Consider the following 144179-nt stretch of genomic DNA (forward strand, 5'->3'; position numbering starts at 1 on the left):
CCCTGTCTCTTAACCCTCCCTCCCTCCCTCCCTCCCTGTCTCTTAACCCTCCCTCCCTCCCTCCCTCCCTGTCTCTTAACCCTCCCTCCCTCCCTCCCTCCCTGTCTCTTAACCCTCCCTCCCTCCCTCCCTCCCTGTCTCTTAACCCTCCCTCCCTCCCTCCCTCCCTGTCTCTTAACCCTCCCTCCCTCCCTCCCTCCCTGTCTCTTAACCCTCCCTCCCTCCCTCCCTCCCTGTCTCTTAACCCTCCCTCCCTCCCTCCCTCCCTGTCTCTTAACCCTCCCTCCCTCCCTCCCTCCCTGTCTCTTAACCCTCCCTCCCTCCCTCCCTCCCTGTCTCTTAACCCTCCCTCCCTCCCTCCCTCCCTGTCTCTTAACCCTCCCTCCCTCCCTCCCTCCCTGTCTCTTAACCCTCCCTCCCTCCCTCCCTGTCTCTTAACCCTCCCTCCCTGTCTCTTAACCCTCCCTCCCTCCCTGTCTCTTAACCCTCCCTCCCTCCCTCCCTCCCTCCCTCCTTGTCTCTTAACCCTCCCTCCCTCCCTCCCTCCCTGTCTCTTAACCCTCCCTCCCTCCCTCCCTCCCTGTCTCTTAACCCTCCCTCCCTCCCTCCCTGTCTCTTAACCCTCCCTCCCTCCCTCCCTGTCTCTTAACCCTCCCTCCCTCCCTCCCTGTCTCTTAACCCTCCCTCCCTCCCTCCCTGTCTCTTAACCCTCCCTCCCTCCCTCCCTCCCTGTCTCTTAACCCTCCCTCCCTCCCTCCCTCCCTGTCTCTTAACCCTCCCTCCCTCCCTCCCTCCCTGTCTCTTAACCCTCCCTCCCTCCCTCCCTCCCTGTCTCTTAACCCTCCCTCCCTCCCTCCCTCCCTCCCTCCCTGTCTCTTAACCCTCCTTCCCTCCCTCCCTGTCTCTTAACCCTCCCTCCCTCCCTCCCTGTCTCTTAACCCTCCTTCCCTCCCTCCCTGTCTCTTAACCCTCCCTCCCTCCCTCCCTGTCTCTTAACCCTCCCTCCCTCCCCTCCCTCCCTGTCTCTTAACCCTCCCTCCCTCCCTCCCTGTCTCTTAACCCTCCTTCCCTCCCTCCCTGTCTCTTAACCCTCCCTCCCTCCCTCCCTGTCTCTTAACCCTCCCTCCCTCCCTCCCTCCCTGTCTCTTAACCCTCCCTCCCTCCCTCCCTGTCTCTTAACCCTCCCTCCCTCCCTCCCTCAGTCTCTTAACCCTCCCTCCCTCCCTGTCTCTTAACCCTCCCTCCCTCCCTGTCTCTTAACCCTCCCTCCCTCCCTCCCTCTCAGTCTCTTAACCCTCCCTCCCTCCCTCCCTCTCAGTCTCTTAACCCACCCTCCCTCCCTCCCTCCCTGTCTCTTAACCCTCCCTCCCTCCCTCCCTCCCTCCCTGTGGAGTAACCTGTAAAAATAATGGTTGGAGGAAACCGTCGGCAGATGTTTCTTTGTAAAATGTAATAAAACAGATTAACACAGAGGAACACTGAATCAAATAAATGGCCTTTACCCAGCAGTAGATACAGAATCATCAAAGTAAAAAAAAAAAACATCAATTTGTCATCATCTCAGAGGAGAACAGATGAATAGAGTAGATCAACTACATTTTCAAGGTGGAAAGGTCACAGGAAGCATTCATATAACATCCACTGGCTTGTATGTGTTATAGCTTAAACAGAAGCAGAGATAGACGTGTGTTACCAGCAGACAGACATCTCTGAGTAGAATGGCTTGGGTCATAACGCTCAGCATTCTACTGGCTGTTCAGATCAGAACCATCCATCCAGACCAGGATATCAGAACCATCCGTCCAGACCAGGATATCAGAACCATCCGTCCAGACCAGGATATCAGAACCATCCGTCCAGACCAGGATATCAGAACCATCTGTCCGGACCAGGATATCAGAACCATCCGTCCAGACAAGGATATACTCAGAGAACTACTCCCTGGTCATCCCATCTTCTGACACTCAACTACACAGAGAACTACTCCCTGGTCATCCCATCTTCTGACACTCAACTACATAGAGAACTACTCCCTGGTCCTCCCATCTTCTGACACCCAACTACACAGAGAACTACTCCCTGGTCCTCCCATCTTCTGACACTCAACGACACAGAGAACTACTCCCTGGTCATCCCATCTTCTGACACTCAACTACACAGAGAACTACTCCCTGGTCATCCCATCTTCTGACACTCAACGACACAGAGAACTACTCCCTGGTCCTCCCATCTTCTGACACTCAACAACACAGAGAACTACTCCCTGGTCATCCCATCTTCTGACACTCAACGACACAGAGAACTACTCCCTGGTCATCCCATCTTCTGACACTCAACTACACAGAGAACTACTCCCTGGTCATCCCATCTTCTGACACTCAACTACACAGAGAACTACTACTGTGCCGGTGGAAGTACAGTAAAATAATGGCACAGGACTTATAAGTATATCTTGTCAGCCTACAGCCTATGGCATGGAGTATAGCCAGGTAACATACAGAAGGCCAACTCATATTCTGTTCTTCTGAAATACATTCTCTTCATATCATAATGTTCCTTTAGACCTGACTAAAATAAATCATGGATTTATTGTGATGGTGTGTATTACATTGATTTATTATACTTTTTTAAATGTAGATGTTCCATAGGGGTGAATCAGTGGCTTGTATGCATGGAGGCCTGGAGATGCTAAACGTGTTTATTTTAATTAATGGTAAATGATTTACCGTGAGAGGGGCATGACAATAACCGGCTGACAAAATGTCATGACTACCCACAGCCACAACTCTACACTGCCATTTCCCAACCTGCCACAACTCTACACTGCCATTACCCAACCTGCCCCAACTCTACACTGCCATTTCCCAACCTGCCCCAACTCTACACTGCCATTTCCCAACCTGCCCCAACTCTACACTGCCATTTCCCAACCTGCCACAACTCTACACTGCCATTTCCCAACCTGCCACAACTCTACACTGCCATTTCCCAACCTGCCCCAACTCTACACTGCCATTTCCCAACCTGCCACAGCTCTACACTGCCATTTCCCAACCTGCCCCAACTCTACACTGCCATTTCCCAACCTGCCCCAACTCTACACTGCCATTTCCCAACCTGCCACAACTCTACACTGCCATTTCCCAACCTGCCACAACTCTACACTGCCATTTCCCAACCTGCCACAACTCTACACTGCCATTACCCAACCTGCCACAACTCTACACTGCCATTTCCCAACCTGCCACAACTCTACACTGCCATTTCCCAACCTGCCACAACTCTACACTGCCATTTCCCAACCTGCCACAACTCTACACTGCCATTTCCCAACCTGCCACAACTCTACACTGCCATTTCCCAACCTGCCACAACTCTACACTGCCATTTCCCAACCTGCCACAACTCTACACTGCCATTTCCCAACCTGCCACAACTCTACACTGCCATTTCCCAACCTGCCACAACTCTACACTGCCATTTCCCAACCTGCCACAACTCTACACTGCCATTTCCCAACCTGCCACAACTCTACACTGCCATTACCCAACCTGCCACAACTCTACACTGCCATTTCCCAACCTGCCACAACTCTACACTGCCATTTCCCAACCTGCCCCAACTCTACACTGCCATTTCCCAACCTGCCCCAACTCTACACTGCCATTTCCCAACCTGCCACAACTCTACACTGCCATTACCCAACCTGCCACAACTCTACACTGCCATTTCCCAACCTGCCACAACTCTACACTGCCATTTCCCACCTGGACAAAAGGAACACCTACGTGAGAATGCTGTTCATTGACTACAGTTCAGCTTTCAACACCTTAGTACCCTCCAAGCTCATCACTAAGCTAAGGACCCTGGGACTGAACACCTCCCTCTAAGGACCCTGGGGACTGAACACCTCCCTCTAAGGACCCTGGGGACTGAACACCTCCCTCTAAGGACCCTGGGACTGAACACCTCCCACCAAGGACCCTGAAGACTGAACACCTCCCTCTAAGGACCCTGGGGACTGCAACTGGATTCTGGACTTCCTGAGGGGCCGCCCCCCAGGCTGGTCTTCCACCGGCTCGATGCACACACTCACACATACTACACTGACACTCGCACATACTACACTGACACTCACACACACTACACTGACACTCACACACACTACACTGACACTCACACACACTACACTGACACTCACACACACTACACTGACACTCACACACACATCCACTACATACGCTCATTTACACAAAACACACACACGTATTTTGACGCCCCACACACACACACTCTTTCACACTCTTCACGCTGCAGCTACTCTGTTTATTATCTATCCTGATTGCCTAGTCCCTTTAACCCCTACCTACAGTACACTCACTGAGCAGTTTATTAGGTACACCCCCCCCCCCTTCAAGAAAACGGATCGCTCCTCCAGAGGGTGAGTCACGTTGACGTGGCTTGCTATATAAAGCAGGCAGACAGGCATTGAGGCATTCAGTTACAGTTTTGGACAAAAGGAGTGACCTAAGCGACTCTGAGTGTGGTACGATCGTCGGTGCCAGGCGTGACGGATCCAGTGTCTCAGAAACATCCGCCTTCCTGGGCTTTTCACGCACGACAGTTTCCAGGGTTTTACCCAGAATGGTGAGCAACAAACCAAAAGCATCCAGTCAGCAGCAGTCCTGTGGGTGAAAACAGCTCGTTGATGAGAGAGGTGGAAGGAGAATGGCAGGAATGGTGCAGGCTGACAGGCGAGCCACAAACAGACAAACAACGGCGTAGTACACAGAGTGATGTGTAGAATGACGTCTCGGAACGCACAACTCGTCGATCCTCGTCAGGGATTGGCTATTGCAGCAGACGACCACACCGGGTTCCTATCAGCTAAAAACAAGAAGAAGAAGAGGCTCCAGTGGGAATTCCATCACCAACGCTGGATAATTGAGAAGTGAAAAATCATTGCCTGGAACATGACAGCGATGAAGTCTACACCTGTTGTATTTGGCGCATGTGACAAATCACATTTTAACATCTATGGGTTTAAAACAGCAACTCATATTTCCCCTACAGATGACCCAGTGGGGGTGCTTCCCAAATGGCACCCTATTCCCTATGTAGTGCACTGCTTCTGGTCTAAAGTAGTGCACTATATAGGGAATAGGACTCTGGTCTATAGTAGTACCACTATATAGGGAATAGGGCTCTGGTCTATAGTAGTACCACTATATAGGGAATAGGACTCTGGTCTATAGTAGTACCACTATATAGGGAATAGGGCTCTGGTCTATAGTAGTACCACTATATAGGGAATAGGGCTCTGGTCTATAGTAGTACCACTATATAGGGAATAGGGCTCTGGTCTATAGTAGTACCACTATATAGGGAATAGGACTCTGGTCTATAGTAGTACCACTATATAGGGAATAGGGCTCTGGTCTATAGTAGTACCACTATATAGGGAATAGGGCTCTGGTCTATAGTAGTGCACTATATAGGGAATAGGGCTCTGGTCTATAGTAGTACCACTATATAGGGAATAGGGCTCTGGTCTATAGTAGTACCACTATATAGGGAATAGGGCTCTGGTCTATAGTAGTACCACTATATAGTGAATAGGGCTCTGGTCTATAGTAGTACCACTATATAGGGAATAGGGCTCTGGTCTATAGTAGTACCACTATATAGGGAATAGGGTGCCATTTGGGACACAGACGATCATTGAAATGCAATTAAGAGGGGCTACTCAAATCACAGTGCATCTCCTAGAGGATACACACACACACACACACACACACACACACACACACAATAAAAACAAACACAAGTCTCTGCTTGTCAGAACTCATCCATGGGGAGAGTGCTGGTAAATTACCTGTGTAGAATTATTGTGAAGTGTAAAGATGCAGCTGGGCAAATTAAGCAAATAGATTTACTTCACCCACTCTTGTATTCTGTCCAATATCCTCTTGCTGCCTGCCTGCCTGCCTGCCTGCCTGCCTGCCTGCCTGCCTGCCTGCCTGCCTGCCTGCCTGCCTGCCTGCCTGCCTGCCTAAGGCTAGAAACAAGCAGGAAACCATGCACCTGGAGGCTGTTTTCCTTGTTGCTGGTGATTTTAATTGCACGTCAGACATGTGATGCCCAACTTCCATGGACACGTCTCCAACGCCTCTAGGGGCAATAAATCGTAGACCACTGTTAGACCCTCCCTCGTCTGCAATGCCTCTAGGGACGATAAAGTCCTGTTAGACCCTCCCTCGTCTGCAACGCCTCTAGAGACGATAAAGTCCTGTTAGACCCTCCCTCGTCTCCAACGCCTCTAGGGACGATAAAGTCCTGTTAGACCCTCCCTCGTCTCCAACGCCTCTAGGGACGATAAAGTCCTGTTAGACCCTCCCCTCGTCTCCAACGCCTCTAGAGACGATAAAGTCCTGTTAGACCCTCCCTTCGTCTCCAACGCCTCTAGGGACGATAAAGTCCTGTTAGACCCTCCCTCGTCTCCAACGCCTCTAGGGACGATAAAGTCCTGTTAGACCCTCCCTCGTCTCCAACGCCTCTAGGGACGATAAAGTCCTGTTAGACCCTCCCCTCGTCTCCAACGCCTCTAGGGACGATAAAGTCCTGTTAGACCCTCCCTCGTCTCCAACGCCTCTAGGGACGATAAAGTCCTGTTAGACCCTCCCTCGTCTCCAACGCCTCTAGAGACGATAAAGTCCTGTTAGACCCTCCCTCGTCTCCAACGCCTCTAGAGACGATAAAGTCCTGTTAGACCCTCCCTCGTCTCCAACGCCTCTAGGGACGATAAAGTCCTGTTAGACCCTCCCTCGTCTCCAACGCCTCTAGGGACGATAAAGTCCTGTTAGACCCTCCCTCGTCTCCAACGCCTCTAGGGACGATAAAGTCCTGTTAGACCCTCCCTCGTCTCCAACGCCTCTAGGGACGATAAAGTCCTGTTAGACCCTCCCTCGTCTGCAACGCCTCTAGAGACGATAAAGTCCTGTTAGACCCTCCCTCGTCTCCAACGCCTCTAGGGACGATAAAGTCCTGTTAGACCCTCCCTCGTCTCCAACGCCTCTAGGGACGATAAAGTCCTGTTAGACCCTCCCTCGTCTCCAACGCCTCTAGGGACGATAAAGTCCTGTTAGACCCTCCCTCGTCTCCAACGCCTCTAGGGACGATAAAGTCCTGTTAGACCCTCCCTCGTCTCCAACGCCTCTAGAGACGATAAAGTCCTGTTAGACCCTCCCTCGTCTGCAACGCCTCTAGGGACGATAAAGTCCTGTTAGACCCTCCCTCGTCTCCAACGCCTCTAGAGACGATAAAGTCCTGTTAGACCCTCCCTCGTCTCCCCATGGGCAAATTAGATCATGACCATGTCTCCTGCTTCCTGTCTACAAGCAAAAGCTCAAACAGGAAGTACCCGTGACATGTTCCGTAGAGAAATGGTCCTCTGAATCGGAGGTTACGCTACAGGACTGCTTTGCTAGAGCTGACTGGAATATGGTCTGTGACTCTGCCGATAGAGAGCTTCATTAGGATATGCATCCCGACGTTGTCCCCAAAGTCAAGGTTTGCTGTTTCCCCAGTCAAAAGCTTTGCATTAACACAGAGGTTTGCGCTAAAAGCTAAAGGGACAAGGCTACTGCACACAGGGCTATCGCAGCCAACCCAGAGGCTACAGCTGAAGATACGAACAGGTACAAGAAGTCCCGCTACGTCCTCCGCAAAGCCATCAAACAAGCAAAAGGACAGTATAGGAACAAGGGTGGAATCCTATTATACAGGCTCTGATGCCCGACGCATGTGGCAGGGGCTACAGTCCATTACGGAATTCAAAGGAAGACCCAGCCGTAATCTACCAAAATGCTTCTCTACCAGACTAATTTTATGCACACTTTGACAAAAAAAAACACAGAACTGTGCATGAGGGCTTCCCCGGGGCCGACCCGGGGGACTGGGTGATCTCACTCTCAGAGGCCGACGTGTCCTAAGTCTTTAATCAGGTCAACACTCACGAGGCCGCGAGGCCGGACGGTATCCTAGGGCGCGTTTTCAGAGCATGAGAAGAAAACAGCTGGCAGGCATATTCATGTTCATTTTCAACCTGTCCTTGTCCCAGTCTGTAATCCCCACATCCTCAAGCTGACCACCCTCATTCCTGCCACAATGACTACAGCCCTGTAGCACTCACAATCTGTAATCAGGAAGTGCTTTGAAAGCCTGGTTATGGCACACATCAACTCCATCATCCCGGATACCCTAGACCCACTCCAATTTGCATACCGCCCCAACAGATTCATAGACAACACAATCTCAGTTGCAACTCCACACTGCCCTTCACCCACCTAGATAAGAGGAATACCTATGTGAGAATGTTGTTCATTGACTACAGCTCAGCGTTCAATACCATAGTCCCCTCCAAGCTCATCACCAAGCTTGGGACCCTGGGACCATGATTCCATATGTGTTATTTCATAGTTGTGATGTTTTCACTATTATTCTACAATGTAAAAATAAAGAAAAACCCTTGAGTAGGTGTTCTAAAACTTTTGACTGGTAGTGTAAATCGAATATTATATCTATATATCTATTGTATATATTGTCTATATCTATATCGTAAATTATATCTATTGTCTATATCTATTGTATATATTGTCTATATCTATATTGTAAATTATATCTATTGTCTATATCTATTGTCTATATCTATATCGTATATTATATCTATTGTCTATATTGTATATATTGTCTATATTGTCTATATCTATATCGTATATTATATCTATTGTCTATATTGTATATATTGTCTATATCTATATCGTATATTATATCTATTGTCTATATCGTATATTATCGCTATTGTCTATATTGTATCTATTATATATATTGTCTATATCTATATCGCATATTTTATCTATTGTCTATATTGTATATTATATCTATGGTATCTATTATATATATTTGTACCTTCCCTTTCTCACTCACACTCAACATCAATTTTCCCCCACGAGCTATTTTATTTATTTAACCTTTATTTAACTAGGCAAGTCAGTTAAGAACAAATTCTTATTTACAATGACGGCCTACCAAAAGGCAAAAGGCCTCCTGCGGGACCGGGGCTGGGATAAAATAAATAAATACAATTTAAAAAAAATTATTATATATATATATTGGACAAAACACACATCACAACAATAGAGACAACACTACTTAAAGAGAGACCTAAGACAACAACATAGCAAGGCAGCAACACATGACAACACAGCATGGTAGCAACACAAAACAGGGTACAAACATTGTTGGGCACAGACAACGGCACAAAGGGAAAGAAGGTAGAGACAACAATACATCACACAAAGCAGCCACAACTGTCATTATGAGTGTCCATGATTGGAGTCTTTGAATTGAAGAGATTGAGATAAAACTGTCCAGTTTGAGTGTTTGTTGCAGCTCTTTCCTGTTGCTAGCAGCAGCGAACTGAAAAAACGAGCTATAATATTGTATATGTTATTCATAGCAATGTTAAAAATATATTTTGTGTAAAATAAGCTCTATATATTGCATATACCTGTACTATTATTTCTGTATTATAACTGTAAATATTTAGATTAAAAACTAAAATGGACTACATGGATTCATGAAATATATGGCATTTATTCAACCTGTCAATCAATAATTATTTGAAGGCGTTGTGTAGTCCACGGATTACGGTACATCCGTTTGCGCGGGGAATCCTCTTGTCATACCTTTACGGTAAATGTGTTGGATTCTGTTGGGGACTGGAGTCAGCGTGATTAGTGAGAGACACACTGCCTTGGATTTTTAAACAATTCTAAGGAAAGTTCATTGTCAACAAGGTAAGGCGCTCGAAAAACAACTACGTTTACAACTTTTTTTTAAATAGAGTAGGTGTTCGTGGTGTTATTGTGGGTACGTTATTTTATGAAACGTTTCATTTATAGACACGAGTGCAGTGGACTGAAGATTTATGTAAACAATGTTGTATTATTGCACACATGACTTAACTTTCATACAGACTGGGCGACATGGGCTAAATGATTGCATTTACGCATTGAACAACTTGTAAATATATATCAAATCCTCCTAAATATGACAGAGAAAATATATTTGTTATGTTTTCATTGATTTCAACATGTTATTTAGCTTTTCATCCGCATTTGGCTGTTGTCCCCCATGTGTAGGATACAGTACACTTGTTTTCTGTTGCCCTGTAATTGTATGGCTAATTCTTACTATGGAGAAAGAAGCGTCTACTCTTTACTACACCAGACTACGCAGCCTGAATTGTTCTCTTTCCCACTTGTCTTAGAACATCCAGGAGGCAGATAGCTCCGGGTTAATGTGGTATGTCCTCCTTGTGATCCTCCTCCTCCTTGTCGTCCTCTGCCTCCTCCTTGTCGTCCTCCTCTCATCCACATCCAATGATGTTGGACAGCTGCCTATACATTAACACTATACAGTCATCACATAATATCATATACATTAACCCAGCATCCGCACCTTTCTTTCAATTTTCTTCTAAAATGACATAACCCAAATCTAACTACCTGTAGCTCAGGACCTGAAACAAGGATAGGCATATTCTTCATACCATTTGAAAGGAAACACTTTGAAGTTTGTGGAAATGTGAAATGAATATAGTAGAATATAACACATTAGATCTGGTAAAAGATAATACAAAGAAAAAAAACATAAGTTTTTTTTTTTTTTTGTACCATCTTTGAAATGCAAGAGAAAGGCCATAATGTATTGTTCCAGCCCAGGCGCAATTTAGACTTTGGCCACTAGATAGCAGCAGTGTATGTGCAACGTTTTAGACTGATCCAATGAACTATTGCATGTATGTTCAAAATGTCTGCTGTTCAGGTATGACGAGGATTTTGCGCGCAAAAGTATGTACCGTAATCCGTGGATTCCTTTTAGTCAGGTGGTGAGTTGTGCCTCTCCTTTTAGTCAGGTAGTGAGTTGTGCCTCTCCTTTTAGTCAGGTAGTGAGAGCTCTGGTCTATAGTAGTACCACTATATAGGGAATAGGGTTCTGGTCTATAGTAGTACCACTATATAGGGAATAGGGCTCTGGTCTATAGTAGTACCACTATATAGGGAATAGGGCTCTGGTCTATAGTAGTACCACTATATAGGGAATAGGGCTCTGGTCTATAGTAGTACCACTATATAGGGAATAGGGCTCTGGTCTATAGTAGTACCACTATATAGGGAATAGGGCTCTGGTCTATAGTAGTACCACTATATAGGGAATAGGGCTCTGGTCTATAGTAGTACCACTATATAGGGAATAGGGCTCTGGTCTAAAGTAGTGTCCTATATAGGGAATATTGTTCCATTTGGTACGCATAGAAACAGTTGCACCTTCTGAGATTGTCACAGTGTAGGCTACTGTTGGACCATGCTGAGCTGAGTCCTTTCATTGGGTACATCTCAAATCAATGTCCCTTTTGTGAGACTGGCTGTTACTGTGACTGGGAGTGAAGTCATACTACATTATCCCCCATTGTTCAGGGCTTTATCTCTCTCTATGCCTTTTACCCTCACTGTACAGGGCTTTATAGCTCTCTCTCTGCTGTTCACCCTCACTGTTCAGGGCTTTATAGCTCTCTCTCTGCTGTTCACCCTCACTGTTCAGGGCTTTATAGCTCTCTCTCTGCTGTTCACCCTCACTGTTCAGGGCTTTATAGCTCTCTCTGCTGTTCACCCTCACTGTTCAGGGCTTTATAGCTCTCTCTCTCTCTCTGCTGTTCACCCTCTCTGTTCAGGGCTTTATAGCTCTCTCTGCTGTTTACCCTCACTGTTCAGGGCTTTATAGCTCTCTCTGCTGTTCACCCTCACTGTTCAGGGCTTTATAGCTCTCTCTCTGCTGTTCACCCTCACTGTTCAGGGCTTTATAGCTCTCTCTGCTGTTCACCCTCACTGTTCAGGGCTTTATAGCTCTCTGTGCTGTTCACCCTCACTGTTCAGGGCTTTATAGCTCTCTCTCTCTCTGCTGTTTACTCTCACTGTTCAGGGCTTTATAGCTCTCTCTCTCTCTGCTGTTTACCCTCACTGTTCAGGGCTTTATAGCTCTCTCTCTGCTGTTCACCCTCACTGTTCAGGGCTTTATAGCTCTCTCTCTGCTGTTCACCCTCACTGTTCAGGGCTTTATAGCTCTCTCTCTGCTGTTCACCCTCACTGTTCAGGGCTTTATAGCTCTCTCTGCTGTTCACCCTCACTGTTCAGGGCTTTATAGCTCTCTCTCTCTCTGCTGTTCACCCTCTCTGTTCAGGGCTTTATAGCTCTCTCTGCTGTTTACCCTCACTGTTCAGGGCTTTATAGCTCTCTCTGCTGTTCACCCTCACTGTTCAGGGCTTTATAGCTCTCTCTCTGCTGTTCACCCTCACTGTTCAGGGCTTTATAGCTCTCTCTGCTGTTCACCCTCACTGTTCAGGGCTTTATAGCTCTCTGTGCTGTTCACCCTCACTGTTCAGGGCTTTATAGCTCTCTCTCTCTCTGCTGTTTACTCTCACTGTTCAGGGCTTTATAGCTCTCTCTCTCTCTGCTGTTTACCCTCACTGTTCAGGGCTTTATAGCTCTCTCTCTCTCTGCTGTTTACCCTCACTGTTCAGGGCTTTATAGCTCTCTCTGCTGTTCACCCTCACTGTTCAGGGCTTTATAGCTCTCTCTCTCTCTGCTGTTCACCCTCACTGTTCAGGGCTTTATAGCTCTCTCTGTTGTTTACCCTCACTGTTCAGGGCTTTATAGCTCTCTCTCTCTCTGCTGTTCACCCTCACTGTTCAGGGCTTTATAGCTCTCTCTGTTGTTTACCCTCTCTGTTCAGGGCTTTATAGCTCTCTCTGCTGTTCACCCTCACTGTTCAGGGCTTTATAGCTCTCTCTGCTGTTCACCCTCACTGTTCAGGGCTTTATAGCTCTCTGTGCTGTTCACCCTCACTGTTCAGGGCTTTATAGCTCTCTCTCTCTCTGCTGTTTACTCTCACTGTTCAGGGCTTTATAGCTCTCTCTCTCTCTGCTGTTTACCCTCACTGTTCAGGGCTTTATAGCTCTCTCTCTCTCTGCTGTTTACCCTCACTGTACAGGGCTTTATAGCTCTCTCTCTGCTGTTCACCCTCACTGTTCAGGGCTTTATAGCTCTCTCTGCTGTTCACCCTCACTGTTCAGGGCTTTATAGCTCTCTCTCTGCTGTTCACCCTCTCTGTTCAGGGCTTTATAGCTCTCTCTCTCTCTGCTGTTTACCCTCACTGTACAGGGCTTTATAGCTCTCTCTCTGCTGTTCACCCTCTCTGTTCAGGGCTTTATAGCTCTCTCTCTCTCTGCTGTTTACCCTCACTGTTCAGGGCTTTATAGCTCTCTCTCTCTCTGCTGTTCACCCTCACTGTTCAGGGCTTTATAGCTCTCTCTGCTGTTCACCCTCACTGTTCAGGGCTTTATAGCTCTCTCTCTCTCTGCTGTTTACCCTCTCTGTTCAGGGCTTTATAGCTCTCTCTCTGCTGTTTACCCTCACTGTTCAGGGCTTTATAGCTCTCTCTGCTGTTTACTCTCACTGTTCAGGGCTTTATAGCTCTCTCTCTCTGCTGTTCACCCTCACTGTTCAGGGCTTTATAGCTCTCTCTCTGCTGTTCACCCTCACTGTTCAGGGCTTTATAGCTCTCTCTCTCTGCTGTTCACCCTCACTGTTCAGGGCTTTATAGCTCTCTCTCTGCTGTTCACCCTCACTGTTCAGGGCTTTATAGCTCTCTCTCTCTCTGCTGTTCACCCTCTCTGTTCAGGGCTTTATAGCTCTCTCTCTCTCTGCTGTTTACCCTCACTGTACAGGGCTTTATAGCTCTCTCTCTGCTGTTTACCCTCTCTGTTCAGGGCTTTATAGCTCTCTCTCTCTGCTGTTCACCCTCACTGTTCAGGGCTTTATAGAGGGCTATATACAGAAAGTACCAGATCAACGTGGAGCTATATACAGGGAGTACCAGTACCAGATCACTGTGGCGCTATATACAGGGAGTACCAGTACCAGATCAATGTGGAGCTATATACAGGGAGTACCAGTACCTGATCAATGTGGAGCTATATACAGGAAGTACCAGGTCACTGTGGAGCTATATACAGGAAGTACCAGTACCAGATCACTGTGGCGCTATATACAGGGAGTACCAGCACCAGATCAATGTGGAGCTATATACAGGGAGTACCAGTACCAGATCAATGTGGAGCTATATACAGGGAGTACCAGTACCAGATCAATGTGGAGCTATATACAGGGAGTACCAGTACCAGATCAATGTGGATCTATATACAGGGAGTACCAGTACCAGATCAATGTGGAGCTATATACAGGGAGTACCAGTACCAGATCAATGTGGAGCTATATACAGGAAGTACCAGTACCAGATCAATGTGGAGCTATATACAGGGAGTACCAGTACCAGATCAATGTGGAGCTATATACAGGGAGTACCAGAACAGATCACTGTGGAGCTATATACAGGGAATACCAGTACCAGATCACTGTGGAGCTATATACAGGGAGTACCAGTACCAGATCAATGTGGATCTATATACAGGGAGTACCAGAACCAGATCAATGTGGAGCTATATACAGGGAGTACCAGAACCAGATCAATGTGGCGCTATATACAGGGAGTACCAGATCACTGTGGAGCTATATACAGGGAGTACCAGTACCAGATCAATGTGGAGCTATATACAGGGAGTACCAGAACCAGATCAATGTGGAGCTATATACAGGGAGTACCAGATCACTGTGGAGCTATATACAGGGAGTGCCAGTACCAGATCAATGTGGAGCTATATACAGGGAGTACCAGAACCAGATCACTGTGGAGCTATATACAGGGAGTACCTGATCAATGTGGAGCTATATACAGGGAGTGCCAGTACCAGATCAATGTGGAGCTAAGGTATTGAGGCAGGGAGTGACAGACCAGATCACTGTGGAGCTATATACAGGGAGTACCTGATCAATGTGGAGCTATATACAGGGAGTGCCAGTACCAGATCAATGTGCAGAGGTACGAGGTATTGAAGGCAGGGTAAAGTGACTAGACATCAGGATAGATAATAATAAGGTATTTGAGGTAGATATGTACATGAAGGCAGGGTAAAGTGACTAGGCATCAGGATAGATAATAACAGTAAAATAAAGAACGGAGTAGGAACAGCAAATGAAGTGTGTGTGTGTGTGTGTGTGTGTGTGTGTGTGTGTGTGTGTGTGTGTGTGTGTGTGTGTGTGTGTGTGTGTGTGTGTGTGTGTGTGTGTGTGTGTGTGTGTGTGTGTGTGTGTAGAGGTGGTTGGGCTGCTGGTGCAGGATACTAATATAACCAATATTAAAGGAGACATTTGAGCCTTGTAACTAGTAACTAGTGCACTATATAGGGAATAGGGATCTGGTCAAAACTAGTGCACTATATAGGGAATAGGGATCTGGTCAAAACTAGTGCACTATATAGGGAATAGGGATCTGGTCAAAACTAGTGCACTATATAGGGAATAGGGATCTGGTCAAAACTAGTGCACTATATAGGGAATAGGGATCTGGTCAAAGCTAGTGCACTATATAGGGAATAGGGATCTGGTCAAAGCTAGTGCACTATATAGGGAATAGGGATCTGGTCAAAACTAGTGCACTATATAGGGAATAGGGATCTGGTCAAAACTAGTGCACTATATAGGGAATAGGGATCTGGTCAAAACTAGTGCACTATATAGGGAATAGGGATCTGGTCAAAACTAGTGCACTATATAGGGAATAGGGATCTGGTCAAAACTAGTGCACTATATAGGTAATATGACTCTGGTCTATAGTAGTACCACTATATAGGGAATAGGGCTCTGGTCTATAGTAGTACCACTATATAGGGAATAGGGCTCTGGTCTATAGTAGTACCACTATATAGGGAATAGGACTCTGGTCTATAGTAGTACCACTATATAGGGAATAGGGCCCTGGTCTATAGTAGCAGCACTATATAGGGAATAGGGCTGTGGTCTATAGTAGCACCACTATATAGGGAATAGGGCTCTGGTCTAAAGTAGTACTACTATATAGGGAATAGGGCTCTGGTCTATAGTAGTACACTATATAGGGAATAGGGCTCTGGTCTATAGTAGTACCACTATATAGGGAATAGGGCTCTGGTCTATAGTAGTACCACTATATAGGGAATAGGGCTCTGGTCTATAGTAGTACACTATATAGGGAATAGGGCTCTGGTCTATAGTAGTACCACTATATAGGGAATAGGGCTCTGGTCTATAGTAGTACCACTATATAGGGAATAGGGCTCTGGTCTATAGTAGTACCACTATATAGGGAATAGGGCTCTGGTCTATAGTAGTACCACTATATAGGGAATAGGGCTCTGGTCTATAGTACTGCACTATATAGGGAATAGGGCTCTGGTCTATAGTAGTACACTATATAGGGAATAGGGCTCTGGTCTATAGTAGTACCACTATATAGGGAATAGGGTGTATTTTCGATGCAGACCTCTGCTCTGCTGATCTCTCCACCTCTCACAGATAAAGTGCTTTTTCATGGCTGCCAACGGCCCTGAAATAAGGCCGTAATTACGGTAGCGAGCTGCGCCGGGCTTGAAAGGGGCCCATCACGGATTCAAGCAACAGTAAAGTTGCCACCCGGACACTCTTTTTGGTAAACAGCTGGGGGGATGGTGCTGGAGAAAGGTCAGGACAGAACTATCGATGCAAGGACTGACCATCCATGATATCAAAATGCTACTTTTTAACCTTGTTTTGAGGCTGTACTGTGTTTGTTTAGTAAACTAAGCTTATAATGGGTTCTGGTGGAGAAATACAGTTGAACTAAGCTTATAATGGGTTCTGGTGGAGAAATACAGTTGAACTAAGCTTATAATGGGTTCTGGTGGAGAAATACAGTTGAACTAAGCTTATAATGGGTTCTGGTGGAGAAATACAGTTGAACTAAGCTTATAATGGGTTCTGGTGGAGAAATACAGTTGAACTAAGCTCATAATGGGTTCTGGTGGAGAAATACAGTTGAACTAAGCTTATAATGGTTTCTGGTGGAGAAATACAGTTGAACTAAGCTCATAATGGGTTCTGGTGGAGAAATACAGTTGAACTAAGCTCATAATGGGTTCTGGTGGAGAAATACAGTTGCACTAAGCTCATAATGGGTTCTGGTGGAGAAATACAGTTGAACTAAGCTTATAATGGGTTCTGGTGGAGAAATACACTTGAACTAAGCTTATAATGGGTTCTGGTGGAGAAATACAGTTGAACTAAGCTCATAATGGGTTCTGGTGGAGAAATACAGTTGAACTAAGCTTATAATGGGTTCTGGTGGAGAAATACAGTTGAGCTAAGCTCATAATGGGTTCTGGTGGAGAAATACAGTTGAACTAAGCTTATAATGGGTTCTGGTGGAGAAATACAGTTTAAGCTCGTGAAGAATTATGAAGTCATATTCTTTAAGAATCTGTTAGGCTAGACATCATTAATTTAAAGGTTTTTAAAAAATGGACCCGACTCAGACTCGGGTAGTATTTAATCTCAATAGCAGCAGTATTCTGGTGCCAACTGAGCCAGTTCTGTTCATCTCCCACTGGTTCTTACACAGCTAGTAATGTGTTTGGCTTTGTGTTTCTCACAATGGCACTCATTATGTCTCTGATAGAGCCAACTAGCCGGGTTTCTGGCGGGCTGAAGTTGCCACGTCATTCAGAGCAGGGAGAGGGGGAGAGGGAGAGAGGGAGAGGGAGAGGGAGAGGGGGAGAGGGAGGTAGAAGGACAGAGAGACAGGAGACGAGTAAAAGAGGGAGAAGGTAATAGAGAGATGAGAGAGCTTCTCACTGATTGACTCGCACGTCCTGTCTTCCTACTCATCTCGTCCTGAGTGCTTTTCTCTGAGCTCTCTGAGAACCATGTAGTCGAAGCTTGAATAGATTAATGTGTTAGAACTACAGTAACACTGTCAAAACATCAAAGAACTGGTAGTAAATACAACTGGCAGTACATATATAACCTGTTGTTGTTGATTAGCTTTGATCAGGAACAAAGTCTGTCTGTCTGTCTGTCTGTCTGTCTGTCTGTCTGTCTGTCTGTCTGTCTGTCTGTCTGTCTGTCTGTCTGTCTGTCTGTCTGTCTGTCTGTCTGTCTGTCTGTCTGTCTGTCTGTCTGTCTGTCTGTCTGTCTGTCTGTCTGTCTGTCTGTCTGTCTGTCTGTCTGTCTGTCTGTCTGTCTGTCTGTCTGTCTGTCTGTCTGTCTGTCTGTCTGTCTGTCTGTCTGTCTGTCTGTCTGTCTGTCTGTCTGTCTGTCTGTCTGTCTGTCTGTCTGTCTGTCTGTCTGTCTGTCTGTCTGTCTGTCTGTCTGTCTGTCTGTCTGTCTGTCTGTCTGTCTGTCTGTCTGTCTGTCTGTCTGTCTGTCTGTCTGTCTGTCTGTCTGTCTGTCTGTCTGTCTGTCTGTCTGTCTGTCTGTCTGTCTGTCTGTCTGTCTGTCTGTCTGTCTGTCTGTCTGTCTGTCTGTCTGTCTGTCTGTCTGTCTGTCTGTCTGTCTGTCTGTCTGTCTGTCTGTCTGTCTGTCTGTCTGTCTGTCTGTCTGTCTGTCTGTCTGTCTGTCTGTCTGTCTGTCTGTCTGTCTGTCTTCATTTTCAATTTAAGGGCTTTATTGGCATGGGAAACATATGTTCACATTGCCGAAGCAAGTGAAATAGATAATAAACAAAAGTGAAATAAGATATCCAATATTAACAGTAAACATTACACTCACAAATGTTCCAAAAGAATAAAGACATTCTAAATGTCATATTATATGTTTATATTCAGTGTTGTAATGATGTTCAAATAGTTAAAGTACAAAAGGGGAAATAAATAAGCATAAATATGGGTTGTATTTACAATGGTGTTTGTTCTTCACTGGTTGCCCTTTTCTTGTTGCAACAGGTCACAAATCTTGCTGCTGTGATGTCACACTGTGGTATTTCACCCAGCAGATATGGGAGATTATGAAAATTGGGTTTGTTTTTGAAATCTTTGTTGATCTGTGTAATCTGAGGGAAGTGTGTCTCTAATATGGTCATACATTTGGCAGGATGTTAGGAAGTGCAGCTCAGTTTCCACCTCATTTTGTGGGCAGTGGGCAGTGTGCACATAGCCTGTCTTCTCAAGGCTATGCTCACTGAGTCTGTACATAGTCCACCTCATCCACCTCTGGCCTGCTCGCCTCCCTACCTCTGAGGAAGCACAGTTCCCGCTCAGCCCAGTCAAAACTGTTCGCTGCTCTGGCACCCCAATGGTGGAACAAGCTCCCTCACGACGCCAGGACAGCGGAGTCAATCACCACCTTCCGGAGACACCTGAAACCCCACCTCTTTAAGGAATACCTGGGATAGGATAAAGTAATCCTTCTAAACCCCCCCCCCCCCCTTAAAAGATTTAGATGCACTATTGTAAAGTGGTTGTTCCACTGGATATTATAAGGTGAATGCACCAATTTGTGAGTCGCTCTGGATAAGAGCGTCTTCTAAATGACGTAAATGTAGTCAAAGCTTTCCTTCATTTTGGGTTAGTCAGTGGTCAGGTATTCTGCCACTGTGTACTCTCTGTTTAGGGCCAAATAGCATTCCAGTTTGCTCTGTTTTTTTGTTAATTCTTTCCAATGTGTCAAGTAATTATCTTTTTGTTTTCTCATGATTTGGTTGGGTGTAATTGTGTTGCTGTCCTGGGGGTCTGTTTGTGTTTGTGAACAGAGCCCCAGGACCAACTTGCTTAGGGGGCTCTTCTCCAGGTTCATTTCTCTGTAGGTGATGGCTTTGTTATGGAAGGTTTGGGAATCGCTTCCTTTTAGGTGGTTGTAGAATTTAACATCTCTTTTCTGGATTTTGATCATTCGCAGGTATCAGCCTAATTCTGCTCTGCATGCATTACTTGGTGTTTCACGTTGTACACAGAGGATGATTTTTACAGAATTCTGCAATGCAGAGTCTCAATTTGGTGTTTGTCCCATTACTCTCTGTGGTTTTCTCTCTTTTTCTGTCTGTCGGTCCTGCCCACCCTTCTCAGGTGAACTGTAGTATCCCTGGTCCGTAACCGATTCCCTCTGCAGCTTCTAGAACTGAAATATTACTGTGTTGAAGGAGCGGAGAACAAGAAGCATCAGCATGGTCTAATCATGGTTAAAGAGGATGTTACCGGGCCAGCCAGAACTCCATCCCAGGCTCAAACAGCATGGTCTCATCATGGTTAAAGAGGATCTTACCGGGCCAGCCAGAACTCCATCCCAGGCTCAAACAGCACTTAAACTAAAAGGGCATTATCATAATTTTTTACAATTCATAATATTATTCCAACCTCATAGTGTGGACATCTACACTGAGTGTACAAAACATTAGGAACACCTCCCTTTTGCCCTCAGAACAGCCTTCTTTGGGTCATGGACTCTACAAGGTGTTGAAAGCGTTCCACAGGGATTCTGGCCCATGTTGACTACAATGATTCCCACAGTTGTGTCAAGTTGGCGGGATGTCGTTTGGTTGGTGGACCATTCTTTTTTTATGTCTTTTTTTATTTAAAGTTTTCTTGTTTTTCAATCGATCAACAAAACACATTCCACATTCACAGATGTTTTTTTTTTTCATTTATTTTTTTATTTCACCTTTGTTTAACCAGGTAGACAAGTTGAGAACAAGTTCTCATTTGCAACTGCGACCTGGCCAAGATAAAGCAAAGCAGTTCGACAACATACAACAACACAGAGTTACACATGGAGTAAAAACAAACATACAGTCAATAATACAGTAGAAAAATAAGTCTATATACAATGTGAGCAAATGAGGTGAGATAATAAGGGAGGTAAAGGCAAAAATGCCATGGTGGCAAAGTAAATACTATATAGCAAGTAAAACACTGGAATGGTAGATTAGTAGTAGAAGAAAGTAGAAATAGAAATAATGGGGTGCAAAGGAGCTAAATAAATAAATACAGTAGGGGAAGAGGTAGTTGTTTGGGCTAAATTATAGATGGGCTATGTACAGGTGCAGTGAGCTGCTCTGACAGCTGGTGCTTAAAGCTAGTGAGGGAGATAAGTGTTTCCAGTTTCAGAGATTTTTGTAGTTCGTTCCAGTCATTGGCAGCAGAGAACTGGAAGGAGAGGCGGCCGAAGGAGGATCCAGATCCATGTGACAGACTTAAAAATAAAAATATTAAAATAAAAAAATATATACATACGCACAAATAATAATTATTAAAAAAAGAAATATATATATATATCTTGCAGCAGCACTATCAAGGTTCTTATTAGCTATTTCCAGCCTTAGCTGAGACGACGAGCAAATAATTAGTTGTTAGATTTTACAGCACCTTACACAACATGTATCTGCTCATTTCCCTAATCACCCCATTCACTCTGTCCAATATGAAATATAGTTGAGTAGTGGAGACCAGAGTCTATCAAACCTGGGCTGTCTCTTGCTGAGGTCATAAGTGAGCTTTTCAAGGGGGAGAAAGTCAACAATCTGGTCAATCCACATTTTAAATGTAGGAGAGGTATTAGAGTCCCACAATAGAAGAATACATTTCTTAGCAAAGTATGTAATAGTCATAAGCAAATTTTCTGTGTCAGGATCAAGAACAAAGTCCTGCTGGGCATTAAGAAGATTGATATGACCCCATGTATCTAACTGTACATCTAGTATTTTCTGTGCAGCAGTATGTATAGATCTCTCTACAGCTCCAAAATACATGCATATAGGTTCCACTTTCAGAGGTACATCTTTTACAGTCAGGAGAAATGTCTGTTTTCATTCTATGGCGTCTCAAAGGAGTGTAATAAAATTTGTACAAAAATGTGTAATTAGATTTTCATTTTTACATTAGTAGAGGAGCAGTATACCCTGTCGCAAACCTCCGCCCATAACTCATCACTGATAGTCAGACCAAGATCCTTTTCCCAGATTATTTTCAAAGGAGTAAAGCAGGAGCCTCCTTTCTCAGAAAGGAGTCTATAGATATAGGAGATTTTGCCTTTAATGCATTGTGCTGTGACAAGAAGGGCTTCAACTTCTTTCAGCTGAGCTCTAAACCTCCTCTTGGAAGTAAATGAGGAAATGACATGTCTAATTTGAAGATTTTTTATTTATTTTTTATTTCAAAAATGGGATCTTGGCACATTGAATTGACTGCAGAGCTCTTGAAAGGATTTCAGTGTAGTGGTTTTCTGATGAAATAGGTCTGAAAAAGTCCTGATTCCAAGAGTATGCCAAAGATTAAAGTTAGCATCCCTCAGGGCTTTTGGCAAGTCTGGGTTGCCTACTGTAGGCGAGTGAGAACATATTTGGGAGGAAATGCCCAGGTATTTCTTACAGTCCTTCCACGCTTGTAGGGTGCTGTAAATCACAAAGGTTTTGGCTATGTTGCCTACTTCACTAAAGTTATTAATGAATATAATTGAGCTTAGGGGCAATGAACCAAAGGATTGGGCTTCTATCTGAATCCACGTTGACTCTTGTCTGTTTGTGATCCATGTTAGCATGTTGCGATTTGGGCAGACCAGTAGTGCAATTGAAGGGAGGGAAGGGCAAGACCACCCTTAGATTCAGGTTTCGATAGAGTGGAGAACTTGATCCTAGGTTTTTTTTTGCCCCATAAAAATGTGGTGATGCTTTGGTTAGTTGTTTTGAAAAAGGAAACTGGGAGATAGCATAGGAGCATCTGAAATAAATAGTTCAGTCTTCCCTGTGGCTCAGTTGGTAGAGCATGGTGTTTGCAATGCCAGCATGGTGTGTGCAACGCCAGGGTTGTGGGTTCGATTCCCACGCGGGGCCAGTAGAATTTTTTTTTTTAAATGCATGAAATGAAATGTATGTATTCACTACTGTAAGTCGCTCTGGATAAGAGCGTCTGCTAAATGACTGTAATGTAGGGAAGATGTTCATACTGAAGCTAGCTGCTTCTTGGAGGCTTTTTCCGTCGCTAATGCTCGAGTCCAGGTAAAAATGTCACCTGTAATGTCGCCTTTTGTTGGCGCAATGACTTTTTGACTAAAGCTAAAGGAGTTTAAACTTGAAGTGGAAGTAAGATTAGGAATTGGAAACTACTTGTGCGGATCTCTTAGTTCATGCGGCCATCTCGTTCAAGGGTCACGTGATCCCCCGGTGGACCATTCGTGATACACTCGGAAAACTTGTTGAGCGTGAAAAACCCAGCTGCGTTGCAGTTCTTGACACAAACCAGGGCTCTTGACACCTACTACCATACACTGTTCAAAGGCACTTCAATATTTTGTTTTGCCCATTCACCCCACACTGATTGAAGTGGATTTAACAAGTGACATCAATAAGGGATCATAGCTTTCACCTGGTTAGTCTATGTCATGGAAAAATCAGGTGTTCCTAATGTTTTATCCACGCAGTATATATACATACCTACCTACCTACCTACCTACCAGTGTGAATGTGGGTTAGAATCGGACCAACTAAAATACTTCTGATCTCTTTTTAGGCTAGTAGTTGTGTAGTCACTGCCCTTTACAAAGGTCTTTATCATTCACAGACAGTAGGATGTATCAATTCAAGTGCTGCTAGTTCTGCCACTTGACAAACCTATTGAGAGTAATTTAGTGACTGTGTAGTGCTGTGTGGCATCTCTCTCTTTCACTTTCTGTCTCTCTCTCTCTGTCTCCCTGTCTCTCTCTCTGTCTCGCTCTCCCTGGCTCTCTTGCTCTCTTCTCTCGCTCTCTTTATCTCTCCATGTCTCTCTCTCTCTTTATTTCTCTTTTCATGTCTCTCTCTCTCTCTCTCTCCATATTGATCTCTCTCTTTCCATATTTATCTCTATCTCTCTCTCTCTGGTGAAGTCTCTCTTTGACACCCTCTCTCTCTGTCTCTCTATTTCTCTGAGGTGTTGGTAATGTTGTCAGGTGAATCACAAGGTGTCTGCCAGGATAGTGGTGCTTCGCAGACCTGTTATTCTGACCGGTTTTGAAGGCTCTCTGAGGAGAGTGAAGTGTGACAGTGTTAGTGAGAGAGAAAAGGTGCTGATACTGTGTGTGGATTAACCCTGTCCACTGGTGAGACAGAGAATAGGTGACTGAATGCCCAGCAGAGCAGACTAACTGAATGCCCAGCAGAGCGGACTAACTGAATGCCCAGCAGAGCGGACTAACTGAATGCCCAGCAGAGCGGACTAACTGAATGCCCAGCAGAGCGGACTAACTGAATGCCCAGCAGAGCGGACTAACCGAATGCCCAGCAGAGCGGACTAACCGAATGCCCAGCAGAGCGGACTAACCGAATGCCCAGCAGAGCGGACTAACCGAATGCCCAGCAGAGCGGACTAACCGAATGCCCAGCAGAGCGGACTAACCGAATGCCCAGCAGAGCGGACTAACGGAATGGCCAGCAGAGCGGACTAACGGAATGGCCAGCAGAGCGGACTAACGGAATGGCCAGCAGAGCGGACTAACGGAATGGCCAGCAGAGCGGACTAACGGAATGGCCAGCAGAGCGGACTAACGGAATGGCCAGCAGAGCGGACTAACGGAATGCCCAGCAGAGCGGACTAACCGAATGCCCAGCAGAGCGGACTAACCGAATGCCCAGCAGAGCGGACTAACCGAATGCCCAGCAGAGCGGACTAACCGAATGCCCAGCAGAGCGGACTAACGGAATGCCCAGCAGAGCGGACTAACGGAATGGCCAGCAGAGCGGACTAACCGGAATGGCCAGCAGAGCGGACTAACGGAATGCCCAGCAGAGCGGACTAACCGAATGGCCAGCAGAGCGGACTAACGGAATGGCCAGCAGAGCGGACTAACGGAATGGCCAGCAGAGCGGACTAACGGAATGGCCAGCAGAGCGGACTAACGGAATGGCCAGCAGAGCGGACTAACGGAATGGCCAGCAGAGCGGACTAACGGAATGGCCAGCAGAGCGGACTAACGGAATGGCCAGCAGAGCGGACTAACCGAATGCCATTTGTATTGATTTAAGGATCACCATTAGTTCCTGCCAAGGCAGCAGCTACTCTTCCTGGGGTCCAGCAACATTAAGGCAGTTCTGTGCAGTTCAAAAGAATACATGACATTACATTTCATAAGACTTTTCACAACATATTTAGTGTGTTCCCTCAGGCCACTACTCTACTATCACATATCTACAATACAAAATCCATGTGTATGTGTGTGTAGAGTGCGTGTCTTATCGTGTGTGTGTGTGTCTGTGTCTGTATGTGTGTCTGTGTCTCTTCACAGTCCCCGCTGTTCCATAAGTTGTATTTTTATCTGTTTTCTAAATGATTCTCCTGCTTGCATCAGTTACCTGATGTGGAATATAGTTCCATGTAGTCATGGATCTATGTAGTTCTGAGCCAATTGTCATTTTCAGAGGTCCCTCTTTGTAGCACCTGACCACACGACTGAACACTAGTCCAGGTGCGACAAAACTAGAGCCTGTAAGACCTGCCTTGTTGATAGTGTTGTTTAAAAAGGCAGAGCTGCGCTTTTATTATGGACAGACTTCTCCCCATCTTAGCTACTGTTGTATCAACATGTTTTGACCATGACAGTTTACTATCCAAGGTAACTCCAAGCAGTTTAGTCACCTCAACTTGCTCAATTTCCACATTATTTATTACAAGAGTTAGTTGAGGTTTAGGGTTTAGTGAATGATTTGTTCCCAAATACAATGCATTTAGTTTTAGAAATATTTAGGACTAACTTATTCCTTGCCATCCATTCTGAAACGAACTGCAGCTCGTTGTTAAGTGTTGCAGTCATTTCAGTCGCTGTAGTAGCTGACGTGTATAGTGTGGAGTCATCCGCATGCATAGACACACTGGCTTTACCTAAGGCCAGTGGCATGTCATTATTTTTTTTTACTAAGGGGCCTAGACAGCTGCCCTGGGGAATTCCTGATTCTAACTGGATTATGTTAAAGAGGCTTCCATTAAAGAACAACCTCTGTGTTCTGTTAGACAGGTAACTCTTTATCCACATTATAGCAGGGGGTGTAAAGCCATAACGCGTACGTTTTCCATCAGAAGACTATGATCGATAAGGTCAAAAGCCCCACTAAAATGTCTAACAAGACAGCCCCCACAATCTTTTTATCAGAGATTTCTCTCAGTTAATCAGTCATTTGTGTAAGTCCTGTGCTTGTTGAATGTCCTTCCCTTTAAGCGTGCTGAAAGTCTGTTGTCAATTTGTTTACAGTAAAATAGCATTGTATTTGGTCAAACACCATTTTTTCCTAAAGTTTACTAAGGCTTGGTAACTGGCTGATTGGTGGGCTATTTGAGCCAGTAAAAGGGCTTTACTATTCTTAGGTAGGGGAATAACTTTAGCTTCCCTCCAGGCCTGAGGGCACACACTTTCTAGTAGGCTTAGATTGACGAAGTTATGGCAAATAGGAGTGGCAATATCGTCATGCAGCATACAGAAGACCTACTGAGAAGAAAAATGACATACTGAGATGTATGCAAAGTGGTATATCTGGAGCCTTAGCCCTGGCTAGACTCTCCATCTGGAGCCTTAGCCCTGGCTAGACTCTCCATCTGGAGCCTTAGCCCTGGCTAGCCTCTCCATCTGGGGCCTTAGCCCTGGCTTGCCTCTCCATCTGGAGCCTTAGCCCTGGCTTGCCACTCCATCTGGAGCCTTAGCCCTGGCTAGACTCTCCATCTGGAGCCTTAGCCCTGGCTAGACTCTCCATCTGGAGCCTTAGCCCTGGCTAGACTCTCCATCTGGAGCCTTAGCCCTGGCTAGACTCTCCATCTGGAGCTTTAGCCCTGGCTAGACTCTCCATCTGGAGCCTTAGCCCTGGCTAGACTCTCCATCTGGGGCCTTAGCCCTGGCTTGCCTCTCCATCTGGGGCCTTAGCCCTGGCTTGCCTCTCCATCTGGGGCCTTAGCCCTGGCTTGCCTCTCCATCTGGGGCCTTAGCCCTGGCTAGCCTCTCCATCTGGGGCCTTAGCCCTGTCTTGCCTCTCCATCTGGGGCCTTAGCCCTGTCTTGCCTCTCCATCTGGGGCCTTAGCCCTGGCTAGCCTCTCCATCTGGAGCCTTAGCCCTGGCTAGCCTCTCCATCTGGGGCCTTAGCCTTGGCTAGCCTCTCCATCTGGAGCCTTAACCCTGGCTAGCCTCTCCATCTAAAAAACAATGGATTTAAGTTAGGTAGAGAGGGAGGGGCAGGAGACTTTTTAAGCAAGACATTCACAGTGAGAATGCATTAGTTTTGTTAAGAATAAATTCACAGTGAAAATGCATTGTTAATGGCCCATATTAATGGACCAAATATTCATATGCCAAACCCATTAGGCCGAAGTGTGGAACTGTGTGGCAACTCTTCAACAATTCTGTGCTTCCAACTTTGTGGAAACAAACAAGGAGAAGAACATTAATAGAAGCATCACTGTGATTCATCTCCAACCACATGCATTACCTTCCCTCTGAGCCCATTCACATCCCAGGTAGAGACAGACACACACACACACACACACACACACACACACACACACACACAATGTTCTAGTGGACTACATGTCTATAATTGTCATTCTGATTCTAGCTTTAGATACCTCCTTAATGAAATACATTTTGGTTCAACGATAATAATTACGACTTTCTCAATATTTGTTAATTTATTGAACCGTTTATTTAACTAGGCAAGTCAGTAAAGAACAAATTCTTATTTACAATGACGGCCTACCGGGCCAAACCCGGATGACACTAGGCCAATTGTGAGCCGCCTTATGGGACTCCCAATCATGGCCGGATGTGATACAGCCTGGAATCGAACCAGGGACTGTAGTGACGCCTCTTGCACTGAGATGCAGTGCCTTAGACCGCTGCGCCACCCGGGAGGCCAAGGTGCGATGGACGGCTCAACACTCTAACATGCGTTTAGATGGGCATTATTAATATGCATGTGTACTAAACCAGTGGTTGTGTTCCAAATAGCACCCTTTTCTCTTTATAGTGCACCACATTGGATCAAGGCAGTTTAGTTTTATAGGTAATATGGTGCTATTTGAGATACAAGCTATGGCAGCCTTCTATTCTCCATACAGTATGGCTGGGTGGTAGAGGCTATACGTCACGCTGCTGAACCAACTAATGGCAGTCTGTTTACAGTCTGTGTACATGGTACGTCCCAACTGGCCCCCTATCCCCTATATAGTGCACTACTTCTGACCTGGGTCATATTAGGCCCTGGTCAAAAGTAGTGCACTATATAGGGAATAGGGCGCCATATGGGACTCCCGCAGTCATTTGATCAATATATTGTTCCAATCTGAGAGTCTGCGTGGATCCTCTTTAGGTGTAATGATCCATGGACTAACAGCCATTTCCCTGATGGATCAATCCATTCACTAAAGACCGCAGTGTTAGTAGTTACTACAGCAAAGGGGGGGTCAGAGGGTACAAGAGGGTCATGGTGTACGGGGGGGGTCAGGGAGGAAAGAGGGATGCGGGGGACAGGGAGGAGGACAGGGAGGAAAGAGGGTACGGGGGACAGGGAGGAAAGAGTACGGGGGGTCAGGGAGGAAAGAGGGTACGGGGGACAGGGAGGAAAGAGGAGAAAGAGGGTACGGGGGACAGGGAGGAAAGAGGGTACGGGGGTCAGGGAGGAAAGAGGGCGGGGGACAGGGAGGAAAGAGGGTGCGGGGGACAGGGAGGAAAGAGGGTACGGGGGACAGGGAGGAAAGAGGGGTACGGGGACAGGAGAAGTGCGGGGGGACAGGGAGGAAAGAGGGTACGGGGGGACAGGGAGGAAAGAGGGTACGGGGGGACAGGGAGGAAAGAGGGTACGGGGGGACCGGGAGGACAGGAACGAGTGCTGCGTTCCCTTTTGTTTTTGGTTGTGGTTGCTTGGTAACTGGCCGTCCTAGTGCCATTGGCCCCTTACCCAGAGTAAACAGGTTGGCAGTAATCTGGTCGTTAACCTCTTGCTGCTGTTTTAATTAAACACGGCTGCCGACCTAGGAAGTCAGTCAGATTAACTTCTGGAAAACATCAGGACCATAACGATGTCTTCTTGTATGCTTTGAAAAACGAATACTAAAACAACGGCTATACTAAATTATACTAAGAAGAGAAAACATTGGGATTTTTAGGCCTAATCTTTTAATGTGACAAATTCTCTGTTCCCAAGCCACACACACATACCGCCCTCGACACCATGGCAACTACTGTTTCCGCTCAGCTGAAAGGTCAGCGTTGATCTGGGTGGATTCAGGGACATGCATATTGCATGGGCTCTTGCTCTCTGTGTGTGTGTGTGTGTGTGTGTGTGTGTGTGTGTGTGTGTGTGTGTGTGTGTGTGTGTGTGTGTGTGTGTGTGTGTGTGTGTGTGTGTGTGTGTGTGTTCTAAATGATACCAGGCAGGGGAACCAGTGTGTGTGAGTGTGTTCTAAATGATACCAGGCAGGGGAACCAGTGTGTGTGAGTGTGTTCTACATGATACCAGGCAGGGGAACCAGTCTGTGTGAGTGTGTTCTACATGATACCAGGCAGGGGAACCAGTCTGTGTGAGTGTGTTCTACATGATACCAGGCAGGGGAACCAGTGTGTGTGAGTGTGTTCTACATGATACCAGGCAGGGGAACCAGTCTGTGTGAGTGTGTTCTAAATGATACCAGGCAGGGGAACCAGTCTGTGTGAGTGTGTTCTACATGATACCAGGCAGGGGAACCAGTGTGTGTGAGTGTGTTCTACATGATACCAGGCAGGGGAACCAGTGTGTGTGAGTGTGTTCTAAATGATACCAGGCAGGGGAACCAGTCTGTGTGAGTGTGTTCTACATGATACCAGGCAGGGGAACCAGTCTGTGTGAGTGTGTTCTAAATGATACCAGGCAGGGGAACCAGTGTGTGTGAGTGTGTTCTAAATGATACCAGGCAGGGGAACCAGTGTGTGTGAGTGTGTTCTAAATGATACCAGGCAGGGGAACCAGTGTGTGTGAGTGTGTTCTACATGATACCAGGCAGGGGAACCAGTGTGTGGAGTGTGTTCTAAATGATACCAGGCAGGGGAACCAGTGTGTGTGAGTGTGTTCTACATGATACCAGGCAGGGGAACCAGTGTGTGTGAGTGTGTTCTAAATGATACCAGGCAGGGGAACCAGTGTGTGTGAGCGTGTTCTAAATGATACCAGGCAGGGGAACCAGTGTGTGTGTGTGTGTTCTAAATGATACCAGGCAGGGGAACCAGTGTGTGTGAGTGTGTTCTAAATGATACCAGGCAGGGGAACCAGTGTGTGTGAGCGTGTTCTAAATGATACCAGGCAGGGGAACCAGTGTGTGTGAGTGTGTTCTAAATGATACCAGGCAGGGGAACCAGTGTGTGTGAGCGTGTTCTAAATGATACCAGGCAGGGGAACCAGTGTGTGTGAGCGTGTTCTAAATGATACCAGGCAGGGGAACCAGTGTGTGTGAGTGTGTTCTAAATGATACCAGGCAGGGGAACCAGTGTGTGGAGCGTGTTCTAAATGATACCAGGCAGGGGAACCAGTGTGTGGAGCGTGTTCTACATGATACCAGGCAGGGGAACCAGTGAGTGGAGCGTGTTCTACATGATACCAGGCAGGGGAACCAGTGTGTGTGAGCGTGTTCTACATGATACCAGGCAGGGGAACCAGTGAGTGGAGCGTGTCCAGAGGCTTGTTCTCATACGTGTTGAGGGTTGAAAAGACAGAGCCTAAAGGGCAGGTTTACTCTGAGTAATCTAGAAACGTCTCCGACATTTCAACAACTAAGGCAGAAGAAACACTCCTTTCATCATTCACAGTACAATGTATTACATTTTGAATTACAATAGTTTCCATAACCATTCCAGCAACTCCATGCACTTGAAACCTTTTTTAAAAATCATAACACTGCTTTATGAAAAGGTGTAGATGGCTGAATGCGAGTAAAAGAAATGGTTTCTGAGAAAAAAAACTGTCTCTAGAAATGGAAATAGTTTCCTTCCTTCGTCTAGTTGAGAGCAGTTCAAGGTTGGTTACAATCCATTTACCTCAGAGCCACTCTCATAAACATCCACCAGTCTCCAAAAAGACTTTCCCCCGTCGGTAATGGTACTGAACATGAATTATTGAAATGAGAACTTTACTTAGTAAATGAGAGCTTTGCTTTCCCTAATAACTCCATGGTAGTTATGTCAGCTGCTACCTGTTGTCCTGCTGTAAACATGGTGTTACTGGCTTTCCAGAGGGAATCTGATGACAGATGAGTAATCTCCAACTATAGATATGTGTTGTAGTTCCTCTGTTATTCTAGTAGTGGAAACAGGCTGTTACTTGCTTTGTATAGAAACAGTTTGATGAGAGAGAGAGAGATCAGACTGAAGCGTGAAACAACTCGTCTCTCTGGCTGTTTTTACAGAAAGCACTGACACACACACACACACAGCCTTATCTGGAGTTGGGATGGGCTCTACTTAGGATTACACAAACCAACACTCCAGATTGATCCATTTCTCTCTGCACATAAATCCATGTTAGTACTGTACTACATTTCCCTCAAGAGATAATGCCTGGCCTATGCCTATACTGGGCCTGCTCTGCTCTACACCAGAGAGATAAAGAGCTCATGTCGGCCCTGTGTCCTTATCCTCCTCACCCCAGGCATTCTACTATCTGTACAGAAACATAACAGTAAATCTCAGAACTGTAACATTATACCTCAGGACCATGACACACCTCAGAACCGTAACGACATACCTCAGAACCGTAACGACATACCTCAGAACCGTAACGACATACCTCAGAACCGTAACGACATACCTTAGAACCGTAGTGTTACCCCCTCAGCACCGTAGTGTTACCCCTCAGAACCGTAGCGTTACCCCCTCAGAACCGTAGCGTTACCCCTCAGAACCGTAGCGTTACCCCCTCAGCACCGTAGCGTCATATTTCAGAACCGTAGCGTTACCCCCTCAGCACCGTAGCGTTACCCCTCAGAACCGTAGCGTTACCCCTCAGCACCGTAGCGTCATATTTCAGAACCGTGGCGTTACCCCTCAGAACCGTGGCGTTACCCCTCAGAACCGTAGCGTTACCCCTCAGAACCGTAGTGTTACCCCTCAGAACCGTAGCGTTACCCCTCAGAACCGTAGTGTTACCCCCTCAGAACCGTAGCGTTACCCCTCAGAACCGTAGCGTTACCCCTCAGAACCGTAGCGTTACCCCCTCAGAACCGTAGTGTTACCCCTCAGAACCGTAGTGTTACCCCTCAGCACCGTGGCGTTACCCCTCAGAACCGTAGCGTTACCCCCTCAGAACCGTAGCGTCACCCCCTCAGCACCGTGCGTTACCACCTCAGAACCGTAGCGTCACCCCTCAGAACCGTAGCGTTACCCCCTCAGCACCGTAGCGTCACCCCTCAGAACCGTAGCGTTACCCCCTCAGCACCGTAGCGTTACCCCCTCAGAACCGTAGCGTTACCCCCTCAGAACCGTGGCGTTACCCCTCAGAACCGTGGCGTCACCCCCTCAGAACCGTGGCGTCACCCCCTCAGAACCGTAGCGTCACCCCCTCAGCACCGTGGCGTCACCCCCTCAGAACCGTAGCGTCACCCCTCAGAACCGTAGCGTCACCCCTCAGCACCGTAGCGTCACCCCCTCAGAACCGTGGCGTTACCCCCTCAGCACCGTAGCGCATATTCCTCAGAACCGTAGCGTTACCCCCTCAGAACCGTGGCGTCACCCCTCAGCACCGTGGCGTTACCCCTCAGCACCGTGGCGTCATATTTCAGAACCGTGGCGTTACCCCTCAGAACCGTAGCGTTACCCCTCAGAACCGTAGCGTTACCCCTCAGAACCGTAGCGTTACCCCTCAGAACCGTAGCGTTACCCCTCAGAACCGTAGCGTCACCCCTCAGAACCGTAGCGTCACCCCCTCAGCACCGTAGCGTTACCCCCTCAGAACCGTAGCGTTACCCCCTCAGAACCGTAGCGTTACCCCCTCAGAACCGTGGCGTTACCCCCTCAGAACCGTGGCGTTACCCCCTCAGCACCGTAGCGTCACCCGTCAGAACCGTAGTGTCACCCCTCAGAACCGTAGCGTCACCCCTCAGAACCGTAGCGTTACCCCCTCAGAACCGTGGCGTTACCCCCTCAGCACCGTAGCGTTACCCCTCAGCACCGTAGTGTTACCCCTCAGCACCGTAGTGTTACCCCTCAGCACCGTAGCGTTACCCCTCAGCACCGTAGCGTTACCCCTCAGCACCGTGGCGTTACCCCTCAGCACCGTAGCGTTACCCCTCAGCACCGTGGCGTTACCCCTCAGCACCGTAGCGTTACCCCTCAGCACCGTAGCGTTACCCCTCAGCACCGTGGCGTTACCCCTCAGCACCGTGGCGTTACCCCTCAGAACCGTAGCGTTACCCCTCAGAACCGTAGCGTTACCCCTCAGAACCGTGGCGTTACCCCTCAGCACCGTAGCGTTACCCCCTCAGCACCGTGGCGTTACCCCCTCAGCACCGTGGCGTTACCCCTCAGCACCGTAGCGTTACCCCTCAGCACCGTAGCGTTACCCCTCAGCACCGTGGCGTTACCCCTCAGCACCGTAGCGTCATTTCAGCACCGTAGCGTTACCCCTCAGCACCGTAGCGTTACCCCTCAGCACCGTAGCGTTACCCCTCAGCACCGTAGCGTTACCCCTCAGCACCGTAGCGTCACCCCTCAGCACCGTAGCGTTACCCCTCAGCACCGTAGCGTTACCCCTCAGCACCGTAGCGTCACCCCTCAGCACCGTAGCGTCACCCCTCACCACCGTAGCGTTACCCCCTCAGCAACCGTAGCGTTACCCCTCACAACCGTGGCGTTACCCCTCAGCACCGTGGCGTTACCCCTCAGCACCGTAGCGTTACCCCTCAGCACCGTAGCGTTACCCCTCAGCACCGTGGCGTTACCCCTCAGCACCGTGGCGTTACCCCTCAGCACCGTGGCGTCACCCCTCAGCACCGTAGCGTCACCCCTCAGCACCGTAGCGTCACCCCTCAGCACCGTGGCGTCACCCCTCAGCACCGTAGCGTCACCCCTCAGAACCGTGGCGTCACCCCCTCACAACCGTAGCGTTACCCCCTCACAACCGTAGCGTTACCCCCTCACAACCGTAGCGTTACCCCCTCAGCACCGTAGCGTTACCCCCTCAGCACCGTAGCGTTACCCCCTCAGCACCGTAGCGTTACCCCCTCAGCACCGTAGCGTTTACATTTTACATTTAAGTCAGTTAGCAGACGCTCTTATCCAGAGCGACTTACAAATTGGTGCATTCACCTTATAATATCCAGTGGAACAACCACTTTACAATAGTGCATCTAAATCTTTTAAGGGGGGGTTAGAAGGATTACTTTATCCTATCCCAGGTATTCCTTAAAGAGGTGGGGTTTCAGGTGTCTCGGGAAGGTGGTGATTGACTCCGCTGTCCTGGTGTCGTGAGGGAGCTTGTTCCACCATTGGGGTGCCAGAGCAGCGAACAGTTTTGACTGGGCTGAGCGGGAACTGTGCTTCCTCAGAGGTAGGGAGGCGAGCAGGCCAGAGGTGGATGAACGCAGTGCCCTTGTTTGGGTGTAGGGGCTGATCAGAGCCTGAAGGTACGGAGGTGCCGTTCCCCTCACAGCTCCATAGGCAAGCACCATGGTCTTGTAGCGGATGCGAGCTTCGACTGGAAGCCAGTGGAGAGAGCGGAGGAGCGGGGTGACGTGAGAGAACTTGGGAAGGTTGAACACCAGACGGGCTGCGGCGTTCTGGATGAGTTGTCCTCCATTTCCGCTCGGCTGCCCGGAGCCCTGTTCTGTGAGCTCGCAATGAGTCGTCGAGCCACGGAGCAGGAGGGGAGGACCGAGCCGGCCTGGAGGATAGGGGACAGAGGAAATCAAAGGATGCAGAGAGGGAGGAGAGGAGGGTTGAGGAGGCAGGATCAGGAGATAGGTTGGAGAAGGTTTGAGCAGAGGGAAGAGATGATAGGATGGAAGAGGAGAGAGTAGCGGGAGAGAGAGAGCGAAGGTTGGGACGGCGCAATACCATCCGAGTAGGGGCAGAGTGAGAAGTGTTGGATGAGAGCGAGAGGGAAAAGGATACAAGGTAGTGGTCGGAGACTTGGAGGGGAGTTGCAATGAGATTAGTGGAAGAACAGCATCTAGTAAAGATGAGGTCAAGCGTATTGCCTGCCTTGTGAGTAGGGGGGAAGGTGAGAGGGTGAGGTCAAAAGAGGAGAGGAGTGGAAAGAAGGAGGCAGAGAGGAATGAGTCAAAGGTAGACGTGGGGAGGTTAAAGTCACCCAGAACTGTGAGAGGTGAGCCATCCTCAGGAAAGGAACTTATCAAGGCGTCAAGCTCATTGATGAACTCTCCAAGGGAACCTGGAGGGCGATAAATGATAAGGATGTTAAGCTTGAAAGGGTTGGTAACTGTGACAGCATGGAATTCAAATGAGGAGATAGACAGATGGGTCAGGGGAGAACGAGAGAATGTCCACTTGGGAGAGATGAGGATTCCAGTGCCACCACCCCGCTGGCTCGATGCTCTAGGGGTATGCGAGAACACGTAGGCAGACGAGGAGAGAGCAGTAGGAGTACTAGTGTTATCTGTGCTAATCCATGTTTCCGTCAGCGCCAGGAAGTCTAGGGACTGGAGGGTAGCATAGGCTGAGATGAACTCAGCCTTGTTGGCCGCAGACCGGCAGTTCCAGAGGCTGCCGGAGACCTGGAACTCCACATGGGTCGTGCGCGCTGGGACCACCAGGTTAGAGTGGCAGCGGCCACGCGGTGTGGAGCGTTTGTATGGCCTGTGCATAGGGGAGAGAACAGGGATAGACAGACACATAGTAGACAAGCTACAGAAGAGGCTACACTAATGCAAAGGAGATTGGAATGACAAGTGGACTACACGTCTCGAATGTTCAGAAAGTTAAGCTTACGTTGCAAAAATCTTATTGACTAAAATGACGAAAATGATACAGTACTGCTGGCTGGTGGAGTAGGCTAGCTAGCAGTGGCTGCGTTGTTGACTTTGAACGTGTAGCTGGCTAGGTAACCTCGATAGTTTCAGTACTACACCTTGTCATGATACAAAGCAACTTTGTAGCTAGCTAGCTAGCTAACATAACACTAATCAAGACGTTCCTTGTAATGTATTTCGTTTCTACAATGCTGCTCGTCGGTAATAGTTGGCTGGGTTAGGAAAAATGGCGTCGCGGGGGACGGAAATAGCTGGCTAGCTAACCTCGGTAATTACTAAACTACGCAATTATCAAGCTATGACAAAGACAACTAAGTAGCTAGCTAGCTAACACTGCACTAGTCAAATCGTTCCGTTGTAAAGTATTAGTATCTACAGCGCTGCTAGTCGGTAACGGTTGGCTAGCTAGCAGTGGGTTAATGATGACTAGGTGTGTTGACTAAGTCTGGCGCCGCGTCGCGGCTGGCTAGCTCAACTCGATAATTACTCAAACTACACAATTATCTTAGATACAGAGACAGCAAAGACAACTATGTAGCGTTACCCCCTCAGCACCGTAGCGTTACCCCTCAGAACCGTAGCGTTACCCCTCAGCACCGTAGCGTCACCCCTCAGCACCGTAGTGTTACCCCTCAGCACCGTGGCGTTACCCCTCAGAACCGTGGCGTTACCCCTCAGAACCGTGGCGTTACCCCCTCAGAACCGTAGCGTTACCCCTCAGAACCGTAGCGTTACCCCTCAGAACCGTAGCGTTACCCCTCAGAACCGTAGCGTTACCCCTCAGAACCGTAGCGTTACCCCCTCAGAACCGTAGCGTTACCCCTCAGAACCGTAGCGTTACCCCTCAGAACCGTAGCGTTACCCCTCAGAACCGTAGCGTTACCCCTCAGAACCGTAGCGTTACCCCTCAGAACCGTGGCGTTACCCCCTCAGCACCGTGGCGTCACCCCTCAGCACCGTGGCGTTACCCCTCAGAACCGTGGCGTTACCCCTCAGAACCGTGGCGTTACCCCTCAGAACCGTAGCGTTACCCCTCAGAACCGTGGCGTTACCCCTCAGAACCGTCCCAGAACCGTGGCGTTACCCCTCAGAACCGTAGCGTTACCCCTCAGAACCGTGTGTTACCCCTCAGCACCGTGCGTTACCCCTCAGCACCGTAGCGTTACCCCCTCAACACCGTGGCGTTACCCCTCAGAACTGTAGTGTTACCCCTCAGAACCGTAGCGTTACCCCTCTCAGCACCGTAGCGTCACCCCTCAGAACCGTGGCGTTACCCCTCAGAACCGTAGCGTTACCCCTCAGAACCGTAGCGTTACCCCTCAGCACCGTAGCGTTACTACCCCTCAGCACCGTAGCGTTACCCCCTCAGCACCGTAGTGTTACCCCCTCAGCACCGTAGTGTTACCCCCTCAGCACCGTAGTGTTACCCCTCAGAACCGTGGCGTTACCCCTCAGAACCGTGGCGTTACCCCCCTCAGCACCGTAGTGTTACCCCTCAGCACCGTAGCGTCACCCCTCAGCACCGTAGCGTCACCCCTCAGCACCGTAGGCGTCACCCCTCAGCACCGTAGCGTCACCCCTCAGCACCGTAGCGTCACCCCTCAGCACCGTAGCGTCACCCCTCAGCACCGTAGCGTCACCCCTCAGCACCGTAGCGTCACCCCTCAGAACCGTAGCGTCACCCCCTCAGAACTTTAGCGTCACCCCCTCAGCACCGTAGTGTTACCCCCTCAGCACCGTAGCGTTACCCCTCAGAACCGTAGCGTTACCCCCTCAGCACCGTAGTGTTACCCCTCAGCACCGTAGCGTCACCCCTCAGCACCGTAGCGTCACCCCTCAGCACCGTAGCGTCACCCCTCAGCACCGTAGCGTCACCCCTCAGCACCGTAGCGTCACCCCTCAGCACCGTAGCGTCACCCCTCAGCACCGTAGCGTCACCCCTCAGAACCGTGGCGTCACCCCTCAGAACTTTAGCGTCACCCCCTCAGAACCGTAGCGTCACCCCCTCAGAACCGTAGCGTTACCCCCTCAGCACCGTAGCGTTACCCCCTCAGCACCGTAGCGTTACCCCCTCAGCACCGTGGCGTTACCCCCTCAGCACCGTGGCGTTACCCCCTCAGCACCGTAGCGTTACCCCTCAGCACCGTAGCGTCACCCCTCAGCACCGTAGCGTCACCCCTCAGCACCGTGGCGTCACCCCTCAGCACCGTAGCGTCACCCCTCAGCACCGTAGCGTTACCCCTCAGAACCGTGGCGTTACCCCTCAGAACCGTGGCGTCACCCCTCAGAACCGTGGCGTCACCCCTCAGAACCGCGTGCACCCCTCAGCACCGTGCGTCCCCCCCTCAGAACCGTGGCGTTACCCCCCTCAGAACCGTAACGTTACCCCTCAGCACCGTAGCGTTACCCCCTCAGCACCGTGGCGTTACCCCCTCAGCACCGTGGCGTTACCCCCTCAGCACCGTGGCGTTACCCCCTCAGCACCGTGGCGTTACCCCCTCAGCACCGTAGCGTTACCCCCTCAGCACCGTAGCGTCACCCCTCAGCACCGTGGCGTCACCCCTCAGCACCGTGGCGTCACCCCTCAGCACCGTAGCGTCACCCCTCAGAACCGTAGCGTCACCCCTCAGAACCGTAGCGTCCCCCCTCAGAACTTTAGCGTTACCCCCTCACCTCGTCCCCTCAGCCGGTAGCGTCACCCCTCAGCACCGTGGCGTTACCCCCTCAGCACTCGTCGTTACCCCCCTCAGCACCGTGGCGTTACCCCTCAGCACCGTAGCGTTACCCCTCAGCACCGTGGCGTTACCCCTCAGCACCGTGGCGTCACCCCTCAGCACCGTAGGCGTCACCCCTCAGCACCGTGGCGTCACCCCTCAGCACCGTAGCGTCACCCCTCAGCACCGTGGCGTCACCCCTCAGCACCGTAGCGTCACCCCTCAGCACCGTGGCGTCACCCCTCAGCACCGTAGCGTCACCCCTCAGAACCGTGGCGTTACCCCTCAGAACCGTAGCGTCACCCCTCAGCACCGTAGCGTCACCCCTCAGCACCGTAGCGTCACCCCTCAGAACCGTAGCGTTACCCCCTCAGAACCGTAACGTTACCCCTCAGCACCGTAGCGTTACCCCCTCAGCACCGTGGCGTTACCCCCTCAGCACCGTAGCGTTACCCCCTCAGCACCGTAGCGTTACCCCCTCAGCACCGTAGCGTTACCCCCTCAGCACCGTAGCGTTACCCCCTCAGCACCGTAGCGTTACCCCCTCAGAACCGTAGCGTTACCCCTCAGCACCGTAGCGTTACCCCTCAGCACCGTAGCGTTACCCCTCAGCACCGTAGCGTTACCCCCTCAGCACCGTGGCGTTACCCCCTCAGCACCGTAGCGTCACCCCTCAGCACCGTAGCGTCACCCCTCAGCACCGTGCGTCACCCCTCAGCACCGTAGCGTCACCCCTCAGAACCGTGGCGTCACCCCCTCAGAACTTTAGCGTTACCCCCTCAGAACCGTGGCGTTACCCCCTCAGAACCGTAGGCGTTACCCCCTCAGCACCGTGGCGTTACCCCTCAGCACCGTGGCGTTACCCCCTCAGCACCGTGGCGTTACCCCCTCAGCACCGTGGCGTTACCCCCTCAGCACCGTAGCGTTACCCCTCAGCACCGTAGCGTTACCCCTCAGCACCGTAGCGTTACCCCTCAGCACCGTAGCGTCACCCCTCAGCACCGTAGCGTCACCCCTCAGCACCGTAGCGTCACCCCTCAGCACCGTGGCGTCACCCCTCAGCACCGTAGCGTCACCCCTCAGCACCGTAGGCGTCACCCCTCAGAACCGTAGCGTCACCCCTCAGAACCGTGGCGTCACCCCTCAGAACCGTAGCGTTACCCCTCAGCACCGTGGCGTTACCCCCTCAGCACCGTAGCGTTACCCCCTCAGCACCGTAGCGTTACCCCTCAGCACCGTGGCGTTACCCCCTCAGCACCGTGGCGTTACCCCCTCAGCACCGTAGCGTTACCCCCTCAGCACCGTAGCGTTACCCCCTCAGAACCGTGGCGTTACCCCTCAGCACCGTGGCGTCATATTTCAGAACCGTAGCGTTACCCCTCAGAACCGTGGCGTTACCCCCTCAGCACCGTAGCGTTACCCGCTCAGCACCGTGGCGTCACCCCTCAGAACCGTAGCGTCACCCCTCAGAACCGTAGCGTCACCCCTCAGAACCGTGGCGTCACCCCTCAGCACCGTGGCGTTACCCCCTCAGCACCGTAGCGTTACCCCCTCAGCACCGTAGCGTTACCCCTCAGCACCGTAGCGTTACCCCCTCAGCACCGTAGCGTTGCCCCTCAGCACCGTAGCGTTACCCCTCAGCACCGTAGCGTTACCCCTCAGCACCGTAGCGTTACCCCTCAGCACCGTAGCGTTACCCCCTCAGCACCGTAGCGTTACCCCCTCAGCACCGTAGCGTTACCCCCTCAGAACCGTAGCGTTACCCCCTCAGAACCGTAGCGTTACCCCTCAGAACCGTAGCGTTACCCCCTCAGAACCGTAGCGTTACCCCCTCAGAACCGTAGCGTTACCCCTCAGCACCGTAGCGTTACCCCTCAGAACCGTAGTGTTACATCTGAGAGGGACAGAATTCTGGCGGGGGGCAGTAGGGAAGAAAAAAATAATTCTGAAATGAAATGTATGCATTCACTATTGTAAGTCGCTCTGGATAAGAGCGTCTGCTAAATGACTAAAATGTAAATGTAAAATGTAAGTCTAATTCCCAAATGGTACCCTATTCCCTATATAGTGCACTACTTTGGATTGGATTGATTTTTGTATTCCATGTGTATGTTGTGGTTTTCAGGCGGGAACTATCTGAACTTTAACCTATAAGAAACGCTCGTTTTGCGTTTTATGATGCAAACTGTTTTGCTACGGCGTGCCCTAATGAACACGACCCATGTTCTCCATCTTTCTCTTGTTATGTTGTGGTTTTTAGGAGTCATAGGTCGTAACCGCCCCCCCTATCAGCCATGAGCAGCAAACCCCAACCCCCTCTGATGAAGAAGCACAGCCAGACAGATCTGGTGAGCCGGCTGAAGACCAGGAAGATACTGGGCGTCGGAGGAGAGGACGATGACGGTGAGATACACAGGTCAAAGGTCAGTAGTATGCAGGCACACACACAGATTCTACAGGGCATTCAGAAAGTATTCACACCCCCTTTTCTTTTCCCACATTTTGTTTTGTTACTGCCTGAATTTAAAGTGGATCAAATGTATATTTTTGGGGGTCACTGGCCTACACACACAATGAAAAGCTGAAATGCCTAAATAACTTCAGGAGTAAAAATATGCTTGACAAGTCACATAATAAGTTGCATGGACTAACACTATGCAATACTAGTGTTTTAACATGACTACCTTATCTCTGTACCCCACACATACAATTATCTGGTCCCTCAGTGAGCAGTGAATTTCCAACACAGTTTCAACCACAAAGACCAAGGAGGTTTTCCAATGCATCTTAAAGAATGGCACCTATTGGTAGATGGGTAAAAAAAGCAGACATTAAATATCCATTTGAGCATGGTGAAGTTATTAATTACACTTTTTAGATGGTGTATCAATATGCCCAGTCACTACAAATATACAGGCGTCCTTCTTAACTCAGTTGCTGGAGAGGAAGGAAACTGCTCAGGTATTTCAACATGAAGCCAATGGTGACTTTAAAACAGTTACAGAGTTTAATGGCTGTGATAGGAGAAAACTGAGGATGGATCAATAACATTGTAGTTACTCCACAATACTAACCTAAATGACAGAATGAAAAGAAGGAAGCCTGTACAGAATAAATATATTCCAAAACATACATCCTGTTGTTTTGGAACAAGGCACTAAAGTAATACTGCAAAAAAATGTGGCAAAGAAATTAACTTTTTGTTCTGAATAAAAAGTGTTATGTTTGTGGAAAATCCAATATAACACATTACTGAGTACCACTCTCCATATTTTCAAGCATAGTGGTGGCTGCATCTTGTTATGGGCATGCTTTTCGTTAAGGACTGGGGAGTTTTTCAGGATAAATAAGAAGACTATGAATGTTCCTGAGTGACCAAATTACAGTTTTCACCTAAATCTACTTGAAAATCTACAATAAGATCTGAAAATGGTTGTCTAGCAATGATCAACAACCAATTTGACAGAGCTTGAAGAATTTTTAAAAAGAATAATGGGCAAATGTTGCACAATCCACGAGACTTAGCCAAAAGGCTCACAGCTTTAATCGCTGCCAAAGGTGCTTCTAAAATAAATGTGCAAAAAAAATTTCAAAACGTGTTCACTTTGTCATTATGGGGTATTGTGTGTAGATGAGTAAAATTTTTTTTTAAAGTATTATATTTTAAATTCAGGCTGTAACACAACAACATGTGAAATAAGTCCAGTGGTGTGATTACTTTCTGAAGGCACAGCATACATTTTATTTTCTTTAAAAACCACTTACTACGATAAGAATGTGTCAATAGAAAAACTCAACGTGTTTTTGTTGTCTCATATACCCGATAGGTGCAGTGAAATGTTGTTTCACAGGGTCAGCCATAGTAGCACGGCACCCCTGGAGCAAATAAGGGTTAAGTGCCTTGCTCAAGGACACATCGAAAAAAAATCACTTTGTCGGCTCGGGTATTCAAACCAGCGACGTTTCAGTAACTGGCGCAACGTTCTAACCGCTAGGCTACCTGCCTACTTACATGCTGACCAAACCGCACGCGCCCGTGCGTCCAAGTTGATTTTGTTCACCCACACCAGAAGAGATCAGGACACGTAGGTTGAAATATCAAAACAAACTCTCAACCAATTATTAATTTGGGGACAGGTCAAAAAGCATTAAACATTTATGGCAATTTAGCTAGCTAGCTAGCTTGCTGTTGCCAGCTAATTTGTCCTGGGATATAAATGTTGGGTTGTTATTTTACCTGAAATCCACAAGGTCCTCTACTCCGACAATAAATTCACAGATAAAATGGTCAACCAAATGAGTTTCTCGTCATCTCTCCTCCTTCCTTCAGGCTTCTTCTTCTTTGGACTTTATATGGCGGTTGGCAACCAACTTTACAGCATTACTACAACCAACTTTACAGCATTACTACAACCAACTTTACAGCATTACTACAACCAACTTTACAGCATAACTACAACCAACTTTACAGCATTACTACAACCAACTTTACAGCATTACTACAACCAACTTTACAGCATTACTACAACCAACTTTACAGCATTACTACAACCAACTTTACAGCATTACTACAACCAACTTTACAGCATTACTACAACCAACCCAGAGTGAGGACCTCAGTTCATCTGTCAATCACCCACATGGGTATATGCTCCTAAAAACCAATGAGGAGATGGGAGAGGCCGGACTTGCAGCGCGTTGAGCGTCACAAATAGAACCAATTACTATTTTAGTGCCTGGCCACGCAGATGCTCGCGAGCAGTGTGGGTGCAATGATTTGAATAACATGGGTACATTTATTTTGCAACGCGAGCGGTGTGGTCAGCATGTTAGAGTCATAGCAGACATGGAGACTTGGTATAGAATTCAATCCAGGGGCCTTGTTTGTAGAGACAGCCTTTGAAAGTGAATTTGATACAGTGGACACAGCAGACACAGCAGATGGCAACCTGGTACAGAATTGAACTGGCTCTCTGTGTACAGAGATGGCCTTTGATCAGGCATCCAACACCTGACTCCATGTCACCTCACCTCTATTGCTGCACGTACATACACTCTCTCTCTGTGTTTTTCTACATCTGTCTCTCTCTCTGTCCTCTCTTTCTCTGTTTATCTCCATCTCTCTCTCTCTCTCTCTCTCTCTCTCTCTCTCTCTCTCTCTTCTCTCTCTCTCTCTCTCTCTCTCTCTCTCTCTCTCTCTCTCTCTCTCTCTCTCTCTCTCTCTCTCTACATAGGCGTACAGAGGCCCATTATCAGCAACCATCACTCCTGTGTTCCAATGGCACGTTGTTTTAGCTAATCCAAGTTTATAATTTTAAAAGGCTAATTGACCATTAGAAAACCCTTTTGCAAATATGTTAGCACAGCTGAAAACTGTTGTTCTGATTAAAGAAGCAATAAAACTGGCCTTCTTTAGGCTAGTTCAGTATCTGGAGCATCAGCATTTGTGGGTTCGATTACAGGCTCAAAATGGCCAGAAACAAAGACCTTTCTTCTGAAACTCGTCAGTCTATTCTTGTTCTGAGAAACTAAGGCAATTCCATGCGAGAAATTGCCAAAAAACTGAAGATCTCGTACAACGCTGTGTACTACTCCCTTCACAGAACAGCGCAAACTGCCTCTAGCCAGAATAGAAAGAGTGGGAGGCCCCGGTGCACAACTGAGCAAGAGGACAAGTACATTAGTGTCTAGTTTGAGAAACTGACGCATCACAAGTCCTCAACTGGCAGCTTCATTAAATAATACCCGCAAAACACCAGTCTCAACGTCAACAGTGAAAAGGCGACTCCGGGATGCTGGCCTTCTAGGCAGAGTTCCTCTGTCCAGTGTCTGTTTTCTTTTGCCCATCTTAATCTTTTCTTTTTATTGGCTAGTCTGAGATATGGCTTTTTCTTTGCAACTCTGCCGAGAAGGCCAGCTTCCCGGAGTCACCTCTTCACTGTTGACGTTGAGACTGGTGTTTTGCGGGTACTATTTAATGAAGCTGCCAGTTGAGGCCTTACAAGTGGATTCAGCACCACGGACAGAGATCAGAATTCCTGCGATTTGACAGAGGAAAAACTAAACGCAATAAGACGTCTTTTAAATAACTTGATGTTCGTGAACAGGCTTCCGACAGTCACTGACACACCTTTCATGCAATGGGTGTCGCACATAATGAGTCCGAAACTCTTCACAGATGCTGGACAAACAGAATGTACCATTTTATGAATGAAAAAGGGGAATGTCTGACTGTTTTGCTGCTAGTGATGTTTTAATAAAACATTTGTGATGAACATAAGGATACTGCGTGGGCCTGCGCTGGCTAAACCAATGACGTAACTAACCCGGTTACCGCTAAGACCAGCTGGGGTCGTTCTTAAATATCTCTAGTTGCTCTGACTGAAATACACTGCTCAAAAAAATAAAGGGAACACTTAAACAACACAATGTAACTCCAAGTCAATCAAACTTCTGTGAAATCAAACTGTCCACTTAGGAAGCAACACTGATTGACAATAAATTTCACATGCTGTTGTGCAAATGGAATAGACAACAGGTGGAAATTATAGGCAATTAGCAAGACACTCCCAATAAAGGAGTGGTTCGGCAGGTGGGGACCACAGACCACTTCTCAGTTCCTATGCTTCCTGGCTGATGTTTTGGTTACTTTTGAATGCTGGCGGTGCTTTCACACTAGTGGTAGCATGAGACGGAGTCTACAACCCACACAAGTGGCTCAGGTAGTGCAGTTCATCCAGGATGGCACATCAATGCGAGCTGTGGCAAGAAGGTTTGCTGTGTCTGTCAGCGTAGTGTCCAGAGCATGGAGGCGCTACCAGGAGACAGGCCAGTACATCAGGAGACGTGGAGGAGGCCGTAGGAGGGCAACAACCCAGCAGCAGGACCGCTACCTCCGCCTTTGTGCAAGGAGGAGCAGGAGAAGCACTGCCAGAGCCCTGCAAAATGACCTCCAGCAGGCCACAAATGTGCATGTGTCTGCTCAAACGGTCAGAAACACTCCATGAGGGTGGTATGAGGGCCCGACGTCCACAGGTGGGGGTTGTGCTTACAGCCCAACACCGTGCAGGACGTTTGGCATTTGCCAGAGAACACCAAGGTTGGCAAATTCACCACTGGCGCCCTGTGCTCTTCACAGATGAAAGCAGGTTCACACTGAGCACATGATAGACGTGACAGAGTCTGGAGACACCGTGGAGAATGTTCTGCTGCCTGCAACATCCTCCAGCATGACCGGTTTGGCGGTGGGTCAGTCATGGTGTGGGGTGGCATTTCTTTGGGGGGGCCGCACAGCCCTCCATGTGCTCGCCAGAGGTAGCCTGACTGCCATTAGGTGCCGAGATGAGATCCTCAGACCCCTTGTGAGACCATATGCTGGTGCGGTTGGCCCTGGGTTCCTCCTAATGCAAGACAATGCTAGACCTCATGTGGCTGGAGTGTGTCAGCAGTTCCTGCAAGAGGAAGGCATTGATGCTATGGACTGGCCCGCCCATTCCCCAGACCTGAATCCAATTGAGCACATCTGGGACATCATGTCTCGCTCCATCCACCAACGTCACGTTGCACCACAGACTTTCCAGGAGTTGGCGGATGCTTTAGTCCAGGTCTGGGAGGAGATCCCTCAGGAGACCATCCACCACCTCATCAGGAGCATGCCCAGGCGTTGTAGGGAGATCATACAGGCACGTGGAGGCCACACACACTACTGAGCCTCATTTTGACTTGTTTTAAGGACATTACATCAAAGTTGGATCAGCCTGTAGTGTGGTTTTCCACTTTAATTTTGAGTGTGACTCCAAATCCAGACCTCCATGGGTTGATAAATTGGATTTCCATTGATTATTTTTGTGTGATTTTCTTGTCAGCACATTCAACTATGTAAAGAAAAAAGTATTTAATAAGATTATTTCTTTCATTCAGATCTAGGATGTGTTGTTTAAGTGTTCCCTTTATTTTTTTGAGCAGTATATATAGATATTTTTAGGAGATATCTCACATATTTCTACCTGTCCCACCTCAGCGGAAGAAAGCTGATATTAGACAGATGAATTTCCGAACCTGGGGTAAAGGCTGGAAAATGCAACTGCGGCAGTTTTTTTTTACACGATGAAATTGCAAACTAACGTGCGCTTGACACTTGCGCCTCCTTCGCTCCAGAGGAAAATAGAACCCGGAGTGTTAAAGACCAGGTAGCCAAGGCAACCATGTTGCCTGTCACAGTCAACTCTCTACTCTCAATCATACGTGCTGAAAACGTGTGCTGATGACGTGACGTTGTTTTCCAGATAGTCTGTTTCACTTGTCAGAATCCATCAGTCACCCAGATAGGCCTACAATACATTCATTCACCCAGATAGGTCTACAATACATTCATTCACCCAGATAGGTCTACAATACATTTATTCACCCAGATAGGCCTACAATACATTTATTCACCCAGATAGGCCTACAATATATTTAGTCACCCAGATAGGTCTACAATATATTTAGTCACCCAGATAGGCCTACAATATATTTAGTCACCCAGATAGGCCTACAATATATTAAGTCACCCAGATAGGCCTACAATATATTTAGTCGCCCAGATAGGCCTACAATATATTTAGTCGCCCAGATAGGCCTACAATATATTTAGTCACCCAGATAGGCCTACAATACATTAAGTCGCCCAGATAGGCCTACAATATATTTAGTCAACCAGATAGGCCTACAATACATTCTTTCACCCAGATAGGCCTACAATATATTTAGTCGCCCAGATAGGCCTACAATATATTTAGTTGCCCAGATAGGCCTACAATATATTTAGTCACCCAGATAGGCCTACAATACATTAAGTCGCCCAGATAGTCCTACAATATATTTAGTCAACCAGATAGGCCTACAATACATTCTTTCACCCAGATAGGCCTACAATATATTAAGTCACCCAGATAGGCCTACAATATATTTAGTCACCCAGATAGGCCTACAATACATTAAGTCGCCCAGATAGGCCTACAATACATTCTTTCACCCAGATAGGCCTACAATATATTAAGTCACCCAGATAGGCCTACAATATATTAAGTCGCCCAGATAGGCCTACAATATATTAAGTCGCCCAGATAGGCCTACAATACATGCATTGACTTTGGGGACATGTTTACATTCACTTAAGGAATCACATGTGTTTTGACATGCTGTAGTTCTCTCTGTCTGAGAGCTGGAGATGTTCTTGGCTCTTATTTCAAGCCAAAACATCTGTTTCCTTCTATTTTGTGAGAGATGGGGCCCTTTTCAACACAAACTATTTCATTTTCTCACCCTTCCAAGTCACAAGGCTGTATCACAACCGGCTGTGATTGGGAGTCCCATGGGGCGGCACACAATTGGTCCAGCGTCGTCCTGGTTTGGCCGGTGTAGTCCGTCATTCTAAATAAGAATTTGTTCTTGACTGACTTGCCAAGTTAAATAAAGGTTAAATAAAACAAATGTGGTATTATACTTTGCTGCAAACCTCATTGTAAATAAATACATATCTAACGGGAGTGTGAACATGTCCGCAAAGCCAAACACCTCTTGAGTTTATAGTTTTTACTGTTTGTGTCACTTCCTGTTCACTATTTTCTCTCTCAGCCTCACAACCTATTGTGAGGATATCATGTCAATCCTGGTCCGTCCGACTACTGTGTCTGAATCTCTTCACGTGGCTCTTGAGAAAGACTCTGACCCTGATATCAGAGTTTTATATCAGGCACCAAATCTGGAAATAAACATTATGGAGGAAATGGGAGGAGAAGATTGACTAAAGAAGAGATTTAGCCCAGTCAGATAGAGATGCATGCTGGGGGTTTTGGACCTGGCCTTCAATAGTGTTGGTACATCCATTGTGAACTTATACATTAATGACATGTACCCATTGATTCTTAAAGAACATAACTTTTATAATTGCCTCATCAGCCTAGTTCAACCCAAAATACAAGCTTGTTTTACTCCAATGTTGGTAGACAAAGTTAATGTAAACAAACGCTGTATAGACTCAAAACATGGTTAAAACGATCAGGTTAGTCCCTGCATCCATAGCTCGGGTCTATGAATTTGAGAGTGGGTACATTTCTCCAGCCCCATCCCTCAGCTTCTTACCGAAACAGTACACTTTGTTATTGTTTCAACTGCAGATGGGCCCTTTTAAAGGGTAGAGCAGACCAGGGGACGAATAAAACAGGAACCATGCCATGGTCGGAGGGGACCTGTATCAGGTCTATTAGATTGTACCGTGGTCGGAGGGGACCTGTATCAGGTCTATTAGATTGTACCGTGGTCGGAGGGGACCTGTATCAGGTCTATTAGATTGTACCGTGGTCGGAGGGGACCTGTATCAGGTCTATTAGATTGTACCGTGTTCTGGAGGGGACCTGTATCAGGTCTATTAGATTGTCGGGTCGAGGGGACCTTTCAGGTATTAGATTGTACCGTGGTCGGAGGGGACCTGTATCAGGTCTATTAGATTGTACCGTGGTCGGAGGGGACCTGGTCATAGGCCCACCCACTGGGGAGCCAGGCCCAATCAATCAATCAAATGTATTTATAAAGCCCTTCTTATTTCAGCAGATGTCACAAAGCGCTATACAGAAACCCAGCCTAAAACCCCAAACATCAATTCAGATGTAGAAGCATGGTGGCTAGGATAAAATCTCTAGAAAGGCCAAAACCTAGGAAGAAACCTAGAGAGGAACCAGGCTCTATACATTCATGTACATACTACCTCCATTGGGCTGACCAACCAGTGTTCCCGCACATTGGCTAACCGGGCTATCTGCATTGTGTCCCACCCACCACCCGCCAACCCCTCTTTTTACGCTACTGCTACTCTCTGTTCATCATATATGCATAGTCACTTTAACCATATCTACATGTACATACTACCTCAATCAGCCCGACTAACCGGTGTCTGTATGTAGCCTCGCTACTTCTATAGCCTCGCTACTGTATATAGCCTGTCTTTTTACTGTTGTTTTATTTCTTTACCTACCTATTGTTCACCTAATACCTTTTTTGCACTATTGGTTAGAGCCTGTAAGTAAGCATTTCACTGTAAGGTCTACACTTGTTGTATTCAGTGCACGTGACAAATAAACTTTGATTTGATTTGAGGGGTGGCCAGTCCTCTTCTGACTGTGCCTGGTGGATATTATAACAGAACATGGCCAAGATGTTCAAACGTTCATAGCGGACCAGCAGGGTCAAATAATAATAATCACAGTGGTTGTCGAGGGTGCAACAGGTCAGCACCTCAGGAGTAAATGTCAGTTGGCTTTTCATAGCCGATCATTCAGAGTTAGAGACAGCAGGTGTGGTAGAGAGAGAGAGAGCGAGTAAAAATCATCAGGTCTGGGACAAGGTAGCACTTCCTGTGAACAGGTCAGGGATCCACAGCCGCAGGCAGAACAGTTGAAACTGGAGCAGCAGCACAACCAGGTGGACTGGGGACAGCAAGGAGTCATCATGTCAGGTAGTCCTGAGGCATGGTCCTAGGGCTCAGGTCCTCCGGGAGGGGAGGGAGAGAATCAGAATTAGCCCAGCCAATCAGAATTCGTTTTTCCCCACAAAAGGGTTTTATTACAGACAGTAATACTCCACAGTTTCATCAGCCGTCTGGGTGGCTGGTCTCAGACGATCCCACAGGTGAAGAAGCTGGATGTGGAGGTTCTGGGTTGGCGTGGTTACACGTGGTCTGAGGTTGTGAGGCCAGTTGAACATATTGTCAAATTCTCTAAAATGATGTTGGAGGCAGTTTATGGTAGAGAAATGAACATTAAATTCTCTGGCAACAGCTCTGATGGACATTCCTGCAGTCACCATGCCAGCTATCTAAACTTGTAGTAAACATTGTCTAACAGCTCTGGTGGACATACCTACAGTCACCATGCCAGCTATCTAAACTTGTAGTAAACATTGTCTAACAGCTCTGGTGGACATTCCTACAGTCAGCATGCCAGCTATCTAAACTTGTAGTAAACATTGTCTAACAGCTCTGGTGGACATTCCTGCAGTCAGCATGCCAATTGCACACTCCATCAAAACTTGAGACATCTGTGGCATTGTGTTGCGTCACAAAACTGCACATTTTAGAGGGTGGCCTTTTATTGTCCCCAGCACAAAGTGCACCTGTGTAATGATCATGCTGTTTAATCAGCTTCCTGATATGCCACACCTGTCAGGTGAGGGATTATTTTGGGAAAGGAGAAATGCTCACTAACAGGGATGTAGAGAATCTTTTTGTGCGTATGAAACATTTCTGGGATCTTTTTATTTCAGCTCATGACACCAACACTTTATGTTTAACTGTTGGAGGAGACCTGTACCAGGTGTATTAGATTGTACCACTGTTGGAGGAGACCTGTACCAGGTGTATTAGATTGTACCACTGTTGGGGGGGGACCTGTACCAGGTGTATTAGATTGTACCACTGTTGGGGGGGACCTGTACCAGGTGTATTAGATTGTACCACTGTTGGGGGGGACCTGTACCAGGTGTATTAGATTGTACCACTGTTGGGGGGGACCTGTACCAGGTGTATTAGATTGTACCACTGTTGGGGGGGACCTGTACCAGGTGTATTAGATTGTACCACTGTTGGGGGGGGACCTGTACCAGGTGTATTAGATTGTACCACTGTTGGGGGGGACCTGTACCAGGTGTATTAGATTGTACCACTGTTGGGGGGGGACCTGTACCAGGTGTATTAGATTGTACCACTGTTGGGGGGGGACCTGTACCAGGTGTATTAGATTGTACCACTGTTGGGGGGGACCTGTACCAGGTGTATTAGATTGTACCACTGTTGGGGGGGACCTGTACCAGGTGTATTAGATTGTACCACTGTTGGGGGGGGGGGGGACCTGTACCAGGTGTATTAGATTGTACCAGGGGTGGAGGGAACCCTGGGTTCCTGAGTGGCGCAGCTTTCTAAGGCACTGCACTGCATCTCAATGCAAGAGGCGTCACTACAGTCCCTGGTTCCAATACTCTGTTACTCTGTCTGTGTTACTCTGTTACTGTCTGTGTTACTCTATTACTCTGCCTGTGTTACTCTGTTACTCTGCCTGTGTTTCTGTGTTACCCTGTTACTCTGCCTGTGTTACCCTGTTACTCTGCCTGTGTTACCCTGTTACTCTGCCTGTGTTACCCTGTTACTCTGCCTGTGTTACCTTGTTACCCTGTTACTCTGCCTGTGTTACCCTGTTACTCTGCCTGTGTTTCCCTGTTACTCTGCCTGTGTTACCCTGTTACTCTGCCTGTGTTACCCTGTTACTCTGCCTGTGTTACCCTGTTACTCTGCCTGTGTTTCTCTGTTACTCTGCCTGTGTTACCCTGTTACTCTGCCTGTGTTACCCTGTTACTCTGCCTGTGTTACCCTGTTACTCTGCCTGTGTTACCCTGTTACTCTGCCTGTGTTACCCTGTTACTCTGCCTGTGTTACCCTGTTACTCTGCCTGTGTTACCTTGTTACTCTGCCTGTGTTACCCTGTTACTCTGCCTGTGTTACCCTGTTACTCTGCCTGTGTTACCCTGTTACTCTGCCTGTGTTACGTTACCCTGTTACTCTGCCTGTGTTACCCGTCCTGCCTGTGTTACCCTGTTACTCTGCCTGTGTTACCCTGTTACTCTGCCTGTGTTACCCTGTTACTCTGCCTGTGTTACCCTGTTACTCTGCCTGTGTTACCTGTGTTACCCTGTTACTCTGCCTGTGTTACCCTGTTACTCTGCCTGTGTTACCCTGTTACTCTGCCTGTGTTACCCTGTTACTCTGCCTGTGTTACCCTGTTACTCTGCCTGTGTTACTCTGCCTGTGTTACCCTGTTACTCTGCCTGTGTTACCCTGTTACTCTGCCTGTGTTACCCTGTTACTCTGCCTGTGTTACCCTGTTACTCTGCCTGTGTTACCCTGTTACTCTGCCTGTGTTACCCTGTTACTCTGCCTGTGTTACTGTCTCTGTTACTCTGCCTGTGTTACTGTCTCTGTTACTCTGCCTGTGTTACTGTCTCTGTTACTCTGCCTGTGTTACTCTGTCTCTGTTACTCTGTTATGCTGTTATTCTGCCTGTGTTACTCTGCCTGGGTTAGTCTGTTACTCTGCCTGTGTTACTTTGTCTGTGTTACTCTGTTACTTTGTCTGTGTTACTCTGTCTGTGTATGTGTTACTCTGTCTCTGTCTCTCCAGCTGAACCCTGACCCTTACTAGCTGGATTTTTAACCCTGTTGATGTGAGCTGAAAGGGATACTGAATAGTGAAGAGATGAATAACAATAATATTACTGTTTGCTGCAGTGTAAGGCAAATCCATCAATCAATGTATGTTTGTATAGCACTTTCAACTGATACAGTTGTCACTAAGTGCTTGACTTTGGGCTTATGAGTCCCTTTGCTTGTAGAATGGTTAAATGGTTTATTAAATCAAGATGTATTGAATTGAGATGTATTGTGTTTTCTATTTATCTTACAGATCAGTCAGATGCTGGGAAATCAGATGAGGTTTGGCGTACGAGAGCCAATAGGCCTCAGGTAAGACCAGAGATTGTATATAACAAACATCTTAGAGTAAGATTCCTGATCTACTGTAGTCAATAGGCCTGAGGTCAGATCAGAGACTGTATGTATCAAACATCTCTGAGTAAGAGTCCTGATCTACTGTAGTCAATAGGCCTGAGGTCAGATCAGAGACTACATTCTCTGACAATAGGCCTGAGGTAGACGACTGTATGTATCAAACATCTCTGAGTTAGAGTCCTGATATAGGACCCCCCCCCGCCTCTGAAGTGTATTGATCACAGTGTTATAGTCTAAGGTAATGAAGTGTATAGTGGTATAGTCTAAGGTAATGAAGTGTACAGTGGTATAGTCTAAGGTAATGAAGTGTACAGTGTTATAGTCTAAGGTAATGAAGTGTATAGTGTTATAGTCTAAGGTAATGAAGTGTATAGTGTTATAGTCTAAGGTAATGAAGTGTATAGTGGTATAGTCTAAGGTAATGAAGTGTATTGATCATAGTGGTATAGTCTAAGGCAGGGGTGGGCAAACCTTTTGGCTCAAGGGCCACATTGACTTTTTGAAACCAATTGAAAGGCCACATACTATATGTATATATGACAAAACATGTGAAGCCTTTATTCATTTTCACATGGACACGTAACTACTAGTGTACTGTAGGGGTACATACGCTTGCTGAACAATTCTACCCGTGTACCATCTCTACCTTTGTTTTTTGTGAACAAATTATTCACAAAATGGACATCATTTATAACATCACAGACAGTCAAACACAGATCCTGCATCTCTACCCTTGTAAAGTACAATCAAACTGACAGTCACAATATGCAAACTTAAAAATATATATATATATTATATGACTGGAGACATGACAAATGTAACAGCAGATGTGTTTTATATATAGTGAAACATGGTAAGAGCATCCGTTTAATTTGGAATGGTCTGTTTCTGAAAGCATATTAAGGAACAATTCTCATCTCCATCGTGAGCCATAGTTACAGTTATCCAATCACCTCAGCCCAAATCTGACTGATTTTAGTTATGACCTGTATCCAAGTGCATTGTTGGATAATTCTCACTGCATAACCATCACCATGAAAAAACATTAACATTACCCCAGTCACAGTTATTCAAGTCTTAGGTGACCAGACCCATTGTTCACATTATCTTGGCAAGGGCATCAAAGTCTGCTGTCATCTTTGATGTAGAGATTCTCAAAACAGCTGACAAGTGGTCATTTGTTCAATTTGACCTGTGACGGGATTTGTTGTAATTCATGACTGAAAACTTCTGTTGAAACACACAAATGTGGACCTGAATAAAACAAACATCCTTTGGGCTTTTTAATGTTTGGAAACATTGTTTAATTCAGTGAGCCATAGAACTGGTCTATTGCTGCTGTTTTGAACTTCTTCAAAGCACTGTCTCGTTGGGTGTCGATGAGCCTGTGTGTCAAGCAAAGCATCAAAACAGGACTAAGATTTAATCATACAACACCGTCTCCGACGCTCGGCGGATGTGGCAGGGCTATTTCAGACTACAAAGGGAAGCACAGCTGTGAGCTGCCCAGTGACACAAGCCTACCAGACAAGTGAAATTACTTCTGTGCCCGATTTGAGGAAAGTAACATTGAAGCATGCATGAGAGCATCAGCTGTTCCGGATGACTGTGTGATTATTCTCTCCGTAGCCGATGTAAGATCTTTAAACAGGTCAACATTCACAAGGCTGCGGGGCCAGACAGATTACCAGGACGTGAACTCCGAGCATGTGCTGACCAACTGGCAAGTGTCTTCATTGACATTTTCAACCTCTCCCTGTCTGAGTCTGTAATGCCAACATGTTTTAAGCAGACCACCATAGTCCCTGTGGCCAAAAACAGTAAGGTAACCTGCCTAAATGACTACCGACCCGTAGCACTCACGTCTGTAGCCACGAAGCGCTTTGAAAGGCTGGTCATGGCTCACATCAACACCATTATCCCAGAAACCCTAGACCCACTCCAATTTGCATACCGCCCCAACAGATCCACAGATGATGCAATCTCTATTGCGCTCCACACTGCCCTTTCCCACCTGGACAAAAGGAACACCTACGTGAGAATGCTATTCATTGACTACAGCTCAGCGTTCAACACCATAGTGCCCTCAAAGCTCATCACTAAGCTAAGGACCCTGGGACTAAACACCTCCCTCTGCAACTGGATCCTGGACTTCGCTGACGGGCCAACCCCAGGTGGCAAAGGTAGGTAACAACACATCTGCCACGCTGATCCTCAACACGGGGGCCCCTCAGGTGTGCGTGCTCAGTTCCCCTCCTGTACTCCCTGTTCACTCATGACTGCATGGCCAGGCACGACTCCAACACCATCATTAAGTTTGCCGATGGCACAACAGTGGTAGGCCTGATCACCGACAACGACGAGACAGCCTATAGGGAGGAGGTCAGAGACCTGGCCGTGTGGTGCCAGGACAACAACCTCTCTCTCAACGTGATCAAGACAAAGGAGATGATTGACGGGGCTGCAGTGGAGCAGGTTGAGAACTTCAAGTTCCATGTATCGTTGAGATTTGTCCAGATGGAATCGGTGTAGTGTGCATAGTGTTCACTGCTTACCGTACATCCTTCTACTCTTCAGTAGATTATAAACCTTGATGAGAAGCATGCAGTGTTAATGCTGCATTTTATGGGGAGCGATTTGTGTGTGTGTTGTAGTTTAGTTTAGTTTATTAATTCGACCATTTTAAAAAACATGCACACATAAAACTTAAAAGCCATACATGCACATTAATAAAATCATGGAGGATAACACAATAAAGTCTGGGACTTATTTCCATTGTGGTCCTCTCGAGACAAGATGGCTGGACAAGATGGAACACAGTATGGCAGTGAAATAATAAAACAAAAACAGATAAGAACATCTGTCTCATCATTCCAGTTACATCATAGGGGTTATTCAATGGGCACAGAGGACATCAAACATAGTTTTACTTTATTTTTAAAGCTGCCCAGAGAGGATGTTGTTTTTATAGGCAGAGGCAACTCATTCCATTCTGAGGCTCCAGTATACAAGAAAGTACCTTTCCCAGCATTACTCCTGAACCTGTATAAGCACACATCAGCAACACCTGATCTGGTGCTGTGATTGTGTGCATCCCTAACACGAGGAAAGTAATCACTTAGATATCTGGGCGCAGGACCATAAATACTCCTGTAAACCAAACCTAGTCTAATCTGGGACACCGTAGCTTCAACAGGCAGCCAGTTTAGTTCCTGAAAGCAGCTCCTGCCTATGTGAGTACGTGGACTCACCTTCAACACTACCCTGATCAGCTTATTCTGGCCTATCTGGAGCTTCATAAGTTTAGATAAGCCCCCAAACCAGGAAGTACTAGCATAGTCAAAATGACATTGAATGAGGGCAGTAGCTAGCACTTTCATGGAGTCCTTATCAAGCAGCTTGGACTTTCTAGCCAAAAACTTAGTCCTGGCATTAACCTTCCCTAGCACCTTATTGGCCATGCTCACACCTCCCAAGCTTCCATCAAGGATACATCCCAAGTAGCTAACAGAGGTTTTAGTAGTCAGCACCTCACCCCCTAACTCCACTCTGATTTCAGACGAACTACACAATTTAGGTCTGGATCCAAAAATAATTGCTTCAGTTTTCCCTAAGTGCAGAGATAGCTTATTATCTCCAAGCCATTTGCTAATGTTAGTAAGCTCTGTGCTAAATATGCTCTCCAACATAGTTTTACTTTTGTGAGACACCAGATGTGTAGAGTAGAGTCATCCGCATAAAGAAAAAGACGGCAAGAACAAGCATCTTTCATATCGTTAATATACAATAAAAACAGCAGAGGCCCAAGCACGCTGCCCTGCGGAACGCCACAACTCATTGGTTTTGCCTGAGACAGTGAACCATTAACCTCTACTACTTTCTCCCTCCCTGATAAATAGGACTTTACCCAGCCTAGAGGGATACTGCTCAACCCCAGTGCCTCCAGTTTGGAGATTAGGAGACAGTGGTTAACTGTATCAAAGGCCTTCTGTAGGTCAAGCAGGACCACTCCACACAGATTTCCCTCATCAATCTCTTTCCTGATGAAGTCAGTCAAGTAAAGTAGACATGAATCAGTGGAGTATGTTTTTCTAAAACCCGACTGAAAATCAGACATTAGACCCTGTTTGTTAACATATTCATACATTTGCTCATGTACAATTCTCTCCAGGATCTTTGATGTTACACAGAGGATAGATACAGGCCTATAATTCCCAGGGTCAGACTTTATCCCCTTCTTATACAGAGGAATAACTTTAGCTTGTTTCATGTCCCTGGGAAAGGTGTGGTAATGAAGGTAATGAAGTGTGTTGATCACGGTGGTATAGTCTAACAGGCTGACTACACCGCTCGCGTCGCAAAATAAATGTAGAAATCTATATTGTTCAATTATTGCACCCACACTGCTCGCGCGAGCCAATGAGTCTGCGTTGCCACGGGCTAAAATAGAAGTTAGTTCTATTTGTGACGCAGATCACGCTATAAGTCCTGCCTCTTCCATCTCCTCATTGGTTTATAGAAGCAGGTACCCACGTGCCATCTCCTCATTGGTTATACCCACGTGGGTGACTGAAAGACGAACGAGGTTGGTGGCGGTAATGCACCTAATTTATGAAAGTTGCCAATCTCAATATAAAGTCAAGAGAAGAAAAAGCCTAGAAAGAGGAGCGATGACTAGAAACGATTCGGTTGACCGTTTTATGTGTGGATTAATTGTCAGAGTGAAGGACCAGCCACCCTAGTCATGGACTGTTCTCTCTGCTACTACAGGGCAAGTGGTACCGGAGCACCAAGTCTAGGTCCAAAAGGCTTAACAGCTTCTACCCCCAAGCCATAAGACTCCTGAACATCTAATCAAATGGCTACCCAGACCCCTTTTTTACTCTGCTGCTGTTCTCTGTTTATTATCTATGTATAGTCACTTTAATAACTCTACCTACATGTACATATTACCTCAAATACCTCCACTAACCGGTGCCCCCACACATTGACTCTGTACCGGTACCCCCTGTATATAGCCTCCACATTGACTCTGTTCCGGTACCCCCTGTATATAGCCTCCACATTGACTCTGTACCGGTACCCCCTGTATATAGCCTCCACATTGACTCTGTTCCGGTACCCCCTGTATATAGCCTCCACATTGACTCTGTACCGGTACCCCCTGTATATAGCCTCCACATTGACTCTGTACCGGTACCCCCTGTATATAGCCTCCACATTGACTCTGTACCGGTACCCCCCTGTATATAGCCTCCACATTGACTCTGTACCGGTACCCCCTGTATATAGCCTCCACATTGACTCTGTACCGGTACCCCCTGTATATAGCCTCCACATTGACTCTGTACCGTAACACCCTGTATATAGCCTCCACATTGACTCTGTACCGGTACCCCCTGTATATAGCCTCCACATTGACTCTGTACCGGTACCCCCTGTATATAGCCTCCACATTGACTCTGTACCGGTACCCCCTGTATATAGCCTCCACATTGTTATTTTACTGCTGCTGTTGAATTATTTGTAACTTTTATTTTCAATTTTTTTTGTACCTGTCTATATATTTTTTTCTTAACACTTTCTTAAAGCTTCTTAAAGCATTGTTGGTTAAGGGCTTATAAGTAAGCATTTCACTGTTTCACTGTTGTATTAGGCGCATGTGACAAATAATATTTGATTTGATTTGGTGGTGCTTTCTCACTGTGGAAAGATACAAGCTCCAGCTCAGTCTCATTCTTGGTGAAGTCTGAGAAGCGGCGGGAAAACTCATGCAGGTCGATCAAAGTGCTGCTGTATGTCTCAGTGCAGAACTGCGATGTGGGCGCGTTCATTGCGCGGCCAGTGTCGGAAAATGAGCGAGAGACCGGCTTCTCATTTGTCTGGAGAACAACATAAGTTTGGTCTTGAATGCTTTCACGTTGGAATACAGTTGAAGCACAAAAACACAATTTTTCCCTGCAGTTTCACATTCAGATCTTTCACATGCCCCAGTATGTCCACACCGAACGCCCAGCCTGTCGGTGTCTTTCAACTCGGAGAAGTCGTCAGCTTTATCAACCATATCAAGGAACATACTGATCTCAGTTCCCACACATGGCAAAATACTTTTCCCAGGCTTAGCCAGAGAACATGGTACAACAAGTCTTGGTGCTCTGCCTCGCAGTCATTGAGCAGCTGAATGAACTGATGATGGTTAAGCCTCCTTGCCTGTATAAAGTTGAACTGATGATGGTTAAGCCTCCTTGCCTGTATAAAGTTGAACTGACGATGGTTAAGCCTCCTTGCCTGTATAAAGTTGAACTGACGATGGTTAAGCCTCCTTGCCCGTATAAAGTTGAACTGATGATGGTTAAGACTTCTTGCCTGTATAAAGTTGAACTGATGATGGTTAAGCCTCCTTGCCTGTATAAAGTTGAACTGACGATGGTTAAGCCTCCTTGCCTGTATAAAGTTGAACTGATGATGGTTAAGCCTCCTTGCCCGTATAAAGTTGAACTGATGATGGTTAAGCCTCCTTGCCTGTATAAAGTTGAACTGATGATGGTTAAGCCTCCTTGCCTGTATAAAGTTGAACTGATGATGGTTAAGACTCCTTGCCCGTATAAAGTTGAACTGATGATGGTTAAGCCTCCTTGCCTGTATAAAGTTGAACTGATGATGGTTAAGCCTCCTTGCCTGTATAAAGTTGAACTGACGATGGTTAAGCCTCCTTGCCTGTATAAAGTTGAACTGACGATGGTTAAGCCTCCTTGCCTGTATAAAGTTGAACTGATGATGGTTAAGCCTCCTTGCCCGTATAAAGTTGAACTGACGATGGTTAAGCCTCCTTGCCCGTATAAAGTTGAACTGACGATGGTTAAGCCTCCTTGCCCGTATAAAGTTGAACTGACGATGGTTAAGCCTCCTTGCCCGTATAAAGTTGAACTGATGATGGTTAAGCCTCCTTGCCTGTATAAAGTTGAACTGATGATGGTTAAGCCTCCTTGCCTGTATAAAGTTCAACTGATGACGGTTAAGCCTCCTTGCCCGTATAAAGTTGAACTGACGATGGTTAAGCCTCCTTGCCTGTATAAAGTTGAACTGATGATGGTTAAGCCTCCTTGCCTGTATAAAGTTGAACTGACGATGGTTAAGCCTCCTTGCCTGTATAAAGTTGAACTGATGATGGTTAAGCCTCCTTGCCTGTATAAAGTTGAACTGACGATGGTTAAGCCTCCTTGCCTGTATAAAGTTGAACTGATGATGGTTAAGCCTCCTTGCCCGTATAAAGTTGAACTGACGATGGTTAAGCCTCCTTGCCCGTATAAAGTTGAACTGACGATGGTTAAGACTTCTTGCCTGTATAAAGTTGAACTGATGATGGTTAAGCCTCCTTGCCTGTATAAAGTTGAACTGATGATGGTTAAGCCTCCTTGCCTGTATAAAGTTGAACTGATGATGGTTAAGCCTCCTTGCCTGTATAAAGTTGAACTGATGATGGTTAAGACTCCTTGCCCGTATAAAGTTGAACTGATGATGGTTAAGACTTCTTGCCTGTATAAAGTTGAACTGATGATGGTTAAGCCTCCTTGCCTGTATAAAGTTGAACTGATGATGGTTAAGACTTCTTGCCTGTATAAAGTTGAACTGATGATGGTTAAGCCTCCTTGCCTGTATAAAGTTGAACTGATGATGGTTAAGCCTCCTTGCCCGTGTAAAGTTGAACTGATGATGGTTAAGCCTCCTTGCCCGTATAAAGTTGAACTGACGATGGTTAAGCCTCCTTGCCCGTGTAAAGTTGAACTGACGATGGTTAAGCCTCCTTGCCCGTATAAAGTTGAACTGACGATGGTTAAGCCTCCTTGCCCGTATAAAGTTGAACTGACGATGGTTAAGCCTCCTTGCCCGTATAAAGTTGACAAGTTTTACAACCACTTTGACAACATTTTCCAGCGTTAACACACTTTTACACAGGGCTTCCTGACGAATAATACAGTGAAGAAATATCAATATTTCTTCTTTTACTTTTGTCTTTATAATCTTTTTAGTAGCCCAATGTTTTTACCGGTTAGATTTGGTGATCCATCTGTTGTGACATTTGTCAGTTTGCTCCATGGTAGATACATTTTTTTCCCATGCAGGCAGACACCCTGTCAGATAAATCAGCCCCTGGTTGTTCACATCATTGATTCCATCGGAAGAATGGAGAGTTGTCATTTATTCTTCTGAGAAACATGTTAAGTGGAGCGGTGTCTCTGATGTCACTGCTCTCATCCAGTGCTATAGAAAAAAACAGATCAAAGCCATCTGCTTTTTTTTTTTCTTCAACTGGGAGATTAGCTCCTCACCTATCACTTCCACGCGCCTGGTGATGGTTCTGCGTGATAAACTAATTTTCTCAAATTGGCTTTTTCTCTCAGGACAAAATATACCAGCAGTCTCCACCACAAAGTCCCCTTCAGTAAAATGTTTGCTATACTTAGATTTTTATGTGCCGCTATGTAGCTTGCCTTAGTTACGGAGTCTGGAGTAGAGCACCGTTTAGTAAGCGTATTTTGTTGGGCTTTTAAGTTTGTGGCAAGTTTTGAAGCCTTCCTTGCCTTTTCCTGAGAGGACATATAGCTAGCGTAGTTAGCATGCTTGCTTGAAAAATGACGATTTGAAATTATATTCCTTAAAAACAGCAACACTTTCTTGGCATATCAGACAGTACCGCCTTATGTCCAATATTAGTATAAAAAAAAAAAGTATTTTGCTGTCCATTCTTCTTTAAAAACACAACATTCAGAGTCCACTTTTCTAATTTTCGCAGCACTTATTTTTCACGTCAAAAGTCGTCAAGCAATGAAGTGGCTATGATGACTGAGCGCATTCTGAATCAGACTGTAGGCCGAAATACAGTGCGCGCTTGCCAGGCTACAGCGCCATCTATTGGAGGTTGTTTGTGTATCATGGAATGAGTCATTTTAGGCCAAAAATCTTAACTCAAATATAATAATATTTATTACATTTAAATAATGTCTCGCGGGCAGTACTTTGCCCCCCCCCCCGGACTAAGGTCATGGAAAGTGTACACATCAAAGCTTGAGTGATGGAGAAGCAGGACATGAAAAGAAAATGAATGTCCACTGACTCCAGGCCAAATGCCACACTATTCCATATATAGTGCACTACTTTAGACCAGGACCCAAAGGGACTATGTAGGGTATAGGATTCCATTTGGGATGCAGCCAGTGTTTACTGCTCCCAGCAGCCAGACATAAAAGGTGTTGTGATCTTAACAGAAGCTTCATTATACAGACAGGGAGCAGACATTAGATTTCCTCTCTCATTTAGTTCCTTCTCACTTTCTGTGTCCCAAATGGCACCCTATTCCCTATATAGTGCACTACTTTTGACAAGAACCCTGTTCAAAAGTAGTGTACTTAATAAGGGAATAGGAGTGCCAATTGGTACGCTTACATTCTCTAATACCAGTAGGCCTTTCATATGGTTGTTGTAGTGTGAAGAGAATAGGATCCTTATAGAACCATCAACAGAATATAGGATCCGTATAGAACCATCAGCAGACAGAATATAGGATCCGTATAGAACCATCATCAGAATATAGGATCCTTATAGAACCATCAACAGAATATAGGAGCGTTATAGAACCATCATCAGAATATAGGATCCTTATAGAACCATCATCAGAATATAGGATCCTTATAGAACCATCATCAGAATATAGGATCCTTATAGAACCATCATCAGAATATAGGATCCTTATAGAACCATCATCAGAATATAGGATCCTTATAGAACCATCAACAGAATATAGGATCCTTATAGAACCATCATCAGAATATAGGATCCTTATAGAACCATCATCAGAATATAGGATCCTTATAGAACCATCAACAGAATATAGGATCCTTATAGAACCATCATCAGAATATAGGATCCTTATAGAACCATCATCAGAATATAGGATCCTTATAGAACCATCATCAGAATATAGGATCCTTATAGAACCATAATCAGACAGAATATAGGATCTTTATAGAACCATCATCAGACAGAATATAGGATCTTTATAGAACCATCAGCAGACAGAATATAGGATCTTTATAGAACCATCAGCAGACAGAATATAGGATCTTTATAGAACCATCATCAGACAGAATATAGGATCTTTATTAGAACCATCATCAGACAGAATATAGGATCTTTATAGAACCATCAGCAGACAGAATATAGGATCTTTATAGAACCATCATCAGACAGAATATAGGATCTTTATTAGAACCATCATCAGAATGTAGGATCTTTATAGAACCATCAGACAGAATATAGGATCTTTATTAGAACCATCATCAGACAGAATATAGGATCTTTATTAGAACCATCATCAGACAGAATATAGGATCTTTATAGAACCATCAGCAGAATATAGGATCTTTATTAGAACCATCATCAGAATATAGGATCTTTATTAGAACCATCATCAGACAGAATATTGGATCTTTATAGAACCATCATCAGACAGAATATAGGATCCTTATAGAACCATCATCAGACACAATATTGGATCTTTATAGAACCATCAACAGACAGAATATAGGATCTTTATAGAACCATCATCAGACAAAATATAGGATCTTTATAGAACCATCAGCAGACAGAATATAGGATCTTTATTAGAACCATCAGCAGACAGAATATAGGATCTTTATAGAACCATCATCAGAATATAGGGTCTTTATTAGAACCATCATCAGACAGAATATAGGGTCTTTATTAGAACCATCAGCAGACAGAATATAGGATCTTTATAGAACCATCATCAGACAGAATATAGGATCTTTGTTAGAACCATCATCAGACAGAATATAGGATCTTTATAGAACCATCATCAGACAGAATATAGGGTCTTTATTAGAACCATCAGACAGAATATAGGATCTTTATTAGAACCATCATCAGACAGAATATTGGATCTTTATAGAACCATCAACAGACAGAATATAGGATCTTTATTAGAACCATCAGCAGACAGAATATAGGATCTTTATTAGAACCATCATCAGACAGAATATAGGATCTTTATTAGAACCATCAGCAGACAGAATATAGGATCTTTATTAGAACCATCATCAGACAGAATATAGGATCTTTATTAGAACCATCAGCAGACACAATATAGGATATTTATAGAACCATCAGCAGACAGAATATAGGATCTTTATAGAACCATCAGACAGAATATAGGATCTTTATAGAACCATCATCAGAATATAGGGTCTTTATTAGAACCATCAGCAGACAGAATATAGGATCTTTATTAGAACCATCATCAGACAGAATATAGGATCTTTATAGAACCATCAGCAGACAGAATATAGGATCTTTATAGAACCATCAGACAGAATATAGGATCTTTATAGAACCATCATCAGAATATAGGATCTTTATTAGAACCATCAGCAGACAGAATATAGGATCTTTATTAGAACCATCATCAGACAGAATATAGGATCTTTATAGAACCATCATCAGAATATAGGGTCTTTATTAGAACCATCATCACACAGAATATAGGATCTTTATTAGAACCATCATCAGACAGAATATAGGATCTTTATTAGAACCATCAGCAGACAGAATATAGGATCTTTATAGAACCATCATCAGACAGAATATAGGATCTTTATTAGAACCATCAGCAGACAGAATATAGGATCTTTATTAGAACCATCATCAGACAGAATATAGGATCTTTATTAGAACCATCATCAGACAGAATATAGGATCTTTATTAGAACCATCATCAGACAGAATATTGGATCTTTATAGAACCATCAACAGAATATAGGATCTTTATAGAACCATCATCACACAGAATATTGGATCTTTATAGAACCATCATCAGACAGAATATAGGATCTTTATTAGAACCATCAGACAGAATATAGGATCTTTATTAGAACCATCAGCAGACAGAATATAGGATCTTTATTAGAACCATCAACAGAATATAGGATCTTTATTAGAACCATCAACAGAATATAGGATCCTTATAGAACCATCAACAGAATATAGGATCTTTATTAGAACCATCAACAGAATATAGGATCTTTATTAGAACCATCAGACAGAATATAGGATCTTTATTAGAACCATCAGACAGAATATAGGATCTTTATTAGAACCATCAGCAGACAGAATATAGGATCCTTATAGAACCATCAACAGAATATAGGATCTTTATTAGAACCATCAACAGAATATAGGATCCTTATAGAACCATCAACAGAATATAGGATCCTTATAGAACCATCAACAGACAGAATATAGGATCCTTATAGAACCATCAACAGAATATAGGATCTTTATTAGAACCATCAACAGAATATAGGATCCTTATAGAACCATCAACAGACAGAATATACAGTAGTTACTGCCTGTAACCTATTTGATATGATAGTTGTACTGTGGGAGAATACAGGAGTACATGAGTTACTTCCTGTAGCCTATTTGATATGATAGTTGCACTGTGGGAGAATACAGGAGAAGTACAGGACTCATACTGACAGCTGGATCAGTCACTCTGTTCGCATCCTGAATGGCCCAATGGATCCCATTGTTCTCTGATCTCTGTCTAGGGTGTTTCTGATTATCAATAACTGTGTTTATTCCTCTCCTGTGTTTCTGATCAATACATGCATTTATGTCTGTCTTCTGTGTTTTCTTTCTAGGATATGGATTCTCATGTCTGCTGTTCTGTTCACAACCATAGCCTTAATAGTAAGTACTGTACATTAGTCAACTGGACTTCTACCATAGCCTTAATAGTAAGTACTGTTCATTAGTCAACTGGACTTCTACCATAGCCTTAATAGTAAGTACTGTTCATTAGTCAACTGGACTTCTACCATAGCCTTAATAGTAAGTACTGTACATTAGTCAACTGGACTTCTACCATAGCCTTAATAGTAAGTACTGTTCATTAGTCAACTGGACTTCTACCATAGCATACCATTCTACCAGACCTATATCCATCCTACCCTGCCTTTCTAAGGTCTTCGAAAGCCAAGTCAACAAACAGATTACCGACCATTTCGAATCCCACCGCACCCTCTCCGCTATGCAATCTGGTTTCAGAGCTGGTCATGGGTGCACCTCAGCCACGCTCAAGGTCCTAAACGACATCGTAACCGCCATCGATAAGAAACAATACTGTGCTGCCGTATTCATTGACCTGGCCAAAGCTTTTGACTCTGTTAATCACCACATCCTCATCGGCAGACTCAGTAGCCTTGGTTTCTCAAACGATTGCGTCGCCTGGTTCACCAACTACTTCTCTGACAGAGTTCAGTGTGTCAAATCGGAGGGCCTACTGTCTGGACCTCTGGCAGTCTCTATGGGGGTACCACAGGGTTCAATTCTTGGGCCAACTCTTTTCTCTATATACATAAATGATGTCGCTCTTGCTGCTGGTGAATCTCTGATCCACCTCTACGCAGACGACACCATTCTGTACACTTCTGGCCCTTCTTTGGACACTGTGTTAACAACCCTCCAGACGAGCTTCAATGCCATTCAACTCTCCTTCCGTGGTCTCCAACTGCTCCTAAACACAAGTAAAACTAAATGCATGCTCTTCAACCGATCGCTGCCTGCACCTGCCCGCCTGTCCAGCATCACTTCTCTGGACGGTTCTAACTTAGAATTTGTGGACAACTACAAATACCTAGGTGTCTGGTTAGACTGTAAACTCTCCTTCCAGACTCACATCAATCATCTCCAATCCAAAGTGAAATCTCGAATTGGCTTCCTATTTCGCAACAAAGCATCCTTCACTCATGCTGCCAAACATACCCTCGTAAAACTGACCATCCTACCAATCCTCGACTTCGGCGATGTCATTTACAAAATAGCTTCCAATACCCTACTCAACAAACTGGATGCAGTCTATCACAGTGCCATCCGTTTTGTCACCAAAGCCCCATATACTACCCACCACTGCGACCTGTACGCTCTCGTTGGCTGGCCTTCGCTTCATAATCGTCGCCAAACACATTGGCTCCAGGTCATCTACAAGACCCTGCTAGGTAAAGTCCCCCCTTATCTCCGCTCACTGGTCACCATAGCAGCACCCACCTGTAGCACGCGCTCCAGCAGGTATATCTCTCTGGTCACCCCTAAAGCCAACTCCTCCTTTGGTCGTCTCTCCTTCCAGTTCTCTGCTGCCAATGACTGTAACGAACTACAAAAATCACTGAAGCTGGAAACACTTATCTCCCTCACTAGCTTTAAGCACCAGCTATCAGAGCAGCTCACAGATCACTGCACCTGTACATAGCCCATCTATAATTTATCCCAAACTACTACCTCTTCCCCTACTGTATTTATTTATTTTGCTCCTTTGCACCATATTATTTATATTTTATCTCTGAACTTTCTTCAAACTACAAATCTACCATTCCAGTGTTTTTCTTGCTATACTTTATTTACTTTGCCACCATGGCATTTTTTTGCCTTTACCTCCCTTATCTCACATCATTTGCTCACATTGTATATAGTGTTATTTTTTTTTATTTTTATTATTATTTTTTTTTTCTTCTACTGCATCATTGATTGTATGTTGTTTTACTCCATGTGTAACTCTGTGTTGTTGTATGTGTCGAACTGCTTTGCTTTATCTTGGCCAGGTCGCAATTGTAAATGAGAACTTGTTCTCAACTTGCCTACTTGGTTAAATAAAGGTGAAATAAAATAAAATAAATAAAATAGCCTTAATAGTAAGTACTGTACATTAGTCAACTGGACTTCTACCATAGCGTTAATAGTAAGTACTGTACATTAGTCAACTGGACTTCTACCATAGCCTTAATAGTAAGTACTGTACATTAGTCAACTGGACTTCTACCATAGCCTTAATAGTAAGTACTGTACATTAGTCAACTGGACTTAGCTTGACCTCTCCTGTACTGTATAGATATCTCCCAGTCCAATTGCTTTGACAGCATGGTTCAACCTGGGGATGGACAGGGGGTGCAGGCTTGTTCTCCAGCCCCACACTAACAACAACACATCTGATTTGACTTATCAAGGGCTTGTTGATTAGTTGAATCAGGAGTGTTATTACCTGGTTGGGGGGAAAGCCTGTAACCCCGGTGTGTGTATATACCCAGAACCAGGACAGAAGACACTACTGCTGTATGGGTTGTCAACTGTCTCTGGGGCTATCAAAATCCTTATTATACTATGTTGTTATTATTATTTCACAACATATGTAACACTGAGCACTTCTTCCCTCTCTCTCTCTCGCTCTCTCTCTCCCGCTCTCCTACGCTCTCTCTCTCCCCCTCTCTCTCCTCTCTCTCCTCTCCCTCTCTCTCGCTCTCTCTCGCTCTCTCTCGCCTCTCTCGCGCACTCTCTCGCTCTCTCTCGCTCTCTCTCTCCCGCTCTCCTGCGCACTCTCTCCCACCTCTCTCTCTCCTCTTCCTCTCTCTCCTCTCCCTCTCTCTCCCGCTCTCTTGCGCTCTCTCTCTCTCCCACCTCTCTTTCCCCTCTCTCTCTTCTCTCTCTCTCCCTGTCTCTCTCTACAGGCTCTAGTGTTCCCCAGTCAGCTCTATGAGTTTGTGTTTGAGCTCAGGACCACCAGGATCTCCATCAGACTCTATGGAGGAGCACTACTCAGTAAGGGCTGTCTACTGTGACAGTATCAGACTCTATGGAGGAGCAGTACTCAGTAAGGGCTGTCTACTGTGACAGTATCAGACTCTATGGAGGAGGAGCACTACTCAGTAAGGGCTGTCTACTGTGACAGTATCAGACTCTATGGAGGAGCAGTACTCAGTAAGGGCTGTCTACTGTGACAGTATCAGACTCTATGGAGGAGCAGTACTACTCAGTAAGGGCTGTCTACTGTGACAGTATCAGACTCTATGGAGGAGGAGCACTACTCAGTAAGGGCTGTCTACTGTGACAGTATCAGACTCTATGGAGGAGCACTACTCAGTAAGGGCTGTCTACTGTGACAGTATCAGACTCTATGGAGGAGGAGCACTACTCAGTAAGGGCTGTCTACTGTGACAGTATCAGACTCTATGGAGGAGCACTACTCAGTAAGGGCTGTCTACTGTGACAGTATCAGACTCTATGGAGGAGCAGTACTCAGTAAGGGCTGTCTACTGTGACAGTATCAGACTCTATGGAGGAGCAGTACTCAGTAAGGGCTGTCTACTGTGACAGTATCACACTCTATGGAGGAGCAGTACTCAGTAAGGGCTGTCTACTGTGACAGTATCAGACTCTATGGAGGAGGAGCACTACTCAGTAAGGGCTGTCTACTGTGACAGTATCAGACTCTATGGAGGAGCACTACTCAGTAAGGGCTGTCTACTGTGACAGTATCAGACTCTATGGAGGAGCAGTACTCAGTAAGGGCTGTCTACTGTGACAGTATCAGACTCTATGGAGGAGGAGCACTACTCAGTAAGGGCTGTCTACTGTGACAGTATCAGACTCTATGGAGGAGCACTACTCAGTAAGGGCTGTCTACTGTGACAGTATCAGACTCTATGGAGGAGCAGTACTCAGTAAGGGCTGTCTACTGTGACAGTATCAGACTCTATGGAGGAGCACTACTCAGTAAGGGCTGTCTACTGTGACAGTATCACACTCTATGGAGGAGCAGCATACTCAGTAAGGGCTGTCTACTGTGACAGTATCAGACTCTATGGAGGAGGAGCACTACTCAGTAAGGGCTGTCTACTGTGACAGTATCAGACTCTATGGAGGAGCAGTACTCAGTAAGGGCTGTCTACTGTGACAGTATCAGACTCTATGGAGGAGCAGTACTCAGTAAGGGCTGTCTACTGTGACAGTATCAGACTCTATGGAGGAGGAGCACTACTCAGTAAGGGCTGTCTACTGTGACAGTATCAGACTCTATGGAGGAGGACACTACTCAGTAAGGGCTGTCTACTGTGACAGTATCAGACTCTATGGAGGAGCAGTACTCAGTAAGGGCTGTCTACTGTGACAGTATCACACTCTATGGAGGAGGAGCAGTACTCAGTAAGGGCTGTCTACTGTGACAGTATCACACTCTATGGAGGAGCAGTACTCAGTAAGGGCTGTCTACTGTGACAGTATCAGACTCTATGGAGGAGCACTACTCAGTAAGGGCTGTCTACTGTGACAGTATCAGACTCTATGGAGGAGGAGCACTACTCAGTAAGGGCTGTCTACTGTGACAGTATCACACTCTATGGAGGAGAGCACTACTCAGTAAGGGCTGTCTACTGTGACAGTATCAGACTCTATGGAGGAGCAGTACTCAGTAAGGGCTGTCTACTGTGACAGTATCACACTCTATGGAGGAGGAGCAGTACTCAGTAAGGGCTGTCTACTGTGACAGTATCACACTCTATGGAGGAGCAGTACTCAGTAAGGGCTGTCTACTGTGACAGTATCAGACTCTATGGAGGAGCACTACTCAGTAAGGGCTGTCTACTGTGACAGTATCAGACTCTATGGAGGAGGAGCACTACTCAGTAAGGGCTGTCTACTGTGACAGTATCAGACTCTATGGAGGAGCAGTACTCAGTAAGGGCTGTCTACTGTGACAGTATCAGACTCTATGGAGGAGCAGCACTCAGTAAGGGCTGTCTACTGCCACTTCTCTGCCAGGGAAACCGCTCAGTCTCACCAGCTATAAATGATTTAAAAACTGTACTTCTTAATATTTAATGGTCCTGTCTCGTTCCTGACTAACTCCTCTAGGGTAGAGTACACTTGTTGTTGATGAACAGTGTTAAAGTGAGGACATGAAGCAGTGCATTCTGGATCCTGTAGTTTGTGTTGAGTGATTAGTTGGCCCAGGAAGAGGCACCAGGTATGACAAGAGGATAACATTCAGATGTCTGGAGGGTTTTTCTGCCAGTAAAGAAACGAATATATTTAACTGGATTGTAAAGACCACCTGCTATAACCTTATTCAATTATACATTAAACATTTCCATCTCTAAATCACAATGAGAATACATTATGTAATACAATGCAATCTCACTTTGTATCTCCTTTTAGATGGGACAGGTAAGACCAGAACAAGCTTAGGGCTTACCTAGCTAAATAACAGGTAGGACCAGAACCAGCTTAGGGCTTACCTAGCTAAATAACAGGTAAGACTGGAACCAGCTTAGGGCTTACCTAGCTAAATAACAGGTAGGACCAGAACCAGCTTAGGGCTTACCTAGCTAAATAACAGGTAGGACCAGAACCAGCTTAGGGCTTACCTAGCTAAATAACAGGTAGGACCAGAACCAGCTTAGGGCTTACCTAGCTAAATAACAGGTAAGACTGGAACCAGCTTAGGGCTTACCTAGCTAAATAACAGGTAGGACCAGAACCAGCTTAGGGCTTACCTTGCTAAATAACAGGTAGGACCAGAACCAGCTTAGGGCTTACCTAGCTAAATAACAGGTAAGACTGGAACCAGCTTAGGGCTTACCTAGCTAAATAACAGGTAGGACCAGAACCAGCTTAGGGCTTACCTAGCTAAATAACAGGTAAGACTGGAACCAGCTTAGGGCTTACCTAGCTAAATAACAGGTAGGACCAGAACCAGCTTAGGGCTTACCTAGCTAAATAACAGGTAGGACCAGAACCAGCTTAGGGCTTACCTAGCTAAATAACAGGTAGGACCAGAACCAGCTTAGGGCTTACCTAGCTAAATAACAGGTAAGACTGGAACCAGCTTAGGGCTTACCTAGCTAAATAACAGGTAGGACCAGAACCAGCTTAGGGCTTACCTAGCTAAATAACAGGTAAGACTGGAACCAGCTTAGGGCTTACCTAGCTAAATAACAGGTAGGACCAGAACCAGCTTAGGGCTTACCTAGCTAAATAACAGGTAAGACCAGAACCAGCTTAGGGCTTACCTAGCTAAATAACAGGTAGGACCAGAACCAGCTTAGGGCTTACCTAGCTAAATAACAGGTAGGACCAGAACCAGCTTAGGGCTTACCTAGCTAAATAACAGGTAGGACCAGAACCAGCTTAGGGCTTACCTAGCTAAATAACAGGTAGGACCAGAACCAGCTTAGGGCTTACCTAGCTAAATAACAGGAAAGACCAGAACCAGCTTAGGGCTTACCTAGCTAAATAACAGGTAGGACCAGAACCAGCTTAGGGCTTACCTAGCTAAATAACAGGTAGGACCAGAACCAGCTTAGGGCTTACCTAGCTAAATAACAGGTAGGACCAGAACCAGTTTAGGGCTTACCTAGCTAAATAACAGGTAGGACCAGAACCAGCTTAGGGCTTACCTAGCTAAATAACAGGTAAGACCAGAACCAGTTTAGGGCTTACCTAGCTAAATAACAGGTAGGACCAGAACCAGCTTAGGGCTTACCTAGCTAAATAACAGGTAGGACCAGAACCAGCTTAGGGCTTTCCTAGCTAAATAACAGGTAGGACCAGAACCAGCTTAGGGCTTACCTAGCTAAATAACAGGTAGGACCAGAACCAGCTTAGGGCTTACCTAGCTAAATAAGATAGTAGTAATAATCATGAATGCTTCAATAGTTTTTTGTCACAGGGTATTAAGAGGTCTGTATTCAGTCTGCCATGTTTTACAGTATTACATGATGAGTGCATTTGAGTACAGCAAGGCGTGACTGTACAGTCCCCCTCGGATGGAGGGAGAGATGGATGGAAGGAGGAACCCTACTGAGAAAGGCAGGAAGGAAGAGAGGATAATCCCTTAACAGCGGAAGGCTGTAGGCAACAGGGGTGAAGATACGGCGTCCATCCCAAATGGCACCCTATTCCCTTTTTTTATAGTGCACTACTTTTGTCCAGGGTCCATTGAGCTCTGGTTAAAAGTAGTGCGCACTAATAGGGAATAGGGTGCCATTTGCAACACAGACACAGTTCCTCTACTGTCTGTTCAGTAACAGCCTGGGGTTGGAACAGAGCCATAGATGTACTATATAGTTCTAAATATAGTATTATACTGCATCTACCCTCTCTGTGTGTGCTGGGGTCATCAGAAGGGCTCACTACTTCCTGATGGAGAGGATGTACGTTCTACTCTAGTACAGTGTTAAAATCAGCCACTTCCAACATACTGCTCTGATACCACATCTGTAAGGAAGGAATTGTAGCTGAGAGATTTGGTTGTCTGGTTCAGTTCTGATGTGAACCAATGTAGACCTGACCTCGGAAACCCAGGCTTTTCACAGTACTTCCAATAGTGGAGTGATGGAGAAAACAGGGTTTTAGAAGGCTGGCTACACTAGACTACTGTAGGCCTCACCCTAATGCTAAACATCTCTCTCTCTCGCTCGCTCGCTCTCTCTCGCTCTCTCGCTCTCTCTCTCTCTCGCTCTTCTCGCTCTCTCTCGCTCTCTCTCTCTCTCTCGCTCTTCTCTCTTCTCGCTCTCTCTCTCTCTCTCCAGGTGTCTCATTGATCATGTGGAAAGGTCTGTACACGGCAGAGAAAGCCATTATCCAGTGGACCCTGCTCTCCGAGGCCTGCCTCCTGTCTGTCCAGTTCCTGGGTGAGGGATCCGTTGTTCTGTCTTTATATCCATTTACTAACGACACAAACTAACAACTATGCAGTAAGGATGCACCGGGCTTCACCTATTGGTTTATGATTGGAACATGTCATCAGAGTTGTTCTTTAAAGACTATCTGTAGGTTACAGGACTGTCTATGATCAGTAACAGTAGTGTCTATGATCAGTAACAGTAGTGTCTATGATCAGTAACAGTAGTGTCTATGATCAGTAACGTGTCTATGATCAGTAACAGTAGTGTCTATGATCAGTAGTGTCTATGATCAGTAACAGTAGTGTCTATGATCAGTAACAGTAGTGTCTATGATCAGTAACAGTAGTGTCTATGGTCAGTAACAGTAGTGTCTATGATCAGTAACAGTAGTGTCTATGATCAGTAGTGTCTATGATCAGTAACAGTAGTGTCTATGGTCAGTAACAGTAGTGTCTATGATCAGTAACAGTAGTGTCTATGATCAGTAGTGTCTATGGTCAGTAACAGTAGTGTCTATGGTCAGTAACAGTAGTGTCTATGATCAGTAACAGTAGTGTCTATGATCAGTAACAGTAGTGTCTATGGTCAGTAGTGTCTATGATCAGTAACAGTAGTGTCTATGATCAGTAACAGTAGTGTCTATGATCAGTAACAGTAGTGTCTATGATCAGTAACAGTAGTGTCTATGGTCAGTAACAGTAGTGTCTATGATCAGTAACAGTAGTGTCTATGATCAGTAGTGTCTATGGTCAGTAACAGTAGTGTCTATGGTCAGTAACAGTAGTGTCTATGGTCAGTAACAGTAGTGTCTATGATCAGTAACAGTAGTGTCTATGATCAGTAACAGTAGTGTCTATGATCAGTAGTGTCTATGATCAGTAACAGTAGTGTCTATGATCAGTAACAGTAGTGTCTATGATCAGTAACAGTAGTGTCTATGGTCAGTAACAGTAGTGTCTATGATCAGTAACAGTAGTGTCTATGACCAGTAGTGTCTATGATCAGTAACAGTAGTGTCTATGACCAGTAGTGTCTATGATCAGTAACAGTAGTGTCTATGGTCAGTAGTGTCTATGATCAGTAACAGTAGTGTCTATGGTCAGTAGTGTCTATGATCAGTAACAGTAGTGTCTATGGTCAGTAGTGTCTATGATCAGTAACAGTATTGTCTATGGTCAGTAACAGTAGTGTCTATGATCAGTAGTGTCTATGATCAGTAACAGTAGTGTCTATGATCAGTAGTGTCTATGGTCAGTAACAGTAGTGTCTATGGTCAGTAACAGTAGTGTCTATGGTCAGTAACAGTAGTGTCTATGATCAGTAACAGTAGTGTCTATGACCAGTAGTGTCTATGATCAGTAACAGTAGTGTCTATGATCAGTAGTGTCTATGGTCAGTAACAGTAGTGTCTATGATCAGTAACAGTAGTGTCTATGGTCAGTAGTGTCTATGGTCAGTAACAGTAGTGTCTATGGTCAGTAACAGTAGTGTCTATGGTCAGTAGTGTCTATGGTCAGTAACAGTAGTGTCTATGATCAGTAGTGTCTATGGTCAGTAACAGTAGTGTCTATGGTCAGTAACAGTAGTGTCTATGGTCAGTAACAGTAGTGTCTATGATCAGTAGTGTCTATGATCAGTAACAGTAGTGTCTATGGTCAGTAGTGTCTATGATCAGTAACAGTGGTGTCTATGACCAGTAACAGTAGTGTCTATGATCAGTAACAATAGTGTCTATGGTCAGTAACAGTAGTGTCTATGATCAGTAACAGTAGTGTCTATGATCAGTAACAGTAGTGTCTATGATCAGTAACAGTAGTGTCTATGATCAGTAACAGTAGTGTCTATGATCAGTAACAGTAGTGTCTATGACCAGTAACAGTAGTGTCTATGATCAGTAACAGTAGTGTCTATGATCAGTTGGTTACAGTAACAGTAGTGTCTATGATCAGTAACAGTAGTGTCTATGATCAGTAGTGTCTACGGTCAGTAACAGTAGTGTCTACGATCAGTAACAGTAGTGTCTACGATCAGTAACAGTAGTGTCTACGATCAGTAACAGTAGTGTCTACGATCAGTAACAGTAGTGTCTACGGTCAGTAACAGTAGTGTCTATGGTCAGTAACAGTAGTGTCTATGGTCAGTAACAGTAGTGTCTATGACCAGTAACAATAGTGTCTATGACCAGTAACAGTAGTAGTGTCTATGATCAGTAACAGTAGTGTCTATGATCAGTAACAGTAGTGTCTATGATCAGTAACAGTAGTGTCTATGATCAGTAACAGTAGTGTCTATGGTCAGTAACAGTAGTGTCTATGGTCAGTAACAGTAGTGTCTATGGTCAGTAACAGTAGTGTCTATGATCAGTAACAGTAGTGTCTATGATCAGTAACAGTAGTGTCTATGGTCAGTAGTGTCTATGGTCAGTAACAGTAGTGTCTATGATCAGTAGTGTCTATGATCAGTAGTGTCTATGGTCAGTAACAGTAGTGTCTATGATCAGTAACAGTAGTGTCTATGATCAGTAACAGTAGTGTCTACGATCAGTAACAGTAGTGTCTACGATCAGTAACAGTAGTGTCTATGGTCAGTAACAGTAGTGTCTATGGTCAGTAACAGTAGTGTCTATGGTCAGTAACAGTAGTGTCTATGATCAGTAACAGTAGTGTCTATGGTCAGTAACAGTAGTGTCTATGGTCAGTAACAGTAGTGTCTATGATCAGTAACAGTAGTGTCTATGGTCAGTAGTGTCTATGGTCAGTAGTGTCTATGGTCAGTAACAGTAGTGTCTATGATCAGTAACAGTAGTGTCTATGGTCAGTAGTGTCTATGATCAGTAACAGTAGTGTCTATGATCAGTAACAGTAGTGTCTATGATCAGTTGGTTACAGTAACAGTAGTGTCTGATCAGTTGGTTACAGTAACAGTAGTAGTGTCTATGATCAGTAACAGTAGTAGTGTCTATGATCAGTAACAGTAGTGTCTATGATCAGTAACAGTACTGTCTATGATCAGTAACAGTAGTGTCTATGATCAGTAACAGTAGTGTCTATGATCAGTAACAGTAGTGTCTATGATCAGTAGTGTCTATGATCAGTAACAGTAGTGTCTATGATCAGTAACAGTAGTGTCTATGATCAGTAACAGTAGTGTCTATGGTCAGTAACAGTAGTGTCTATGATCAGTAACAGTAGTGTCTATGATCAGTACGTGTCTATGATCAGTAACAGTAGTGGTCTATGATCAGTAACAGTAGTGTCTATGGTCAGTAACAGTAGTGTCTATGATCAGTAACAGTAGTGTCTATGATCAGTAACAGTAGTGTCTATGATCAGTTGGTTACAGTAACAGTAGTGTCTGTGCTTCTACACCTGTATTGCTTGTTGTTTGGGGTTTTAAGCTGGGTTTCTCTACAGCACTTTGTGATATCAGCTGATGTAAGAAGGGCTTTATAAATACATTTGATTTGATCAGTTGGTTCCAGTAACAGTAGTGTCTATGATCAGAGAGTGTATTTAGAGAGGGACTGAGAGTCCAGGCGAGTCCATGTTATCTCCACCAGTCTCCTCTGGTACCTCAATAAGAGACATTCACACATCAGTGGGAAATCAAGCTCTGTTCAGTCCTGCAGTGTCGACTGAAGTGAAGTCTTGGGCCGTTATGTACTGTATCAGAGTAGGACTACTGATCTAGGATCAGATTAACCTTTTAGATTGTAATGAATAACATTACATGGACAGGGGGGGACCAGGAGCCGTATGTACTGTATCAGAGTAGGACTACTGATCTAGGATCAGATTAACCTTTTAGATTGTAATGAATAACATTACATGGACAGGGGGGGACCAGGAGCCGTATGTACTGTATCAGAGTAGGACTACTGATCTAGGATCAGATTAACCTTTTAGATTGTAATGAATAACATTACATGGACAGGGGGGGACCAGGAGCCGTATGTACTGTATCAGAGTAGGACTACTGATCTAGGATCAGATTAACCTTTTAGATTGTAATGAATAACATTACATGGACGGGGGGGACCAGGAGCCGTATGTACTGTATCAGAGTATGACTACTGATCTAGGATCAGTTTAATGTTATGAGTGTAATGAGTAAGATCACACATACAACGAGGGATCTGATCCTAGATCAGCACTCCTGCTCTGAGGTGGTTGATATATATGAGCCCTGAAGTGAACTACAGGATAAGGGTGTTGCCACGAGAAAAGGTCAACCAGTGAAGAACAAACACCATTGTAAATACAACCCATATTCATGTTTATTTATGTTCCCTTTTGTACTTTAACTATTTGCACATTGTTACAACACTGTATATAGACATAATATGACATTTTGAAAATCTTTTGGAACTTTTGTGAGTGTAATGTTTATTGTTCATTTTTGATTGTTTTGTTTATCTATTTCACTTGCTTTGGCAATGTAAACATATGTTTCCCCTGCCAGTAAAGCCAATTGAATTGAATTGAATTGAATTGAATTGAATTGAATTGAATTGAATTGAATTGAATTGAATTGAATTGAATTGAATTGAATTGAGAGTGAAGTTCCATCTATGGTCAAGATGATCACATATACAGTGCCTTCAGAAAGTATTCAGACCCCTTCACTTTTTCTACATTTTGCTACGTTAAAGCCTTATTCTAAAATGGATTAATAAAAAAATTCCTTACCAATCTAAACACAATACCCCAATAATAACAAAGTGTAAACAGGTTTTTAAAAATCTTTTGCAAATTTATAACAAATAAAACTGAAATACCTTCTTTACATAAGTATTCAGACCCTTTGCTATGAGACTCAAAATTCATCTCAGGTGCATCCTGTTTCCATTGATCATCCTTGAGATGTTTCTACAACTTGATTGGAGTCCACCTGTAGTAAATTCAGTTGATTGGACATGATTTGGAAAGCCACACACCTGTCTATGTTAGGTCCCACAGTTGACAGTGCATGTCAGAGCAAAAACCAAGCCATGGAATTGTCCGTAGAGCTCAGAGATAAGAATTGTGTTGCGGCACAGATCTGGGGAAGGGTACCAAAACAATTCTGTGGCATTTAAGGTCCCCAAGAACACAGTGGCCTCCATCATTCTTAAATGGAAGAAGTTTGGAACCACCAAGATTAGAGCAATCGGGGGAGAAGGGCCTTGGTCAGGGAGGTGACCAAGAACCTGATGGTCACTCTGACAGAGCTCTAGAGTTCATCTGTGCAAATGGGAGAACCTTCCAGAAGGACAACTATTTCTGCAGCACTCCACCAATCAGGCCTTTATAGAGAGTGGACAGACGGAAGCCACTCCTCAGTAAAAGGCACATGACAGCCCGCTTGGAGTTTGCCAAAAGGCACCTAAAGACTCTCAGACCATGAGAAACAAGATTCTCTGGTCTGATGAAACCAAGATTGAACTCTTTGGCCTGAATGCCAAGCCTCACGTCTGGAGGAAACCTGGCACCATCCCTACGGTGAAGCATGGTGGTGGCAGCATCATGCTCTGGGGATGTTTTTCAGTGGCAGGGACTGGGAGACTAGTCTGGATTGAGGCAAGGATGAATGGAGCAAAGTACAGAGAGATCCTTGATGAAAACCTGCTCCAGAGTGCTCTGGACCTCAGACTGGGGCGAAGGTTCACCTTCCAACAGGACAACGACCCTAAGCACACAGCGAAGACAACGCAGGAGTGGCTTCGGGACAAGTCTCTGAATGTCCTTGAGTGGCACAGCCAGAGCCCGGACTTGAACCCGATCTAACATCTCTGACCTGAAAATAGCTGTGCAGCGATGCTCCCCATCCAACCTGACAGAGCTTGACAGGATCTGCAGAGATGAATGGGAGAAACTCCCTAAATACAGGTGTGCTAAGCTTGTAGCGTCATACCCCAGACTCAAGGCTGTAATTGCTGCCTAAGGTGCTTCAACAAAGTACTGAGTAAAAGGTCTGAATACTTATCTAAATGTGATATGTCAGCTTCTTTTAAAATGATTAATTAGCAACAATTTCTAAAAACCTGTGTTTGCTTTTTCATTATGGGGTATTGTGATGTCATTATGGGGTATTGTGATGTCATTATGGGGTATTGTGATGTCATTATGGGGTATTGTGATGTCATTATGGGGTATTGTGTGTAGATTGATGAGGGGGAAAAAACCCAGATTTAATCAATTTTAGAATAAGACTTTAACCTACCAAAATGTGGAAAAAGTCAAGCAGTCTGAATACTTTCCGATTGCTCTGTATGAGTACACATATTACATTTGTATAGGTTGCATCCCAGATGTCACCGTGTCCCCTATATCAGTGTTGGGAAACACGCCTAGCGCTTAAAAGCATTGGGCCAGTAACTGAAAGGCCGCTGGTTATGAATCCCTTAGCCGACTAGGTGTAAATTCTGTCCATGTGCCGTAGACCAAGGTACTTAACTCTAGTTGTAAAACGTGTGTCCTCTCTCTCGTTGCAGTGACCATCATCACACTGGTGGAGCTGGGTCTGATGTCAAACTCTGCCATCCTCCTCCTCCTCAGTGAAGTCCTCTTCCTCATCATCACACTCCTCTACTACTACCACCTGGGTCGCAGGACCAAGAAGACCCAGAACCATACACACAGCTCTGATTAGACCCAGAACCATACACACAGCTCTGATTAGACCCTGAACCATACACACAGCTCTGATTAGACCCAGAACCATACACACAGCTCTGATTAGACCCAGAACCATACACACAGCTCTGATTAGACCCAGAACCATACACATAGCTCTGATTAGACCCAGAACCATACACATAGTTCTGATTAGACCCAGAACCATACACACAGCTCTGATTAGACCCAGAACCATACACACAGCTCTGATTAGACCCAGAACCATACACATAGTTCTGATTAGACCCAGAACCATACACACAGCTCTGATTAGACCCAGAACCATACACACAGCTCTGATTAGACCCAGAACCATACACACAGCTCTGATTAGACCCAGAAGACCCAGAACCATAGATCTAGCAGCTCTGATTAGACCCAGAACCATAGATCTAGTTCTGATTAGACCCAGAACCATAGATCTAGTTCTGATTAGACCCAGAACCATAGATCTAGTTCTGATTAGACCCAGAACCATAGATATAGCTGCTCTGATTAGACCCAGAACCATATATATAGTTCTGATTAGACCCAGAACCATAGATATAGTTCTGATTAGACCCAGAACCATACACACAGCTCTGATTAGACCCAGAACCATAGATCTAGTTCTGATTAGACCCAGAACCATAGATCTAGTTCTGATTAGACCCAGAACCATAGATCTAGTTCTGATTAGACCCAGAACCATACACACAGCTCTGATTAGACCCAGAAGACCCAGAACCATAGATCTAGTTCTGATTAGACCCAGAAGACCCAGAACCATAGATCTAGTTCTGATTAGACCCAGAAGACCCAGAACCATAGATATAGTTCTGATTAGACCCAGAACCATAGATCTAGTTCTGATTAGACCCCCTCTCCCAAAACAGTGTTATAACTATTAATTTGATATCATGGCTGGTCAGTCCTTGCATCCATAGCTCTGTCTATGAATTTGAGTGTTTACAAATCTCCAACCCCATCCCTCAGCTTTTGACCAAAACAGTGGTGGGGTGGACACTTTGTTATTGTTTGAACTGCAGATTGCCCCTTTACGGTCAGTTAAGATAAAAAGCTTGACGGGTTTAGATTGTGGCTCCAAAGCAACACTCCAGTCAACGTGACTGCTTAGCGCTTACCCTGCCCAAATGGCACCCTAGTCTATACTTACCCCACATAGGACTCTGTTCAGAAGTAGTGCACTATATAGGGAATAGGGCTCTGGTCTATAGTAGTACCACTATATAGGGAATAGGGCTCTGGTCTATAGTAGTACCACTATATAGGGAATAGGGCTCTGGTCTATAGTAGTACCACTATATAGGGAATAGGGCTCTGGTCTATAGTAGTGCACTATATAGGGAATAGGGCTCTGGTCTATAGTAGTACCACTATATAGGGAATAGGGCTCTGGTCTATAGTAGTGCACTATATAGGGAATAGGGCTCTGGTCTATAGTAGTGCACTATATAGGGCATAATAGGGTGCCATTTTTCATGGACACTTCGATCACAGTTTCATTGAGACTGCCCCAACCACTTAAATCCATTGTGTTAATAGGTAAAGCTCTGGTTGAATATTTTTTTTAGGAAAGGAGCTTTTAAATGTGATTGCCAAAGAAGGTGATTGTATTTTGCAGTATACCACGTGTTATAAGACATGTCAATACATATTTGCTAGTTACTGAACATGTACCTGCAGAAAGAGAACAGTGTTGTTTTCAGACTGTGGGTTTTTTCTGTAGATATCTAGTCTCGTGAGTCATGTAGAACTTGTGTAAGCCTGTTTGGGAAACACTGGGTTAGGAGGTAGAACCTGTGTGTTGGTTTGGGTCAGAGAACGACTACTGTCTAATGTTCTGTTTTATGTTGGTTTGGGTCAGAGAACGACTACTGTCTAATGTTCTGTTTTATGTTGGTTTGGGTCAGAGAACGACTACTGTCTAATGTTCTGTTTTATGTTGGTTTGGGTCAGAGAACGACTACTGTCTAATGTTCTGTTTTATGTTGGTTTGGGTCAGAGAAACGACTACTGTCTAATGTTCTGTTTTATGTTGGTTTGGGTCAGAGAAACGACTACTGTCTAATGTTCTGTTTTATGTTGGTTTGGGTCAGAGAAACACTACTGTCTAATGTTCTGTTTTATGTTGGTTTGGGTCAGAGAACGACTACTGTCTAATGTTCTGTTTTATGTTGGTTTGGGTCAGAGAACGACTACTGTCTAATGTTCTGTTTTATGTTGGTTTGGGTCAGAGAACGACTACTGTCTAATGTTCTGTTTTATGTCGGTTTGGGTCAGAGAACGACTACTGTCTAATGTTCTGTTTTATGTTGGTTTGGGTCAGAGAAACGACTACTGTCTAATGTTCTGTTTTATGTTGGTTTGGGTCAGAGAACGACTACTGTCTAATGTTCTGTTTTATGTCGGTTTGGGTCAGAGAAACGACTACTGTCTAATGTTCTGTTTTATGTTGGTTTGGGTCAGAGAACGACTACTGTCTAATGTTCTGTTTTATGTCGGTTTGGGTCAGAGAACGACTACTGTCTAATGTTCTGTTTTATGTCGGTTTGGGTCAGAGAACGACTACTGTCTAATGTTCTGTTTTATGTTGGTTTGGGTCAGAGAACGACTACTGTCTAATGTTCTGTTTTATGTCGGTTTGGGTCAGAGAACGACTACTGTCTAATGTTCTGTTTTATGTTGGTTTGGGTCATGTTCATATCGGTGAAAACAGAAGAAAAAAACCCTGAGTGAAACAGTGAGGTACTTACCTGTCCAATAAGAAACGCTCATGTCAGGTTTTTCCCGTTGCGTTCGCTGATGGACACAACACTGGTTTTGTTCTGTACTAATATATGTTGTATTAAAGAAACAACACTGGTTTTGTTCTGTACTAATATATGTTGTATTAAAGAAACAACACTGGTTTTGTTCTGTACTAATATATGTTGTATTAAAGAAACAACACTGGTTTTGTTCTGTACTAATATATGTTGTATTAAAGAAACAACACTGGTTTTGTTCTGTACTAATATATGTTGTATTAAAGAAACAACACTGGTTTTGTTCTGTACTAATATATGTTGTGTTAAAGAAACAACACTGGTTTTGTTCTGTACTAATATATGTTGTATTAAAGAAACACTCCACCTCCTTTTGTTTTGTGGGACTCAAGCATTCTTCCATGTGTTTAGGTTTTTTGCTGGACTGACTGAAGGATAATCCTTCAGTCTGGGGAAATGTGACAGAAGGAAAAAGAATCAATCAGGCCGATGTATCATTTTAATACTCCCACTAAACAGTTATTTTATGTTCAGCAGTGCATCAAAGGGTCATTTTTAATCATCGTTATGTACTGAAGCTTGGATCGTGGAAACTGGGCCGTTTGCTTTTGCATTGAGGTAGAGAGAACATACTAGAAGCATTCTTCAGATACAATAGAAGGTTTAGGACACTTTGTGTAACACGTTTGATCTGACGTGTTTAAAAAAAAAATGGTGTTTTGACACTTCTACAGATGTACTTTTTTGGGGGTACAGTATCACGTCTGATTTAACTTTCTCTGAACACCAAGCAATTTGAATATCTCTTATTAGAATAGAGGAAGTTTACTATCTCTTCATCCAGGCACATCTTTATCTTTCAGTGCATTTGGGACCACGGTGGATTTGTCATCATGAACGGCATCAATGCTTTAGGAAATGTGATAGATGTTATTATTGTGTCTATTTTAAATGTACATTGTGCATAAAGGTATCGACATGCTGTATTTGATTTGTATATGTATAGACAGACAACAATAAATGGACTCTTTTTTTCCCCTTCTGTTTTTCTTTGATTGGTCTCGTTATGCCCAGGAGATGCTCTAACGTCTCATCACTAACAGTTCTTATCTCCAAGCTATTCCTATTGTCTGTTATTCCTATTGTCTGTTATTCCTGTTTTGTTTAACGGAATCTATTTCTTTCTGAACACGCCACGTCGTTGTGCCCTGCTGTAAGCAGCCCTGTTGTGCAGTAGTTCGCCTCCAGGGGGTGATGTTGATATGTTTAGAAAGAGTTACTGTCTGGATGGGTCTCTCTCTCTCTCATCTCTCCTTCTCTGTGTAATGGTCAACACGCTGTCTCTCTCTCTCATCTCTCCTTCTCTGTATAATGGTCAACACGCTGTCTCTCTCTCATCTCTCCTTCTCTGTGTAATGGTCAACACGCTGTCTCTCTCACCTCTCCTTCTCTGTATAATGGTCAACACACTGTCTCACCTCTCCTTCTCTGTGTAATGGTCAACACACTGTCTCGCCTCTCCTTCTCTGTGTAATGGTCAACGCACTGTCTCGCCTCTCCTTCTCTGTGTAATGGTCAACACACTGTCTCGCCTCTCCTTCTCTGTGTAATGGTCAACACACTGTCTCGCCTCTCCTTCTCTGTATAATGGTCAACACACTGTCTCACCTCTCCTTCTCTGTATAATGGTCAACACACTGTCTCACCTCTCCTTCTCTGTACAATGGTCAACACACTGTCTCGGTCCAGGGGTAATAAAGCAATGACTCCCTACAGCAGTAGTCCAGGGGTAATAAAGCAATGACTCCCTACAGTAGTAGTCCAGGGGTAATAAAGCAATGACTCCCTACAGTAGTAGTCCAGGGGTAATAAAGCAATGACTCCCTACAGCAGTAGTCCAGGGGTAATAAAGCAATGATCCCTACAGCAGCAGTCCAGGGGTAATAAAGCAATGATCTCTACAGCAGTAGTCCAGGGGTAATAAAGCAATGATCCCTACAGCAGCAGTCCAGGGGTAATAAAGCAATGATCTCTACAGCAGTAGTCCAGGGGTAATACAGCAATGATCTCTACAGCAGTAGTCCAGGGGTAATAAAGCAATGACTCCCTACAGCAGTAGTCCAGGGGTAATAAAGCAATGATCCCTACAGTAGTAGTCCAGGGGTAATAAAGCAATGACTCCCTACAGCAGTAGTCCAGGGGTAATAAAGCAATGACTTCTTACAGCAGCAGTCCAGGGGTAATAAAGCAATGACTTCTTACAGCAGCAGTCCAGGGGTAATAAAGCAATGACTTCTTACAGCAGCAGTCCAGGGGTAATAAAGCAATGACTCCCTACAGTAGTAGTCCAGGGGTAATAAAGCAATGATCCCTACAGTAGTAGTCCAGGGGTAATAAAGCAATGACTCCCTACAGTAGTAGTCCAGGGGTAATAAAGCAATGATCTCTACAGCAGTAGTCCAGGGGTAATAAAGCAATGATCTCTACAGCAGTAGTCCAGTGGTAATAAAGCAATGACTTCTTACAGCAGCAGTCCAGGGGTAATAAAGCAATGACTCCCTACAGTAGTAGTCCAGGGGTAATAAAGCAATGATCCCTACAGTAGTAGTCCAGGGGTAATAAAGCAATGACTCCCTACAGTAGTAGTCCAGGGGTAATAAAGCAATGATCTCTACAGCAGTAGTCCAGGGGTAATAAAGCAATGATCTCTACAGCAGTAGTCCAGGGGTAATAAAGCAATGACTCCCTACAGCAGTAGTCCAGGGGTAATAAAGCAATGACTCCCTACAGTAGTAGTCCAGGGGTAATAAAGCAATGACTCCCTACAGCAGTAGTCCAGGGGTAATAAAGCAATGACTCCCTACAGCAGTAGTCCAGGGGTAATAAAGCAATGACTCCCTACAGCAGTAGTCCAGGGGTAATAAAGCAATGACTTCTTACAGCAGCAGTCCAGGGGTAATAAAGCAATGATCTCTACAGCAGTAGTCCAGGGGTAATAAAGCAATGATCTCTACAGCAGTAGTCCAGGGGTAATAAAGCAATGACTCCCTACAGCAGTAGTCCAGGGGTAATAAAGCAATGATCCCTACAGTAGTAGTCCAGGGGTAATAAAGCAATGACTCCCTACAGCAGTAGTCCAGGGGTAATAAAGCAATGACTTCTTACAGCAGCAGTCCAGGGGTAATAAAGCAATGACTTCTTACAGCAGCAGTCCAGGGGTAATAAAGCAATGACTTCTTACAGCAGCAGTCCAGGGGTAATAAAGCAATGACTCCCTACAGTAGTAGTCCAGGGGTAATAAAGCAATGATCCCTACAGTAGTAGTCCAGGGGTAATAAAGCAATGACTCCCTACAGTAGTAGTCCAGGGGTAATAAAGCAATGATCTCTACAGCAGTAGTCCAGGGGTAATAAAGCAATGATCTCTACAGCAGTAGTCCAGGGGTAATAAAGCAATGACTCCCTACAGCAGTAGTCCAGGGGTAATAAAGCAATGATCTCTACAGCAGTAGTCCAGGGGTAATAAAGCAATGATCTCTACAGCAGTAGTCCAGGGGTAATAAAGCAATGACTCCCTACAGTAGTAGTCCAGGGGTAATAAAGCAATGACTCCCTACAGCAGTAGTCCAGGGGTAATAAAGCAATGACTTCTTACAGCAGCAGTCCAGGGGTAATAAAGCAATGACTCCCTACAGCAGCAGTCCAGGGGTAATAAAGCAATGATCTCTACAGCAGTAGTCCAGGGGTAATAAAGCAATGACTCCCTACAGTAGTAGTCCAGGGGTAATAAAGCAATGACTCCCTACAGCAGTAGTCCAGGGGTAATAAAGCAATGACTCCCTACAGCAGTAGTCCAGGGGTAATAAAGCAATGACTCCCTACAGCAGTAGTCCAGGGGTAATAAAGCAATGACTCCCTACAGCAGTAGTCCAGGGGTAATAAAGCAATGACTTCTTACAGCAGCAGTCCAGGGGTAATAAAGCAATGACTTCTTACAGCAGCAGTCCAGGGGTAATAAAGCAATGACTTCTTACAGCAGCAGTCCAGGGGTAATAAAGCAATGATCACTACAGCAGTAGTCCAGGGGTAATAAAGCAATGATCCCTACAGCAGCAGTCCAGGGGTAATAAAGCAATGACTCCCTACAGCAGTAGTCCAGGGGTAATAAAGCAATGACTTCTTACAGCAGTAGTCCAGGGGTAATAAAGCAATGATCTCTACAGCAGTAGTCCAGGGGTAATAAAGCAATGACTCCCTACAGCAGTAGTCCAGGGGTAATAAAGCAATGATCTCTACAGCAGTAGTCCAGGGGTAATAAAGCAATGACTCCCTACAGCAGTAGTCCAGGGGTAATAAAGCAATGACTCCCTACAGCAGTAGTCCAGGGGTAATAAAGCAATGACTCCCTACAGTAGTAGTCCAGGGGTAATAAAGCAATGACTCCCTACAGTAGTAGTCCATATGGGAGGCATCTAGACTCAATAACAACCACAGGCCTCAAGGGTGTGTGTGTGTGTGTGTGTGTGTGTGTGTGTGTGTGTGTGTGTGTGTGTGTGTGTGTGTGTGTGTGTGTGTGTGTGTGTGTGTGTGTGTGCGTGCGTTCATCTGTATGTTTTATTATCTGTGTTTCCAGTACAGGAAAGGCCTCTTTCCTCACAAAGTAAAGTGTCCTGATGGAACTAAATGCACGTGTGTGTGTGTGTGTGTGTGTGTGTGTGTGTGTGTGTGTGTGTGTGTGTGTGTGTGTGTGTGTGTGTGTGTGTGTGTGTGTGCGCGCTGTTGGGACTATAGTCACTAATGGAAATGGGATCATGGGAGGTCAGAGGAAAAGGTTTATCTTGTCTCCATCAAGGTTCTTCAAATGACATCACACACATTCTGCCCCAGTTCAGAGGTCATTGATTCACACATTCTGCCCCAGTTCAGAGGTCATTGATTCAGACATTCTGCCCCAGTTCAGAGGTCATTGATTCACACATTCTGCCCCAGTTCAGAGGTCATTGATTCACACATCCTGCCCCAGTTCAGAGGTCATTGTTTCACACATTCTGCTCCAGTTCAGAGGTCATTGTTTCACACATTCTGCCCCAGTTCAGAGGTCATTGATTCACACATTCTGCCCCAGTTCAGAGGTCATTGATTCACACATTCTGCCCCAGTTCAGAGGTCAGAATGTGTGACACCCGATCACGGTTGGTTGTGATACAGCCCGGGATCAAACTTGGGTCTGTAGTGACGCCTCTAGCGCAGTGCCTTAGACCGATGCGCCACTCGGGAGGCCCCGGAACGATGTTTTTTTTATTTCCGGCATCACAACACTAGACTGTGTGTTAGTATGCTAGTGTTTCTGTTCATTAAGTCTCAACAGAAGTTCCCTAGTGGGAGAGCAGGGAGAGAAAGGCTGCGTCCTGATTCTCTACCCTTCACCCAAAGTATTCACTTGCACATTTTCTCGCATGGACTTAACAATGGCGGAAACTCCCTCCAGCCAATTCTTCCACCAATGCAATACTTTTAAATCAATGGCAGGAAGTGTGCAAGTGGTGAATCCGGAGTAGTGAGATTGAATATACCATCGATGACATCGATGACCTTCGATGTCATCGAAGGTCACTGTCACTAGGAGGAGTAAGACATGGAATTCTAGAATGTTAGTAGAATTCTGTTTCTATGAGTAAGACATGGAATTCTAGAATGTTAGTAGAATTCTGTTTCTATGAGTAAGACATGGAATTCTAGAATGTTAGTAGAACTCTGTTTCTATGAGTAAGACATGGAATTCTAGAACGTTAGCAGAACTCTGTTTCTATGAGTAAGACATGGAATTCTAGAATGTTAGCAGAACTCTGTTTCTATGAGTAAGACAGAGAGGGCATAGAAGTCATTATGGGGGAAGAATGACTAAGTGTGTGTCCCAAATGGCAACCTATTCCCTATTTAGTGCACGAGTGTTGACCAGGGCCCTGGTCAAAAGTAGTGAACTATACACTATAGGGAATAGGGTGCAATTTGGGACACTACCTAGAAGTAGTCTCTCATACCAGGCTTCTAAGTTCTCCTATCCTAGAAGTAGTCTCTCATACCAGGCTTCTAAGTTCTCCTCTCCTCTCCTCTCCTCTCCTAGAAGTAGTCTCTCATACCAGGCTTCTAAGTTCTCCTCTCCTCTCCTCTCCTAGAAGTAGTCTCTCATACCAGGCTTCTAAGCTCTCCTCTCCTCTCCTATCCTAGAAGTAGTCTCTCATACCAGGCTTCTAAGCTCTCCTCTCCTCTCCTATCCTAGAAGTAGTCTCTCATACCAGGCTCCTAAGATGTCCTCTCCCTCCTCCACTCCTCTCCAAGTGTTGTCTTCAGACACGCGGCTCACGGGTAAACAAGACTACTTTAGAAGTACAGGAATTTACAGAAACCTGGGGACACCAGGGCTCGTATCCACAAAGCGTCTCTGAGTAAAGAGTGCTGATCTAAGATCAGTTTTGCCTTTTAGATTATAATGAATACCATGTATATGAACAGATCCTGGATCAACACTCCTACTCTGAGATTCTTTGTGGATACGGAGCCCTGAGCTCTGGTCTGACGTTGTCTTAGGTCAGTGGCACTAGGAGAAGAGGAGCGAGAAGAGGGAGAGGAGCGAGAGGAGGGAGAGGAGCGAGAGGAGGGAGAGGAGCGAGAGGAGGGAGAGGAGCGAGAGGAGCGAGAAGAGGGAGAGGAGCGAGAGGAGGGAGAGGAGCGAGAGGAGGGAGAGGAGCGAGAGGAGGGAGAGGAGCGAGAAGAGGGAGAGGAGCGAGAGGAGGGAGAGGAGCGAGAGGAGGGAGAGGAGCGAGAAGAGGGAGAGGAGCGAGAAGAGAAGAGGAGCGAGAGGAGGGAGAGGAGCGAGAAGAGGGAGAAGAGGTCACTGAAGATGAGGGACTCCTTACAAATACCCTCGTGGCTCCTAGGGTCTCTGACAGGGTGGTGAGACACACAGCTGATGAACAACTCTAAACAACTTTAGAAGAACCTGAGGCCTGTTCAGTAGTGTGTATTGACTGACTGACAGAGAGACAGACAGACAGACAGACAGACAGACAGACAGACAGACAGACAGACAGACAGACAGACAGACAGACAGACAGACAGACAGACAGACAGACAGACAGACAGACAGACAGACAGACAGACAGACAGACAGACAGACAGGGGCCTATGTGACAGACACAGTTCTCCATTGTAGGGACCAGAGAGCCCTGTCCTGGACCATTTCATACAATCCTACATTACCGCGTTAGAACACCGCATCCCATTGAATCACAAGTATAGCGCCATACTGTATGTACCATCTGTGTACGTTGGAGGTGAATGGACGATTGTATTGTATTGTGTTATTTAATGCCCTGCCTGATCTTGGTCTGAGCCTGACATCACTACTCTGCTGCCGCCCCCCCTCTTTGGCAGATCAATCAATAGTGGAGGGTGTTGGCTAGCCGCCTGGCCTGGCCCTGGTCTGAGCCTGACCTCACTACTCTACCCAGGCAGGTCAATCAATAGTGGATGGTGTTAGCTAGCCGCCTGGCCTGGTGCATGGTAGCATGCAAGGCTGAGTACAGTGGCCTCTCCTGTGTAGCTTCTCTCTGTTGTTACTAAGTGCTCACTATGTGTCACTGCCTAACGCACGGTGCAGGGCCGGCCAGCCCATACAATTACAATGATCATGATGGTGATCAATAGAATCATTATATTTCTATGGGGAAGCCCTCCTCCTGGCTTCCAACATAATACCTCTCTGACCAACATAATGATATCTTTTAATAGGATGTCTGTGTCTGCGTTCATAACCAAGTGGGAAAGTGGTAATTACCAGTTGTGAAGTTATAAATATCAGTTAGATTGGATGCATCCACGTGCTTTGAACTCGTTGAGAAATGCTGATTGGCTAATGGCTAACAAACTGCGTCAACCATAAACTAACAGTACAGCTGTCATGCTTGTAAACCAATTATAATGTTCAAAAACCATATGAATAGACTGCTTTTTATAAATAACGTTGTGTTGTTACATTTAACTGCCAAAAATGCTGTTATCCAGGTCATTTCCTTAGTATGTGACATCAGAGGTCAGTAGGTGGGAGAAGTCAGAGATGATAGGTGAGTTTCCCCACTAGTAATCACCAGTTGGAGGGGCGTTCATGTGGGTTTCTCCCAGTGGGATGTGGTAAATACCACCTTCCCGCTTGGTTATGGAAGCACCTATCAGACCAAGTCCTTTGTGTTATTGTGTGAGAGGAACACATGAAGCTAAACCTTCAGTAGTACATGTGACATTGGGGAAGGTAAAACACCAGGCTCTGAGAGAAGGTCTGCTACATCTCTTCACTGTATATGTTTACTTCGTTAGCACATTAACCCTAGCCTGGGTACCCGTCTGTTTAACGTTCATTACACTCCTTAGAGAACCGTTAGCACATTAACCCTAGCCTGGGTACCCGTCTGTTTAACGTTCATTACACTCCTTAGAGAACCGTTAGCACATTAACCCTAGCCTGGGTACCCGTCTGTTTAACGTTCATTACACTCCTTAGAGAACCATTAGCACATTAACCCTAGCCTGGGTACCCGTCTGTTTAACGTTCATTACACTCCTTAGAGAACCGTTAGCACATTAACCCTAGCCTGGGTACCCGTCTGTTTAACGTTCATTACACTCCTTAGAGAACCGTTAGCACATTAACCCTAGCCTGGGTACCCGTCTGTTTAACGTTCATTACACTCCTTAGAGAACCGTTAGCACATTAACCCTAGCCTGGGTACCCGTCTGTTTAACGTTCATTACACTCCTTAGAGAACCGTTAGCACATTAACCCTAGCCTGGGTACCCGTCTGTTTAACGTTCATTACACTCCTTAGAGAACCGTTAGCACATTAACCCTAGCCTGGGTACCCGTCTGTTTAACGTTCATTACACTCCTTAGAGAACCGTTAGCACATTAACCCTAGCCTGGGTACCCGTCTGTTTAACGTTCATTACACTCCTTAGAGAACCGTTAGCACATTAACCCTAGCCTGGGTACCCGTCTGTTTAACGTTCATTACACTCCTTAGAGAACCGTTAGCACATTAACCCTAGCCTGGGTACCCGTCTGTTTAACGTTCATTACACTCCTTAGAGAACCGTTAGCACATTAACCCTAGCCTGGGTACCCGTCTGTTTAACGTTCATTACACTCCTTAGAGAACCGTTAGCACATTAACCCTAGCCTGGGTACCCGTCTGTTTAACGTTCATTACACTCCTTAGAGAACCATTAGCACATTAACCCTAGCCTGGGTACCCGTCTGTTTAACGTTCATTACACTCCTTAGAGAACCGTTAGCACATTAACCCTAGCCTGGGTACCCGTCTGTTTAACGTTCATTACACTCCTTAGAGAACCGTTAGCACATTAACCCTAGCCTGGGTACCCGTCTGTTTAACGTTCATTACACTCCTTAGAGAACCGTTAGCACATTAACCCTAGCCTGGGTACCCGTCTGTTTAACGTTCATTACACTCCTTAGAGAACCGTTAGCACATTAACCCTAGCCTGGGTACCCGTCTGTTTAACGTTCATTACACTCCTTAGAGAACCGTTAGCACATTAACCCTAGCCTGGGTACCCGTCTGTTTAACGTTCATTACACTCCTTAGAGAACCGTTAGCACATTAACCCTAGCCTGGGTACCCGTCTGTTTAACGTTCATTACACTCCTTAGAGAACCGTTAGCACATTAACCCTAGCCTGGGTACCCGTCTGTTTAACGTTCATTACACTCCTTAGAGAACCGTTAGCACATTAACCCTAGCCTGGGTACCCGTCTGTTTAACGTTCATTACACTCCTTAGAGAACCGTTAGCACATTAACCCTAGCCTGGGTACCCGTCTGTTTAACGTTCATTACACTCCTTAGAGAACCATTAGCAAATCAAATGTTATTTGTCACCTGTGCCCAATACAACAGACCTTACAGTGAAATGCTGAATACAACAGGTGTATACCTTACAGTGAAATGCTGAATACAACAGGTGTAGACCTTACAGTGAAATGCTTACTTACAAGCCCTTAACCAACAATGCAGTTTTAAGAAAAATAAGTGTTAGGTAAAACATTTAAAGTAAAATAACTAATAATTAAAGAGCAGCAGTGAAGTAACAATAGTGAGACTATATACAGGGGGGTACCGGTTAGTTGAGTTATTAAGATGCATGGATGATAAACAGAGAGTAGCAGCAGGCTAGGTAGCACATTAACCCGTCTGTTTTGCTGTCAATACCCTCCTTGTCATGCAATGTTACCACAAACAGACTGGGTATTGGAAAGAGTCAGAAGGCCATGCTTTCTGAGATGATACCATATGTGTGGATCATCATGGGAGTTCTGCCTTTATCTGGCCAATGAGATGATACCATATGTGTGGATCATCATGGGAGTTCTGCCTTTATCTGGCCAATGAGATGATACCATATGTGTGGATCATCATGGGGGTTCTGCCTTTATCTGGCCAATGAGATGATACCATATGTGTGGATCATCATGGGGGTTCTGCCTTTATCTGGCCAATGAGATGATACCATATGTGTGGATCATCATGGGGGTTCTGCCTTTATCTGGCCAATGAGATGATACCATATGTGTGGATTTTTTATTTAACTAGGCAAGTCAGTTAAGAACAAGTTGTTATTTTCAATGATGGCCTACCGGGGAACAGTGGGTTAACTGCCTTGTTCAGGGGCAGGATGATAGATTTTTACCTTGTCAGCTCAGGGATTCGATCTTGCAACCTTTCGGTTACTAGTCCAATGCTCTAACCACTAGTCTACCTGCTGATCATGGGGGTACTGCCTTTATCTGTCCAATGAGATTATCTGAATAGACTCTGCGCCACAGGGTATCGTTGCTATTAGTAGCTGCAGCTTTGGGACCACAGCTTAATGGTTTCATGACAGAATAGCCCCAACCGACAGCATCAACCTACTTAAACCTGCAATAAAACCCATCTATAAAGTCAAACGTCTCTTCACTACAATATCCGCGTTGACTTATGCCTCAATGTAAGTCAACGTGCAATGTTATACGAAAGAAATACAATTTCAGTTTGTAGGCCTACCAAATCAATGCATTTGGTGTTTGTTCTATACAGACATGATAATTACACTCGAGCGTCACGGGGATTTAGGGGTTGAAGAAGGGCATTGCGCGCAAGCTCGCTAAAATGGTGGGAGACTGCAGAGGATTCCCTAGCTCTGTTCCTAGCTCTGTTCCGAGCCGTCACGCTACATGCTTGTTGCTGACGCGGAGCCTTTCTAAAAGTTAACAGCTGGTTACGTAACGCCCGGGACTAGAGCTGGGATCTCCACGCTTCTCCGTCCCGTCCGTACTCCGCACCGCGTCGTGCTGTTCACTCTTGGTTTGGCTTTGTTATTACCAGTCCAAAGTCCAACAGACAGACAGCTCACACACAACAGGACAAGGAGACAGACCGCTCCGTTGCACCAACTTTTTCTCCCCCCCTACAAACTTTACGCCAAACCGTAAGTAATTATACCAGGCAAACTTTGCGCATTGGTATTGCACAATATGAATTGTTGTTCTTTGCAAATGGTTAACCTACGTTTTTCCTTGGATAGAAGTGCAATTGTTTTTGGGGGTGACACGCTTGACATTTTGATGAGCCAATTGGAAGAGAAAAAAAGTGGAAATGGAGGTGAATGTAGAATTATGAATTTAAACAGAATTCTGGGGATATAAACTTTGGAATGGTAAAAGCAATGGTCCTGTGTTTTCATCAGTTACTGGTGATGTGGTGTGTGCGTGTGGAGCTGTTGGTTTAACACCAGGGCTCAAGCATTAACGTCTGTAATTGAGACCAGTCGTATCTCAGGCATTGAAACGTTCTAACCATAACGTTACCATCGTCTGTTCTGATGATGATGTGGATACATTTTGTAGCGAAGTTATATGTTGAATCATCATTGCTGATGTGTCATGATATACATATACACACTTTGTTGTTCAACATTGCAACGTTTGTTGTAGTGTTATTTATATATATATATATATATAACATGCCTTTTCAGTCTCTGACAGACTAAGGGTTTATCCTATTGTTATGAAAAAACAAAGCATTTGTTCTTGGGTTTTTTTCTTCCATTAGCTGGTCTGGAATGGTCTACCACGTTGGTATAAGTTACCTTGTTTCCTGTTGTATTTGATATTGTGTGTGTGTGTGAACGTTGAAAGTAAAACGGAAGGTTGAACAGTGTGATATCGTTGCATCCACTGACCTCCACACATTCTGTTGTGTAGATTATACTCCCAACACATGGGACATACAGCCAGTACATTACAAGCAGCATTCACCAGCCATTATATATTATCTCAAGGCTGATCTCGCATCTGTTTTGTCTTCTAGTTGTAATGGATAATATTACATGGACAGAGGGGGACCTGATCCTAGATCAGAACTCCTGTTTTGAACACGGGCCCAGAAGAGAGGTTGTTTAGTAACTTGTTCTACCAGACCAGTGATGGCTAAAGCAGAGGCTGTGTGTTCAAAACCGTCTCCCTGCTGGAGAGAGTTTCACTGTGTCCCAAATGGCACCTTATTCCCTCCATACTACACTACTGTTGACCAGACCCCGTAGGGTGCTATATACAGGATAGTCTGCCATTTGGGACGTAACTTAGTAGCAGGCCAGGGGAAGCAGGGGAGACCTTCAGGGCAGCATCAGACTAGTGTGTGTGTTTACAGTACAGTAACTGTTCTAACACACACCGATACAGACCCACTGCAAACTCAACCTACATACTGGTAGCACTGTATGTAACTACCAACATAACAGACTATCATCCTTGTTTCTTATCTCCTCCTCTCTGTAACATCAGCCTTGTTTCATATCTCCTCCTCTCTGTAACATCAGCCTTGTTTCATATCTCCTCCTCTCTGTAACATCAGCCTTGTTTCATATCTCCTCCTCTCTGTAACATCAGCCTTGTTTCATATCTCCTCCTCTCTGTAACATCAGCCTTGTTTCATATCTCCTCCTCTCTGTAACATCAGCCTTGTTTCATATCTCCTCCTCTCTGTAACATCAGCCTTGTTTCATATCTCCTCCTCTCTGTAACATCAGCCTTGTTTCATATCTCCTCCTCTCTGTAACATCAGCCTTGTTTCATATCTCCTCCTCTCTGTAACATCAGCCTTGTTTCATATCTCCTCCTCTCTGTAACATCAGCCTTGTTTCCTATCTCCTCCTCTCTGTAACATCAGCCTTGTTTCCTATCTCCTCCTCTCTGTAACATCAGCCTTGTTTCATATCTCCTCCTCTCTCTAACATCAGCCTTGTTTCATATCTCCTCCTCTCTGTAACATCAGCCTTGTTTCATATCTCCTCCTCTCTGTAACATCAGACTATCAGTCTTGTTTCATATCTCCTCCTCTCTTTGTATTTAAATGCAGTTATACAGGACAATGTCGACATGGGTCATTTTAAATGCGATGTTGTTTAAACTCAATAGTGTATGTTTGTTTTATTACAGTTGATGTATGTAGCTCTGTGGCAGAGCTAGCTGTATGTGACTGGTGGGCAGGGCTAGCTGTATGTGACTGGCGGGCAGGGCTAGCTGTATGTGACTGGCGGGCAGGGCTAGCTGTATGTGACTGGCGGGCAGGGCTGGCTAGCTGTATGTGACTGGCGGGCAGGGCTGGCTAGCTGTATGTGACTGGCGGGCAGGGCTGGCTAGCTGTATGTGACTGGCGTGCAGGGCTGGCTAGCTGTATGTGACTGGCGGGCAGGGCTGGCTAGCTGTATGTGACTGGCGGGCAGGGCTGGCTAGCTGTATGTGACTGGCGGGCAGGGCTGGCTAGCTGTATGTGACTGGCGGGCAGGGCTGGCTAGCTGTATGTGACTGGCGGGCAGGGCTGGCTAGCTGTATGTGACTGGCGGGCAGGGCTGACTAGCTGTATGTGACTGGCGGGCAGGGCTGGCTAGCTGTATGTGACTGGCGGGCAGGGCTGACTAGCTGTATGTGACTGGCGGGCAGGGCTGACTAGCTGTATGTGACTGGCGGGCAGGGCTGGCTAGCTGTATGTGACTGGCGGGCAGGGCTAGTGCACCGATGACATCAGTTGGCCAGTCTCTCATTGTGGGTGTGCCTTGCCCCCCCCCCTCATCCTCTTGCCCCCCCCCCCTCCCCCCAGCCTCCCAGTGTGGACGTGCCTCTCCCATCGATGCCAGAGATGACTGGCTGAGAGACTTTTACTTTAGAGTTGTTGATCTGATCACATCACTGGACTTTGTTGGTTTTTCCCCCTGTGTTTTAGAGCTAGAAGGAAAGATGTGGCCAACAGTTGTTACTGGCCCAAACCTTAAGATCTGCTCGCATACCCAGAATAAATATAAATTAATGTTTTTTTTTTTTAGTTACTTATCAAGTTTAGTTATCAAGTTTAGTTGATTGTGAATTGTGTGTTGAATGGGATCATTGTACTACGAGTGGGCAATTCCACAGTAACAAAATTACAGTTTGACTCAGTAAAAAAAAATGTTCACTTTAAAATATATGCCAAACACAAACTTTATTTGAAAGTTTAACAAACCATACAAGTCTATGCACTAGGACTACGTTGAAGAAGTTCTACTGGTAAATGTAGCAACACTAACTTAGTGGAAGAACTGTGCAGATGTAGACTTTAGTAACATAATTTTAAAATCTCCCTCTGGGTTTTATGGCCACGTTATCCCAAACACCCTGTTAAATATCTGCTCTGAATTAAGATTCAAACGTTATCCCAAACACCCTGTTAAATATCTGCTCTGAATTAAGATTCAAACGTTATCCCAAACACCCTGTTTAAATATCTGCTCTGAATTAAGATTCAAACGTTATCCCAAACACCCTGTTTAAATATCTGCTCTGAATTAAGATTCAAAGATGTCTGCAGATAGAACTGGCTGTCAGCTATGACATGGCACCTTGAGTTTGAAAATCTCTCTTTTTTTTTGTTTTGTTATTGAACTACAATATGTGAAGTGGATTTACACCCATTAACGGGAATTACGGTAACAAAATTACATAATTACTCCCTTATCTGTTATAAACAGAAATGCATAATTATGGATTTGAATGTCTATTTTTCTGCATATCTAAGCATACCTCTTGATCTGTCTGTATCCTCCTGACGGTTGATTATTTTATATTAAAGAAGATAAATATGCTTCTGTGCACCTCTGCTCAAATCTGGGTAAAAGACTGAAAGGAATGTGAGTTATTCACTACATTGTAGTTATTGCTTGCTTTTTTTCTAAACTCTACCAAGCTTGCCAGCAGGCATGCCAGCTAAGATAGTTAGACAAGATAGCTACTCTAACTTGATTGATAGCAATTTTATGAAGTTGGCTCCAGCTGAATCAAGGACAAATCTCCGGGGGGACGAGCCCTCTGTTCACGAGGCTTCTGGGTGCTCATGGGTCCTTTCTGATGGAAAGTTTTTAATTCTTGTTTTTGAATTTTTTTTAATGTTTTGCGTAGACTCACACAGTCAATCATTTCAAACAGTTTCTTATGAACATGATTGCAGTTTACCTGCATTCCATGTGTGTGTGTCACACAGACGCTGTAGGTGGTGTGTCCGACTGGGACATTGTTCATAGAAACTGTAGTATCTGCTGAGGGAGATGTTGTTCATGTAGCCTTGGTGCCCGTCTGGGACCCAGGTTACTGGTTTTCTAGGCTTGTTAGTGGTAGACTACATGAACTGTTGATAAATCAAGCCCACCAATCACCGGCTGCTCTACCGGTGGAGACGGCCCACCAGCCACCGGCTGCTCTACCGGTGGGGACGGCCCACCAGCCACCGGCTGCTCTACCGGTGGGGACGGCCCACCAGCCACCGGCTGCTCTACCGGTGGGGACGGCCCACCAGCCACCGGCTGCTCTACCGGTGGGGACGGCCCACCAGCCACCGGCTGCTCTACCGTGGGGGACGGCCCACCAGCCACCGGCTGCTCTACCGGTGGGGACGGCCCACCAGCCACCGGCTGCTCTACCGTGGGGGACGGCCCACCAGCCACCGGCTGCTCTACCGGTGGGGACGGCCCACCAGCCACCGGGCTGCTCTACCGGTGGGGACGGCCCACCAGCCACCGGCTGCTCTACCGGTGGGGACGGCCCACCAGTCACCGGCTGCTCTACCGGTGGGGACGGCCCACCGGCTGCTCTACCGGTGGGGACGGCCCACCAGCCACCGGCTGCTCTACCGGTGGGGACGGCCCACCAGCCACCGGCTGCTCTACCGGTGGGGACGGCCCACCAGCCACCGGCTGCTCTACCGGTGGGGACGGCCCACCAGCCACCGGCTGCTCTACCGGTGGGGACGGCCCACCAGTCACCGGCTGCTCTACCGGTGGGGACGGCCCACCAGCCACCGGCTGCTCTACCGGTGGGGACGGCCCACCAGCCACCGGCTGCTCTACCGGTGGGGACGGCCCACCAGCCACCGGCTGCTCTACCGGTGGGGACGGCCCACCAGTCACCGGCTGCTCTACCGGTGGGGACGGCCCACCAGCCACCGGCTGCTCTACCGGTGGGGACGGCCCACCAGCCACCGGCTGCTCTACCGTGGGGACGGCCCACCAGCCACCGGCTGCTCTACCGGTGGGGACGGCCCACCAGTCACCGGCTGCTCTACCGGTGGGGACGGCCCACCAGCCACCGGCTGCTCTACCGGTGGGGACGGCCCACCAGCCACCGGCTGCTCTACCGTGGGGGACGGCCCACCAGCCACCGGCTGCTCTACCGGTGGGGACGGCCCACCAGTCACCGGCTGCTCTACCGGTGGGGACGGCCCACCAGCCACCGGCTGCTCTACCGTGGGGACGGCCCACCAGTCACCGGCTGCTCTACCGGTGGGGACGGCCCACCAGTCACCGGCTGCTCTACCGGTGGGGACGGCCCACCAGTCACCGGCTGCTCTACCGGTGGGGACGGCCCACCAGTCACCGGCTGCTCTACCGGTGGGGACGGCCCACCAGCCACCGGCTGCTCTACCGGTGGGGACGGCCCACCAGTCACCGGCTGCTCTACCGGTGGGGACGGCCCACCAGCCACCGGCTGCTCTACCGGTGGGGACGGCCCACCAGCCACCGGCTGCTCTACCGGTGGGGACGGCCCACCAGCCACCGGCTGCTCTACCGGTGGGAGGATGTCTGTAGTGGTTTGACCCAACAGGTTGTTTCTTCAAAAGGACATCATTGAATCAGATTAACGTTTCAAATTCAACCGATGAGCCCTCAACTCAAACGTTGAACCGAAAACTCTAAATAGTCCCTGATCGTTGCAGCCACAGTAGAGAACATTGCACCCCTGTAACTACTAGACTCTACAGTCTGAACCATGTGTTCCTCCTCTGTTTACATGTTCCTGGTAGTTGGGGAGTGACTATGTGAGAAAGGGGGGGGGGTTGGGGGTTTAGAGGGGGCCAAGCGTGAGACTTCTTTCTCAGCAGGAGCTTCCCTCATTCAGACAAACACCCTTCCCCATCTTCCTACCCCCCCCCTTTTTCCCCCCGGTCGGTTGTCATGGGAACGTCACAGAAGGAGTCTTAATGAAGTTGTCTGGGAGGTTCAAACTGGTTCTGTTACCATCAGTGGAACCGTCTTTGGTTGAACAGATTACTGAGTTCAGGGGTACAACCTAAACGGCACAGTATTCCCTTTATAGTACAATACTTTTAACCAGAGCCCTATGGCCAGGGTGCCATTATATATTACACTACTTTTAACCAGAGCCCTATGGCCAGGGTGCCATTATATATTAAACTACTTTTAACCAGAGCCCTATGGCCAGGGTGCCATTATATATTACACTACTTTTAACCAGAGCCCTATGGCCAGGGTGCCATTATATATTACACTACTTTTAACCAGAGCCCTATGGCCAGGGTGCCATTATATATTACACTACTTTTAACCAGAGCCCTATGGCCAGGGTGCCATTATATATTACACTACTTTTAACTAGAGCCCTATGGCCAGGGTGCCATTATATATTACACTACTTTTGACCAGAGCCCTATGGCCAGGGTGCCATTATATATTACACTACTTTTAACCAGAGCCCTATGGCCAGGGTGCCATTATATATTACACTACTTTTAACCAGAGCCCTATGGCCAGGGTGCCATTATATATTACACTACTTTTGACCAGAGCCCTATGGCCAGGGTGCCATTATATATTACACTACTTTTAACCAGAGCCCTATGGCCAGGGTGCCATTATATATTACACTACTTTTAACCAGAGCCCTATGGCCAGGGTGCCATTATATATTACACTACTTTTGACCAGAGCCCTATGGCCAGGGTGCCATTTGGGACTTAACCCATGACTGTTGGGGCTCACGCTGCTGACAAGTCCAGGCAGCACCCCTCACTGTTGACACCTCTCACCCCCTCTCTCACCTCCTTTCTGATCCTCACCCTACACTCCCTTGTTTCTCTAGTCCTCCCAGCTCAGTTACCTCAACCCCCTTGTTTCTGGTCCTCCCAGCTCAGTTACCTCAACCCCCTTGTTTCTGGTCCTCCCAGCTCAGTTACCTCAACCCCCTTGTTTCTCTGGCCCTCCCAGCTCAGTTACCTCAACCCCCTTGTTTCTGGTCCTCCCAGCTCAGTTACCTCAACCCCCTTGTTTCTGGTCCTCCCAGCTCAGTTACCTCAACCCCCTTGTTTCTCTGGCCCTCCCAGCTCAGTTACCTCAACCCCCTTGTTTCTCTGGCCCTCCCAGCTCAGTTACCTCAACCCCCTTGTTTCTCTGGCCCTCCCAGCTCAGTTACCTCAACCCCCTTGTTTCTCTGGCCCTCCCAGCTCAGTTACCTCAACCCCCTTGTTTCTCTGGCCCTCCCAGCTCAGTTACCTCAACCCCCTTGTTTCTCTGGCCCTCCCAGCTCAGTTACCTCAACCCCCTTGTTTCTCTGGCCCTCCCAGCTCAGTTACCTCAACCCCCTTGTTTCTGGTCCTCCCAGCTCAGTTACCTCAACCCCCTTGTTTCTCTGGCCCTCCCAGCTCAGTTACCTCAACCCCCTTGTTTCTGGCCCTCCCAGCTCAGTTACCTCAACCCCCCTTGTTTCTGGTCCTCCCAGCTCAGTTACCTCAACCCCCTTGTTTCTCTGGCCCTCCCAGCTCAGTTACCTCAACCCCCTTGTTTCTCTGGCCCTCCCAGCTCAGTTACCTCAACCCCCTTGTTTCTCTGGCCCTCCCAGCTCAGTTACCTCAACCCCCTTGTTTCTCTGGCCCTCCCAGCTCAGTTACCTCAACCCCCTTGTTTCTCTGGCCCTCCCAGCTCAGTTACCTCAACCCCCTTGTTTCTGGTCCTCCCAGCTCAGTTACCTCAACCCCCTTGTTTCTGGTCCTCCCAGCTCAGTTACCTCAACCCCCTTGTTTCTCTGGCCCTCCCAGCTCAGTTACCTCAACCCCCTTGTTTCTCTGGCCCTCCCAGCTCAGTTACCTCAACCCCCTTGTTTCTCTGGTCCTCCCAGCTCAGTTACCTCAACCCCCTTGTTTCTGGTCCTCCCAGCTCAGTTACCTCAACCCCCTTGTTTCTCTGGCCCTCCCAGCTCAGTTACCTCAACCCCCTTGTTTCTCTGGCTCTCCCAGCTCAGTTACCTCAACCCCCTTGTTTCTCTGGCTCTCCCAGCTCAGTTACCTCAACCCCCTTGTTTCTCTGGCTCTCCCAGCTCAGTTACCTCAACCCCCTTGTTTCTCTGGCTCTCCCAGCTCAGTTACCTCAACCCCCTTGTTTCTCTGGCCCTCCCAGCTCAGTTACCTCAACCCCCTTGTTTCTGGTCCTCCCAGCTCAGTTACCTCAACCCCCTTGTTTCTGGTCCTCCCAGCTCAGTTACCTCAACCCCCTTGTTCCCCTGGCCCCTTCAGCCCAGGCAGGGATAGTTTTACACCTGTTAAACCCCTTTAAAAACATCCTCAGGTCACTTGGTCATAACTAATCATTGTTCTGGTGAGAAAGGGACATCTTTCATATCTATCTGTTGTTGTAGTGAAGAGGTCTGTGTCCCAACTGATGCCATATTCCCTATATAGTGCAGTACTTTTGAACAGAGTCCTATGCACCCTGGTCCAAAGTAGTGAGCTACATAGGGAATCATCTGGGACGCTGTTTGAATGTACGGCTGGAGTGGAGTGGTCCTCTCTCCTCCTCTCCGGGTTGAGTTTCTCCTTTTGTTCAGGGATCAGAGTGGCTGAAAGCTGCCTTTGTTTTGGTGGCCAACTCAAAGCGGGGCTCTGTCTGTCCCATCTGTCTGCCTGTCTTGTCCTGTCTGTCTGTGAGGCTAGAGGATGGTTGCTGGAGGATGTTGGCTCTGGTGTGTGAGAGAGATGTAGAAGGTGGGGGCCGGTGGGTGTAAGGGTTTTGTTAAGGAGGGCAGGTGTTAAGGGACGTGTTGTGTGGGTTTGGAGAAAAGTTTGTGTGTGTTTTGCGTATGTGTGTAGTGTTAACCAGAGAATGGCTAGACCAGCTGAACGCTGATGAAACTTAACCTTGCCTTGCTTGGGGAACAGGCTTGTTCAAGTGGACGACGGCTCCATTAAAACGGGGTGTGTGTGTGTGTGTGTGTGATTTGTCCTGTAACAGGGGAAGCCTGTATTCTAGCTTCATTGTTAAACCATTAGGATGATGTGTGATGACAGCCCAGTGCCTGTAGGATGGGAGTGACTAATACGACTGGTGTTAACACGTCCACACTCAGCCTCTTTGACTGTACACATGAGAACACTTGTAGGGTGGTCACAATCCCAGTATGACCGTACTACCAGACCAGACTTTCTTTGGCAACAAAATAAAACGTAAAGCAGATGAAACACTTTGGTCCTTTTTAAAAACCTACTTTATGTCAAATATTGTGACTCTGGATGACAACATTAGGAGTGTTTTTCCTGAAATGAAGTCCCTGCATGTTTTGTTTCCTTTGCTTTCTTACTTCCTGGTATCAAGACACTGGAAGAGTGACACAGCACTGATTTGTCAAATTTAAACATATTTGTTTTGCCTACTTATTTGCTACTAATGAACACATGTTATATACATTAGGCTTTCTTATTGGCTGCTAATAAACACAACATTATGTACAGTTGAAGTCGGAAGTTTACATACACTTAGGTTGGAGTCATTAACTCGCTTTTCAACCACTCCACACATTTCTTGTTAACAAACTATAGTTTGGTCAAGTCGGTTAGGACATCTACTTTGTGCACGACACGTAATTTTTCCAACAATTGTTTACAGACCGATTATTTCACTTATAATTCACTGTATCACAATTCCAGTGGGTCAGAAGTTTGCACACACTAAGTTGACTGTGCCTTTAAACAGCTTGGAAAATTCCAGAAAATGTTGTCATGGCTTTAGAAGCTTCTGATAGGCTAATTGACATAATTTGAGCCGATTGGAGGTGTACCTGTGGATGTATTTCAAGGCCTACCTTCAAACTCAGTGACTCTTTGCTTGACGTCATGGGAAAATCAAAAGAAATCAGCCAAGACCTCAGGAAGAGGTCATACTGCTCAGGAAGGAGACGCGTTCTGTCTCCTAGAGATGAATGTACTTTGGTGCGAAAAGTGCAAATCAATCCCAGAACAACAGCGAAGGACCTTGTGAAGATGCTGGAGGAAACAGGTACAAAAGGGACAGGGAATTTCTACTAGGATTAAATGTCAGGAATTGTGAAAAACTGAGTTTAAATGTATTTGGCTAAGGTGTATGTAAACTTCTGACTTCAAGTGTGTGTGTGTGTGTGTGTATCTATCTATCTATCTATCCATCCATCCATTCCAGAGAGGGTAAGTATTTCCCAAAGAAACCATAGAGTAAATTGTCTCGTCCTTCTCGCCTCCTGCACGGCTCTAACCAGCTCAGGAGTGTGAGAGGAGTCTATGTCTAAGTTGAATGAACGCTGATACTCCTGTTTTAGTAGTGTCTGTTCTGGGTGCAATTTGAGTAGTTGAGACATAAATAATAAGGGTGTTTTTAGGAAGGATCACTTCTCCTCCAATACAGTAAAATAAATTCTCAATGTGTTGTTGTGTCAATATGACTGATTCTGTTGGACCAAACCTCAAATGCAAATAGAGTTGAAACTGCTTGTCAGAGAGGAGGATGAGATCTCTCAACTCTATTGGTGTGAGAGGAGGGGGAGGGGCTTGGTGTGAGAGGAGGGGAGGGGCTTGGTGTGAGAGGAGGGGGAGGGGCTTGGTGTGAGAGGAGGGGGAGGGGCTTGGTGTGAGAGGAGGGGGAGGGGCTTGGTGTGAGTGGCGAGGGGGAGGGGCTTGGGGTGTGTGTGTAAACCATAGAGGAAGGATCGAAGCAAGAGGTTTTACTCCAAAATCTGTCCACAGTCAGCCCAATGCGTTTCTATGGGCTTGTTTTGGACCTAAGTTTGTCGCCTGCCTTTCCACCTTTTGGACAATGATTCCCATTGTTAGGGCTGAGACGTGAGCATCTCGTCATTTATATCCAGATCTCTGGTGTAAATGGGAACATGCACAGAGGAGCCAAGGAGACGAGACCAAAAAGACAACATGAGAACAAGCGGACCTAAACGCTCAGAAACATGAAAAACACTAAACTAGATTCTTGCGATACAGGTATTTGGAATATCATGCAAAAAAAAATTAAAAATGGATGTGGGTATGCAGACCCACGAGCCACTGCAGTCTCTCATGAGTTTTAGTTTTTCTTGTGGCCCCCATCCACATCAATGTTGCCCATCCCCATCATTTTAGGTTTACATTTTAGTCATTTAGCAGACGCTCTTATCCAGAGCGACTTACAGTAGTGAATTCATACATTTCATAATTTTTTTTTCTTTTTTCTCCGTACTGGTCCCCCGTGGGAATCGAACCCACAACCCTGGCGTTGCAAACACCATGCTCTACCAACTGAGCCACAGGGGGGCGGGCGGGCGGGCGGGCGGGCGGGCAGGCAGGCGGGCAGGCAGGCCATTTTACCCCATTTAGTCAGCTGGTCGATTCGTTGGGATCGATAGGCTGTTGGTCGAGCAGTGGCAAATATATAATAAATGAGTAAGGACGTGCACCTGATTATACATACTAGGTCTAGGCTACCTGGCCTGCACACAAATGTAGGTCTATAAATGTGGGCTTATAAATGGTGGGTCTATAAATGGTAGGTCTATAAAAGTGTCCATTTGTGGATCTGATAGTATGTCTGATTGTCTTAACTCACCACCACTGTGGAACGTCTCAAAGTAAAAAAGAATTCACCACAGACAGCAAGTAAACAAACAGCACTACCCTACAGCACTCTGTAGAGTAGCACCATGGTGTAGCTGGAGGACAGCTAGCTTCCATCCTCCTCTGGCTACGTTGACTTCAATACAAAACCTAGGAGGCTCATGGTTCTCACCCCCTTCCATAGACTTACACAGTAATTATGACAACTTCCGGAGGACGTCCTCCAATCTACAGTATCAGAGCTCTTGCAGCATGAACTGACATGTTGTCCACCCAGTCAAGGGATCAGAGAATGGATCTTGTACCGAAAGCATAAGCTACAGCTAGTTAGCAGTGCAGTACATACAATGTGGTGAGTCGTTGAGAGAGATTTTGTAGTATATTATTATTCTTCACTTAATTAGCTATCATTGAATGCAGCAAGCTAGTTTAGCCGTTCGCTAACTGGCTATGGCTGGAACTCTTCCAAGTCAAGGTAAGCTTTTGGTTTAATTAATTATAAATGTTTTGCCATGGATGGGGGGCGGCCCGCGGTGTAACTGCTAAACCCGCTTGCTGCTGACTGTGCACTTTACTACATGATTGTAGCAGGTTTACTAACGCGTTAGTTCTAGTAACTGTATTGACTATGACGTTACTATGGTGACAACGATGTAGGCTGTGTGTAGCGGTTGGCTTGGTTACAGACTGCTGATGTGTTGTGAACTCAAGTCGATAAATGAAGGGAAAAGGTGAGAGGAGGAGAGCGCGTAGATGCCAGAAGGAATTATACATACATACATACATACATACATACATACATACATACAACAGGCTGTTTGTATGTATGTATGTATCTGGCTGCTATGAAAGTGAACAAGTATTTGCGTGTGATCAGGGGGTGTATTCATTGCATCGATTCTGTTTTAAGTGTTTTACTTCAACGGAAGCAAACATAACAAAACCGGGATAAACATACCTGAATTAGTCCAATAGAAACTCTCGTTTTGCAGCTGTTGGACTACTGGTTACACCCTAGATCAGCTAGATGCAGGCAAGAGTCTGCAAAGCGCTATTGAATGTGTCACTGTCTGTCACCTTGATTACTCAAAATTCTCTTGACCTGTGCGTACCTACATTGTAAACCTTCATTCATAGGCTAGGTTGTAGCAACCTCATGATGGGTACAGGGAAAATTTGAGAATCATGTGGGAGCCTAAACCTATCAATGTTACATTGAACTGGGTGACTGGAGTACGAGATGACAGTCATCCAATATGCTGTCATAGAAATACGGCCATGTTCATAAAAAATATAAATATCCTCCCTCATCTTAAACGGCACCAACCGCCTCTGATGCAAACAAACTAGACAGAAAGTGGAAGCAAAGTGACCTGCAAGTTCTCACTCTGACTTCAAACTCTGATCTCTCTTTCTCTCTCTCCCCTCCTCTCTCCCCTTCTCACGGTCTCTCTTTCTCTCTCTCTCCCTCCTCTCTCTCTTTCTCTCTCTCTCTCTCCCTCCTCTCTCTCTTTCTCTCTCTCTCCCTCCTCTCTCTCTTTCTCTCTCTCTCCCTCCCTCCCCTTCTTGCTCTTTCTCTCTCTGTCTCCCTCTCATACACTCTTATCTCACTTTACTGAGTGTTGTATCAGCTGACCCCAATGTCTTCTCTCAGTAGTGCCTGGTACAGATAGAAACGGGAGGAGGAGAGGAAAAGCAGAACAACTAGTGAGTGAGTGAGAGTGAGAGAACTGACTTGTTTGACACCCTGAAGTGAAAGCAGAAGAAAAGGTCTGCGTCCCAAATGGCACCCTATTCCATATATATACTGTAGTGCCTGCCCTATGGGCTCTGGTCAAAAGTAGTGCACTACATAGGAAATAGGGTGCCACTTGGAAAGGCTGTCATATGATCCTAAAGCCCTCTGCTCTGGAGGCTCCTGGGATATTTTAGGATTTGGAGAAAAAAACCATGAGGTGGAAGAAAGTACATGAAGAGGGGTTGGTGTAGGTTAGGAGAGAGGAGGAGGAGGGGTTGGTGTAGGTTAGGAGAGAGGAGGAGGAGGGGTTGGTGTAGGTTAGGAGAGAGGAGGAGGAGGGGTTGGTGTAGGTTAGGAGAGAGGAGGAGGAGGGGTTGGTGTAGGTTAGGAGAGAGGAGGAGGAGGGGTTGGTGTAGGTTAGGAGAGAGGAGGAGGAGGGGTTGGTGTAGGTTAGGAGAGAGGAGGAGGAGGGGTTGGTGTAGGTTAGGAGAGAGGAGGAGGAGGGGTTGGTGTAGGTTAGGAGAGAGGAGGAGGAGGGGTTGGTGTAGGTTAGGAGAGAGGAGGAGGAGGGGTTGGTGTAGGTTAGGGAGAGGAGGAGGAGGGGTTGGTGTAGGTTAGGAGAGAGGAGGAGGAGGGGTTGGTGTAGGTTAGGAGAGAGGAGGAGGAGGGGTTGGTGTAGGTTAGGAGAGAGGAGGAGGAGGGGTTGGTGTAGGTTAGGAGAGAGGAGGAGGAGGGGTTGGTGTAGGTTAGGAGAGAGGAGGAGGAGGGGTTGGTGTAGGTTAGGAGAGAGGAGGAGGAGGGGTTGGTGTAGGTTAGGAGAGAGGAGGAGGAGGGGTTGGTGTAGGTTAGGAGAGAGGAGGAGGAGGGGTTGGTGTAGGTTAGGAGAGAGGAGGAGGAGGGGTTGGTGTAGGTTAGGAGAGAGGAGGAGGAGGGGTTGGTGTAGGTTAGGAGAGAGGAGGAGGAGGGGTTGGTGTAGGTTAGGAGAGAGGAGGAGGAGGGGTTGGTGTAGGTTAGGAGAGAGGAGGAGGAGGGGTTGGTGTAGGTTAGGAGAGAGGAGGAGGAGGGGTTGGTGTAGGTTAGGAGAGAGGAGGAGGAGGGGTTGGTGTAGGTTAGAAGAGGAGGAGGAGGGGTTGGTGTAGGTGAGAGAGGAGGAGGAGGGGTTGGTGTAGGTGAGGAGGAGGAGGGGTTGGTGTAGGTGAGGAGGAGGAGGGGTTGGTGTAGGTGAGGAGGAGGAGGGGTTGGTGTAGGTGAGGAGGAGGAGGGGTTGGTGTAGGTGAGGAGGAGGAGGGGTTGGTGTAGGTGAGGAGGAGGAGGGGTTGGTGTAGGTGAGGAGGAGGAGGGGTTGGTGTAGGTGAGGAGGAGGAGGGGTTGGTGTAGGTGAGGAGGGGGTTGGTGTAGGTGAGGAGGAGGAGGGGTTGGTGTAGGTGAGGAGGAGGAGGGGTTGGTGTAGGTGAGGAGGAGGAGGGGTTGGTGTAGGTGAGGAGGAGGAGGGGTTGGTGTAGGTGAGGAGGAGGAGGGGTTGGTGTAGGTGAGGAGGAGGAGGGGTTGGTGTAGGTGAGGAGGAGGAGGGGTTGGTGTAGGTTAGGAGGAGGAGGGGTTGGTGTAGGTTAGGAGAGAGGAGGAAGGGGTTGGTGTAGGTTAGGAGAGAGGAGGAGGAGGAGGAGGGGTTGGTGTAGGTTAGGAGAGAGGAGGAGGAGGAGGGGTTGGTGTAGGTTAGGAGAGAGGAGGAGGAGGAGGGGTTGGTGTAGGTTAGGAGAGAGGAGGAGGAGGAGGGGTTGGTGTAGGTTAGGAGAGAGGAGGAGGAGGAGGGGTTGGTGTAGGTTAGGAGAGAGGAGGAGGAGGAGGGGTTGGTGTAGGTTAGGAGAGAGGAGGAGGAGGAGGGGTTGGTGTAGGTTAGGAGAGGAGGAGGAGGAGGGGTTGGTGTAGGTTAGGAGGGAGGAGGAGGAGGGGTTGGTGTAGGTTAGGAGGGAGGAGGAGGAGGGGTTGGTGTAGGTTAGGAGGGAGGAGGAGGAGGGGTTGGTGTAGGTTAGGAGGGAGGAGGAGGAGGGGTTGGTGTAGGTTAGGAGGGAGGAGGAGGAGGGGTTGGTGTAGGTTAGGAGGGAGGAGGAGGAGGGGGTTGGTGTAGGTTAGGAGAGAGGAGGAGGAGGGGTTGGTGTAGGTTAGGAGAGAGGAGGAGGAGGGGTTGGTGTAGGTTAGGAGGGAGGAGGAGGAGGGGTTGGTGTAGGTTAGGAGAGAGGAGGAGGAGGGGTTGGTGTAGGTTAGGAGAGAGGAGGAGGAGGGGTTGGTGTAGGTTAGGAGAGAGGAGGAGGAGGGGTTGGTGTAGGTTAGGAGAGAGGAGGAGGAGGGGTTGGTGTAGGTTAGGAGAGAGGAGGAGGAGGGGTTGGTGTAGGTTAGGAGAGAGGAGGAGGAGGGGTTGGTGTAGGTTAGGAGAGAGGAGGAGGAGGGGTTGGTTAGGAGAGAGGAGGAGGAGGGGTTGGTGTAGGTTAGGAGAGAGGAGGAGGGGTTGGTGTAGGTTAGGAGAGAGGAGGAGGGGTTGGTGTAGGTTAGGAGAGAGGAGGGGTTGGTGTAGGTTAGGAGAGAGGAGGAGGAGGGGTTGGTTAGGAGAGAGGAGGAGGGGTTGGTGTAGGTTAGGAGAGAGGAGGGGTTGGTGTAGGTTAGGAGAGAGGAGGAGGAGGGGTTGGTTAGGAGAGAGGAGGAGGGGTTGGTGTAGGTTAGGAGAGAGGAGGAGGGGTTGGTTAGGAGAGAGGAGGAGGGGTTGGTTAGGAGAGAGGAGGAGGGGTTGGTGTAGGTTAGGAGAGGGGAGGAGGAGGGGTTGGTGTAGGTTAGGAGAGAGGAGGACTAGGTTTCCCTGTCCATATTGTTGTATTCATTCTGATGTAAAAGACAGAAACTGATCCTAGATCAGCACTCCTAACTCTGAGAACCTTTGTGAATGCGGGCCCTGGTCTGTGATTGGTCGGCTACGGTAGTGTGTTAACTACTGATGGGTCTTCTGTAAGATGTGTGTAGCAATGTGTTTACGGCCTCTTTGAATGGCGACAGATGTCTGTCTCTCACACACACACACACACACACACACACACACACACACACACACACACACACACACACACACCAAGGCCGTGCCTGAGCGGAGGGTCAGTAGACAGGACTTTGTATTTGGATAGAAACATCCATTTGACTGTGTAAAGTCATTATGCTACTGAACTCTCTGAAAGTGTCTAGTGTGTTTTTATTAACCAATGAGGTTGGAGACTAAATATTTTGAAAGAGGGGACCTTTATTCTCTGCTTTCACTTTGTCTTGGAGATGGAGGCCTCAACTCAACAGAATATAATGCTCTGAATCACTCACTTGTTGTATTAGATAGTAGTTGTCCCAGATAATGTTACAGCACTTACCAGTTCATAAACTAAAGGAGAGTTACACTCTAGGAGCTCAGATGTGAAAACACATTTCCAACGTTTCGACAGACAAGCTGTCGTCGTCGGGCTATAACCGGCAAGATGTCGTCGTCGGGGTACGACAGACAAGCTGTCTTTGTCGGGGTACGACAGACAGGCTGTCGTCGTCGGGGTATGACAGACAGGCTGTCGTCGTCGGGGTATGACAGACAAGCTGTCTTCGTCGGGGTATGACAGGCAAGCTGTCGTCGTCAGGGTATGACAGGCAAGCTGTCGTCGTCGGGGTATGACAGGCAAGCTGTCGTCGTCGGGGTATGACAGACAGGCTGTCGTCGTCGGGGTATGACAGACAGGCTGTCTTCGTCGGGGTATGACAGACAGGCTGTCGTCGTCGGGGTATGACAGGCAAGCTGTCGTCGTCGGGGTATGACAGGCAAGCTGTCGTCGTCGGGGTATGACAGGCAAGCTGTCTTCGTCGGGGTATGACAGGCAAGCTGTCGTCGTCGGGGTATGACAGACAGGCTGTCGTCGTCGGGGTATGACAGGCAAGCTGTCGTCGTCGGGGTATGACAGGCAGGCTGTCGTCGTCGGGGTATGACAGACAGGCTGTCGTCGTCGGGGTATGACAGACAGGCTGTCTTCGTCGGGGTATGACAGACAGGCTGTCGTCGTCGGGTATGACAGACAGGCTGTCGTCGTCGGGGTATGACAGACAGGCTGTCGTCGTCGGGGTATGACAGACAGGCTGTCGTCGTCGGGGTATGACAGACAGGCTGTCGTCGTCGGGGTATGACAGACAGGCTGTCGTCGTCGGGGTATGACAGACAGGCTGTCGTCGTCGGTATGACAGACAGGCTGTCGTCGTCGGGGTATGACAGACAGGCTGTCGTCGTCGGGGTATGACAGACAGGCTGTCGTCGTCGGGGTATGACAGACAGGCTGTCGTCGTCGGGGTATGACAGACAGGCTGTCGTCGTCGGGGTATGACAGACAGGCTGTCGTCGTCGGGGTATGACAGACAGGCTGTCGTCGTCGGGCTATGACAGGCAGGCTGTCGTCGTCGGGCTATGACAGGCAGGCTGTCGTCGTCGGGGTATAACAGACCGGCTTGTCTGTCGAAACGTTGGACATGCACGTTTTTTTTGTTGCATCTGAGCTCCTAGAGTGTGCTGCTCTCCACTCCGCTAGCCAGCACCTCTCCTAAATAGGTGTGTGTTTGTTGGGCCTCTAGACAACACTTATCAGTAACTCTGGTTGATAAAATAAATCGCGGCAGTAACGTCATCAACAGAGCAGCTTTGAGGTTAGAGGCTAGGAGACTTAATTTGACCTTTGTCACTGTGCCTCTCTGGATATGAGAGATGCCCGCTAAGAGAAGAGACGCACCGCGAAGGCAAATGGCCACACGCAGCGGAGGCCACGGTGAGTTCACGCTCACCTGCTGGGTGGCGGTGAACGGTGGTGTTTTTAACATATAGAATTTTCTGAAAATTGCGTCGGGGGGCGGTAGCCCGGCCACTCGCTGTTTTAAGTCCATGGTCTTCGCGGGGGCTGCTCTTTAACTTTATAGCCCTGTGATTGACGAAGGGTAATTCCACCATAACAAAATGATGCTTACACTCAGAATTTTCACTTTAAAAGTATGATCTTCAAAAAAAATATAAAAAAATAAAAACATTTGATTGGAAAGTTTTAACAAACCGTACAACATATACACGAGGACTACTTTTAACAACTTCCACTGAACATTTTTACAAAAACACTTTTACCCTTAAGAACAGTGCAGATTGGGTTTGGTAACAGAATGACAAGACACTGGGTAATATTTCTTCATCTTAAACAAGGCATTTCTGCTGAACTAAGTATAAGAACAGTATTTTCTTGTCATCCAACAAATGTAAACACCTGGAGTTTGTTAAACACCATTGGAGCTGGTGCTTTAGTCAAATGAGATGGAAATAGAGCTGTTTGGCCAAGCGGTGGGGTTGGCATCCAAATGAGAACGAACCCCCATACCTACTGTAAAATACAGGGGTGGATCTTTGATGTTCTGGGGATATTTTGCTTCCACTGGTCCCGAGGCCATTGTTAAGGTCAACAGCATCATGAACTGTACCCAGTACCAGGACATTTTAGCCAACAGCCTGGTTTCCTCTGCCAGGAGGCTGAAACTTGGCTGCAAGTGGATCTCCCAGGAAGACAATAACCCCAAGCAACACATTAAAATCCACAAAGAAATGGTCACACAATCAACATTTTGCAATGGCCATCTCAGTCTCCAGACTTGAAACACATTGAAAACCTGTGGTTTGAATTGAACAAGGTCAGTCTGTAAGGATATCAACCATCTGGAAATATTCTGTTTGGAGGGATGGTCCAACATCTCTCCCAATGTGTTCTCCAATCTCATAAAACATTTTAGAAAAGTCTCAGTGCCCTTATCCTCACAAAGTGAGCTATTGAAAACATTGTGGTCAATAATTTTGACCCCTAACTTTTTGAGTGTTAGTATAAAATAATATCCTTTTTAAAAAAAAATTTTTTTAGCATACAATATAGCTCAGTATTTTTTTATTTTATGCAGTCTTTTTTGCTCATCTTTATCATGGGTTCCAATACTTTCGGACTCCACTTTATTTCTAATACCTTTTGCAGTCAAAAACAAGATATTTCTGTGTTTGAGGTTGGAATACCACTGAAATTGTGAAAAATGATGTTAATGCCCTTTTTAGTGTAAGAGCTGTTTGAAAAGCCCGCTTGACATTTCAGCCTGTCACACTGGTTGAATTAACGTTGTTTTTACATCATTTCTACAAAATACGTTGAACCAATGTGGAATAGACATTGAATTGACGTCTGTGCCCAGTGTGTTAGCTTTCATTTGACACCCAATTGATATGTTCCTATGAACTTCACATGTTGGTGCTCATGGGTCCTTTTACACCCAATTTGATATGTTCCTATGAACTTCACATGGGTCCTTTTACACCCAATTTGATATGTTCCTATGAACTTCACATGTTGGTGCTCATGGGTCCTTTTACACCCAATTTGACATGTTCCTATAAACTTCACATGTTGGTGCTCATGGGTCCTTTTACATGGAAATGCCCCCAACTTAACATTGAGTCAACACTGTAGCTAGTGAATTTGCAGTGTCTGGAGAATCCCTCATTCTTCAGAGGTTTTACACATAGCATCCCTTTCTCTTATGGGCCCTGGTCAAAAGTAGTGTACTGTATAGGGGATAGGGTGGCATTTAGGATGCATCCTTGGTGTGCAAGTTGGTGTCCACTTCTATATTATAGCCCTGCCATGTTTTCCACTGTATGTGTCCCTGTGTTTAAACAGTATGTTGAGACCATTTATCCTGGTTTAACTGTCTGACTCAGACTACTGTAACGACTGGACTGTCTTGTGGCTGAAGGGGCTCTTTGAACACATGGTTAACATGGCAGTAAACTGCTCTTATGTTAACTAGTCAACATAATGGAACAGCCTTGTTTCAATATATATTCACGTCCCAATGTTTGATCAGTGTTAGCCGTCATGTAACCTCTTTGGTCTGCGTCCAGATTTCCCGCTCTTTTCCCCCAAGCGGGCACTCGCACACTCCCTGTCATGGATTTGAAAGTATCGGATTGGTTTAAGAATTGGCTGATGGGAGTGTCCAAGTGCACATTTTGTTGTTGAGAACCGGGATGTAGATTCTCTCCCTGACACCGGGTCGTTGTAATGACCTACATTATCTTAACTTCATCATCTCCCTCTCTCTGTTACACCCTCAATTATCTCTCTCTGTGTTACACTCTCTGTTACTCTCCCTCTCTCTGTTACATTCTCTACCATCTCTCTCTGTTACTCTCCCTCTCTCTGTTACACTCTCTACCATCTCTCTCTGTTACACTCTCTACCATCTCTCTCTGTTACACTCTCTACCATCTCTCTCTGTTACACTCTCTACCATCTCTCTCTGTTACACTCTCTACCATCTCTCTCTGTTACACTCTCTACCATCTCTCTCTGTTACACTCTCTACCATCTCTCTCTGTTACACTCTCTACCATCTCTCTCTGTTACACTCTCTACCATCTCTCTCTGTTACACTCTCTACCATCTCTCTCTGTTACACTCTCTACCATCTCTCTCTGTTACACTCTCTACCATCTCTCTCTGTTACACTCTCTACCATCTCTCTCTGTTACACTCTCTACCATCTCTCTCTGTTACACTCTCCCTCCCTCTCTGTGTTACACTCTCTGTTACACTCTCTACCATCTCTCTCTGTTACACCCTCTGTTACACTCTCTACCATCTCTCTCTGTTACACCCTCTGTTACACTCTCTACCATCTCTCTCTGTTACACCCTCAATCTTCTCTCTGTGTTACACTCTCTACCATCTCTCTCTCTGTTACATTCTCTCTGTTACTCTACCATCTCTCTCTCTGTTACACTCTCTACCATCTCTCTCTGTTACTATCTACTGTATCTCTCAATCCCCCACGGCATTGCTTCGCTGACAGCAGGAAGTATTGAGCAGCTCACACTACTGATGGGGGGAAAAAATCTACACAGTTTGGAATATTATTTGTGACAATATATTGTATCATTTTGACAATATCACAATATTATTTTAGCGCTAATTGCCAGTATTTTTTTCCTTCATAGCTTGTTCTTTTTAAATATGGAGGCAATTTGTTTTCAGCACTTTTATTTCCATGACGGATCAAAACTAGTTTTCTCATGACTCTCTGTCTCTCTGCAGCAGACATGTAGTGATCATTATGTTTGGAACATCAAATCGCAATAAAATCTCAGTATGGAATCATAATACATCGCATCGTATCGGCATCGTATCAGCATCGCATCGTAATCGTATCGGCATCGTAATCGTATCGGCATCGTAATCGGCATCGTAATCGGCATCGTAATCGGCATCGTATCGGCATCAGCATCGGCACCGTAATCGTATCGGCATCGGCACCGTAATCGGCACCGTAATCGGCATCGTAATCGGCATCGGCATTGTAATCGGCATCGTAATCGGCATCGCATCGCAGCGTATTGGCATCGTATCATGAGGTCCCTGGCAATTGCCAGCCCTAGTCCACACATTCTACTGAAATTTCCATAGATTTATTTCACTGCAAGAGGCCATTACTTTGTGCAGAAGGAGAGAGGTAAAGATGGAAAAGGGAGTTGAAGGGGGAGGAGAGAGATGGAAAAGGGAGTTGAAGGGGGGAAGGGAGAGAGAGATGGAAAAGGGAGTTGAAGGGGGGAAGAGCGAGTGAGAGAGAGAGAGAAGGCAAGCTGTAGGATCTTCAGCCCCCTGCACCCCTCATGCTCTGCTCTGCTGTGAGATATTGAGGTCAACTGTGTTTTGAGGTTGTGTTTTAGAACTTCAGGCTGTGTTGCTGTGGTAGATTGATGTTGTGCTCGCTGTTCAGTTTGTGCTGTGTGTTGCTGGTTGTACAGTCTGATGGAGGGTGTTGGTTGTGTTGCTGGTTGTACAGTCTGATGGAGGGTGTGTTGCTGGTTGCAGTGGTGTACAAATACTTTAAAGTACTACTTAAGTAGGTTTGGGGGTATCTGTACTTTACTATTTATATTTTTGGCAACTTTTACTTCGCTACATTCCTAAAGAAAATAATGTACTTTTTACTCCATACATTTTCCCTGACAGCCAAAAGTACTCGTTACATTTCGACAGGAAAATGGTCCAATTCATGTACTTATCAAGAGAACACATGGTCACTGGTGGACTCACTAAACACACCCGCTTTATGTGTAAATGATGTTGGAGTGTGTCCCTGGCTGTCCGTACAAAACTAGAAAATCATGCCGCCTGGTTTGTTTAAAATGGTTTATACTTTTGATACTTAAGTATATTTAAAGCCAAATACTTTTAGACTTTTACTCAAGTAGTATTTTACTGGGTGACTAACTTTTACAGGAGTCATTTTCTATTAAGGTATCATTACTTTTACTCATGTATGATAATTGGGTACTTTTTTTCCACCACTGGCTGGTTGTATATCAGTAATCCTATAGATCCAGGTCCCTATCATCTCAGCAGCTTAGCCAGCAGGTCAGAGGGTTCCAGGCATCTGTCTCCTAGAGATCCAGGTCCCTATCATCTCAGCAGCTTAGCCAGCAGGTCAGAGGGTTCCAGGCATCTGTCTCCTATAGATCCAGGTCCCTATCATCTCAGCAGCTTAGCCAGCAGGTCAGAGGGTTCTAGGCATGTCTCCTATAGATCCAGGTCCCTATCATCTCAGCAGCTTAGCCAGCAGGTCAGAGGGTTCCAGGCATCTGTCTCCTATAGATCCAGGTCCCTATCATCTCAGCAGCTTAGCCAGCAGGTCAGAGGGTTCCAGGCATCTGTCTCCTAGAGATCCAGGTCCCTATCATCTCAGCAGCTTAGCCAGCAGGTCAGAGGGTTCCAGGCATCTGTCTCCTATAGATCCAGGTCCCTATCATCTCAGCAGCTTAGCCAGCAGGTCAGAGGGTTCTAGGCATGTCTCCTATAGATCCAGGTCCCTATCATCTCAGCAGCTTAGCCAGCAGGTCAGAGGGTTTCAGGCTTCTGTCACCACTTATACTGTAGGCCTCGCACACCCACGTGCACACTACAGCAAATCCAGACACACACACTACAGCAAATCCACACACACACACACACACACACACACACACACACACACACACACTACAACAAATCCACACACACACACACACTACAACAAATCCAGACACACACTATGTGGATCATGTCCCCTCTGTACTTTGATGCCATCGTGTTAAACTCTTTAGTAGACCACAGGGATGTCTGACTGACCTGTGATTATATTCATGATTTTATTATATTAATGCTTAAGTACTCTTCAAATAAAGTATTACTAAATATTTGTATTCTGTTGTTCACAGAGCGATCACAATGGGGAAAGGCTGCATGAAGGCAATCAAGTACTTCCTGTTCCTCTTCAATGTCCTCTTCTTCGTAAGTATCTTATTTCCCAGACACAGATAACATGACAATAACCGTCTGATAAAATGGCAGGACCGCCACAGCTCTATGGCCATGTTGGACCGGTTTGAGTTCGAGTCGGTGGGAGGGAATGTGAGCTCACCAACACACACACCAACTACTCTGTCATCCTTGTCCTCTGTTTCAATCTCTCATTCTCTGACATCATTCACACTACACTCTCTTTCATGCCCCCTCTCTCGCGCTCTCTTTCATGCCCTCTTTCATGCCCGCTCTCTCTCTCTCTCATATGCTCTCTCTCATATGCCCTCTCTCTCTCTCTCTCTCTCTCTCTCTCTCTCTCTCTCTCTCTCTCTCTCTCATGCCCTCTCTCATATGCCCTCCATCCCTCTTTCTCTCTCCCTGGTTTCTTCATTAGAGAGCAGATTAAGTGATTGTGGCCTGGTTACCACAGAGATACTCATCCGCTCAGTCCAAGGCTCCCACAATCCCTCTCTCTCTCCCCCCTCATTCCCATCTCTGAACAGAGTAAATTAAAAGTTTGATCCAGAGCTTAAGACTTTTAAGTTACACTGCGTGTGAATGTATGGTGTGATCTCCCTACTAACAGGACAGATGTAGAGAAACTAGAATGGAACGTCACTACTAACAGGACAGATGTAGAGAAACTAGAATGGAACGTCACTACTAGCAGGACTGATGTAGAGAAACTAGAATGGAACGTCACTACTAACAGGACAGATGTAGAGAAACTAGAATGGAACGTCACTACTAACAGGACAGATGTAGAGAAACTAGAATGGAACGTCACTACTAACAGGACTGATGTAGAGAAACTAGAATGGAACGTCACTACTAACAGGACAGATGTAGAGAAACTAGAATGGAACGTCACTACTAACAGGACAGATGTAGAGAAACTAGAATGGAACGTCACTACTAACAGGACAGATGTAGAGAAACTAGAATGGAACGTCACCACTAACAGGACAGATGTAGAGAAACTAGAATGGAACGTCACTACTAACAGGACAGATGTAGAGAAACTAGAATGGAACGTCACTACTAACAGGACAGATGTAGAGAAACTAGAATGGAACGTCACTACTAACAGGACTGATGTAGAGAAACTAGAATGGAACGTCACTACTAACAGGACAGATGTAGAGAAACTAGAATGGAACGTCACTACTAACAGGACAGATGTAGAGAAACTAGAATGGAACGTCACTACTAGCAGGACAGATGTAGAGAAACTAGAATGGAACGTCACTACTAACAGGACAGATGTAGAGAAACTAGAATGGAACGTCACTACTAACAGGACAGATGTAGAGAAACTAGAATGGAACGTCACTACTAACAGGACTGATGTAGAGAAACTAGAATGGAACGTCACTACTAACAGGACAGATGTAGAGAAACTAGAATGGAAGCAGTGAGTGTTGATGGGCAGACAGACAGACCTGCTCCGGTGTTGAGGGGCAGACAGACCAGCTCCAGGGTTGAGGAAGGAGGAGGAATGTGGGCTGCATTCCAAATGGAACCCTATCCCCTATATAGTGAAAAAAATAAAGATAGTGCACTATATAGGGAATAGGCTGCCATGGACTGTGGTGTGCTTAAAAAGCAGCAGCCCATGTGGATTATGAAGTGGTGTCAGCATCACTAGAGCTACGACACACCCCCTGCCATGCTACGACACACCCCCTGCCATGCTACGACACACCCCCTGCCATGCTACGACACACCCCCTGCCATGCTACGACACACCCCCTGCCATGCTACGACACACCCCCTGCCATGCTACGACACACCCCCTGCCATGCTACGACACACCCCCTGCCATGCTACGACACACCCCCTGCCATGCTACGACACACCCCCTGCCATGCTACGACACACCCCCTGCCATGCTACGACACACCCCCTGCCATGCTACGACACACCCCCTGCCATGCTACGACACACCCCCTGCCATGCTACGACACACCGCCTGCCATGCTACGACACACCGCCTGCCATGCTACGACACACCCCCTGCCATGCTACGACACACCGCCTGCCATGCTACGACACACCGCCTGCCATGCTACGACACACCCCCTGCCATGCTAGGACACACCCCCTGCCATGCTAGGACACACCCCCTGCCATGCTAGGACACACCCCCTGCCATGCTAGGACACACCCCCTGCCATGCTAGGACACACCCCCTGCCATGCTAGGACACACCCCCTGCCATGCTAGGACACACCCCCTGCCATGCTAGGACACACCCCCTGCCATGCTGGGACACACCCCCTGCCATGCTAGGACACACCCCCTGCCATGCTACGACACACCCCCTGCCATGCTACGACACACCGCCTGCCATGCTACGACACACCCCCTGCCATGCATAGACCCCAGCCCCCCAGTGATCTCTCCTGGTTGTCTATGGATCTCTCCTGGTTGTCTACTCCTGGCCAACAGCACCCAAAGACTCATTTACAGAACTTGGTAAAGATTTAAACTTGGTCTTATTTAGCATGTTGTATTGACTCTTTCTTTCTCGCTCTCTCTGTCTCTCTCTCTCTCTCTCTCTCTGTCTCTCTGTCTATTTGTGTGTCTCTCTCTCTCTCTCTCTGTCTGTCTTTGTGTGTCTCTCTCTCTCTCTCTATTTGTCTCTCTCTCTCCCTCTGCAGCTGTTTGGCGCCCTCATCATGGGGTTCGGACTGTGGGTCCTTCTGGACAATGAGAGCTTCATGGTCATCCTGCGTAAGTTTATCAATCTATACATACTAATGTGGCAGTCATTTCACCAGAGGAATGGTAGTAATGTGGCACTCATTTCACCAGAGGAATGGTAGTATTGTGGCAGTCATTTCACCAGAGAAATGGTAGAATGATTGTCTAACTGTATGTATAGTTAAAGCCTGTTCCTTTTTCTTTAACATGTTAAAACAACGGATCACTAAACCATTTAAAAAAGAAGCCATTTGATAGTTTTATAGTTGGCTGATGTTTAGTGGAAAACATTGTCAGTGCTCTTTCTCTAGTCCACTAGGTTTTATGTTTTATTTATTTAACCTTTTTTTTAACTAGGCAAGTCAGTTAAAAACAAATTCTTATTTACAATGACCAGCCTACCGGGGAACAGTGGGTTAACTGCCTTGTTCAGGGGCAGAACGAACAAGGCAGTCTCTCACTCTCGCTCTCTCTCCTAGCTCTCTCTCCTAGCTCTCTCTCCTAGCTCTCTCTCCTAGCTCTCTCTCCTAGCTCTCTCTCCTAGCTCTCTCTCCTAGCTCTCTGTCCTAGCTCTCTGTCCTAGCTCTCCATATTTAGTTGAATTTAACCCCTGTGCGGACATCCAGCGAAAAATCCTATCGCCATTAGCATAACAAAATGTAATAAAAACATTTTTTCAATTTTTTTTTCAAATTATATCGTTTTATAGATACACCTCTCCTGAATCGAACCACGTTGTCCGATTTCAAAAAGGCTTTACAGCAAAAGCAAAACATTAGATTATGTTAGACGAGTATATCGTAAAAGTAGCCACATAGCCATTTTCCGACCAACCACATGCATCACAAATAACCAAATAACAGCTAAATGCAGCACTAACCTTTGACAATCTTCATCAGATGACACACCTAGGACATCATGTTACACAATACATGCATTCTTTTGTTCGATAAAGTTCATATTTATATATAAAAACAGCATTTTACATCGGTGCGTAACGTTGACTAACTATTTTCCCTCAAATGCATCCGATGAAACAGCGCTACAATTTACTAAATTACTATTCGAAAACATTTTTAAAATGTAATATTGTCATTCTAAGATTTAAGATGAATATCTCTTGAAAGCACCTGTAATGCCAGATTTAAAAATAACTTTACTGGGTAATCACACTTTGCGATAAAAGGGGATGCGATACTCAGAACAATAGGCTAGCAATACAGATCAGCGCCATCTTGGAACAATCGTATATCACATCTAGTCTTGTATACTATTGTCAATAATCCCTTACCTTTGATTATCTTCATCCTTAGGCACTTCCAGGAATCCCAGGTCCACAACATGTATTTTCGTTCGAAAAAGTTCATCCTATTAATTCATATAGGCCTAATGGGAGACTAAACTATAAAATAAGTCAATCTCTTTCTTGGGCTACTTAAATTCTGTTTGGTGCCTAACAATTTAAAAGTTTGGAGGTGTGTGTGTGTGTGTGTCCAGGGGTTATTGCAGGGGTCCCAGGCCACTTCCTACACCCACAGTGGAGTCCTGATTGGAGCATTAACCTCACAGCACGTTCTTCAACGTTCCTCAAAGTCAACACACTACAACATATGACTGCTCTAATCTAGTGGAGCCCTATAACCTAGCTATGATGATGACTTCCTGTAGGTCTTTAACCCTCTTCAGAAGCAGAGTAGCAGACCCATTCATTTAGCCGTTTTATTGGACTTGTTCCAACGTTAGAGGAACGGTAATGAGGAGAGGATCTGTTCTCTAGCTGTTCCAACGTTAGAGGAACGGTAATGAGGAGAGGATCTGTTCTCTAGCTGTTCCAACGTTAGAGGAACGGTAATGAGGAGAGGAGAGGATCTGTTCTCTAGCTGTTCCAACGTTAGAGGAACGGTAATGAGGAGAGGAGAGGATCTGTTCTCTAGCTGTTCCAACGTTAGAGGAACGGTAATGAGGAGAGGAGAGGATCTGTTCTCTAGCTGTTCCAACGTTAGAGGAACGGTAATGAGGAGAGGAGAGGATCTGTTCTCTAGCTGTTCCAACGTTAGAGGAACGGTAATGAGGAGAGGAGAGGATCTGTTCTCTCGCTGTTCCAACGTTAGAGGAACGGTAATGAGGACAGGGATCTGTTCTCTCGCTGTTCCAACGTTAGAGGAACGGTAATGAGGAGAGGATCTGTTCTCTAGCTGTTCCAACGTTAGAGGAACGGTAATGAGGACAGGGATCTGTTGTCTAGCCGTTCCTCTCTGTCTGTGATGTGCTGCAGGGTCTGTCTCTATTAACCAGATACGTGTCTTGTTAAACTGCTTTTGCTGGGAATGAGGGTTCCCAACCAGCGTTTTACATATTCCTTCAGTAATATTGCCACAGTCATCGCACTTAGAAGAAGAAGAAGAAATCAGCCAGCATGGCGTTATTGAACTTCCTGTATTCCATAATAGTCACATGCTAGAGTATAGCACTAACCAGCACTAACAGCTATTTCATCACAGTATTAAATAGGATACTGTTTTTTCTGTGTTTTTACTCCACTTAGTCAGAGACAATGTACATTTGGCCGTGTTTCAGATCTTGCATAAGCATTTCTTGCAAGTAAGTATTTCATTGTACTGTGACACTACAGTACGCTGACAGAAACACTTTGATTTGCATGGTGTGCCAGATGTTTCTGCCATTATAGTGAAAACCTCTGGGTATCTCAGGAGCTAGTCTCTGTCTCCAAGGAGGACGTCTCCTTAAACTAAAGGCTTTAAATGAGGTTGACTGTCCTTTCTCTCTCGGTCTCAGTGGTGGTTTCTGGGCTTTGCAGAGAGTTGGGCCTCCATGATGGCACGGTGTTGCTTCCAGACCTCCGGAGTGATCCACAGAAACATGCTTCTCTCTTTCCTTTCAAAGCCTCAGAATGTTTGGCAGTGCCACACACACACACACACACACACACTGAGAACAGTGTCCTCAGAGTAACATATATCATTCCTCCTCTTGCCAGATAATCTATGTCCCAAATTGCACCCTGTTCCCTATATAGTGCACAATATTTTAACTGTTTTTAGTGGACTTTTTGGTCAAAAGTAGTGCACTAAATAGGGAAAAGGGTGCCATTTGAAATGCAGACCTAATCTCTCTCTGGCTCCAGTAGACTCTTTTTTTAAAATAGAAGCCAGAATTCCCAGAACTGTTTCCATGAACAGATATGTTGGTGTGAGATCAGGTCCCCTTTTGGTTTTGTGTGAATGAGTTGCCTTAGAGGAAGATGTCTGTTATATTCTACTGTCTGTCTGTATCTATCAGACGTGAGGCAGAACATGGTGTCTGCTAAGGGATGAATGGGCTAAAATGCCTGTCACTGTGTAGTAGGTGTGCTAAAATGCTAGCCTGTGTATAGCCTACATCAGACTGCTTAAATACAAGCCTGCACAGTAGTCGATTGCTGAACTGCTAACCAATATGTGTTTACAGCAGATATGCTAGCGAGTCTGCTTGTTCCCACTTCTACAGAGGAGTCCCCCATGGTGTACTGTAGGTATGATAAAATGCTAGCCTATATATGGTTTTTACCATAGCGATGCTAATGTGCTAACCTGAGAGTGTGCTTGTTTCTCTCTACAGAAGAGTCCTCCACAGTGCTGAAGATAGCTTCCTACATCCTGATAGGTGTAGGTGGTCTCTCCATGTTGATGGGCTTCCTGGGCTGCCTGGGGGCTATCTACGAGATCCGCTGTCTGCTGGGCCTGGTGAGACACACACACACACACACACACACACACACTGGACTGCCTGGTCTGACTCACAATCAGTGGTGCATGAAGCTAAAGTCAAAACCAACTTAAAGAATTGCTGGCATCTCCAAAATCTACACAGTGTACAAAACATTAGGAACACCTGCTCTTTCCATGACATAGACTGACCAGGTGAAAGCTATGATCCCTTATTGATGTCACATGTTAAATCCACTTCAATCAGTGTAGATGAAGGGGAGGCGACGGGTTAAAGAATGATTTTTAAACCTTGAGACAATTAAGACATGAATTGTGTGTGTGTGTCATTCAGAGGGTGAATGGACAAGACAAAATATTGAAGTGCCTTTGAATGGGGTATATGGTAGTAGGTGCCAGGCACACTGGTTTGTGTCAAGAACTGCAACGCTGCTGGGTTTTTCACACTCAACAGTTTCCCTGTGTGTATCAAGAATGGTCCACCACCCAAAGAACATCCAGCCAACTTGACACAACTGTGAGAAGTATTGGAGTCAACATGGGCCAGCATCCCTGTGGAACGCATTCGACACCTTGTAGAGTCCCTGCCCCGACGATTGAGGCTGTTCTGAGGACAAAAAGGGGGTGGAACTCAATATAAGGAAGGTGTTCCTAATGTTTTGTCCACTCAGTGTATGCTAGTGTGAATGCATTACAAACTACTGCTACTGTACAGGGAGGAGTTGCACACAGAGCCCCGTGGCTGTTCCAGTGGATATTGTAGCAACACAAAGCCCCGTGGCTGGTCCAGTGGATATTGTAGCAACACAAAGCCCCGTGGCTGTTCCAGTGGATATTGTAGCAACACAAAGCCCCGTGGCTGTTCCAGTGGATATTGTAGCAACACAAAGCCCCGTGGCTGTTCCAGTGGATATTGTAGCAACACAAAGCCCCGTGGCTGTTCCAGTGGATATTGTAGCAACACAAAGCCCCGTGGCTGGTCCAGTGCATATTGTAGCAACACAAAGCCCCGTGGCTGTTCCAGTGGATATTGTAGCAACACAAAGCCCCGTGGCTGTTCAGTGGATATTGTGCAACACAAAGCCCCGTGGCTGTTCCAGTGGATATTGTAGCAACACAAAGCCCCGTGGCTGTTCCAGTGGATATTGTAGCAACACAAAGCCCTGGCTGTTCCAGTGGATATTGTAGCAACACAAAGCCCCGTGGCTGTTCCAGTGGATATTGTAGCAACACAAAGCCCCGTGGCTGTTCCAGTGGATATTGTAGCAACACAAAGCCCCGTGGCTGTTCCAGTGGATATTGTAGCAACACAAAGCCCCGTGGCTGTTCCAGTGGATATTGTAGCAACACAAAGCCCCGTGGCTGTTCCAGTGGATATTGTAGCAACACAAAGCCCCGTGGCTGGTCCAGTGGATATTGTAGCAACACAAAGCCCCGTGGCTGTTCCAGTGGATATTGTAGCAACATCAGATCCTCTCCAGGGTTACTACTGTAGTTTTTGTTTGGAAGTTCAACATCCTAGTCAATTATTTACATACATAGTTGAATACATAATGCATTTCTATTTGAAGGCAAGTGGGTATTGATGTCTGAATGATGCTGCAGGTAAGGATGTCTGGTATGTGGGTTGGGGATTGGGTGGATGTGTTTATGCGTTGTTATGATGGACTGTTGCCACGGTGATGTCATCTCATATATCCCATGATCCTCTCTTCCTCCCCAGTACTTCACATGCCTGCTGCTGATTCTGATTGGTCAGGTGGCAGCCGGTGTACTCATCTACTTCCAGAAGGACCTGGTGAGTGATGTCACTTCCTGTTTACACCTGTTGGTCGCGTTCAGGAAAGAGAAACTTACTGAATGTAGCTGATAGAAATACTATGTATAGCTTTACCATTCTTACTCTACATGTCAGATAAGCATCTCATTTCATTTTATCTTGTCATTTTGCAGACGCTCTTATCCAGAATGACTTACAGGAGCAATTAGGGTTAAATGCCTTGCTCAAGTGTTTCACCTAGTCAGCTCGGGGATTCTAACCAGCGACCTTTTGGTTACTGGCCCAAATCTGTTAACTGCTGCTGCTCTTAACCACTTAACCATGTCTGTTCTACACAGTGTATGTGTACCTGAACATTCCAGGATGTTGAACCCGCCTGAACACAACCTGTTCTGTAGAAAATGACTCACTACACCCTTGACTACACCTTGTTTTGAGACTGATTACACCTTTTTTACTTTCAGTCAGAACACGCTACCAAAAGCTGTATTTATCCATTCTATAGGACCAGAACAACATTTACATTCTTTAGGACCAGAACAACACATACATTCTACTGGACCGGAACAACATATACATTCTACTGGACCAGAACAACACATACATTCTACTGGACCAGAACAACACATACATTCTACTGGACCAGAACAACATGTACATTCTATAGGACCAGAACAACACGTACATTCTACTGGACCAGAACAACACGTACATTCTACTGGACCAGAACAACATGTACATTCTACTGGACCAGAACAACATATACATTCTACTGGACCAGAACAACACATACATTCTACTGGACCAGAACAACACATACATTCTACTGGACCAGAACAACATATACATTCTACTGGACCAGAACAACATATACATTCTACTGGACCAGAACAACACATACATTCTACTGGACCAGAACAACACATACATTCTACTGGACCAGAACAACACATACATTCTACTGGACCAGAACAACACATACATTCTACTGGACCAGAACAACATATACATTCTACTGGACCAGAACAACATATACATTCTACTGGACCAGAACAACATGTACATTCTACTGGACCAGAACAACACGTACATTCTACTGGACCAGAACAACACGTACATTCTACTGGACCAGAACAACATATACATTCTACTGGACCAGAACAACATATACATTCTACTGGACCAGAACAACATATACATTCTACTGGACCAGAACAACATGTACATTCTACTGGACCAGAACAACATATCCATGTAGAATAATAGTGAAGACATCAACATGAAATAACACATATGGAATCATGTAGTAACCAAAAAAGTGTTAAAGAAATCAAAATATATTTGAGATTCTTCAAAGTAGACACCCTTTGCCTTGATGACAGCTTTGCACACTCCTTGAACGAGTAGGTGTGTCCCAACTTTTGACTGGTACTGTACATTCTACATGACTGGTACTGTACATTCTACATGACTGGTGCTGTGCATTCTACATGACTGGTGCTGTGCATTCTACATGACTGGTGCTGTGCATTCTACATGACTGGTGCTGTGCATTCTACATGACTGGTGCTGTGCATTCTACATGACTGGTGCTGTGCATTCTACATGACTGGTGCTGTGCATTCTACATGACTGGTGCTGTGCATTCTACATGACTGGTGCTGTGCATTCTACATGACTGGTGCTGTACATTCTACATGACTGGTGCTGTGCATTCTACATGACTGGTGCTGTGCATTCTACATGACTGTGTTGGAGCACATCTTCCAAGAAAAGACAGTGATTTCCATGGAATGAAAAGTGTTCCCAGCGTCTCTGGGACTTTATATGTGTGGGTTGTCAATAACAGTGTAAAGAATTCACCCCTGTTGGTTTCATTTAGCTAAGACGAGTTTCTGATAATAAAAAACCCTGACGAGCCCAAAGAGAGGCTGTTTCCCATATGTCACTATATTCCTTATCCCTACGGGCCCTGATCAAAAGAAATGAACAGGGGGCCATTCCCTATCCCTACGGGCCCTGATCAAAAGAAATGAACAGGGGGCCATTCCCTATCCCTGCGGGCCCTGATCAAAAGAAATGAACAGTGGGCCATTCCCTATCCCTACGGGCCCTGATCAAAAGAAATGAACAGGGGGCCATTCCCTATCCCTACGGGCCCTGATCAAAAGAAATGAACAGGGGGCCATTTGGGACATATCCGGTGTCATGTCAAGCTGATTGAGCAGTGTTTTGGTATCTCAGTGCCAACTGTTGTTCACTATGAAAAGTGCAGGGCACTAGTGTAGTGGTGGTTATTGTTGTTTAGGAGGCCTTGGCCCCAGGAGGACCAGAGGAAAGCCTGGCCAGGTGTGTGTCTGTCAGTGAGGGGCAGTAAACATAGGGGTCAGAGAGAGAGAGAGAGAGAGAGAGAAAGGTGTTGTCTGTCAGTGAGGAGAGAGAGGGGGAGAGAGAGAGAGAGAGACGTTTGTCAGTGGGGATATGGGTCAGAGAGAGGGTGACTGCTGCTGGTAGGAACACACGCACACCAGCTGGAGAGATGTGTAAACACATGTGGATAATTAGAGAAACACACACACACACACACACACACACACACACACACACACACACACACACACACACCTTCTATAAGTTTCTAGCTGGTTTGGAATGACCTAGCAGATTGTAGCAGAACCTATAGACTTGGAATGGAACAGAACCCATCCTGGCTGGATAGGATAGTTCAATGGCTTGGTTCAGCCACCTCAACCACACACACACACTGTCTGTCTCTCCCAGAGGACCTGAAGGGAAACATCTGACTAGGAAATGCCGTAAAGCTGGAATCCACCTCTCAGACCCAAATATTGAATGAGTCCCAAATGGCACCTTATTCCCTCTATAGTGCACTATATAGGGAAGAGGGTACCATTTGGGACAGCCATATCCCTGATGTATCCCTGCTGCTTCCTGCTTTTTGAATCTGAAATAGAACCATCGTTGGAAGTCTGTATCCAACATATATTTTATTAATTTCACCTTTATTTAACCAGGTAAGCCAGTAGAGAACAAGTCCTTTATTTAACCAGGTAGGCCAGTAGAGAACAAGTTCTCATTTACAACTGAGACCTGGCCAAGAATAAAGCAAAGCAGTGCGACAAAAACAACAACACAGAGTTACACATGGAATAAACAAACATACAGTCAATAATACAATAGAACAATCTATATACAGTGTTTGCAAATAAAGTAAGATTAGGGAGGTAAGGCAATAAATAGGCCATAGTGGTGAAATAATTACAATTTAGCAATTAAACACTGGAGTGATAGATGTGCAGAAGATGAATGTGCAAGTAGAGATACTGGGGTGCAAAGGAGCAAAAAATAAAAAATAACATGGGGATGAGGTAGTTGGATGGGCTATTTACAGATGGGCTATGTACAGGTGCAGTGATCTGTGAGCTGCTCTGACAGCTGGTGCTTAAAGTTAGTGAGGGAGATATGCGTCTCCAGCTTAAGTAATGTTTTTGCAATTTGTCAATTTTTCAACATCAGCCAGCGGCAGCAGCCTCTCTGCCAAGTGGACTTTCAAGACTGTACATGTTGCTTCAGTACTTTAAACAATATCACATTTCTCAGTAATACTCTGTTCACTGTAAATAAGCATTTCAACACAAGACATGTCCAAATCATGTAGCTAACCACGTCTGGGCCTGTCGCTGACGACAGGGGCCTGTCGCTGGGGCCTGTCGCTGGGGCCTGATACTTTTGCTAGAGTCTCCCCACAGAAGGACATGCCAGCGCTCTTTCTCAATTTCTTTCCGTCGATTCCTCCCTTCCGCTCTCCTCATTTCCTTCTCAAAACACATTGGACAATGAGGTCAGAAGGGAGGGACCTTGAACCTTCTCCTCCAATACGGTTGAGAAGGAGGTGAGCATGTAGGAAGTGAGGAGGTGGGAAGCGAGGAATGGTGGAAAGGCTCATTGAGAGAGCCCATGTCTCACCATAGGAAGACATGCCAGGTCTCCCTTCTGACCTCAATGGGACTTCCTGGTTCAATAAATGTTCAAAACAAAACGTGTTTCAACAAACATCGAACGTGAACTTCCTGTGGTTCTGCTCTTTAACGACACGCACCTGAAAGTTTTTAGGGTGGCAGAAAAAACTTGATCCCAAATGGAGCCCTATTCCCTATATAGCGCACTACTATAGACTGGAGCCCTATTCCCTATATAGTGGTACTACTATAGACCAGAGTCCTATTCCCTATATAGTGGTACTACTATAGACCAGAGCCCTATTCCCTATATAGTGGCACTACTGTAGACCAGAGCCCTATTCCCTATATAGTGGCACTACTATAGACCAGAGCCCTATTCCCTATATAGTGTACTACTATAGACCAGAGTCCTATTCCCTATATAGTGGTACCACTATAGACCAGAGCCCTATTCCCTATATAGTGGCACTACTATAGACCAGAGCCCTATTCCCTATATAGTGGTACTACTATAGACCAGAGCCCTATTCCCTATATAGTGGTACTAATATAGACCAGAGCCCTATTCCCTATATAGTGGTACTACTATAGACCAGAGCCCTATTCCCTATATAGTGCACTAGTATAGACCAGAGCCCTATTCCCTATATAGTGGTACTACTATAGACCAGAGCCCTATTCCCTATATAGTGCACTACTTTTGACTGGAGCCCTATGCACCTTTGTTAAACGTAGCGCACTATAAAGGGAATAGGGCGCCATTTAGGATAAAAAAACAGCACTTTATATGACCTGTTTCAACAGAGAAGGAATGGGGAGGGGTCAGAGATGAGTGGGGGCCATAAGATCTACACATTACAAAACAATACTAGTTTTGAATGATCAGGGATTTTTCTCTCCAGGAATTTATTCAACTGATTTGTAGCTCTAGTTCTGGGCATTGTATTTTCTCTCCAGGTTTTGTGTTTGTGTTTAGAAACTTTTTTTAGAGTAGTTTAGAAACCATCCCTGTCTGATTTGACTCATTGAATGACTGGTTTACTGACTGGTTTCCCCCCTTCTCTCTCTCTGTCTCAGCTAAATAAGGAGATGTCCAACATCGTGACCCAGATCCTAAGCAACTACCCTGGCAAGAACAGCACCACAGAGCAGGCCTGGGATTACATACAGAGGACGGTGAGTGGAGAGCACAGATCTAGGATCATCTTCCCTTAACTCGAACCATTTTGAACTAAGAGGGGAAAAGGGGTGTTATTTTGACTTGGAACGGAGGTCAATTCAACCAGTTCAAAAGTCAACACACCAGTCGACCAAAAGAGATTTAACATTACCTGTAGTTTTACGGTAAAGTGGCAAGTGGTGTAAAATGTAATAAAATACAATGAATGTTGACCGTTCATTTGCATAGAATTGTCAGTTACCTGAAGTGAAACAAACGGTCTGATGTAAGTAGCCTAGTGCTTGGTATAAGGCTCTCTGTACAGAAATTACACTGGTGTCATTTGACGCAGTCGTAAAAGACATCTAAATGGATTGTTAAGTGGAGCCAAACCGTAGCTGTTAGAAATGGATTGTTAAGTGGAGCCAAACCGTAGCTGTTAGAAATGGATTGTTAAGTGGAGCCAAACCGTAGCTGTTAGAAATAGATTGTTAAGTGGAGCCAAACCGTAGCTGTTAGAAATGGATTGTTAAGTGGGGCCAAACCGTAGCTGTTAGAAATAGATTGTTAAGTGAGGCCAAACCGTAGCTGTTAGAAATGGATTGTTCAGTGGAGCCAAACCGTAGCTGTTAGAAATGGATTGTTCAGTGGAGCCAAACCGTAGCTGTTAGAAATGGATTGTTCAGTGGAGCCAAACCGTAGCTGTTAGAAATGGATTGTTCAGTGGAGCCAAACCGTAGCTGTTAGAAATGGATTGTTCAGTGGAGCCAAACCGTAGCTCTTAGAAATGGATTGTTAAGTGGAGCCAAACCGTAGCTGTTAGAAATGGATTGTTCAGTGGAGCCAAACCGTAGCTGTTAGAAATGGATTGTTCAGTGGAGCCAAACCGTAGCTGTTAGAAATGGATTGTTCAGTGGAGCCAAACCGTAGCTGTTAGAAATGGATTGTTCAGTGGAGCCAAACCGTAGCTGTTAGAAATGGATTGTTCAGTGGAGCCAAACCGTAGCTGTTAGAAATGGATTGTTCAGTGGAGCCAAACCGTAGCTGTTAGAAATGGATTGTTCAGTGGAGCCAAACCGTAGCTGTTAGAAATGGATTGTTCAGTGGAGCCAAACCGTAGCTGTTAGAAATGGATTGTTAAGTGGAGCCAAACCGTAGCTCTTAGAAATGGATTGTTAAGTGGAGCCAAACCGTAGCTGTTAGAAATGGATTGTTAAGTGGAGCCAAACCGTAGCTGTTAGAAATGGATTGTTCAGTGGAGCCAAACCGTAGCTGTTAGAAATGGATTGTTCAGTGGAGCCGAACCGTAGCTGTTAGAAATGGATTGACACAAAGGCCTTACGCCAAGCTCTTAAAGCTCCGTCCGTCTGGAAAAGTTATTTCAAACAAAGGAAGTGGAGAATACTTCACCTCTCAGCTCCTTGTAAACCCCTTCAGCAGCTTGAACATTTCTTTGTCCTTGTTCATTGTAAAGCAATACTTACAGTATAGGGTTGCTAGTCAGCGTTAATCTATCTGAAAACGACTGGACTTCTTGGGTTTCCCCTCCTTCCATTGTCTTTCTGGACATGTTTCCTCACTATTATTGTCAACCTTTAATCACCATTGTTTTATCACCTTTATCTCTACCCCCCCTTCTCTCTCTCCTTCCTCCCCTCCCTCTCGTTCTCTCGCTCTCTCTCCCTCCTCCCTCTATCTCTACCTCTAATCCCTCTCTCTCCCCCCTCTACCTCTCTCTCGCTTTGTTTCTCACTCTCTCTCATCGCTCTCGCTTTCTGTCTCTCTCTCTCATCTCTCTCGCTTTGTCTCTGTCTCCCCTTTCGCTCTCTCTCTCTCCCTCTCTCTCATCTTCTCTCCCCTTTCCTCCATCCATCCCCCTCTCTCTCCAGATGGAGTGTTGTGGATGGAGTGGTCGTATGGACTGGCATGGTAATGCTGTCATAGTGAACAGTTCCCAGCTGTTGTTCCCGTGTTCCTGCCAGAACGTGTCTTTGGTTGAGAGTGATTCCTCCTCTGACAGTGGTTTCTGTGAGGCACAGTCACTTGACTGGCCCGTCTACGACAGGGTAAGAACACTCCATATATTCATCAAATTTCAAATCAAATGTATTTATAAAGCCCTTCTTACATCAGCTGATATCTCAACGTGCTGTACAGAAACCCAGCCTAAAACCCCAAACAGCAAGCAATGTAGGTGTAGAAGCACGGTTGCTAGGAAAAACTCCTTAGAAAGGCCAAAACCTAGGAAGAAACCTAGAGAGGAACCAGGCTATGAGGGATGGCCAGTCCTCTTCTGGCTGTGCTGGGTGGAGATTATAACAGAACATGGCCAAGATGTTCAAATGTTCATAGATGACCAGCAGGGTCAGATGATAATAATAATCACAGTGGTTGTAGAGGGTGCAACAAGTCAGCACCTCAGGAGTAAATGTCAGTTGGCTTTTCATAGCCGATAATTCAGAGTATCTCTACCGCTCCTGCTGTCTCTAGAGAGTTGAAAACAGCAGGTCTGGGACAGGTAGCACGTCCGGTGAACAGGTCAGGGTTCCATAGCCGCAGGCAGAACAGTTGAAACTGGAGCAGCAGCACGACCAGGTGGACTGGGGACAGCAAGGAGTCATCAGGCCAGGTAGTCCTGAGGGAGAAAGAAAGAGGGAATTAGAGAGAGCATACTTAAATTCACACAGGACACCGGATAAGACAGGAGAAATACTCCAGATATATATTATATTAGTTTTAAGATTGGTTGATGGATTGATTGGTTGATTGATTAAGAGAACACTCCTACAGAGAGGCTTCTCATAGTGCTTGTGCTACACATGTATCAGTACTCCACGTAAGTCTGTGTCAACTTCAAATGGCATTGAAATATGGTCACAGTGTTTGACTCCATAACTGAGTTACTTGCAACATGAACATCACTAAACACCACCATCTGTTAATATATTGGACTGTGTTTAATATACGTCTCTCTGTCTCTCTGTCTCTCAGGGCTGTAACTCCAGTGTAGAGAGCTGGCTGTTTGCCAACGTTGGAGTGATCCTGGGGGTCTGCCTGGGAGTGGCTGTCATCGAGGTAAAGAACAACATATACATTCTACTGGACCAGAACAACATATACATTCTACTGGACCAGAACAACATATACATTCTACTGGACCAGAACAACATATACATTCTACTGGACCAGAACAACATATACATTCTACTGGACCAGAACAACACATACATTCTACTGGACCAGAACAACATATACATTCTACTGGACCAGAACAACATATACATTCTACTGGACCAGAACAACATATACATTCTACTGGACCAGAACAACACGTACATTCTACTGGACCAGAACAACATATACATTCTACATAATCTGTCAGGCAGGTCTCTCAGCCAGACAGATGTTTACCATGTCTGTCAGGCAGGTCTCTCAGCCAGACAGATGTTTACCACGTCTGTCAGGCAGGTCTCTCAGCCAGACAGATGTTTACCACGTCTGTCAGGCAGGTCTCTCAGCCAGACAGATGTTTATCATTAAGAGGAATATAAGCCTGTCAGAAACAGCTTCTGACCTCTTGACTTAATCCGCGTGACTTCCACGACAGCAGCTCTTGTTTTTCAGTGTATGTAGACACTTCCTGCTACGGGAGCGTACACTGATCACAGCTATTGAGAGAACCCTTCTGAAAGGCTTTAGATGTAGTGATACTGTTAACCTGACCTCTAACCTCTGACCTCTGCTTTCTACAGCTCCTGGGTATGATCCTGTCCATAGGGCTGTGTAAGAGCATACACACTGAGGATTACACCAAAGTGCCAAAGTACTGAAGATGACGACAGGGGACGCTATGACACACACACACACACACCGTTCTCTCTCTCTCCCTCCCTTCATTTGGAGAAACCCGTTCGGTGCAGATGTTTATTTGCTTTCATTTTTGTTTAATTTGTTTCGTTTTTGTTTTGTATTTTTTTTGGAGGCACTTGTGTCTTTTCTGTCAGTCCAGTTTCCATTGGAGCACTTTAGAGACTGTAGTTATGGATTAGAGAGGAAGACGGGACGAGAGCAGACCGGGTCACAGAGACAACAGAAAAGAGAGATGTGGAGAAAGTAGGACAGGAAGTGTGAAGAGAGGACAGAGAAGATGAGAATGTAGAAAGAGATGGAGGGTCGTCTCCTGTCCTCGGCAGATGGTCTACCACATCCTTCTGGGGAAGATCAATTTTGTCATCAGGAGTGAATCATGATCGTCATTGTTTGTCAGCTCTCGTAGGGTCCAATCCTAACTTCAGATATGCATGGGTAACTTTCATGTATTGAAAATGTCAAATATGAGATTTTCAATTGGAGAATTTAATTTGGAGAGTTGTGAAAATGTGAGTTGTGTTCACAGATCTCAAGTTAGGTTAACGGTCATTATTGAGTTGACCTGACTAGAAGGGTTCGGGTTATTGGACTCCTGGAAAATAAACTACATTGTTTTGAGTTGTTATGCATTTTTGTTTGTTATAGTACCTTGTATATAATTTAGTTTGGTATTTTGTGAGCCTCTGAATCCACGTTTTTGTGAAGATGTGGTTTACTCCTTGTTTTTCAAAAGGTTTTTTCATTGCATGTTTTCTTTTTCATGCATTTCATTTTTTTGTTGGTGCAGTTTAGATTTTTTTCTTGATCATTTTGTTTAAAATGATAGGAATAATGAGATACTAAAGAGGACCAAGATTCTGCTACTTTAAAGTAGGGGGGGGGCTTGGCCCGTGGGGGGGGGGTTCCCCAACTGGTGTCCCGCGGGTCATTTTATTTACCGCCCCAAGTTTTCTGAGCTAGATATAAATAAATCAGATCCAAGTGATTTTTAATTTTGGAAATCTGCTCCATAGTATTCCCACGCATAATAGAGGGATATATGTGACTGTATACAAATCTAAACAAGCTTTGAAATGATTAAGTTTAAGTTAAATAGTATATCTGTTTGGTCTTCTTGCTGTCAATTTTCAGTCTACAAATGATTTGTAATAATGTTCCGACCCCCCCCATCCCCCCCCACCCCCCTGCCCATCCGCTCAAGAAACAAATCATCCCTCTGCTGAATCTAGTGGATCACTGCTTTTAAAGGGGCTGTGCTCCAATAATCCACCTCCCATATTGGCAAAAAAAGTCTCAGTTTACAATTGTCTTTTGATGACAAACGGAATACTTTGTTATGAATTTTAGGTTGATTGTGGCATCTTCTTGTTTGTGAGTTACTCTGAAGCTTTTCATCTTTTTTTGTGATGACGGCTTTCACGTAAATATCTAATTTTCCTTCAGAAGACAAACATACACGTTTAAGAAATGAACCGTTTTGTTTTAACATTTTATTTTAATCAGGGTTATGTAACCTTTTTCTGTGAGTGAAGAGCAAATTTAAATAACAGAAGCTGGGTTCTGTTATTGTTTTTTTTAAGAGGAAAAACGTCCTTGTTGTTTTTGACAAAAGATCCATTTTGGACCAGAAATTCTTATGTACAGTAAGTCATTCAGAATTAAATTCATGTATATTTTTTTAAACTTTGAATTAAGGTTTTTGTTTTATATTTAGGCTTTTCTTTTTGTTGTCGTCTGATTTTGATAAACCTTTCTTGACCTTGGAGTAATTTTTTTTTTTACCCGTAGGACTATTAATTTAGAACTTGATCAACTTCTGTCTGCTAGCTTGATCAGTTGAAGTAAACTCACCCCATTGATTCTGTCAATAAACATTGAATAGACTGACTTATGTGTGTCTGTCGATTTTTTTGAGAGAATCAAATCTGAGAAACATGTAGCATGCTATTCACCCTGAGAAAGAGCATCCCCATGTGGTGATCTCCGAAAGAAGTGGCGGTTCAGATATATGTACAACTATCCAGTTAGAGAGAACCAGTAAGAGACAGGGGTACAATTCACAAGTTATCACCACACACACACACACACACACACACACAGTAAACAGAAAGAGGAGACTAGTAGAAGTCCTAGTGTTTTAATGGTTAAAGATGCACTGAACACCAGTCAGAGGGAGTCCAGAAGAAGGGTGGAGATGAGGTGGAGGACAGGAGGTTCTAGGGGTTGTCTCAACATGCCCTCCTGGAGACATTTCAGGGGCAGACTGGGGCCTCCAACCCCCCCCCAGGTTAGGTATTTCCCTTTCCCCATTTAGTACCTTAGGCAGTTGTAATGGGCTTTGCAGGTGTGGTTCCCTTGTGCATACCGAATACATTTCATTTAACCTCTGAAAACACTCCCACTTGCTGGCCAACAGAGGGGTTGGGTTAAAGGTGGAAGACTCATTTCAGTTCAATGCCTTCAACATAAATGTGTCTTCCTCATTTAACCCTCTGAATCAGAGAGGTGGGGGGGGGGCTGCCTTAATCAACATCCACATCTTTGGCGCCCCGGGGAACAGTGGGTTAACTGCCTTGCTCAGAACAATCCAGCAACCTTTCAGTTACTGGCCCAACACCCCTGTAGATGTAGTGTAGACATTGGGCCAGCTCATGGTGATCTCCTTCCCAGCTGTTAAAGCATTAATCCAGTAGGGGGAGCTATAGGACTCTGATCACAAACTGGCTGAGAGTCTTCATTCCAGAATTCCTCCATGATCTATGGTCTGGTGGAGGACGTTGTCCCTTGACGATGATCTATGGTCTGGTGGAGGACGTTGTCCCTTGACGATGGTCTGGTGGAGGACGTTGTCCCTTGACGATGGTCTGGTGGAGGACGTTGTCCCTTGACGATGATCTATGGTCTGGTGGAGGACATTGTCCCTTGACAATGATCTATGGTCTGGTGGAGGACGTTGTCCCTTGACGATGATCTATGGTCTGGTGGAGGACGTTGTCCCTTGACGATGATCTATGGTCTGGTGGAGGACGTTGTCCCTTGACGATGATCTATGGTCTGTTAGAGAACGTTGCCCCATTGACCAAATCAAATTTATTTATCACAATCACATGGTTAGCAGGTGTTAATGCAAGTGTAGCGAAATGCTTGATGCTTCTAGTTCCGACCAAGCAGTAATATAACTTAACAATTCCACAACAACTACCTTATACGCACAAGTGTAAAGGTGTAAACAAGTGTAAATGAATACGAATATGTACATGAAAATATATAAATGAGTGATGGCCGAACGGCATAGGCAAGATGTAATAGATGGTATGGAGTACAGTATATACATATGAGATGAGTATTGTAGGGTATGTAAACATTATATAAAGTGGCATTGTTTAAAGTGGCTAGTGATACATATTACATCAAGATGGCAAGATGCAGTAGATGGTATAGAGTACAGTACATACATATGAGATGAGTAATGTAGGGTAAGTAAACATTATATAAAGTGGCATTGTTTAAAGTGGCTAGTGATAAATTGATTACATACATTTTTCCATTATTAAAGTGGGTGGAGTTGAGTCAGTATGTTGGCAGCAGCCTCTCTGTTCTAGTGATGGCTGTTTAACAGTCTGATGGCCTTGAGATAGAAGCTGTTTTTCAGTCTCTCGGTCCCCGCTTTGATGCACCTGTACTGACCTCTCCTTCTGGATGATAGCGGTGTGAACAGGCAGTGGCTCGGGTGGTTGTTCTTGATTATCTTTTTGGCCTTCCTGTGACATTGGGTGGTGTAGGTGTCCTGGAGGGCAGGTAGTTTGCCCCCGGTGATGCGTTGTGCAGACCTCACTACCCTCTGAAGAGCCTTATGGTTGTGGGTGGAGCAGTTGCCGTACCAGGCGGTGATACAGCCCGACAGGATGCTCTCGATTGTGCATCTGTAAAAGTTTGTGAGTGTTTTTGGTGACAATCCGAATTTCTTCAGCCTCCTGAGGTTGAAGAGGCGCTGCTGCGCCTTCTTCACCACGCTGTCTGTGTGGGTGGACCATTTCAGTTGTCCGTGATGTGTACGCCGAGGAACTTAAAACCTTCCACCTTCTCCACTACTGTCCCATCGATGTGGATAGGGGGGTGCTCCCTCTGCTGTTTCCTGAAGTCCACGATCATCGATCCACGACAATGATCTATGGTCTGGTGGAGGACGTTGTCCCTTGTCTGTGAGAGCATTGTGCATGCATGTACACTGTGTGCTGGAGGGATAGCACATGCCTGTGTACTAGTAGTATATAGCCGTGTATGTCATGTATGGTATACTGTATGTGTTAGGGCTGTCAGAGTCAATCAGTTCATTCCAGTTCACTTTTTGTAATTTTAGTGCACACATTTATTTCGTTTTTTACAATCAAAATACACTGAAAACATCCCAAATACATGATCTGTACAGCTAAAAACAGCAATGCGATGTTAAAACAAGTTGACATTGAGGTTAAAGAGATTCTCTGGTACATTTGTATACTTTTTAAAGATAGTGAAAGTAGTGGCTCACGAGCCAAAATGTGGTCCCCGGAAATTGCGTACTACGTCGCATATGTGTTCAGATTTGTGCACCGCGTCGTTGCTCTTTCTCTCGCTCTGCTGTGGGTGCATCATATGCTTATTACTAGCTGTCACTCATACGGCGAGAGGCTGAAGCTCATTGGTTGAACTCTAATTGCTGGGCGGCTGGCCCACGTGGGGGAAAATCTAGGGGAAATGGTGCAGCACAGCTTCTAGAAAAACAGTCACTTTCAAACTAGGGATTTTGTGGCTAATTGAGGTAATTCTGCTCATAGATTATTATAATTTTAAAATAATATTATTTAACCTTTATTTAACTAGGCAAGTCAGTAAAGAACACATTCTTATTTACAGTGACGGCCTACCCCAGCCAAACCCTAACCTGGACGATGCTGGGCCAATTGTGTGCCGCCCTTTGGGACTCTCAATCACGGCCGGTTGTGATACAGCCTGGAATCAAACCAGGGTCTGTAGTGATGCCACTAAGCACTGAGATGCAGTGCCTTAGACCGCTGCGCCATTCAGGAGCCCCAACCTAAGATGGGGAGAGGTCTGTCTGTAATAAAGTGCTGCTCGGCTTTCTTGACATCGCTATCAACTCAACAAGTCCTACAGTCCCTAGTTTTATCCCACCTGGACTCCTGTCCAATTATATGGTCAAGTGCTGCAAAATAGAACATATGCACATTCCAGTTGGCCCAGAAAAGAGCAGCACAGCTGGCCCTTAGATGTACTCAGAGAGCTAACATCAATAACATGCATGTCAATCTCTCCTGGCTCAAAGTAGAGGAGAGATTGACTGCATCACTACTTGTCTTTGTGAGAGGCATTGAAGTGTCTGTCTATTCAAACAGCTGAACACAAAGCCGGGACACCCATGCATACCCCACAAGACATGCCAGCAGGGAGGGTCTCTTCTTCACAGTCCTCAAATCCAGAACAGACTCTGGGAAATGCACAGTACTACATAGAGCCATGACTACATGGAACTCTATTCCACATCATATAACTCACGTGAGCAGTAACAGATAAAACATACATACAGCACACACAGAGAACACATATTAAGGCTACATAACACACACACACACTGTGATGAACACATAGTAAGTCTACACACACACACTGTGATGAACACATAGTAAGTCTACACACACACACTGTGATGAACACATATTAAGTCTACACACACACACTGTGATGAACACATATTAAGTCTACATACATACACAGACTGTGATGAACACATAGTAAGTCTACATACATACACAGACTGTGATGAACACATAGTAAGTCTACATACATACACGCACTGTGATGAACACATAGTAAGTCTACATACATACACACACTGTGATGAACACATATTAAGTCTACATACATACACAGACTGTGATGAACACATATTAAGTCTACATACATACACAGACTGTGATGAACACATAGTAAGTCTACATACATACACAGACTGTGATGAACACATAGTAAGTCTACATACATACACAGACTGTGATGAACACATAGTAAGTCTACATACATACACAGACTGTGATGAACACATATTAAGTCTACATACATACACAGACTGTGATGAACACATATTAAGTCTACATACATACACGCACTGTGATGAACACATATTAAGTCTACATACATACACAGACTGTGATGAACACATATTAAGTCTACATACATACACACACTGTGATGAACACATATTAAGTCTACATACATACACAGACTGTGATGAACACATATTAAGTCTACATACATACACGCACTGTGATGAACACATATTAAGTCTACATACATACACAGACTGTGATGAACACATAGTAAGTCTACATACATACACAGACTGTGATGAACACATATTAAGTCTACATACATACACAGACTGTGATGAACACATATTAAGTCTACATACATACACAGACTGTGATGAACACATATTAAGTCTACATACATACACACACTGTGATGAACACATAGTAAGTCTACATACATACACAGACTGTGATGAACACATAGTAAGTCTACATACATACACAGACTGTGATGAACACATAGTAAGTCTACATACATACACAGACTGTGATGAACACATATTAAGTCTACATACATACACAGACTGTGATGAACACATAGTAAGTCTACATACATACACACACTGTGATGAACACATATTAAGTCTACATACATACACAGACTGTGATGAACACATATTAAGTCTACATACATACACAGACTGTGATGAACACATATTAAGTCTACATACATACACAGACTGTGATGAACACATAGTAAGTCTACATACATACACAGACTGTGATGAACACATAGTAAGTCTACATACATACACACACTGTGATGAACACATAGTAAGTCTACATACATACACAGACTGTGATGAACACATATTAAGTCTACACACACACACTGTGATGAACACATAGTAAGTCTACATACATACACAGACTGTGATGAACACATAGTAAGTCTACATACATACACACACTGTGATGAACACATAGTAAGTCTACATACATACACAGACTGTGATGAACACATAGTAAGTCTACATACACACACACACTGTGATGAACACATAGTAAGTCTACATACATACACAGACTGTGATGAACACATAGTAAGTCTACATACATACACAGACTGTGATGAACACATAGTAAGTCTACATACATACACAGACTGTGATGAACACATAGTAAGTCTACATACATACACAGACTGTGATGAACACATAGTAAGTCTACATACATACACAGACTGTGATGAACACATAGTAAGTCTACATACATACACAGACTGTGATGAACACATAGTAAGTCTACATACATACACAGACTGTGATGAACACATAGTAAGTCTACATACATACACAGACTGTGATGAACACATAGTAAGTCTACATACATACACACACTGTGATGAACACATATTAAGTCTACATACATACACAGACTGTGATGAACACATAGTAAGTCTACATACATACACAGACTGTGATGAACACATATTAAGTCTACATACATACACGCACTGTGATGAACACATAGTAAGTCTACATACATACACAGACTGTGATGAACACATAGTAAGTCTACATACATACACGCACTGTGATGAACACATAGTAAGTCTACATACATACACACACTGTGATGAACACATAGTAAGTCTACATACATACACAGACTGTGATGAACACATATTAAGTCTACATACACACACTGTGATGAACACATAGTAAGTCTACATACATACACAGACTGTGATGAACACATAGTTAAGTCTACATACATACACGCACTGTGATGAACACATAGTAAGTCTACATACATACACAGACTGTGATGAACACATAGTAAGTCTACATACAACACAGACTGTGATGAACACATAGTAAGTCTACATACATACACAGACTGTGATGAACACATAGTAAGTCTACATACATACACACACTGTGATGAACACATAGTAAGTCTACATACATACACAGACTGTGATGAACACATAGTAAGTCTACATACATACACAGACTGTGATGAACACATATTAAGTCTACATACATACACAGACTGTGATGAACACATAGTAAGTCTACATACATACACAGACTGTGATGAACACATAGTAAGTCTACATACATACACAGACTGTGATGAACACATAGTAAGTCTACACACATACACAACTGTGATGAACACATAGTAAGTCT

At 45.7% G+C, this 144179-nt stretch overlaps 2 protein-coding genes across 3 annotated transcripts; both read left to right on the top strand.

Annotated features, from left to right (window-relative positions):
- Window positions 1–9751: 9751 nt before the first annotated feature.
- Window positions 9752–80808, top strand: LOC106587983 (tumor protein p53-inducible protein 11). Of its 2 annotated transcripts, XM_045708331.1 has the most exons (8): window positions 9755–9857; window positions 10331–10365; window positions 40953–41115; window positions 53181–53239; window positions 66004–66052; window positions 68860–68950; window positions 73720–73821; window positions 80288–80808. In XM_045708331.1, the coding sequence occupies exons 3-8, from the start codon at window positions 40987–40989 to the stop codon at window positions 80443–80445; spliced, it is 588 nt and encodes a 195-aa protein (XP_045564287.1). In that variant the 5' UTR covers window positions 9755–9857; window positions 10331–10365; window positions 40953–40986; the 3' UTR covers window positions 80446–80808. The 2 variants fall into 2 exon arrangements, with proteins under 2 accessions (XP_045564288.1, XP_045564287.1); XM_045708332.1 differs by lacking the exon at window positions 10331–10365 and having other exon boundaries at window positions 9752–9857.
- Window positions 80809–94571: 13763 nt separating this feature from the next.
- Window positions 94572–137779, top strand: LOC106572911 (CD82 antigen). Its single transcript, XM_045708274.1, has 9 exons — window positions 94572–94781; window positions 118585–118657; window positions 121333–121405; window positions 124994–125118; window positions 126824–126898; window positions 131941–132039; window positions 133912–134088; window positions 135014–135097; window positions 135775–137779. Exons 2-9 carry the CDS (start codon window positions 118595–118597, stop codon window positions 135850–135852), a joined length of 774 nt encoding a protein of 257 aa, XP_045564230.1. The 5' UTR covers window positions 94572–94781; window positions 118585–118594; the 3' UTR covers window positions 135853–137779.
- The last annotated feature ends 6400 nt before the right edge of the window (window positions 137780–144179 follow it).

This window comes from Salmo salar, chromosome ssa26 (assembly GCF_905237065.1).
Source record: "Salmo salar chromosome ssa26, Ssal_v3.1, whole genome shotgun sequence".
Taxonomy (NCBI): domain Eukaryota; kingdom Metazoa; phylum Chordata; class Actinopteri; order Salmoniformes; family Salmonidae; genus Salmo; species Salmo salar.

Bases quoted from the DNA above. Each gene is read 5' to 3' on its own strand.
- LOC106587983 (XM_045708332.1), top strand. From the start codon at position 40,987: ATGAGCAGCAAACCCCAACCCCCTCTGATGAAGAAGCACAGCCAGACA. The intron at 41,116-53,180 runs GTCAGTAGTATG...TTTATCTTACAG, and splicing joins GTGAGATACACAGGTCAAAG to ATCAGTCAGATGCTGGGAAA. The intron at 53,240-66,003 runs GTAAGACCAGAG...TTTTCTTTCTAG, and splicing joins CGAGAGCCAATAGGCCTCAG to GATATGGATTCTCATGTCTG.
- LOC106572911 (XM_045708274.1), top strand. From the start codon at position 118,595: ATGGGGAAAGGCTGCATGAAGGCAATCAAGTACTTCCTGTTCCTCTTC. The intron at 121,406-124,993 runs GTAAGTTTATCA...TTCTCTCTACAG, and splicing joins GAGCTTCATGGTCATCCTGC to AAGAGTCCTCCACAGTGCTG. The intron at 132,040-133,911 runs GTGAGTGGAGAG...CTCTCTCTCCAG, and splicing joins GGGATTACATACAGAGGACG to ATGGAGTGTTGTGGATGGAG.